This window comes from Crinia signifera, chromosome 1 (assembly GCF_055691185.1).
Source record: "Crinia signifera chromosome 1, ASM5569118v1, whole genome shotgun sequence".
Classification (NCBI taxonomy): Eukaryota; Metazoa; Chordata; class Amphibia; order Anura; family Myobatrachidae; genus Crinia; species Crinia signifera.
Window position 1 is genome coordinate 243,578,182 of NC_139217.1, and position 144,179 is coordinate 243,722,360.

At 43.6% G+C, this 144,179-nt stretch overlaps 1 protein-coding gene and 1 long non-coding RNA gene across 3 annotated transcripts; one reads left to right on the plus strand and one right to left on the minus strand.

The window, feature by feature from the left end:
- Positions 1-10,621: 10,621 nt before the first annotated feature.
- On the minus strand, positions 10,622-67,294 carry UGCG (UDP-glucose ceramide glucosyltransferase). The gene is made up of 9 exons (XM_083179497.1): positions 66,820-67,294; positions 51,571-51,712; positions 31,259-31,361; positions 25,111-25,212; positions 20,152-20,264; positions 16,517-16,695; positions 15,576-15,662; positions 14,450-14,639; positions 10,622-13,570 (listed from the first exon to the last, which is right to left on the minus strand). Exons 1-9 carry the CDS (start codon positions 66,915-66,917, stop codon positions 13,400-13,402), a joined length of 1,185 nt encoding a protein of 394 aa, XP_083035623.1. The 5' UTR covers positions 66,918-67,294; the 3' UTR covers positions 10,622-13,399.
- Positions 67,295-67,510: 216 nt separating this feature from the next.
- LOC146072167 (uncharacterized) lies at positions 67,511-93,564 on the plus strand. 2 transcript variants are annotated; one of them, XR_014472989.1, is made up of 4 exons: positions 67,511-67,999; positions 70,503-72,069; positions 80,405-80,479; positions 93,445-93,557. It is a non-coding gene; the product is annotated as an uncharacterized LOC146072167 (long non-coding RNA). The 2 variants fall into 2 exon arrangements; XR_014472988.1 differs by having other exon boundaries at positions 67,511-72,069; positions 93,445-93,564.
- Positions 93,565-144,179: the final 50,615 nt, after the last annotated feature.

The following is a 144,179-nucleotide window of genomic DNA, read 5'->3' on the forward strand; positions in this document are numbered from 1 at the left end:
AGCTAGAAAGTGTTCACGTGCAGGAGTTTATGAAGTGTATGGCTTTAGGGTCATGTTAATAATGGAAATCTGGATAAAACAGGTTTATGTGCACAGGGTATCATGTGCCTGGAAATGATGTACTGTGTGTTGTAATACATGCAGAATACTCTGCTGTTTGTGATAGTAATGCAGGGTGACATAGCCTGTAATGGTTTCTTGGTACACATATGTAAAATATAGCTGTTTGAGGTGTCATGTGCTTGTTATTGAAATGGTGCAGCAGGCAGTATGCTGTGTCCACTTTGTAGTAATGTGCATGTAAAATGTTTTTTTTTTTTTTTACTTTTTATTGGAGGGGAAGGGGGGGTGGGTTCAAATGCTGGGGTATAGTTTGTATTGTTTGTGTCCCATGACAGCAGCCATGTCACGCCATCCCGAAATGTGGCAAGGGGCGGCGGTACGCGTCCTCCGACTTTTTCATACCCCCACTATCCACGTCGGCGTGGAGTTGAGAATAAATTAGTGTGGCGAGCGCAGCGAGCCACCGAGCCCGAAGCGTGGCGAGGGGACGCTGATACCTGTGAAGTCCACGAGCGGGCGTGGACACCTGTGAGTCCCGCGAGGGTACGCAGGGATCTGTGAAGGTATCAGCGTCCGCTCGCCACGCTTCGGGCTCGCCACACTAATTTATTCTCAACTCCACGCCGACGTGGATAGTGGGGGTATGAAAAGGTCGGAGGACGCGTACCGCCGCCGCTCGCCACGCTTCGGGATGGTGTGGATAGTGGAGGGACACAAATATATCAGTACTTCTGTTGTCAAATGTGGTGTAAATTGCATTTATTATATCATATGCTATGAGTATCTCAGATTAAAGCCTTGTTTTTTTCTCGGATTCTATTTCAGTTTCATTGAGAATTGTTGTACCTGAAAGGCAATTATTTATTTGCGTCCTTTATTTTTTGCACCTGCTACCGACTGAGGTAAATATTAGTCGCTTTTTTGTAGTGTATTAATGAATAACAGTGGAGTGCGTAGTGTTTTCCATGCAAAATTGCATTTTTCTAAATTTTGTTGTTCTAAATGTGTATTATGATGTATCATTTTAGTATTAATGTGCGAGGTGGGTTTTTTTCTCACATTTTTTTTGGGGTGACCTGTTGGAGTAGACTTTGGGTAACTTGTGTCCCATCACAGTGGCCATGTCACACCATCCAGAAGTGTGGCGAGGGGCGGCGGTACGCGTCCTCCGACCTTTTCATACCCCCACTATCCACGTTGGCGTGGAGTTGAGAATAAATTAGTGTGGCGAGCGCAGCGAGCCCCGCGAGGGGACGCTGATACCTGTGAAGCCCACGAGCGGGCGTGGACACCTGTGAGTCCCGCGAGGGTACGCAGGGATCTGTGAAGGTATCAGCATCCCCTCGCGGGGCTCGCTGCGCTCGCCACGCTTCGGGCTCGGTGGCTCGCTGCGCTCGCCACACTAATTTATTCTCAACTCCACGCCGACGTGGATAGTGGGGGTATGAAAAGGTCGGAGGACGCGTACCGCCGCCGCTCGCCACGCTTCGGGATGGTGTGGATAGTGGAGGGACACAAATATATCAGTACTTCTGTTGTCAAATGTGGTGTAAATTGCATTTATTATATCATATGCTATGATTATCTCAGATTAAAGCCTTGTTTTTTTTTCTCGGATTCTATTTCAGTTTGATTGTGATTTGTTGTGCCTGAAAGGCCATTATTTATTTGCTTGCTTTCTTTTGTCACCTGCTGCCGACTGAGGTAAATATTAGTCGCTTTTTTGTAGCGTATTAATGAATAACAGTGGAGTGCGTAGTGTTTTCCATGCAAAATTGCATTTTTCTAAATTTTGTTGTTCGTAATGTGTATTATGATGTATCATTTTAGTATTAATGTGCGAGGTGGGTTTTTTTTGCACATTTTTTTTGGGATGACCTGTTGGAGTAGACTTTGGGTAACTTGTGTCCCATCACAGCGGCCATGTCACGCCATCCCGAAGTGTGGCGAGGGGCGGCGGTACGCGTCCTCCGACCTTTTCATCCCCCCACTATCCACGTCGGCGTGGAGTTGAGAATAAATTAGTGTGGCGAGCGCAGCGAGCCACCGAGCCCGAAGCGTGGCGAGCGGACGCTGATACCTGTGAAGTCCACGAGCGGGCGTGGACACCTGTGAGTCCCGTGAGGGTACGCAGGGATCTGTGAAGGTATCAGCGGGGCTCGCTGCGCTCGCCACGCTTCGGGCTCGGTGGCTCGCTGCGCTCGCCACACTAATTTATTCTCAACTCCACGCCGGCGTGGATAGTGGGGGTATGAAAAGGTCGGAGGATGCGTACCGCCGCCGCTCGCCACGCTTCGGGATGGTGTGGATAGTGGAGTGACACAAATATATCAGTACTTCTGTTGTCAAATGTGGTGTAAATTGCATTTATTATATCATATGCTATGAGTATCTCAGATTAAAGCCTTGTTTTTTTTTCTCGGATTCTATTTCAGTTTGATTGTGAATTGTTGTGCCTGAAAGGCCATTATTTATTTGCGTCCCTTCTTTTTTCACCTGCTACCGACTGAGGTAAATATTAGTCGCTTTTTTTGTAGAGTATTAATGAATAACAGTGGAGTGCGTTGATTTTTATGGGGTAAACTTCATTTTGGAATATTTATTTACAGAATGGATCGTAACGTCGACCGCCAGCTGATGAAGAAGTTGATCGATCTCTACAAAGAGAATCGATGTCTATGGCGACAAGATCATATTGATTTTCACAACCAGGCAAAGCGGAATGAGGCGTTTGGGAAGATCTCGGCCTACGCTATGAGACGTGTCCCTAATGCAGACGTCACGTGGGTCCGGAGGAAATTTACTAATATGCGGACAGTGCTGGTGAAGGAGCATAATCGGGTCCAGCAGTCGCGAGCTTCGGGAACTGACCCTGCAGATGTGTACCAGCCAAAGTTGTGGTACTATGACCGTATGCTGTTTATTGTGGAGGATCAAGGAAGGAGAGAAACAGAGGGAGCTACTACGGATGAAAGCTCTTCATCCAGTGCACAGGAGAGTGCGGACGTAGTAAGTATCTAGTTCAAACATGTTCAGCATGTAAATGGAAGTGAAATGCAATGTTTTAAATTTTTTTTTTCTTTTCATTTTAGGTAGTTCCCTCTGAGTCAACGCAGCAGGCTGAGTCGGTGTCGGAGGTGGCGGCTCCTGTGGTGGCGAGCACGTCATCAGCTCCCCCCAGGAGGCGTAGGAGGAGACAGCCGACAAGACCTGCTGCTACCGGCCAAGAACATTGCTGCCCCTACAAGGAGGAAGCACTAAGTAATCCCCCCGATGATTGCAAAATGTTTACAAATCATTTGTGCGCAGAAATGCGAAAGTGGCAGCGTCCAACACAGCACCACTTTAAGCGTGTGCTGTATGACCTTATGTCGCGGGCAGCCGAGGATGAACTGTGTGCTGACTGCAAGGTAACGTCATGCCGCACTGCGCACACAGAGCCACCATGCCCACACCCACATCACCCCCCCATGTTCAGTGCGCCGGTTGCTCCTCCGCCTGCCCCTTACTACGCGCCGAGACCCCCTATGCCACCTCCCAGTGATCCCTCGTCTTTGTCTGGGACTGTTTTCTCTGCTTTGAGAAGTGTGCAGACCCCCACCCCAGACGAAGAGCGTTATTTCAATTATTAATTCGGCTAATTTGACTTTTAATTTATAATTTGGCAGCAATGTTCTTGTTTCTCTTCCTTTCTGAGTTCTCTATAATGAACAGTTTTTAGTCATGTACTGCAATTTTGGTTGGTGAACGTTGCAGTGCGGTCTTCCTGAAGTTTGCGATGGCTGTACTTGTTTTGCTCCTTCACTAACCACTGTTCTGCATATTTGTATTTTCTTCCGGATTCATGTGATTGTTTGCATTAGTGGGCACAGTTTTCTAGTGTGCCGTTATCTTCCCATGCCTCATTTCAATTTGCCTGGTTGTGATAGCCAGGCATCTATTCTCTTTGTACTGATCGATCAACTTCTTCTGCATTTTATGTTGTTGCTGTAATTTTTGTTGAAAAAAATAAAAATAAAAAAAAAAGTTAAAAAAGAAAAAAGAAAAAAAAAGATGCAAAAAAAATTTAAAAAAAATTTAAAAAAAGTTCTTACCCCCAAAAAAAAACAAAAAAAAACATGTATGTTGTATTTAAAAAATATAAAAAACTGCAAATTATTGCTGTAAAAAAAAAGTGTTTAAAAAAGTAAAAAAAAAAAAAAAACATGTTCTTTGTATTTATTGACAAAAAAAAAAAGGCAAATTATTGCTAAAAAAAAAAAAAAAAGTAAACGTTTAAAAAAAAAAATTTGGAAATAAAACCCGTTAAATCTATTGTCATGAGTCGTGTGATTTATTATTTCATGTGTGGTTAAAAATAGGGTACAAACTGTAAATCTGTAAATGTGGGGTACAATTGGAAGCAGCCATGTCAAAACATGAAATGGGTGCTTGCAATAAAGAAATCGCGTCGCTCGCGTCGGGGGCATTGAATACTGACATTCAGTGCTCCCGATGGGACCGATAGTTTGTAATGCCGCCGATATCGGTAAATTCTTCAATTATCGCGTCGATCGCGTCGGGGGCATTGAATACTGCCATTCGGTGCTCCCGATGGGACCGATAGCTGGTAATCCAGCCGATTTCGGTCAATTATTCAATTATCGCGTCGGTCGTGTCGCGGTAATTGAAGCATGGTACACAATACCCGCGATTTCGGAAATCAAGAGCATCTCGTCCATCGGGGTTGATCGCGGCCCTTATAGTGCACTAAATAAGAGCCGCGACCGACACCGATTGTGGCCGTGCTAGGAAACAAGTACCCTATTATATTCTCTCTCCACACCCTAGTGGGTGGTAGGGGATGAAATACCACCTGTCAGCACATATCGGTTCTAAAAATAAATAATAAAAAAAAACAGTGAATAACCTATGTTGACCTTCCCAATGTCTAAATACTATAGTGGGCACACACTGCAATTGTCAATGCTACACCATAACTATGTGCCATGTATACGAAAGGATAGTTCAAGGGGAGAGGTTTCAACATTGTTGCTGTCTGTAGCATGAGAAAGGATTACAGGAGTGGACCGTTGTAACTTTTATGGGAACTCTGAGGATTTATGTAAAGCCAGACCAAATATAGCTAAAACTAGATGGAATTGTTCATTAACACATTTATACAGATTAGATAACATACACTGTACATTATATCCTCCATTATGAAAGATCCTTGAATAAGAAGTAGAAACTGATTAGAACACCCGGCAGGAGGATTGAGGTCTCATGGACAGCAGTACTATCTTTGAAGGACTACATTTGACATTAAGATTATCTGTAGTTGATAGATATAAAAAAAAGAAATAAAAAAAGAAAGAATGCTTGCATGTCTCTTGCAGTGTCTACAGTTAAAAATGGGTTAATTTCATCCTGAACAAGACTTCATTATCATTAAGAATATTTACATGCAGAAGTATGCAAAGACTGTGATAATGACTTAACTCAGGTGACAAATTACTGGCATGTCAGGGACTTTGTGGGCTAAACCAGCTTTACTAAGCAAACAAGTCCTGCCTTACACAAAGAATAATATAAAACATTAAGGCTTCTATTGAATCTACAAAGATTTATCACGTACTTCATTTAGTAGGTACAATTAAACCAACTGGTGTGATGGGTTACACACACACACACACACACACACACACACACACACACACACACATATATAATTGTATAAACTTAAAAGGAAATTATACACAATTTGTAAACCTGGACTGTAAATGGGAAAACATGCCTATAACTATAAATGGGAGAACATGGGTAAGTTCACTTCATGTTCCAAGATGTTAATATAGTATAAGTAGAAAAAAATAGTTGAAAAAGATTAGAATAGTGCAGGAGCAGTGAGAGCTGTGACTAGCTCCCTCAGGCACAATTTTCTCACTGGGGGATGATGGGTCTTGGAGGGGAGGAGCTAGTCTCCCCTGTATTAAAATTAAGTAGTGCCTAGCTCCCAGCTAACCAAGCTCCAAAACCCGAAGTGATTCCCAGTGGCCCCTGCTGCATGTCAGAGAAATATATATATATATATATATATATATATATATATATATATATATATATATATATATATATATATATATATATATATATACACACACACACACACACACACACACACACACATACATACATATATATATATATATATACATACATACATACATACATAAAGTTCGGAGAGAGCCCGGCACAGCCACCGTACACGCTGCTGTGTTGGGTGCCCGCACTTGTTCGCATAGACAGATTCAAAAGATGTGCAGCACTCCAATCTCAGTAATCCAATTCTTTATTCAGGCAACATTTCAATATCGGGGAGATATTTTCATCAGGTACAACAAGCATAAAAGACAGAACGATTCAAATACCTTTTGAAATTGCTGGTGGGGAAACGTGCATGCAGCGTCAATCCCAGAGACACCCTCTGTTTCAGACAACACCAATATAATGACATACAAGCACAAAAGACATTTAAAATCAATGTAAAAATACAACAATCAATACTGGATACATCAAATGGACAAGCGTAATACATCAGTATACATCATGGTATACATCAGTAACCGCTGCCCAGGGCAGCCCCAACGTGAGCATTTGATTTTTCTACCAGGAGAAATTGGTCGTGGAACAAGGATTGGCTTCCATCCTCCACAAATTTGAGTGGCTTTCCATCGGGATGCAGTTTAAATCTCGGCGGTCGGATCCCGGCGTTCAGAATCCAGACGCCGGAAACCCGAGCGCCGAAATCCCAACAGTTTCTCCCTCCATGGGTGTCCACGACACACCTGGAGGGAGAATAAATTAGCGTGGCGAGTGCAGCGAGCCCACAAGGGGGGGCGATCCACGTCCCCCCCCCTTGTCGGGATTTCGGCGGTCGGGATTCCGGCGTCGGGATTTTGAACGCCGGGATCCCGACCGCCGGGTTTCATACTGAATCCTTTCCATCAGCCCATTTATTCATTGCACTAATGGATGAAGTAAGAGCAGATGAGACTGGCGCTATTGGATACCAGCGGACCACATACACCGTTGGTGATACTTTTACCTTCACGGATAATGAAGTAGAATCAATCTTATATGACAGTGAGTTGGAAGGGTTAGCAGAAGCTACCCCATTTGATGAATTATATCGTGACCTATTGAAAATGAGAAAGCGTGAGACAGACTATTTCTGCCATGGACTATCGTTGTGTGATTACTAATCAGGCTAAGAAAATCCCTCGGGGATTGAGGGTGAAAAACTCCCCAACTATCGGCAAACATGATCCGATGTTTTGCCGTAAATGGGTAGCAATTGCTAATAAATGTGCCTTCGATTGGATGCTACTGATTATTGAACATTCTTCTAAAGAAGTAAATATATGTAAAGAAAAAAAGTGGCGGCTTTTGAATCTCTACATAAAGCAAGTCTCCAGAGTGATAAAACTACTGATTGGTACGAAAAACTAAATTCCCGAATACAGATCTATAAACGGGAACTAATCAAGTTTAAAAAGGACAAACGGGTAAAAGTGGAACTCGACTGAGTTAAATTCAGTGTATCAGTGGACAGTGCCCCATTGGGAAGGTGAACCCCGTAAACCATTCTTTAGACGCAATAGGGGCAGATTGCAGCGTGATGATCAATCTTCCACTGATTTCAACTCCTCTGGAAGCGAGACCACTGACCCAAGTACCAACAAGAAGAAGATTCCTTTAGGGGTAAAAACAAGGAGACAAATTGCCGCACCCGCAAATTCACCAGGCGCGGAGGGCAGCACCGTCGTAAAGGCACGTGGAAGAAAACCCCCGAAAGCTCAGAAAAGCTAGTATTGAACTTATCCTCATACGATTTGTCACCTGCAGAAACTAAAGTGCTGACCAAGGGCCTTTCGTTCATACCTTCGGCTGGGTTCAATAAATTGGAATGGAATGTCGACAGTCACAGACTGGGTCGACAACTACGGCTCAAAGAACATTTAAATAAAACAAATGCCCGTGATTCCAACATCAAAGGAAGACCCCCTACCACCACAATTAAAAAAGATCTTACCCCTGTCTACATTTGACCCTCAGTCATTTAACCCATCAATACGGACATTTGCTAGGATGGTTAATACTGAGGTACAGACTGTCACCAAACAACAGACTACCTTCCGCAACAACTTGAATAAAAGTGAGAGAGACATTTAAAAAAAATGTATCATCAAATTCCTCTCTGGTTTTCCGCTCCGTGGATAAAGGCTGGTAATTCAAGATATTGAACAATACCATAATCAGGTAACAATACACCTGAATGACGAAGTAACGTATTCTAAGATGTTGGGGGATCCCACTGTAGAGAGTTGCACACTATTCTGCAACAGGCTGTTGATACGGATTTAATTTCTAAAAATCTAATGCAGGCATTGATTCCAGCATACCTGATTGTAACAACCTTAATGAACACAATATCAGTAGTAGTCCCATCAAGTTCACCTTCACATTCAATGAACATAAGATCAGTTTTTTGGATGTGTTGATTGAACTTATTGGGGGGAGAATTTCAACCAATTATTATAACAAGAGCACGGATAGAAATAACATCCTTGAATACTCCAGTTGCCACCCGAGAGCCATGGTCAGGAGTCTGCCATATTTGCAGATGCTGCGTGTCAGGCGCATTGTGTTTGACCCAGCGGCTGTGACTGTGCAGATGGAGGACATGGTCAATAGGTTTTGGGCACGTGGGTACCCAATGATTGAACTAGAGGCCACTAGTGATAGAGTAATGGCTTTAGATCGCCAGACCTTATTAGATCCTCAGAACAAGTCCAGTGATGATGGTCTGAGATTGCCGTGGGTGACTACATACACACAATCCAGTCCAGAAATTACTAAAGTCGCACAGAAGTACTGGCCACTAGTTCAGTCAGATAAAGATTTAGGTCTACACACCACCAAATTATTGCCCAGCTATAGGCAGTCTAAAAACCTTAGGAATATGTTAGTTAAGTCGGATGCTGCAGCAAGCAATTTAACAGTCAGTAGCAGAAATTGGGGGGCAGTAAGATGTACTTGTACTTCTTGCAAGTTCATGTTGCCGGGTCCCTCGTTTAACCATCCACGCACTGGTCAAAAAAAATTGACATTAAACACACGCTTACCTGTAATTCTTGCTACACGGTCTACCAGATCATTTGTCCCTGTGGTTTTTCCTACATAGGGAAAACGGAGCGGCCATTCAAGGATAGAATGGCTGCACACCACTCCGCTATCAAGAGTTCCATCGGCTCAGGGACAAGTGAACAACGTGTAGCAAGACATTTTGCTTCTGCTAGACATAATGTATCTACAATTAGGTATTGGATGATTGATTTCATCCCTTTATCCATAAGAGGAGGCAAGAGAACTTGCCTTGTTGAAGTGTGAAGCCCGCTGGATTGCCCGGTTGGGCACACTGGCACTCAATGGGTTAAATGAACAGTCGGGAATAACTGCATTACTTGCGTAATTATTATTAACCAGTGATTAATAATGTAATAAATGATGTCATAATGAATTGTACCAGAATAATATTACGCTTGTCCATTTGATGCATTTAGTATTGATTGTTGTATTTTTACATTGATTTTAAGGGGGATATTCAATCTTCAGGTCACGGCAGGCGAGCTTGCTCGCCCGTCGTGACCCAGTCCCGTTCTCGGTCAGCTCGACCGAGAACACGCAGGCGGGATTCAATGTCCCGCCTGCAGCGGGACGAGAAGGGGGCGTGGCCGCGAGTTGCGGCCGGGAAGTGACGAGATGCAGCCGGCAGCTAGTCACTTCCCGGCTGTTCTCGGCAGAACGAGCCCGACAGCTAGAGATGTCGGGCTCGTTCTGCCAGGAAACCCTGTTCAATGCTGTCGGGGAAGACAGCATTGAATAGGGCCCGTCGAGCATCTCCCCCACGGGAGATGCTCGACGGAGATTGAATATCCCCCTAAATGTCTTTTGTGCTTGTATGTCATTATATTTGTGTTGCCTTGGTGATTGAACAGCTGTGATGAGGAGGCGCTGTCCTGGGTGGGAATGTGATGTAGCGTTGACGCAGAGGGTGTCTCTGGGATTGACGCTGCGTGCACGCTTCCCTGACAGCAATTTCAAAAGGTATTTAAATCGTTCTGTCTTTTAGGCTTGTTGTACCTGATGAAAATATCTCCCCGATATAGATATATATCTATAGATATATATCTATATATCTATAGATATATATCTATATATATCTATAGATATCTATAGATATATATATCTATCTATATCTATAGTTAAACATTGTGTAAACAACATTTATTCTAAATGCATGTGATCAGCAATGCCTGGTAAGATCTTACTTACAGGAAACTGTCCATTTCCCTTAATTAAACAATCTGAAATAAAGATGTTCCTGTTGTATTACCACCAGTATTACAGTTCATGATATTTCAAAAGAGCATATTACATTACTGGATGTGTCTCTAGTCATTTATTTGTAATCCATGAAATAAGGAATGACAAAATACCAGATGTTCAAACTTGATTATAATCAAAATTTATTTATTTTTTTGAACAAAGAACAAGAAACAATTATATTAAATAAACACTGAAAATAGGCTATACATTTCCTTATTTGCATCTACTTTAAGACCACTTTAAATTAACACAGTATTTGGAATTCAAATATTCTGCTTATGATGCCTTTAGGAGTGCTAAAATCAAAGTTTTCAAAAACAGAAAAGTAGTCTTCAACAGTTTTCTTCTGGGAAGCTCCACTTTTCCTTCATAAGCAGATGTACAAAGAAGTGCAAAACGTCATTGTCATACGTATAGATCAGAAAAAGGTCTGTTCAGCCTGTATTTCATATATACACTGCTTACACGGATAAGCTTCCAGATAGCACTGTGTATGTTGGGGATAGCAGCGTACTGAACGGCATTAACCAAACTCCACAAAACAAAATAAAAAATACAAAATGTGTAACAAAATAAAACATTTAAAAAAAAGCAATTAATGGACAGCTCATGTGGGTCACAACTAGACTGGCTTGCAATGTGCCATTTCCTCAGGAATTCCCTGATTCATGTAAAGAATGCGAACATGCAACAAAAGCCTCACCCCACCTGTTCAGAACAGATGCCCTTCCAACCAAAATTCATGATGTCATAAGGCAAAATATTAAGCTGGCTAGAATGGTTTTGGCCAGAGAATAGTTTTTGGAAGTATGAACATTTGGGCAATGTGTGTATATATATATATATATATATATATATATATATATATATATATATATATATATATATATATATATATATATATACATACAGTAAGATAAAGCTAAGTACCCAAATAATGGTAATTATTGCTTTCAGTTCTCCAGCATATGCTGTGCTTAGCGTGAGATAGCATGAAAAAGTCCATTACACTAGCCAGTGCGGCAATACCACAAAGGTAGATGGGGTGACAAAACCAGAATTATATACATATATGCTAATTAAAGGCTTATGCATATCCTGTTCACTTCTTCAGCGAGCATGTACATAACCAAAGTACGCCCAGTTCACCAGAGCTTCACAGTTAACTAGACTTGAGGATTGGTAACATTACAAACAGTTAGAATTGCAGGAATAATATACAGCATGCATTTACAACTTGCACAATATTTTCTTTTAAAGTTGTTATATAATAGAAAAGAAAAAAAAAAGAAAAAAACTGTTTTAATTACAACTAGCTTCAACTGTATAAAGCACACAACCAAACAGTAGACATGTTTGATAGCTAATAAATTAAGACTGTACAGCTCTTCAGTTGCGACAAAGGTCTCTTTTTAACTCTGTATACATTTAAATATATATTTACAATATTTACTGTGATTCTCTTTTGAATATTATACATGCATTAGAAAGGTACTAAATACAGGTCACAAAAATGACAACTTTTAGCAATTTTATGTGTAATAAGAAAATAGGCAAATGTGTGAACTGTTTCTAAACTGCATTTTCTTATACGTATAAAGAGAAAAAGCCAAAACAAAATGATTATATATAAAAAAAAAAAAAAAAAAAAAAACAGCTTCTAGTGTAGAGGCAGAAAAAATAACAAAAAAAAAAAAGCAACCCCCCCCCCCCCCAAAAAAAAAAGAAACCCACCTCAACCAGGAGGAAGTTTGAAGGCTAATTACAGCATTGTGATTACAGAGGGTGCCAAACAGAACAGTTTAGCAACAATCTTTAAGAGCATGGCTAGCCATAAGGCATGGTTGCCTACTTGACCCTTTCCTTCAGGGATAAAATGCTCTGTTCTTGGACTTCCCTGGTAATGTATGATTGCCATCACCTGTGGTGACACACCTTTCTTATGAATTACATTACCAGGGATGTCCAGGAACAGAGCATTTTCTCCCTCATGGAGAGGGTCAGGTAGGCAACCCTGCCATAAGGAGCAGTCAAACAGTCTACTTTTGGTGCATTGCAGCAACAGGTAGGAAAACAATCCATCCTTTCAACAATACAAATTCCAGATAAATCCAGATTTAAGTTTAACTGTCTACTACAGCTTTTTAGTGAGCAGATTCAATATTACTGAAAATGAATTTAGAAGGAACTTGTGACATTATAGATCATGAAGTGCCTTGTTGCCTCAGTGCCATCACCGGTTCCTAGTTGGTCTGCATTCTCATGAATTCTGATTCAGCTCACAAAATGGCTGCATTGCATTACCAACCGGAACTTTTTTTAAAAAAATTCTCTTTGTGGATGTTACATTACACCTATTAAAACTCATATACAATCGTGATATACTGATGAGTAGATTTACTCTGTGGCAATGGCATGATGTAGCCAAACAGTATGGAAAAACACCCAGTAAAAGGAGTCATTCATAAGAAATGAGGAATCAGAGAATGAAGTTTTCCACTTCTGCCATCAACAACCTGTCAGTGCAAAGAAGTATTGTATAAGGAATGAATGATTTGTTTCTCTTCTGAAACTGAGACAAACAAATCTCCACTTTTATTTTGGAACTAGGATAGCACCAAAAGGTGTCTGCCTTCTATGCAGCATACTGCTCATCACTTCCTCTGATCTCCTTTTCACCCAAACAACAGACAATATATTGCCCCTATATACCCCAGATTACAAAGTTTTGTCTTCACGATGCAAATGCCATGCAAAATAAATTAAAGACCAATAGCAAAACATACATGTAAAAACTATTCAAAAGGTAGTTTTTTCTTCTTTAAAAGCATTCGTATAAACATAATTTATAATACTTTTTTTTTCTTTTTTTGCTTTCTTTTATATACAGTCATTAAGTCCAAAGCTATACATCTAAGATTTCTTCTGCTGTGCCACCACATCGCAATCTATATCGACCTGTCCTCCAGCTGATTGTGGGATCCCAAAGGGCAGAAAGAAAAATATATATTGTCATAGATTCTCGGATGAACCAGGCAACTGCATAGTCCAGTTTTGAAAAAGGAAGTGGTCCACCCTGAAAGTCAGAGAAAACAAAAAGTTAGGGAATACCAATGAACGATGTGTGGGAATCAATTTGCTTAAATAGGTCCAGAAAATGAAACTCGCTACAGGTTGAGTATCCCTTATCCAAATTAATCCGAAAACCATAGTTTCCAAAATGTACTTTTTTTTGCTAAAGAACTACTGGGGACATGAAATGTAACTGGCACTACTGGGGACATGAAATGTAACTGGCACTACTGGGGACATGAAATGTAACTGGCACTACTGGGGACATGAAATGTAACTGGCTCTAATTATGTGCAAGAAAATGATTGCTTGGCATTCACATTCAGTGTCTGAGATAGCACACAAACTGTTTTCAAGTTTTAAAACCTTGTTTCATGCACAAATAAATTCTATTTGTATGTATTTTATCTGTTTAATGTGTTTATAAAACATAAAAGTTATACAGCACTTTTCTCCCAATATGACTCATAAAAATATGTTCCTTTAAAGTCTTTCTGAAACCCTGTACAACAGGAGGGAACAGATCACACATTTATTAAATGCTATTTTAGAATATTTACTGGATCCTTGATTATAGTGTATAATCATCATTTGTACACGCTTAAGAGCAAAAATTAAGTGTGCATTGTAAAAAGTGGTTGCTTAATATTGCTGTACGGCACAAACTTCTCATTCTTCAGGGAGAATCTGGAAACACTGCTTTAAAATAACCTGTTCATCTTCAATAACACAATAAAATGGGTTTCCTCCCACAATCCAAAAATATACTGGTAGGCTAATTGGCTCCCAACAAAATACACCCTAGAATGAAATGAATGTGTGTGCATGTATATGTGGTAGGGAATATAGATTGTAAGATTTGCCACCAGGAGAATAAACCTACCTGTACACCTCGAAGTTGAATGTAATCAAATATAAACCACGCCAAGCAGTGACACATAAAGAAAACCATGATGTCCCATTGAAAGATGTGATGCGCGGCCCAGCCAATTATCAGACTGGCAACAAAACATTCAGAGATGGGCTCACACACGATTGTGGCAGGCAACATATTGATTCGAAGCTTAGCCCATCTGCAAGATAGGAAAACAATTAAAAAATCTTTAATGCATTCATGCTTGTATACACAGTAAATGTTGCAGAATGTTACAGCCATAAAACTGTGCATTGCACATTCAAATCATTTAATGGTTGTGGAGCTTACAGAAACATATGTTCTAGGGCAGTGGTACTCAACATCGGTCCTCAAGGACCCCCCCCCCAACAGTGCACGTTTTCCAGGTCACCCGGCAGGAGCACAGGTGCACTCATTATTCACTGACACATTTTAACAGATCACAGGTGAAGCCAATTACTTCACTTGTGATTCTGTGTGGCGACCTGGAAAACGTGCACTGTTGGGGGTCCTTGAGGACCAAGGTTGAGAACCACTGGTCTAGGGAACAGTTTAATATAATAACACACACACGTTTTGTGTGTGAATACACTTTCATCAATTAATGGGGAAACAACCCAAACAAACCAAAATGCATTTAGAACGAAATATATGGAATGGCACATCTTCATTTGGTTTCAGAGTAACTCTAAGTAAAGCTTGTCATACACTAGTGCAATTTGGCCTGTTTTAATCCGATTCCAATGGATTGGGTGGAGAAATCAGACGAAAAGTGTCTGTTCAAATCCAATGCATGTTCCCATGCGCATTGGATTGGATCCAGAAATTTAATCTGCTGCCCCAAGGAGAAATCAGAATCGGATCAATCAGCGGCATATTTTGGGTGCTTTTTAGAACCTTCAATGTATCGCATCAGATTTCCCTCTAACTCCCCAGGATTACTTTTACATAGAACGGAAATAGTGTCTGTCCAAATATCCCTTCAAAACAAAACTTGTGTATGGGGGCCTTGACTTTAAATGAAATAGGAATGTAAACAGCAGTAACATATATATTCAAAAATCTGACTTCTAGTTTTCAGCATTTACAGTACTGTGAAAGCCGGCAGATTTACCTAATCATCCGAGACTGAAACTGAGATATGGAGTAACATCCAGAGTTTTGCATCGCGACTTGAGTAGCCATAGAAAATTTCCAACCGCTAGAAACAGGGGAAAAATGAAAAAAGGCACAGATAAACATCTGCAAACACGTATGTTCTACAAGCTAAATTTTGATTTAGTGTCTAGTATAAGATACAACGTAAATAAACCAAAATGAAGACCGCGGGTTTACTCACGCAATCCCCACATTGGCATTAATGCCGTGACAAACGAATGGTGTTTTATGTTTATGGAATGGCATTGACAGGACTTCACTATTGTGGTGTATCTCTTCTTTTTTGAGAAACATCCAATGAGGGGCATTCATGTGAATGTGACCCCCTACAAATTTATAAGCACCGGGAACACACTGATTATTTTGGTGGCCAATGTCAATCATCAGTCAGTGACATCACCCACCCTCCGGTTCGTACATACAGTTGCCAACAGATTGAGCTGCATTTAGTTTTATCACTGTCTACTATTGTAAAGCGCAACGGAATCTGCTGCGCTATATAAGACACTGTAAATAAATAAATACATTTACAGACAATATGGGGGGGGTTACTTGACACATTGTACAAAAGAGGGATCTGCCCTTTCAAACAAGCGTACCCCTGAGTTGGTGGGTGCCAGAATGGTTCATATAGGGGGGGGGGGGGGGGGTGTGTGTGCAGTTACAGTGCTCTGTTTCCTAGCTTTTAAAAACTTCTGCACAAGATAATTACCTGTACATTGACCCAAACCCCATGCAAGATACTAGCAAAATGTAATTATTTTAGTAGAGAAGTGGATTTTATGCAGTCTGCTAAAAGAAGAAGAAAAAAAAAATATATATAAAAGTAGTGATCTATTCTGATAGCAACATCATAATAATGGGGGGGGGGGGTCACAGCAAGTGTTCACAACTTACCGATCTGCTATTGCCTTTGCCATAAAATAATCTTCAGCAATGTACTGTGCAAATGCAATAAGCCCGCCAGCCTGATCCAGGATCTCTTTCCTCATCAGACAGGACATCCCAGTGACACATTTAAACCCAGTAACGTTGGCAGAAATGTAAGACCTTGGATGGGAAGTCCCAAAATATACCTTCACCAAAAAAAGAAACAATAAAACATTTTAGTTCCCAATGCAATATCAAATTTAACTAAACAAATTATTAGACCAATTATATACACATTTATATATATTTGTACATAAGTGGGGTAATTCAATCTGTGACAAATTTTGGCATTGGCGAAATCAGCCGTGATTGACTACTGATCAGCGAATCAGTAGTTTTTCGCCTGGTGAAAAACTGCAATGATTGAATACCACCCAAAGTATGGTATTCAATGTGTAACAATATTTTCCGAAAGTTGAAAATAATCGGCACACACTTATACAATGCTGCCATTTGACAAATCGACTTTGTCAATAACGGCCACTAGATTGTCGAATTCACAGTTCTTTTTGGCAATCTGTGTCTGTTTTTGCCAATCCACAGCTTTCTGTCAGAATGTTTCCAACAGACGGAAACAACATTGATTACACCCCAAGTGTACATACACTGGCAGTTCGAGGTCCAATCCTATATATTTGCTATAACACACACACACACACACACACACAGAGTACTGATGAGCAAGTTTTACTGTAAAATTATGTTTGATTGTGAATAAATGTTTATTTGTGCTGTTCCATTGTCTCCCTACAATTATTGTATACAATATCGCATCTCGGTTTTGCGATGAGATCTAGTACAAAAAGTATGTGCTGCGCATACTTTTTGCACTAGATCTCATCTCATTGCAAAATCGAGATGCGATATTGTATACAATAAATGCAACGTGTATGGACACCTTTAGACACAGCAGTTACACCGCACTTGGCAAATGTGCTACACAACATTTCAACCAAAATAGGGAAAAACCAGCGAGGCTGTGCACATACGTAAAAGTTAAGTCCCAAACACACTAGGCGATATTGTTCACAATATCAGCAAGGACAGTGTAATTGTTAGCATTACTGCCTCACAGCATACTCCCTGTTTGAGTGGGTTTCCACAATTTTTTTTTTTACCATAGAGCGAATGTGTGTGCATGTACATGTGGTAGGGAATACAGATTGTAAGCTCCACTGGGGCAGGGACCAATGTGACTGTTCAAATATTCTCTGTAAAGTACTGCAGAATATGTGTCCGCTATATAAATAACTGCTAATAATAAATATCGCTTTTTGAGCAATATTGTGAATAAAATCGCCTAGTGCAGGGGTAGCCAACTCCAGTCCTCGAGAGCTACCAACCGTTCACATTTTCCTGCTCACCTCGCAGGTACACAGGTGCACTCATTACTAACAGACACATTTTAAAAGATCCACAGGTGGAGCTAAATACTTCACTTGTGATTCTGTGAGGAGACCTGAAAAACGTTAACTGTTGGTAGCTCTCGAGGACTGGAGTTGGCTAACCCTGGCCTAGTGTGTACACTTCGTTTTGTAAACAATGAGCATTCCCATGCATTGCTAACCCCCTCCCTCATCCAGTCGTCATTGACAGTCATGGTGCAGCATGAGCTGCTCACCTCGCCACTGGCCTTCTTGTGCCCGGCATCGGCAAGTGTGTATGCATTGCTGATGCCACCCCTAATATCAGCATCGGCAGGGATTGGGATGTGTATGAGGCTTAACTCATTTAATGTGAATGCTTGCAGCAGCACAATTTACATGAACTGCAAGGGACACAGAAAGAAATACAGAAATATGGTTGAATGTAATAGTCTCAGTTCTGGAGGTGCAGGGACTGTGTGTGTGAGTCTGCCCATTTTTCTAAAGTAGAAAACCTTTACAAGGCAAAACCAGGTTGCTTTTTTGCCTTGTAAATGATTACTGCTGTAAAAAAAAAAAAAAAAAAAACAACAAAGAAGGTCGTGCACCTACAGAACCTGTAGGATATTATATTTGTTGTAACAACAACTAAATCAGTGAGTACATAGCCAATGAAGAGGAGAATATGGAGAAAAGCTTCATAGATGCAAAAGGTGATCTATGAATAAAAAAAGCAACCAGAACACTAGTTTGTGCATAGCCACCTCTCAAAGACTGCACACCATTTATAGGCAGGGCAGTTTAAAGCTTCTTAAAAAATTGCATGGTCATAATTATAAACTTTGCCAACAATTTCTAGCTTGCAAAAAGCCAGACATGAATAGTTTTATATTATAATAAAACATAAATGTGCTGGAGGAATGTGTAAAGTGTCGCTGTATAATGTACATTGTGAAGTTGCAAGTGATTATATGCATACTGTACATAATCATGATTTCTAATTAGATGCTTGTATAGGAAGAGACAGTTGTTGGTTTGTCACAGTGTGGTGCACCATGTAGAAGAAGTTTACTCAATATAATAAAATATCTTTTAATCAAAATAAATTAAAATTGTGAAATATAACAGACTAGGTACATAAAACATATACACACACAAGATGTGAACAAAGTGCAAATTAAAATTACACGTACGGAGTCCCTGTGCGTCTGAATCCTCCTAGATAAATTATATCAATCACAGTATGTTATCTTGTTTATTCCTCGACAGGTGGCTATGTGGCCACTTCATTATATGGGAAGAGAGATATGTTGTGATAACTGATGTGTACCCACAAACAGTGTAGAATGTCTAAATCAGCCGCTGTATGCAGATAATGTTGCTGAATATAGAAGCAACAATCTACGTAACCCCTTGATACCAATGTTGATTTTTCCTTAGAATAGAATGTTTGTGCAGTTTAGCACATCAAGTTCTGTAAACAGTGTTAATAGAGGGCGGCATACACACTATACTATCTGGGGGGGTCAGTGTCCCATTAATCACTATTAAAGGTGCTTGCCCACGTTGGATCACAGATTGCATGTAGCTCAACAATAGGTAGGTATAACCGGGAGTCAGTACTCTATTAAGAGGTTGCTAGTACAATTGTACATATACATATATAACATTAAAATCCAAACCAGAACTAATAAATGACATGAGCATATATACATACAAGTAGTATATGTGTAACGTGTCTGCAAATTTCAGGCTCAGCAATGAGCAAGGTGTTTATAATGGGGATACAGAGGTGATCTAAGCTGGGGGATCAATGTCCCATAGTTTACTGTTACGAGTGTCCACGCTGGATCACTGAGTGCACGCAGCTCAGCAACAGGTAAGTATTAGCGGGAGTCGGTACCCCTTGAGGCGGCTGCTCACACAACTACACATATCACATTAGAGTCCTGAAAAGGACTAGTATATCACATAATTCATGAATGGATGTGACACACAGAGAACGTCCGTACGGCTGGTAGTGCAGACGTATGTTTTGCAAGTCTCTCAGGGCTGTGCAGATACTGACAATGATCTAACTGCCCTTCTGAACTCCACATAGTTCACAGGTCAACAAATATATATAACATTTAATACAGTCACTGAGAATCACACACACGCACGCCAACTACCTCACATTACTTGTTTTTTCTTCAGCAGGTAAAATTTAGACAATAGTTTGTTCCACCCTTAGCTTACCTGCTCTAGAGTAGCAGCAAACCCCTGCCTGTCTGCCACATATGGAAGCCCATGCACCAAGCCAACTTTCTCGGTCATTTGATTGGCCATATCGGTGAGCGTGTCAGGCTTTACTGTAAAAAAAAGAAGAGTAAATAGTTTCAATTAAGCTTCAGGCATGTGGAAAGTGAACCATGAAAAAAAAAAAAGGTTAAGTCAGCACTGTCAGATTTAAGTCAAGCTCTACTTGCCAAAGTATTTACTAGACCATTTGTTTTACATTTAAACAGGGTTAGAAGACTACTATTTTGACCAATATCCATTTCTCTAAAGCAGCTATACGTATCATTGGGGATACACCCTCTGGATCTATTTCTATAATGGTATTTTTTTTTAACACATCATCACATAAAAACACCATTGAAAGGTGTTTGCTAGGTCATGGTGTATCACAATAAATGTAGATGAATAGAAAGGTTTCTAATCTAATAATAAAAGCTACAGCAATAAAAACTAAATTAAAAAAATCAAATCAAAAAATATTTGTCTAATGAAACGAAGCGGACAATATAAATTATAAAACCAAAAAAAATCTACATACAAAAGGATTTAAAAATATTCCACATTCATAAATAAATGGTTTGGTAAGGTTAAAGAAAAAAAAAAACTCCCCCAAAAAGTTTTAAAGACAGGACATTTCGCAAACATCCCCCAAAGCGATCACACAACACAGATTTCAGAAAACATCCAAATGCTAGACACTGGAGAGAAGCAGCCCCCAGCATTACTAGATGTTCTTAGGGGAACATTTTACCGGTATATACTGTGGAATCACAAGAAAGGAAGCATTCAAATAACCTCCCACACAAAACCATTATCTTCTTTGCTGATCTGGCGGCCACCAATATCGTTTTGACCAGCATGGCCCTCATTCCTTCCGAGATAGTAGAAATACTGTGATGCACAGTATTTCTACATTTGATTCCGATGCTGTGCATCGGGATAGGGTGCTGTATAGCCAGATGTGATTTGCAATATGTGCTTTTCGAGTTTGAATATATAGACAAAATCTAGACATATAATAAAATATAGACATAAGAGGAATAGGAGGCTGGTCCTACATCGCTTGCACCAATAGTTGCTGGGGTGATTGAAGGGAATAGCCACACCAATCGTTTCTTGGCGGGCTGCCCAAATCGCACGTTAGGTGCACTGATATTACATTTAAAAAAACTGTTATTCCCCCCCAGTTAACTAGCGTTAATTACAGCATATGCACTTAATGCTAGTTCATACATCTGCCCCATTGTCCATTAAGGTAACTTTGTTAAATCCATTTGATTTAACAAATGGATCCAACAATTTGTTCATTTTCCAGAATTTAGGAGCGAATGGTTCATGGTCTTATGCTCCCCAGATATTTGTTCCTACCAGACAGATTGGAAAGATACATTTTTTAGGTGTGTACCCAGCCTAGGTGCCAGTGGCGTATTTATAATGGGTGCAATGTGTGCGGTGCACAAGGGCCCCTGAGGCCCACACTGCACCCATTGTTTAATACTTACACCACCAGAGTCCCGTGATGAATGCAGCTGCCAGAATCGCCTAAAAAATGGCCATGTGCTCAGACTCTAGTGCGATGCAGTGGCTAGGAGCCCGAGTGAAGGAGGCTGCACACAGGCCTCCTCCTCTTAAAGTGCCTCTGCAAGGTGCACACACAACATGATTTTATGAACAATCCCATCTGTCCCTTGAAATTAAGAACACTCCTAGCCAAACAGTATCACGCCCACAGAATGATTGTGTCAACAATCAGATGATTTGATGGTTCTTCTAACAACTGCACATCATTGGCACATTTTATCATGACTACACACAGAACGATGTGTGCCAAATCCAGCCAGACACGTTACCTTTCTTCATACTGAAAGGCTCAGCAAGCGTATGCACATTGCATCGTTACCATGCCCACACAAGGACAGTCTTTAAATCATTCCAATTTTTCGAAAATGGTCATATCGTTTAAAAAAAAAAAAAATCTATCCATGTGGGCAGCTTAAGTGTGTCATATCGCCAAAAGTCTAGTCTGTGCGTTATGCACAGAGTGTCCTGCAATAGATGAGATGATTGCATGCAATACATATACTACTGCACTTAACCCCACTTTCATACAGAAGATAGGGCTTGGACACTGTTTTTTCTCAAATTATTGAACACTTTGGTCCTGGATTATTCCCGGATTTACTCTTCAAGCAGAGCCTGCGACTACCCTGCCAACACCCAGACTCTCAATCGCTGTACTCCCTTGTTGTTTGGCGACAGCTGGAAGCTCTGTTCTGAATGTCAGAATGTGGGCTTCTCTACTGCTGCCAGAGAAGCTCTCCAGCTGGAACAAGCTGGAAAAGCAGAGTGTGAATGCTTTCAGGAACAGCTTCTGCTGGATTCTTGGTGACTGCCACTGTAGAGAAGGGTGCTGCAGCATACCATAACCCCTGTGGCATTGTGCAATAGGAGTAGAGAGCAGAGCCAATCAGCAGCTTTGACAGGTAGCCCGGGTCTGTAAACCTGGGTCTCATGTTTCACAATGCAGATAACCAGGTTGGGCTAAGGACACAGAGAAAGGACCTACCTATATAGAGCTGGCTGCCCTGGCAAATTTCCAGGTCTCTGAAATATTTTTTTTACCATGTGGTAACCAAAAAAATACAGGAATATACCATGTATTTTAAAATGTAGAATTGGTATATTCTCTCCATTCTTGGGTGGGTTTTCTGGCCGACACCAAATGTTTGACATGCATAAGGTCAATCTATGCAAAAGGTAAATGACTTCTTAATTTTTGGGGGTGTCAATTTGTAGATTTCAACCCATGGACTCCAAATTAGTGTACCATGTCCCTTCGCATAGCAAATGAAGCTTTGCGCAAATGTGCGCTTGGCACATTTTACAGTTACCAGTTATAGTAAATGTACACGATAAAGTATGAAAATGTCCAAAAAAAAAGAAAAAACTAAACAAAATCCTTTAAAACTCATGTGTGGCCCAGTGCCATGTCCACCTTGTGCAAGTTGCCCATATGGTGCCAACTTACTGACTATTGACCACACACCGGTTTACTCTGGATACTCCTTACTGCTCACATTTAAAATAAATCTATTCTGATCTGATAAATGGCTTCCATAGTGTGTAAAGGCCCCCATACACTAGCCGATTTTGGTCCGATTTAGGCCAGATCAGTCGGATCTGGGCGAAATCGGACCAAAATCGGCTACTTTTGATGTCCCCTCAGATCCGATGCGCGGTCCCGTGCGCATCGGATCTGCGTCGGGTGGTCGGACCTGCTGCACGTCCGACCACCCGACTTGGGACCTTTAGCTGGCGGTGAGTGCTGACCTGGGGGCGGTGTGGTCAGCAGCAGGGCTCATCAGGGGGACGCCGGAGCGGGGAGCGTGTCCTGACGCTGTAACTAGCCGGCGGCGCCTGTGTGTGATGATCTGGCCGGGCGGCGGGCGCTGTGATCATTCACATATATCATTCATTCAGCAGCGCTGCGGGACGGACGGGGCCGGGCAGTGGCGGGTATTATATTTTTAAAACACCTGTCAAATGACTAGCCGTTCTCTGATTGGCTGAGAGCTCTCAGCCAACGGTCAGTCATTGGCTGAGAGCTCTCAGCCAATCAGAGAACGGCTAGTCATTTGACAGGTGTTTTAAAAATATAATACCCGCCACTGCCCGGCCCCGTCCGTCCCGCAGCGCTGCTGAATGAATGATATATGTGAATGATCACAGCGCCCGCCGCCCGGCCAGATCATCACACACAGGCGCTGCCGGCTAGTTACAGCGTCAGGACACGCTCCCCGCTCCGGCGTCCCCCTGATGAGCCCTGCTGCTGACCACACCGCCCCCAGGTCAGCACTCAGTACCCCCGCTGCCCGCCCCACTGCTGCCCCTGATCACCACCGGCCCCCATGCCCCTCACCGCCCGCTGCAGCTCCCCGTACATGTGATAAATCGCAAGCGATTTATCACATGTAAAATTTGGCTCATCAAGTGCCAAATTGTATTTGAGCCTCCCGGGGAGCTGCCGGGCGGCTCACAGGAGTATTGGGTCCGACTTGTCCTAAGGACAAGTCGGCCTAATGTATGGGGGCCTTAAGGGTGTGCATGTACATTTGTTTAGTTCAGACTAGATGGGCCAAGTAGATCTTATCAGTAGTCAAATTCAAGGTTACTCTGTCTCTCTGAAAATTTAAACGGCAATAATGGTTTTTCATTTAATGTTGTGCCATCTTCGATTCACGGCTAAAGCCTGCTGCTTAATACAAGTAGCACATCAAATGAAACGGTTTAATACAGTGCAAATGCACAACTTGTTATGGTATGTAGTCCTAATATAATAAAATCTGTCATTAAATCTGGAAAACTAAACCCTCTATTGAATACATCAACTGATGCATTAAGAAGCATGCCCACTTTACGAAGCAAAACCGAAACAAAAAAGCCACATTTGTAAAAGTAAAAAAGTAGTCGCTCGCTGCTCCTTTTTCAGTTTATGTATTGTCTACACAGTGTAGATAACAGAGACACACCACATTATGCACTAGAACTATGAGGATATGGAAGGATAAACAGATCTTATCAAGTCCCACCGGCCTCATAAAGCTCAAAGAAAAGCTCAGCAGAGCCAGAATCCCTTCAGCAGGGACTCTATGGGCAATAAATAGGAAGATCTAAATAAATAATGACAGTTACTAAAACCATTCTTATTATTTCCCACTAAGAAAACGTATCATGGGACAAAAAGGTTGGTGTTTCTTTCTACAACTTTAAAGTTAAAAAGTAAAGAGATACCAGAATTATTTTTTTAAATTAATATTATTGGAAAAACTAAAAACAGAACACAATGAGATGTGCACACTGATAGGATAAAAAAACAAAAAAACAATCAGTACACGATTGATTCTTTTACCAACATACCTTTGATTCCACTATCGCAAATCCAAATAAGATCATACTTGGCAAGCTCGTATCCAGGCATTAGGTTATTAATTTTTGGGTTTATGCCAACCTTTTTACCACCTAAAAGTAGCAACAACAAAAAAAAAAAGTTAATAATAAATACCTGTACTACAAGAGTTTTTTTTTTTTTTGTTTTTTAGAGGCGAAACCAAACATTTTATTACTATAAATACACAAAAAAAAAACAAGATTAAGGCCCATACACAGACCGAGATTTTTGCTTAGCAACGTTTGCTAAGTGATATAGGCTAAACAATTTCCCTTGAACTTCCCAGTGTCTAGATCGCCCATACACACATAACGATGTGAGATAAGCGATTTGTGCTAACTAATGTTTTCTATGAACCTGCTAGGTGCTCTAACTAGATTTTGCCTGCATGTACTAAACATCCGAGCCAGCGCTGGCAATGCATTTATCGCTATGGAATTAACACACAGAGCAATTTGTACGTAATTTCTAAGCAATCTAGACAGATCTATTAGAAAACAGGCAAAAATTGCCCCGTGTGTATGCCCCTTTAGAGAGATAAGCATTGCTAACAGCTGTCATAATGGGATGGTCAGTTGGTCCCAAGGGATCCAGAGGCAGATGTATTAAGCCTCGTAAATGAGGAAGTTGAGATAAAGGGGGACATTTACTAAAGGAAATTTGTAAAAAATAGGTGTATTTGTATCCAGAAATACACTTATTTTTGACATTTACTATCCCGAAAATACAGCAATTCGTATTCGTATTGATAGCACATCAATACGAATTGCCGTATTTTCGGGATAGTAAATGTCAAAAATAAGTGTATTTCTGGATACAAATACACCTATTTTTTTTTTACAAATTTCCTTTAGTAAAATTCCCCCAAAGTGTAAGGTGATAACTCACCAGCCAATCAACTCCTAGTGGCATTTTTCAACTACTGTATAGCTGATTAGAATGACTATATTCAGAATGTCAACAAGGTCTTAAGTCAGAATATCAACAAGTGACCGAATGACACATAACAATGTTGACACACACAAGTGTCAACATTTTAGATGCTGTCAGAATTACTGTAAATTTATAATGTTATATTTAGGTTTAAATGAAAAAAAATTCAAGAAGTCAAGATTGCTTCAGGGTACAGTAAATATGAGGATTGTTCCAGGTGATAAATCTACAAAGACAATAGGTCTACCCTATTGTCAGTGGGTAGACACACGACAAGGTCGACATGAGTTTTTCATGATTTTTTTTTTTTTAAACGGTCTTGTTCTTGCTTCACCACCCATGAAGGCATAGAGGGAGAATATAACAGTGTGCTTATCCCGAAGTTTGTGAGCCATACTAATCGGGAGTCACAGTCTACAGTAGTATTCAGCATGCCCCTTTGCCAACGATCTACTCTGTCATATATTAATGCACAGATTGCGGGGGTCATTAATGACCAACAGCAGTCGTGTACAATGTACACACTTAGCGATAAAATAGGCGATATAGCTCATTTTAAATCGCCACGTGGTACGGGTTTAGGAAAGTGCTGGGACATCCAAGAACAGACAGTGGAGAGACAGTGGAGATAAGAGGGAGGAGAGATAGATTAGAGTATCCTCGGCATAGAGGTTATATTAGAAGTTGAATGAGCTCACCTAAAAAGGACATATAGATATATACAACACAGCCAGTGGCCATGTAGCAACTTAAAGTTAAGCACAGAAGAATAAACTGATTGATGTCTATTTCTCAATTTATTTATTTTTGCAGGAAAAAGGCTAGTGCATTAGGACAGTGTGTAGAATGCACCATTAAATATTCATTGCTGGCAGGAAAGAGGCCTTCTCACTGAGGTTAGGTCTTCTGTCAATGCTCAGCTGCTAACGTGAGTCTTGCAGGCAGGCCTGTTATGTTTTGCTTGCGTGCCAGATTCCCTACAAATGCAAATACTGCTGTGTGATGCATCTTTTAAGTCAAAGCAGTTTTCCTTTCATCATGATAACCTGCTGGGAACAGTGTGGTCAATACCAGTATAAAAAAAACCCTTGCGAGAAGCAGATATTTCTTAACATTAGTACAGTAGGCAACATAGGTTTGCAAATGTGTTAAAGATTTTAAATGAACCTTAAAACCATTGTCAGTGGTCAAATGGTTTTGCAAACAGGATACAAGATGAGCAAAAATAACAGCAAAGTGCCTGGTTGTGTAAAATAGGACAAAGTATTTCAAGAACTTGTGTAAGGGTATCGCACTAACAGAAATTACACAGACCATGATGGAGTAGGAAAAAAAAAAAAAAAAGGATATATAGTTAGACACAGCCAGAACTCTAGCCACTCAAAATCATTTTTGGAACATGTGACTGACAATACAGAAAGTAATACAAGCCACTCACAAGTGAAAGTATGTAAATACTTAACCATTTGCAAGGTAAAACCGTAACCGAGAAAACAATGCACACCTCACAGAGCAATGCGTGTAAAAGATTCAAATCTACACAGTGCTTTTATAGTACGGGGACAAGTGCTAGCATACACAAACTTTTATAACATACAATTCAATTGTTTTATCTTCTCTGATCTCCAATGTAAAAAGACAGGAGATTGAGGGGGTAACAGTCAATGCAGAAAAGCAGCTAAACCAGCTTAAACTAATTGGCACAACGAGAAGAGGTCACTTCACACATTTCTGCTTGCTACCCTGTGAACTACGAGCTGAAGCATGGGGCAAACATATTAATATGAGAGTTCTATTGAAGATGGGATGTTGATTACAGCAATCAATCAGATTTGATCTATTCTCTTCTAGCAGGTGAAAAATAAATAAGCCGAATCTGATCGGTTGCTATGTGAAACACCCCTTCTCCAATAGAACTCCCATCTCCATAAACTTACCCCTACAATAGGTCTCCAAAACAGCTAACCCCTGCCCCTATATTCATGTCACCTGGCACTTCTGGCTCATTCCAACTTAGGTCAGAATGGTTGGCGAAAGGGTTAGTATTACTGCATCACAGCACAGAAAACGGTACTCTTTACCTAGAAGGGCGCCAGCGATTGAAATCGCGGGCGTCGGGGGTAAAAATCGCGGTGATCGCGGTCATCGCGGGTAAATCGGGATGGCCGCGATGCCCGCGATCACCGCGATTTTCCCATAGGGAACAATGTTAAAACGGCTGATTGACCGCGATTTTACTGTTAAATGCCTCAATGGACCCGATTTGGGGCCAAATAGGCCAAATTAACCCTTAAATGTCCCCCCAAATTTTTAACGCCACCCCACGATCCACGCCAACCCGAAGCGTGGCGAGCCCGCGAGGGGCGGCGGTACGCGTCCTCCGACCTTTTCATGCCCTACTATCCACTAGGGCGTGGTGTGAGAATATAATAGTGTGGCGAGCGCAGCGAGCCACCGAGCCCGAAGCGTGGCGAGCGCAGCGAGCCCCGCGGATACCTTCACAGGTAGACGCGTCCCCTCGCGGGCTTCACAGGTGTCCGCCTCGCCACGGACACCTGTGAAGCCCGCGAGGGGACGCGCATAACTGTGAAGGTATCCGCGTGCGCTCGCCACGCTTCGGGCTCGGTGACTCGCTGCGCTCGCCACACTATTATATTCTCACACCACGCCCTAGTGGATAGTAGGGCATGAAAAGGTCGGAGGACGCGTACCGCCGCCCCTCGCGGGCTCGCTGCGCTCGTCACGCTTCGGGTTGGCGTTGATCGTGGGGTGGCGTTAAAAATTTGGGGGGACATTTAAGGGTTAATGGGCTCTGTGGCCCATTTAACATTGATTCCTATGGCCAAATCGGGTGGATTGAGCCATTTAACAGTAAAATCGGGTCCATCGTGCGTTTTAACATTGATTCCTATGGTAAATCGTGAGCATCGCGTCGCGGGCATCGCGGGTACATTTATAGCCGGCCGCGACGCGACCGACACGATTTCCATGTTTAACATTGGTTTCAATGGGAAATCGCGGGCATCGCGTCGCGGCCAGACATAAATGTACCCGCGATGGGCGCCCATCTAGGTAAAGAGTACCCAGAAAACTTCTAGAGTTTGTATTTTGGATTGCGTGCGGTCTTCCATGAGATAGATAGATAGATAGATATTATGCACACACACACACACACTAATATATTCAGATATTATTAAATTCAACAGCCTAAAATGTCCAATTATGCAGGAACATACACTATTAAGTCAAAATTGGTTTATAAAAAAACAGCAGTGGAATAGGACAAGAGACATCTTTTCACATCATTGCACCTCATTGGGAGCTCTATTACTGTATATTGTATTCTCTATAGTCATAAGAATTACAGAATTACATTAAATAAATCCCAACAGGCGAGACCTAACTGTGCAAGGCTCTTGTAGCACATTTTGACATTTATATTCTGTATTAGTCTGAACGGAAACAGGGGGCCATGAGAGGTTATGTAAAGGACATATACTGTATAATAGCAAATTGAGTATATTTAAATAAAAAAATAAAAATTAATTATTGAGGTTATGGAAAGGTTATACTCCAGGGCTCATACTATGCATGTGCTATGTTACATAGTTACATAGTAGGTGAGGCTGATTAAAGACTTGCGTCCATCTAGTTCAACCTATGTTTATAGTAGCTAATCCCTTGTTGTATAGTATGTTATGATATTTTAAAGACAGATTGTTACTTATTCGTACCCATGGATGTTTTTAACCAATAAATGTTTATCCAACCTTATTTTAAACGTATTTATAGTGTCTGCCGACACCACTTCTTCAGGAAGAGAGTTCCAAAGTTTGACTATTCTGACGGTAAAGAAATTTTTTCTTCTAGATGAACAAAATCTTTTTTCTTCTAATCTAAACTTGTGCCCTCACGTCCTAGATTCCTGTCTAGCAGAAAAAAGGGCGCTTGACCGTTCCTTATATTGGCCCCTGATATATTTGTACATGTTGAGCATATCCCCCCCTTAAACGTCTCTTCTCTAGTGTAAATAGTCCCAGCCTGCTTAATCTCTCCTCATAGCTTAAAGTCTCCATTCCCCTAATAAGCTTAGATGCTCTTCTTTGGATTTTTTTCGAATTCTATGATGTCCTTTTTATAGTGTGGGGCCCAGAATTGTACTCCGTATTCGTGGTGTGGTCTCACCAACGATTTGTACAGAGGCATAATTACTTTTGAATCCCTAGTTTCCATGCCCCTTTTAATACATGCTAGAGTTTTATTGGCCTTTTTAGTTGCTATATTACATTGAGCACTACACCCTAGTTTGTTGTCTATTTGGACTCCTAGATCCCCGCTTCGGTTATAACTAGCACACTGGTTATGTCTCCCGAGGTGCATGACCTTGCATTTGTTCACATTGAACCTCATCTTCCACTTTTTTGCCCACTCGTCTAGATTGTCAAGATCATTTTGAAGCGTGGGGACATCTTCTGATGATTTAATAACTCTGCTCAGTTTTGTATCGTCCGCAAAGATGGATACATTGCCGAGTAACCCTATCCCAATATCTATTGCTGAGTAAATATGTATTACAGTGACTGGCAGACGGATACTACAACTACTTTGCTTTAATGAAGTGAGCAGGAACACCACAGCTCTTTCTTGCAATGCAGTGAAAAAGCAGTGATGTCACTGCACAGTGTAGAGGTTATGCATGCGGAAATTGGTTGCTTAGGGGAAACAATAAGAACAAGGGGAATATTTACTAAGCATCAGCACTTTAAACAATATTAAATGAAGAACACTTCTGGTTTTTGTATTTAAAATTATTGCTGTTATTCTACATCCAGAAAGCAGAGGATTTTGATTAATATTTAAATATAATTAACAAGTCTTATTCCCTATTTTATGATATGCAGAGCTTCATATCCGGCCCCAGTTCTTATTAGGAGCAGAGGTCAACCATAAAGCTCAGCAGTCCACAAGGCATTGTATATATTGACCAAAATATGCTGCATGTTTATTAGCTAGAAGCATAGGAATTTTAAGAAAGTGCCTATAACCATCTTCACTGTATGCAACACCCTGATACATGTCACTAGGTGACAACCTTAGCTATGTCTCGCGGCTGAAAATACAGTAGATTAAGGCACAACAGGGATGTGGGAATCAGATCAGAAATGTACAAAATAGGCAACTTACCTATAAACAAATTGGCATCCACATTGGGGTATTTCCCAAGCAATTTTTTACATACATCCACAGCAGGGTCATCCACATCCTGTACACATAATAGGATTTCAAACTGTAAGATAGAATAAAAAAATAAAATACACATTATATTTGATCCAGGTAGAAATTATTTGTCCTAGACCAATTTCTGTCACTCATGTGGAACAACACTGTATAGTAATTACATACCTAATACACAGAGAACAGTCAGACAGACAAATGTGTCTTATTTTAAGGTCCATACACACTGGGCGACTATGCCCAGCGATGATGAAAAAGAATCGCTGCTGGGAAAGCCGTTCAGTGCATACACACTGAGCGGCTTTCCCCCTGACAGGGGGGAGGGGAGCGCTATGCAAAGCCGCTCATCTGCTGATATAACCAGCAGATGAATGGCTTTCCCGGCGATGTTGCGGGAGAGCTCAGCAGCACTCACCGCTCATCGCCCGGGCATACACACTGGGCAGCTTTGAGCTGAAAGACGATCAAACCTACTGTTTTGAGAGACTTTCAGTTCAAAGACGCCCAGTGTGTATGGGCCTTTAGGCACAGGGCTGTGTCCTAACAAAGACCAGGTTACTAGTACTCTATATATTTATAGTAAGGGTTTACTCATCTTTATAAAAAAAAATAATAATAATCTACTTCAAGACCCCTTCTTACACCCTGGTAAGGATTTTTGGTCAAGCTTTAAGGGGGATCTAATTATCAGCAGTAAGGCCTTGTACACACAGTGTAATTTGGCATTCGATATCAAAACTTCAAATTTTACCTCACTAGCTCAGATTTTGTTCAAATTTGGTACATATGTAGATTTAGAAAAATACAAAATGTAAAATATTTCATTTCCAAATGAGGACTATATCTCTCAACAAGCATAATTAAACTAGCTGTTATTTTATGCTCTTTCCTAGGATAAAAACACCACTGTTGGCGGTGTGAAGAGAAAAAAAAAAATTCTAAAAACATTCAGACAATTTTTTTTAAATCAAGATTATCTCTAAAAGTACATTGACAAAGTTTAAAAAAAAAATATTCAGGAAATAGTCTATATCAGGTTCTTAAAGTTGGTCCTCAGGATCCCAACACAGTGCATGTTTTGCAGATGATGTTCTAGCCTTAGAAAAGGGGATGTATTTTATCAAAAGTAATAAATGCACGATACTGTTGTGTTCCCTGAATTTAAGTAAATCAAAAATATCTAAGAAACGATGCTGAGGTTACAACATAGACCAGTATTCAATGCTCCCAATTCACAATTTTTTCAGCGAATTGGGCTGTTTTCACTCCTTGCGGTGAATTTTTTTCACTGAAAATATGATTCACCCTATTCAATGTTCACCGTTCGCCGAAAATGAACAGTGAATGCCGGCAAGCTCTCAGTTTCATGCTCGCTGCAATTCGCTGGTGTATTTCAATGGGGTTTTCACTGGGATTTGCCGAGAGTGTATTCAATGCTAGGATGGCGAACTGCTTGCAGCATGATTTTCGCCATGATTCACCGTTTTGCATTCGACAACTTTTTAAGGTGAACTGGAAAATGATGTTTTAAAATAAAGGGTTTTTTTTTTTTTTTTTTTTTTTTTTTTACACCAAAAAAAAATAAGACAAATCAGATTTTTGTTTCTGTGAAGGGGCATATGCTATTTTTATTCATGTGCTTGAAGCACATTTATTTATATTTAATGTAAAAAAAAAAAAATGTAATTATTTTATTTTTTTACACTTTCACCAGGAATGGGCTGGGAGCCGCTCATTAATATTCATATATTCACTGCACTCTGGTCCCAATCATTACATATGCAGGATCAGGACCAGTGAGTGCAGCGGCTCCTTATCCCAGCCCCCTGCCAGCTCTTGGGTGGCTCTCCCTGTGTCCCTGCAACCCCTCCTTAACCCCTGTGTCCGCAGCAGACAGGGAGGCATCCATTCCCTGCCTGCCGCCGTCCCCCAGCTCCCTGCGGTGGGTTAAAATTAGCCACCAGGGGCTCGCTGCCCCTGACGCATTGAATAAGGTGACACGGAGGGCTGGCAGCGAATGCTGCAGCCCTCCGGAACCCTGCAAAGGTTTCGCTGCACATTTCGAAAACCAGCATTGAATACTGCACAATCTACAGTATTTGTGGATGAGGGAGTGGGATGGTGTACTAAATCATGCTAAGTCTGGGGCAAGGTCGTCCCACAAGGGGGTGAGTTGCGGTGCATTTGCTGGAATTTCTGCAGCAGTGCAACTCTCCACACCTGCATCTAATAGGAACGACCCCTATGTTTTATACTCTAACTGATCGTCACTACACACGTCAGTTTAGCGTAGCACTTCCACTCATTTGAATAGGTCCCAGGTAAAGAATTGCAGGAAGAAATAAATTGCAATACTCCCAACCAGTTGCCAGAGAGAGTCATGCAATTAAGTAGTCCATGATCTATAATAACCTAATGAGATATATTTCAACACATGAGTCAATGCTTTACAATTAGCTACCATAATAATTAGTTAAGATTCTAAGATTGATCATTTGTACCAGATTTAAAAAAAACACATTATTACATAACTCCGCGTGTGAAGTGGAACTTGTACCAGGACATCAATACATTCCCACAGAAGCTTGAAAGTTCGGTACTTGTGTACAATCACGGCTCCCACGATGTCCATCGCATAGCAAAAAATTGCATCGCATGCGATTTTTAACAGAAATGCATCCAAATGCATTGAAATTAGTATCAAACATGTTCAATGGCACCCAAATGTCATTTTTGAGGCTGTACCACCCCCACTATCAACGCGAACCCGAAGCGTGGCGAGCGCAGCGAGCCCGCGAGGGGCGGCGGTACGCGTCCTACGACCTTTTCATACCCCCACTATCCACGTCGGCATGGAGTTGAGAATAGAAAGTGTGGCGAGCGCAGCGAGCCACCGAGCCCGAAGCGCGGCGACCCCCGCGAGGGGACACTGATACCTTCACAGGTATACGCGTCCCCTCACGGGCTTCACAGGTGTCCGCATCCCCTCGCCACACTTTCTATTCTCAACTCCACGCCGACATAGATAGTGGGGGTATGAAAAGTTCCTAGGACTCGTACCGCCGCCCCTCGCGGGCTCACTGCGCTCGCCACGCTTCGGGTTCGCGTTGATAGTGGGGGTGGTACAGCCTCAAAAATGACATTTGGGGGCCATTGAACATGTTTGATACTAATTTCAATGCATTTGGATGCATTTCTGTTAAAAAAAAAACGCATGCAATTTTGTAAAAAATGCTTAAAACCTGCAAAAATCGCATCCCATCGCATGTCACTACATATGGCATGCGATGGGAGCCGTGAAAGTACACAAGTACCGAAAGTTCTATGCCAATAATGTTTCATTGAAACCATGAGACTTGTACTGCACACACTAACAACGTTTAAAAACGGAGTGCTATGGCTAATATATGTATATAATGCATGCAAGCATTTAGAGAGCCAGCAACATCTTTACCAAAAAGTATAAATCTTTAATATTGAAAAAATGGCATAAGTGCAATCAGTGCAAAAAAAGGTCAATACATACAATTTAAAAGGAAGGAACGAGTGCTTAGCATAATCCACAAATGCAGCACAGGCATGATGCTACAGAAAGCAAAGTCCCCTCCAGGCAGTGCATCTGAACGCCGACAGCTGTTTCGGTGCGCTTATCGCACCTTCGTCAAGGGCATAATGTTTCATTAATACAACTCCAACAAATCACAGAGTCAGACACCAATTAATAAATAGTAGAAAGAAGTGGGCGCAGTATGATTTCCCAACAGGACACTAGCTGTCAGGGATCCCAGCTGCGGGGGCACGTGCCTTGCTGCGCTCACTCGCCACTCTGTGGGCATGGTGGCTTGCTTAGCTCACCAATAGGTTCTATTCCACTTCAATGGGGGTTGTGCACCCCCACAAGGGAGAATAGACCCTGTGCACCATAATTCCATCTGAAGGTAATGTCAGATTATTAACTACATCCCATAGAAGTGACTGGTTTCATGTGTAAGCTGGCCACTTCCTTAGACCTGTTTATGCAAATATTGTATAGAAAGCGGTCAATGCTTTCTGCAGCTGGTTTTGTACACCATTGCATCTGCTGAATAATACCCCTTTCACACCGGCCAAAATTCCTGGGTTGGCCCCGGGAACAACCCGGGACTACTGCTGGTGTGAAAGGGACCCGGGCCAAAATGACAGAGCCAACGCCCCGGGATATCAACACTGCTAGCTACCAGGGTTGCTCCCAGGACCTTCCCAGGGTATTGGCCGGTATGAAAGGTGCAGGATCATGTGCCTGCTTCCAGTGTTGCCTCTGCTGATTGGCTATGCAAGGCAACTTCCTGTTGTTGTGGATTTCCAGAGACCCGCAGAGGCATCACACAGCATGCAGGAAGATACTGTGCAAGCTCTGTGGCACAACAGACCCCAGCAGTGCTATTTAACCATTGCAAGCCAAGAATGTTTTGGACAAATGATGAGGTGAGGGAGCTTTTAAACATAAGAGGGGAAAAGGAGATCCAGCGCTAGATTACAGGCACTGTTAAGGTGCCCAGATTTACCACAACATTGAGAAGATCCTGGCCTCTACCCCTCTCTCCTCCCTTTCTCTAATGACCTCCTATTTGTGGGCCTAAAAAAATTCCCATTTCTAATGACATTCTCATAGAAGTGCAGAGTCCTCCTGGGTGCCGAATGGGGCCCAACCCAGGAATGTCCCTTAAATGTCCCCGGAATCTAATTAAATGGAAGTTTGAGGGACAGAGGGGTAGATTTATTAAACTCGTGAAGTGATAAAAGTTCACTTGATGTTTTCTGAAGTATAACAAGAAACTTTAGTTTAAATCAATAGTTCTAGTGCTTATACAGATCATGTAATAATTTTGGGCCAGTTGCAAAACACCGTTGCTATAAATGTGTATGTACCATCGTATTAGCATGTTATCCAACCTTCCTTCTGCAGTCTATTAATATTGTATATGACAATGATGTGTGAAACTTACAGCTGATGTCAAGGGAACTCCTTAATCCAACTCTAGTATGTTTTAAGGTTTAAACTAGAAGACAGGTGAGCTCATTCTTATTTTGATTTGTTCCTGAACCCTTAACAGTAACAATGTCCTGAACCTGTATTTAAGCGCTTGTTAAACTGGTTAACTGAAAAGGCCGGATAAACAGGAATCACAGTCTTGTGTCACCGGAGAACACTGATGCATAGCAAGATTTCCCCATTCTTGTTAAAATACTACAAGTTAAAGATTGCTATGACTTTAAATAGTTATTTCTAAGTCACTTATACAGTACTTTTCTGAAAGAGGACACAGTGTACCAGCCTTTGGTGTAGGGGCATTACTGATCACCTAATATGTATACCCAATTAGAACAGGTAAAACACATGCTCATTGTAAATCCGTATTTATTTATTTTTTAAGAAAACTATAAAAAAACAAAAATAAAAAAAAACATGCACAACTTTTTTGTTCATTAGTCATTGTGATCTCAAAAAGGATCATTCCACCTTAAGATAAACCACACAAGCAAATGCCAGCGTAATGTCACTGAGCCATGGTTGGCAAAATTCCCCACACAATATCAATGTATTAGAAACCCAAAGTACTTATTAAGCTGGGTTAATATAGCACTTGCATAATGGCAGTAAAGCAGGCGTATCTTCTATTCAACAGAACAAGCTCATAAATCACATTGTGCAACAAAAAAAAGTCTCTCCCTTCTTAAAATATGTACAGTATAGTAATAAAACTTAAAAAGGGAAATGAAAGCAAGTCTTACAGAACACAAAATGTAGGGGTGGAGGAAATAAACTAATGGCCCCTATACATTACTGCCACTTCTCCCCCTCCCACTTCAGCCACCAAGGATGCATGCGATCCCATCCACTGCTGACAGGAGGCTGTCTGAGATGTAAGCAGGTCTGATCTAATGGTGTGTACACACGGCGAGAGTCATTTGCTATGCAATCTTATACATACATGCATGCATGCATGCATACATACAATTCATACAATCTTCATTCGATTTGCACTATAGTCATTGCTGCCCTTTCTATCTGGGTCTCTATTTGTGCAGTCCCAGGAGTGCGCATCGGGATCGCAAGGTAAAACACCTGTGCGATCTGTATGCGATATTGACTATATAGTCAACATCTAATGTCAAATCTCACCGTGTGTACACACCATAAGACTCTGATCCACAATGAACCCGTGCATCAGATCGAATCCACTGTCAAACACATGTGGTTTGGCTTCTTTTCACCTGATTTCTCATCCCGATCCGTCAGAATCAGGTGAAAAGTGTCCAAATCACATTAGGGTATGGCCAGCGTTAATCTTATTCACACTATGTCCAATCTTAAGCTTTAAACATCAGTAAATCAAATATATAGTGGAGCCTTTGTAGTCTGTAAATTGAATAGAAATTACACTTCCACAAGGTAAACCGTAAAATATACTTGAAGGTATTGCTTCTATCTATCTATCTATACACACCGACTTAGGAGGGGCTGAGCCCGCCCCATTTGGTGACAGCGGAGGCCGGGACGGCGCCCTGCCCACTCTAAATGCTAGAGTGAACACTACATACATGACTTGGCAACCAGGACGCTGCTCTTACACATCATGTACGTGGCGTGGTTTGATGACGTCACCTTTATTCACCGGCCGCGGCGGGAAGCCGTTTCGCGGGTTGGTAAGTGTGCGGGGGGATATAAGGATTGCTTTTGTCACTTATTTGTTAGCCTGAAGACGACACGTCCTGTGTTGAAACGTTGCTGTGTATTATTGTTCTTGCTCACTAAAAAGAGTTTTGCATGAAAGGTCGCTGGAGTGCTGCATTCTTTTGGAATATATATATATATATATATATATATTATATATATATATATATATATATATATAAACTTCCCCAATGAAGAACGTCACTCCAGGTCTTTTTTAGAATAAAGTGCGGTTTTTACTGATGCCATCAGTAAAAACCGCACTTTATTCTAAAAAAGACCTGGAGTGACGTTCTTCATTGGGGAAGTTTGTATGTGGTCAGCTTGTCTAAGCTGACAACCGAGCGAGCACCCGGGCAGGTTTATTTCTATATACTACGTGGCAGTGCCGGACCGCTTGCAAGGAATATATATATATATATATATATATATATATATATATATATATATATATATATATATATATATATATATATATATATATATCTTTCTCTTGTTTTGTCAGAAGTTTTTGTTGAATTCTAAAATCACAAATCTATTTTTCAAAATCTAGATTGTGATTTAGAAGATAATGGAAATAGGCATTATTCTTATCTCGGGCATCCGCCACATCCTTTGCAAATGATTATGGGTTTGAAAGTGATGATTAGCTGCTAAGCAGCAGAGCATGGCAACAGAAAAGGATGCTAGCTATTTAAATCGGTCTGGCAGGAGATGTGTAATCAGAAATACATCTACACTTAAAATACATGGATGGTTATATAAAATTTGATGCTTTGCTACCAAAAGTGATCAGTTACATACAGTGGCGGTTTTTACCTATGGGCTGCAGCCCCCCCCCCCAGGTAAAATCCGCCACTGTAGTGAAGCCAGATGCAGTCTGTGAGACTGCACTGGCTTCACTGTGACTGGCAGTGACTTCCAATTGGAAGTCCGACCTTCCAGTCACAAAGGTAGTCCCATTGGGAGGTGTTCCCTCCCTCTGGGATGCCTTTGTGCAGGCTGCTGCGCAAAAACGGCAGATGTGCAGTACCTATATAGTACCTATATAGTTGAGAACCTCGGACCTAGACACTTCAGATCTAATATACCATAACCTTTTGAGATGTACTGGCCACCTATAAAAAGAAGCAGCAATTGAGTTATAAAACTTTCATGAAAACCACTAAAAACACTGCCATCTAAGCACTTAATAATCGTACACTGAACTTACTAACTTGTATTGGTTATGCAGGTTTCATGTACATTTTTAAGTGCTGAGAAGACCTTACATGGCATTTGTGTGAACAGTAAAGGCCCACATACTGGGCAACTTTTTGTGTTTTGAGCGGCTTTCAGCTAAAAAACGCCCAGTGTGTATAGCCAGGCGATGAACAGCGAGCACTGATGCGCACTCTTGCTTGTCTGCTGCTATTACCAGCAGATGAGCCACTGGATGGTAGGCTTTCTATAGCACCCGGCTATGGAAACCTGTCCACCCCCGTGAAAGTCGCTTGCACGGGCACTTAGTGTGTATGCATGGGTGTTATGTGGCTAGAACAGGGCTGTACCAGCTGAAGTGGTAAAACTGACAAGGCATGCTGGGATGTGTAGTTTCACAACAGCTGGAGAACCCCAGGTTGATTAGGCGTGTATGTATCATAGCATCGTAAAAATTACTATGACTTCATAATATAGGTGAGTTGTTAGAAATGTAAGCTCTCATATACTGCTTTTAAAAACAATACACAAAAAGGGAATAAACTTTGTACTTTGACCTTTCTTTTTAACAGTATTAAGAGGCTTCCGTGCTGCAGAATGTACTATGTCCTCAATAAGAAGTCCCATAAAACTACATTGTATATTATTAATCCCAATAATTCTGAATGCTGAAGACATGTGAGGAATCGGCTTCTGAAATGGTTTGCACATCTCTATTTGCTGGCACTAATATTTAATATATATTAGCCGTTTTAAAGCACATTGTAGTCACCGACAAGGAAGCCTTCTACTTCATATACTTTCTCCACCGATAGAACACCTGATAAACATAATACAGGATCTATGATGTGATACAGTGCCAAGTTCCTTGATATCTGCATTCCTGCCTGCAGATTTTTATACTGTTAAAGACAAAAGAAAAAAAACTTTAGATACTGATTGAAGTTTTAAACTTATCGGTATATTGAGGAGTATGGGGTGTATGTATTCATAGTATTTACAGTAGACTAGACTGTTTTAGCAGGGTTATGCACCCTGCCCAATTTTTAAAGGACAAAATGAGCCCTGCCCCTCTAGTAGTGCTAGAACAGCCTGAAGTCTGACCCAGCCAGTGCGCTCAGGGGAAGCCCAGCACCAGGCCTGGTGCCATTAGAGACATCGGCAGGTCTGGACAGCCCCCTTATGCTGCCCCAGTAGCCTGCCCTGCCCCAATCCTAGAAGGATCACTATACTATAGACAAGGAGAGAGAGTGTGAAAATGGACAGACCTAAAATACCAACCAATAAGTTCCTGTTATTTTCTCAAACTAAGGGGTCTATTTAGGGAGCATTGAAGAGAGATAATGTGGATGGAGATAAAAATACCAGCCATTCAGCTCCTAACTGCCATATTACAGGCAATTTATTTACAGTTTCTTATATAGCGCAGCAGATTCTGTTGCGCTTTACAATGGTAGACAGTGATAAAACAAACTGGGTAACGACAGACAGACTTGGAGGTTAGAGGGCCCTGCTGCAAGCTTACAATCAGATGTATTAAGCCTGGTGAAGAGATAAAGTGGAAGGTGATTTACGCAGCAGCAAATCAACTGTGTTTGAATATTGACAGTTGATTGGCTGGTGCGTTATCTCCTTACACATTCTCTCTTCACCAGGCTTAACACATGAGGGGCATACTCCCGATAAGTGTGCAACAACTGAATAGGTAGAATACCTTTTTCTCTTTCTGGCTAGAATAATTAATAATTGCTCTTCAAGGCATGAGGGGGGTGGGGGTGGTGGTAACGTTCCTAACTTCTCCTTCAAACACACACCAAGATGTATTAAGCCCTGTTGAAGAGAGAAAGTGTAAGGAGATAACGCACCAGCCAATCAACTTCCAACTGTCAATATTCAAACACAGTTGATTTGCTGCTGCAAGGGAAACTGCATCGGTGTAAAAACTGCCCGATAACAGTGTCACAATTCGGGAGAGAGTCCATTTTTTCCCCAGTAGAAAATAGTGGAGTAATTCACCGATCCACAGGTTTTCTGACCATGCCAATAGTCAAATAATCTGCACTTTAATGTAAACTCGCGAAATGTGCAGTAATTGAAATGGCAGTAATTGAATATCCCACTTAGTATATAGACACTATAGCCAGTAACATGGAAGTTAGATGAAGTATCCGCCAATTAGCTCCTATGCCCACTCTTTCTTCCTCCAAGGATTATGGCCCGATTCAGAGATAGTAATTAAAAGACGCTTTTAAGCAGCTTTATATTATTACCATACGATTTGAAGAAGCAGGAAACCTATTAGAAAAAGAGACGACTCGTGCATGTAGATGTGAAACCAGAACTAACGTCGCAATCTGGGATCCAACATCGCGATATTCATGCAGACAGCCAGCTGAATAAGATTCAGTTTCTGCAGATGGCCAAAGGAAGAGGGGTCTGCAAGACTAATAAGTCTGCATGGTTACACACAACTCTTGATTACCCTCTCCCAGAAAAAAAGAAAAGTTGCAATACTTTTCCATTTCTTTGAGCGCAATCCTCCTCCTGCATGGGCAGAATGGACCTTGCACAGCTGCAGATTACCGATTCTGCATGTTCGCCAGTAGCAATCCCCGTGGTCCTCTACATGTTTCTCCACCTTCTTAACAATCAGCGGCTTCCTCAGGAGGTGTAACAGGAAGCAGCTGATCGTTAAGAAGGCGGAAAAACATGTAAAGGGCCACTGGGATTGCTACTGGTGAACACACAGAACCGGAACCTGTGAGTGTACTCGGAGAAGACCGCAGATACTAGGACTGCACCAGCGGTCGGAGTCACTCATCAGGTACTGAAATCCAGACGCCTGTCTTGATGCTGACCCACAATTGAGTTTTTATACCACCGATATGTGCATATGATTGGGGAACATAACATATGTTTTGGATACAAATAACAAAACTAACCAGTGTTCCATACCAGAGGATGTTTAATTGAATGAATGCATACTAACTACCCTAATACAAGGAACATTCAGCAATTGAGCATTTACTCATTTTAATGTTGGTTTGTCTTGTCTGTGTTGTTGGCCAATTGTGTGATTATTTCAAATAAATATATTGTTATTTTGCACAGCGCTGCTCCAATTTTTTCTTTTCTTGCTGTTGGACTATTGATATAAAGGGGTTTTGGTAATCCCCCTTTCTAGGAAGCAGCTGCAGTGCAGAATAAAAACAATCAGCGCTCATATCTCCTTTTTTTAATTATTTGACTTTAAAACTAGTCTGATCGGTTTTGTTGGAAATTGCTGTGGATTGTCGAATTCACAGCCGTTTTGCTGACATGGCCACTTTTTCGACACTTGACAAGCAGAACATTGAATTCCACCTGTCAAACGAAGTGAAAACAGCCCTGGATTCCGACTGTCGGAACGTTCAGACAGTCGGAATCCCATATTGAATATCCCTATAAATCTTCCAAAGACCAGCATATAAAGACTTACAACTACGTAGAGTTTATAATCAACTCTGATATAAAATATAAATACATGCAATAGACTAGCAGCAGACATTACAGGAATGAGTGGAAAGTAAACTCATAACAGTCTACAGCAAACTGGGGATAGTCACAAAATATGCGAATTATACTCACCGATAATTCCTTTTCTTCCTAGAGATCCCATGGCAGCCATGACAGTGGGATATTCCCCTCCTCCTACCAGATTAGACAGGACTTTTTTCAGGGACCGCCCCCCTTGGGTATAACAGCTCACACCTCCCTCTCCTCTGTGTCTTTCGAGTGTCTCCGCACCAACGTCCCTGAAAAACTTCTAGCACAAAGGGTGGGAAATAAGTGGCTGCCATGGGATCTCTAGGAAGAAAAGGAATTATCGGTGAGTATAATTCGCATATTTCTTCTACGATCCCCATGGCAGCCATGACAGTGGGACATACCCAAGCTGCACAATAAACGGGAGGGAGCCAATATGAATGTAACAGAGATTTATTCAAGAGACTTATCTTATGGACAAGGCCTCTTCAATTACAAGATTCCCAAAATGGGCTGTAGACACGTTCAAGGCATAGTGGTTAGTAAAGGTATGGACGGATGACCATGTAGCGGCTTGACAGATCTCCGATACTGACGCCTTGGCCCTTCTAGCCCATGATGTGGCCACTGCCCTGGTTGAATGTGCCTTGATGATTGGAGGCGGTCTCTTATCTTCATTTTTGTAAGCGAATACGATAACTTCTCGTACCCATCCTGAAATGGTTTGCTTCGTAGCCCTAGAGCCCTTCTTCGGACCCTCAGGGATAATGAATAAGTGATCAGACTTTCTGATTTCCTTTGTACGGTCCAGATACACTGAAACTGCTCTCACCAGATCCAGCGTATGATAGGCCTTCTGTTCGTCATTAATCGGCTCAGGGAAAAACCTAGGCAAGGATATTTCCTGATTCAAGTGGAACGCTGATATGACTTTTGGCATGAAGTCTGGGTGAGTTCTCAGCACAACTCTGTCAGGGAAAATCACTAGGTACGGTTCCTTGATCCAGAGGGCCTGAATTTCGCTGACCCTCCTCGCCGATGTTATAGCTATCAAGAACAGTACCTTCCATGTTAGGTACTTTACCGATGAGTCTTCCAGGGGTTCAAAAGGCTGTAGCATTAGTGCTTTTAGCACCAAATTCAGATCCCACGGGGCCACTAAAGATTTTCTTGGTGGCCGTATTCCCTTGATTGCTCTGCAGAACTTCTTTACTAGCTTTTCCTCAGCTAATCTTCTGTCCAACAGTACACTGAGAGCAGAAATCTGTGACTTAATGGTGGCTACCGCCAGCCCCAACTCGAACCCTTCATACAGGAATTGCAAGACCTTGGCCGTAGAGATATCGGCAAACTGACCCTCAAAGTTCCCCCATGAGATGAACTTCTTCCAGGTTTTGTAATATATTAGCGAGGAACCTTCTTTCCTTGCTTTCAGCAACAATTCGGTCACTTGTTCGGATAAGTTATGGCGCTTTAGGGACGCCCGCTCAATCGCCATGCCCTCAGCGAGAAGCTTTCTGGCTCTGGATGACATATTGGTCCCTGTTTCAACAGATCTGGTATCACCGGCAACACCCACGGTGGTTGCACCGCCATCCTTAGTACTGTAGTAAACCAGGCTCTTCTCGGCCAAAATGGAAGCACTACCAGTACTTCCACTCGGTCCTCTCTGATTTTCTTGAGCACTCTGCTGATCATGGGGAATGGCGGGAAGATATATCCCAGAGTGAACTCCCATTTCACTGAAAACGTGTCCAGTGCCGCGGCTTGTGGGTGAAAGGATTTCGAGCAGAATCTGCTCACCTTCTTGTTGGAGAACGACGCCATCAGGTCTATCTCGGGTTCGCCAAACCTGGCGACTATTTGACTGAACACCTTCGAGTTCAACTCCCATTCTCCCGGCAGAATCCTCTTGCGACTTAGAAAGTCCGCTACAGTGTTCTCTGGACCCGGAATGTACACGGCCGAGATTGATTGCAGGTTGTTCACTGCCCACGACATGATCTTCCCCAACACTCTCAGTACAGGTAAGCTCCTTGTACCGCCTTGGTGGTTTATATGTGCCACTACTGTCATATTGTCTGACATGATCCTTAGGTTGGTATTCCGAAGTTTGTTTTGTAGGCAACAGATTGCTTCCCAAACGGCGAGCAGTTCTCTGACATTGGATGACCTTGCACTCTCTTCTGCGGTCCAAGCCCCTTGTACCGAGCTCCTCCCAAGGTGAGCGCCCCAACCTTGAAGACTCGCATCGGTCGTCATAACCACAAATTCTGGGTTTGAGAGACTGGAGCTTCTTCTCCTTAAGCCAGAGCTCCACCACCTTAACGAATTCTTCGTCTCGGCATTCAGGATTATCTGGAACCCCTCGTGGGTCTGATTCTTCATGAATGGGAGCAACTGCCACTGTAGCTTCCTCATGTACCACTGGGCCCATGGAATGATATGTATACATGATGTCATCATCCCTAGAAGTTGTAGCGCCACCTTCAGGGGGCATCTTCCTTTTGTTAATAACAGTTGCGTCAGATTTTGTATCTTCAGACAGCGGTCTACCGACAGGCTCACTGAAAACTTTACTGTGTCTATAAGGACACCCAGGAACTTGATTGTCTGGCATGGCTGCAGCTGACTTTTTTCTTGGTTGATCACCCAACCATGTTTCTGCAGAAATTCTATCGTAATTTTGACACTCATCTGGACCTCTCTCGCTGATCTTCCTGCCAGCAATAGGTCGTCCAGGTACGGCCAGATTTGGATTCCCTGCTTCCTTAGTTCCGCCACAAGTGTCACCAAGACTTTTGTGAACACTCTCGGCGATGTCCTGAGCCCGAAGGGAAGGCAGGTAAATTGATAATGTTGGTCGAGAAGCGAGAACCTGAGAAACTTTCTGTCCTCTAGTGACACGGGGACGTGATAATAAGCGTCTTTCAGGTCTATGGACGCTAACCAATCTTCTTGTCTGAGACCCATAAGGATAGAGCTTATAGTTTCCATCTTGAACTTTAGCTTCTTGACAAAGATTCAATCCCCTCAGGTCCAAGATGGTCCTGAAACCACCTGTACTCTTCTCCACTAAGAAGAGGTTCGAATAATACCCCAGACGTACTTGGTCTTTCGGGACATGTTCTATTGCCCCTATTTGTAGAAGCTGTAGAATCTTCAAGGTGAGAGTCTCTTTCCAGTTTCTTCACTGGAACTCTTGACCTGACAAATTTGTTCTTCCAAGGCCTCCTTAGAAATTCTATTTGGTAGCCCCTTTCCACAATATTGATGACCCATCTGTCTGATATCGATGTCTTCCAGACTTCCGAAAACTGAGACAACCGGGCTCCAACTCTCACCATTGAACCACCGTCATAACTTGGCACCTCTCCGATACTGTTGACGAAAGGACTGGCGAGTCATATTCGGATTCCCCCTGCGGGAGTACTGGCGACCGGGCCGATAACTTCTTGCCTCTCTATAAGTCTGCCTGCTAGAGGTAGGGATGGGAAACCTATTCCTCCTGTCTTGGGGTAGTCTCACGGACTTCCCCCCCGAAATTCTCTGGATCATCGAATCCAATTTTGAGCCAAACAAGAACCCGCCTTCAAAGGGTAGTGCCGTCAGACGATTCTTGGAGTTGGCATCCGCACTCCAGGGTTTGAGCCAGAGCGCCCTCCTGGCCGTCACTCCTTGTGCCATCGCCTTAGCCGAGAACGACACCGCGTCCAAAGAGGCCTCACACAGGTATTCGATAGACTTCTGTATGGTCTGTAAACTTCTCAGCAGATATTGCTTGGAAATCTTCTCGGTTATGTCTGTATGGAGCTCCGACGACCATAGCCTCATTGCCCTTGCCACCGACGCAATAGCCACACTGGATTTAAGCGACAGCGCAGAAGTCTGGTGCAATTTCCTAAGCAAATTTTCGATCTTCCTTTCCATAGCGTCTTTAAACGCCGCCCCATCTTCCAGTGGTATGGTTGTTCTAGACGTCAGCTCTGCCACCGCTGCGTCGACCTTGGGCACTAGACACCACTTCAGGAAATCCTCATCTTTGAAAGGATACATTTTATCCACTCTCGCCCATCCAGCCATCCTCTTATCCGTGTTGACCCATTCCTTATTGATCATCTCACGGACTACTTTGTGAACCGGGAAGGTTCTTCCTTTCTTCGATCTATCTTCGAAAAGTGGATCTGCTGCAGTGTCTGAGGCTTCCGGATAATTCATGGATTTGTAAATGCTTTTCAGCACACTTTCCACCAATTCGAGGTTGAAAGATCTTACATCTTCCTCTACTTCACCTTCCTCAATGTCTTCTGCCTCCACTGGTTCTAACTCCTCCGAGGAACCACCCCCTTCTGTCAGCATACCAGCCTGCTCCCGAGACCTCTTGGGCTTCTGAGACTGCAAGAATTCTTCTTTGGAGACAAACGACTTTTGCATCCAATCCATCAGTTTTTTAAGGACATCCGATTGGTCCGACTTATCCACCTTAGGCTGTGGGATTTTGTCACATTCTTCACACAGAGTCCTCTTATCGGCACTAGCAAATGCCTTGTCACAACTCATGCAAGTACAGGTAAGGAATTTCTTCTTAGCTGTCCTTTTCTTATGAACAGGTGATTTAGGCACACTGGAAACAAAGCAGAAACCTAACTAGTATCATGCAAAAATAAAACCAACTAATGCCCAAAAACCAAAGGGCTTACCTCAAAGGGGCAATGTCAGGCTGCTGGGAAGAAGGTGCTTGCTGCTGCTGGCTTTCCTCCATGGTTCTGCTGCTTGTACAACACCACAGGTCCTGCAAAGCATGTCCGTTTATATTTAGGACAGCTTAACTCCTTGCATGCCAGCAGCGCTTCTGCCTGGCGATTTTTGCGCCCATTTCCGCAAAGCGGAACCAAAAATCCGGTCCCCGTTTCCGGGGACATTATTTAGGTGCACACTTGGTGCACCACGCCGGCGGAAGTGACGTTTTATGCGCACTTCCGCCGCACGCGTCTCAGCACCCGGCAGCTCTCAGCGTCGGCTTCCAGCCAGACGCTTCCACGCGCTGACCATCCAGCGATCAGCCACGCGCCAGCCTCCCTGCCAGCTCTGTCTCCCAGCGTGACAACCCAGCTCCACAGCCTTCAGGTAACGCTGTTACACACCCACACAAAAAACGGGGATCATGCAAAATGACATGCTGCCGGGATTTTAGGCAGATAACTGGCGCTAAGCACAGCTCTTACCCATAGTAGCTGCTGGAGGCAGGTATCTCAAAGGCCACACTCCTCCGCAGCTCTCCTTCTTCCCGGGAAGCCATCCCATATATGTAAGAGGTAGCCCTGTTTAAAAATAAAATAACGCCCTGCCTGTCCTATCTAGACGGAGACAGGAGAAAAAGACACAGAGGAGAGGGAGGTGTGAGCTGTTATACCCAAGGGGGGCGGTCCCTGAAAAAAGTCCTGTCTAATCTGGTAGGAGGAGGGGAATATCCCACTGTCATGGCTGCCATGGGGATCGTAGAAGAAATAAACAGTGTTTCTAAAAGTGCCCAGGTCTGCATCTAATTTGGAAGTGGACGCTTGGTACACAGATCATATCAGTACTGTAAAGCAGTGAGTGTAGACACTAAGATATTTCAGTCGTTGTCTGACATCATTTTCTGGCAGCCCTGCTTGACCTTCAGTCAATGGGTATTCTACATTGCCATCAGTCCCATACAGTACATGCAGTAATTTTAATGGCCACAGTCGGTACAGTACTCCATAGGGTTTTTTTTTTTTTTTATGTCCCTTTAGCCTCTTAATTAATCTTTTTCAGAACAGACACTGACAAATTACAAAATGAGTACTTTAATTTATCAAATTCAAGATACTACAAGAATCAAAACACTCCTTTTATTACCAATCATATTAGAGTGATGCCAGTCGAACAGCTTTGCTGGATTGGTTCTAATTTTTGATATACATAGAAGAAAAACAATACACAAGGCAAACCACTCAACTGAAAACAGACATTGGGGGTCATTCTTATGCGTTCGCATGGAGGAGCAAAGTTTTTTTTTTATGCGCATGTGCAGGGTCCCTGTGCGAACATTCTTGGCAACATGCATAGTCACTGATCCATTCACACGGACTGATGCGGGCCAGGGGTGTGGGGCGGCGGAGTCAGGAGTCACCCACAGGAATGCACAGAGTTTCAGGGGTGTCTCCATGAAAACGCTGGGCGTTCCCATGGGATTGCAGGTGGGAGGTGGTGTGCCGGGTGCGGGCGACTCCATAGACTTATTTTTGTGTGCCCTGACGAAGTGGTCAGCAAATGATTTCTCCTGCTGCGGGCACATGCGAGGGAATGTGTCTGTGACACATCGCCTCGCATGGTTGCAAGGGGATACGGCGGCAAATCAGCAGGGCAGGCTCTCTGGGACATGGTAAACCGCAAGTTTTGCAGCTTACAAAGTCAACCAGAATCAAAACCAATGTCCGATCAAATATATGGAGGTGGTTCATCATTGGAACTGCTACTAGCGCTAGGACTGTTGAGCCTGAGTAGATGTTAAGGTGACCATAGACCGTCCATTCTGTACTATGAGATGCGCGCTCCCGCGCATCGCATCTCATCGTACGGTACAAAAAGTATGTGCTGCACATACTTTTTGTACTAGCATCGCATGCACAATGCATGCAATGTGATAGACCTTAAAGGGATAGACTGTGGGTACCAACAATCTCCGCATGGTACCACAACTCCCTATTGCTGTCAGGCTAATAACTCCTCTACAGACTCCTAGGATCACTGGCTGAGATATATGAGTAGTCATCAGGCAGCTATGCCCCCCACTCCAGTGCTCTGCCTCTTGTCTCAGCCAGCAGCAGCAGAAGCAGGGGAGTGGGTTCTCCACAGCCACCAGTAGGGATGGTTCTGGTAGGCAGCAGCAAGGGGAGTATGAAGGGAAAGGAGGGGAGCACTGAGTACAGACTGGTATGCCTCCCTCTTCCATCCCCCATTACCCACTGCCTCCCAGTCGCATAAGTTGTCACTTCACTTGACGAAGTATTGGACAGCCCGATCAAAAATTCATGCTTCACACAAACACATGGGGTCATTGAAACCTGTGGTTTTACTCAACCGCTACCCCATTTTCAGGGGGCTCCTTTCAAGTATTATGCGGATTGTGCCGGCTTAAGGGCAAATTACATTGCCCCAAGCGAGCCTATTACCCGATACTGTGGGTAATGGGATATCGTCCTTAATCTGAGACAAATTTGGTGCACACACAAAGAAAACCCTAACACACATAGTAGAGGGAGCTTGGTGTTGAATGACACAATCGCTCAGCACTGCACCAGCGATCTGTCACTGCCTGTGTGCCTCAATAGTGAACATGGGCAATGACTAGATATGCAGGGCCACACATTGCAATGGGCCCTACACCCATAGCTATTTGTGCTAATTTTCTTAGACAATGTAATGGCAGAATAACCGGGCTATATTCAGAATGACCGAGCACAAGCTATATTGTACATGCACACTAAACAATCATTGTTGCTATGCATACAGCCGTACCAGTTGTGCCCCTCTATGTACATTGGGTTGGATGTATACATCACTGATCACCTCTAAAAACAATATATCGTCCAGTGTATACACAGCATAATGCTCTATTTTAGACTACTGGCCTCTTTGAAAAGAAGCAGTGTAAACCTAAGGTGTGGTTAGCATATTTAACTTAGCCAAGAATACATAAATGGTTTGCACAGCGAGCAGGTTTTCATTTAAAAGGAGATCTCCATTCATGCATCTCCTTTTTACATTGAAAACTCACACTCTGGGACATAATGCTTCCTCGCCCCTTATGCTACAACCCTCTGCTGACCACATGTGACCTACAATCGGCCAGTGAGTTTATTTTAGCCGATTTGTCCTATAAGCTGCAATTATACCTAGATGTGGGACATTTCTAAGGTGTGGAGTATTTAGATAGAGGAAAAAAGAAATCTAGAAATAAATGGAGATCTTGAGCAACTTTACAAGAGAGAGGGAGAGAATGAATGAGATCATATGAATTCATTGTAGACATACCACCACTCACAAGTTTTTCAAATTCCTCACCAGTATGTGTTACTACTATCTTATTCCAAGTTATTCCAATGCACAAACAAAGCACATCTTCAACCACTGACACATCACTGTGAAATTTACAATTGCCAGTCATCAAGAGACTAACCGCCTCTCTAGCAATTTATGTCTGACATCACATACATCTGTCGCAGAAGAGCTCATTAGTCACAATATTTGTATGAAAGCTAAAACATGTATAATGACAAAAAGCTTTGCTACAAATCAAAACGCACCATAAAATAACTGTTTCAGTTACCTAGTCTCATGTTCACCCTCATTGGTAAAGATGGCTAAAACTGTGGCAGGGCATGCTGGGATGTGTAGTTCCACAACATCACTGATGTAGACTTACAGGCATTTTATCTGGCATCCTGACACCCCTCCACAGTTATCGTAGTCATACACAGATATCTTCCAGTGTATGGCACCAGATATTGGCCATCCGCCTGTGTCCAGGAAATGTGTTTCCATTCCTTCCAATGTGAAGGAACAAGGAAATGTCCACCATATGGTCGAGGCAGTGCATCCCTGATGGCGCCAGCTTTAAGTTTACAAAATATTGCATCCGACATGACAGCATGTTCAATATTCTCAGACTGGTTGTACAAGTAGCTGGAGTAACTTGAGCGCAAAAATAAATAAGGCCACTACCATATGCTAGTTCTCCTATCCTCCTCTGTTTACCACTCTAAGAAGGTGAGCAAATGAAGTGTGTACATACTTTTGGGTAATCCAATTCAAAGAAAGTTTCTAAATTGTTGATCAGATTCGGGTCAACCCCCTTCAGCGGTTTAAGTAGAGAAACTCCAGGGAGCTTGCTGTACGGCTGCTTGTCCGATGCCTTCTTGTTCAGGTGTAGCCGTCTGCAATTAAAATGAAATACAAACAGGATTATGACAAATAAAGTGTAAAGTCTTCTTTATCACTGCAGCTGAGAGCACAGAAAGCACTGCAAAGAAGGAGCACAGCTGTCTAACAATTGATTATTAAAGAGACTAAAAAGGAACAGTTTGGAAATCCTCAAACCTTTTGCTTATTGGCACACTTCTGCAAACCGGTCTAGACTTGGGTACTGCTTACTATATTTAATAGATGCAGCTATGTGAGTAGTAAAAAATAAATAATAGACAAAACAAAGTCTAATAACAGAAAAGTTTCACCTGGATAGATCAGCTTTGAACAGTGGAAGTGGAAGAGAGCATATAGTTCTTTAATGTACTAGGATGATCATGTACATGTATTTATGTGAGCTTGGAATGTTACTTCCAACTAAAGAAAACATTGTTGAAGGCTGGCACAAACAAATGTCTTCAAAACTCTGGTCTAAACTCCAGCAACATTCTTGGGAAGTGAAGAAAATTTGCGTGTATGCATTCACAAGACAGCTGCTGCTCATCTGCTGGTATTACCAGCAAATGAGGGATGGGGTGGAAGGCTTTCCATAGCGTCCTGCCAGGGGGAAAAAATTAATATATCGTCCCTGGCCAGGGAACAACATATGCACTGAGTGACTTTCAGGCCAGCAATTTTCACCCATCATCGCTGTCCATACACGCTGGGCAAAAATATGTATAAATATAGTAAGCCTACATCATTGAGGTTTTCCAACACACAATTCAAAATTGGGATTCAAGAATAACCAATGTAAAAAAAAAAAAAAAAAAAAAGAATAGCAAGAATAAAAGGGGTGTTCACACTGTGCAATTTTGCTTGCAATTCGATTGGGATCAAAAAGCAAACAAAATGCATTGGATTTGGACCATACTGTACTGTATAGTCTTGCCTGTACAGTCTTTTTCTATTTGATTTAAATGCCACGGAGCCGTGCTTCGAGATCAAATCGGCATTATATGCAGCTGAAACCCGTTCGATGTCCATTCGATTTTGCTTAGGTATATAAGCAAAATTGAATAGGAAAAAAAAAAAAAAAAAAAATCAACCAAATCGAACAGAATATGAAAGAAGTACATGCAGAGCTACCTACACATTATCCTTTACAGAGCCATGGAGAGGTTTTCTTTACAAACGTTAAACTATAAAACTGAAAACAAAGATTTGCAGAGTGCTTCCCTTATGCCGTTAATGATTTTTAACAATTAAAAAATCCTAATAATCCAAAGTTGTTTACATAGCCCAGGTAGTAATAGTCCTAAGTAGAAAGCATGCAGTAAGCCAATTGGAGTCCCGCTGGCAGGCATTAAACAAATGCGGATTAGGTGTGTTGCTTCCCAGTTATTACACAATCTAACAGCTTGGTGCATTTCCAAGCATAAGCTCCACAAGGTTTGTTGAATGTGAATACAATAAATTGTACAATTAACATGTGCAGAATATAGATCACCATTTAGTATTGTCCTGTCCCTGCTCCACAATACTCTTTAAGATGCATTAGTTCAGCGATCTGTTAGCATTTAGGAGAGGGGGGGGGGGGGGGGGGGGGGGGGTCGGTCTCATTTGTCAGCGCTAATTTACAGATTTTTTTGAGCCCACTAATATTATTGGGCTCTCAAATTATATCCCATATCAAATTAGCAGTTTTGGGAGATAACAAATGAGATCAGGGATAAGTTAACAGACCCATATGCTACCACTGAAAAACAGGTCTCTGAGGGCTCCTTTGGTGGAATAAGTGTGGGCTAACAGGTATGTTGAAATGAATATGAATTTAATACATAAGCGAGCCCAAACATCAAATTTTAAGATGTTAATAAAACATGTGGTCATCTGTACCTGTATTCAGCGGGCCTTTCTATGGACTGAAATCTATTAACTTGTGTGAATTGAATGTAGTAACAGTAAATCATAAAAATACATACAGGTAAATGACACGGTCAGACATTTACATGCACTGTAATAGCATTAAATACTACTAGTAAATGCAAGAAACTAAGCATTTAAGGCTTTAAGTATTATGCCCCTATATCAACTGTACATCTGGTAGAGTGCTCTCTGGAATACTACTCTCAGCAGAACCGTGTAACAAGAACCAGCACTGCATTGCTGAAGTTTATGTGTGTCAGCCATACACATCTAGATTGTAGATCAGTCAGTGTGGAGACGAAAAGCTCAAGTAGATCTACAAGCAAAGACCCTGCAATATTTATGTAACTGGCACAATGTAAGAATAAATTTGATATAGTAGGATCTCAGCAACGCAAAACATTAGAACCACCTCATTGGAAGTGCCGTGTGTTATGCTAGCCAGCCATTGCCAAGATTCTCGGTCTATTCATAAATGTATGCCTTAACTGAGAAAGACTCTGTGTATTTTAATAACATTTCATAAGGAAGGATAGATAAGATAGATATGTATTTCATTTACATTCAATTACTATAGTAGACACAAGTAACCAGGAGGAGGAGGGGAAAAAAGCAAGGAATGTATTATAGCAGTATCAGAAACTCTATTAAAGGAATCTCACAGTGCCAATAGATGCTAGTCCCATGACAAGAGCTGTAATTGCTTTCAGTCTTCATGGGGGAAAAAAACGATCATCAGCAGAAAGCAACAATTAAACAAGCATTACCCAGAAGGAAATGCATTCAGCTGTAGTTGCACAAACAATGGCACTGACTCTGCCCAAAACATTTTCCGTTGCATAACATTAAATATAGATAGGACCAAAAAACTGCACTGAACATAATAAGGATGATATTTATCATCTCATAGCTTCCTGTACTGAAGGAAAGAAATGCGTTGGGTTTAGTATATTACATAACTAAACCCAGCACTCTGGGCATGACAAACACACCTGATCTCCCACGACTTTAGATGGTACACAATTGAAATCGCTCTCATTAGGTCTCATATATTACATCAAAACCATAAAATACACACACACACACACCTCTATGATTTGAGAACTTGAATTCCCCTAATTTTCTAAAGCTGCATGCAAACAATAAACAGATATTTAAAAGTTTGGAGAAGTAGAAACTACTATGTGACAGTTGTGTCCGCCCAGCATTTCATTCAGGTCGCTTACAGGGAACAAAAGTGAATACATGAAGACTGGGAAACACTGACAAACATGTTATTCCACATAGTAGAGATATAACAAACAAACTTGTGGCAGTGTTGATGCACTGGTCATTTACACATTCCACTGACTAGCTGGATTAAACAATCACACAGGTAATAATCTTTTTCTTTCTTACATTTATTTTCACTCAATTACAACTAGTCATATGAGTTCAGAATACTGAAGCAGGGATTGATTCCCCCCACACAATGAAAACAAAATACAACATTATATATATATATATATATATATATATATATATATATATATATATATATATATATATATATATATATATATATATATATATATATATATATATATATATATATATATATATATATATATATATATATATATATATATATATATATATATATATAGATAGATGCAAGTCGGCGGCACCCGGAGGCAATAAGGACAAGACACTGCAGTTCAGTGATCAAACATTTTCGATGTATTAATTTCACATCGTCATCAGGATGATCCTGATGACGATGTGAAATTAATACATCGAAAACGTTTGATCACTGAACTGCAGTGTCTTGTCCTTATTGCCTCCGGGTGCCGCCGACTTGCATCTATACATTGGGAGACTTCCTTCAGTCTCTTAGGACGGGCACCGGAGCCCAGTATCCCAATCTACAAGGTGTGCTACTCCTATATATATATATAGCAGGGTGATTAGGCACTCACTAAAAACAGTCCAAAATCCCTGTTGCCATCCGATATTAAGGAGACAAATCTCCAAGATAGGTAAGAAGACACGATAGACAGTTGCTGGATCTAAGCCAACGTTTCAAAGAGTTTATCTCTTTTTCGTCAGGGCAAAAAAACGTTTTTTTTGCCCTGACGAAAAAGAGATTAACTCTTTGAAACGTTGGCTTAGATCCAGCAACTGTCTATCGTGTCTTCTTACCTGAGTGCCGCCGTGAACGATGGTATATATATATATATATATATCACACACACATACATACATACATACACACACACTTGTGTATTATAGCGGCGTCCCCGATGTACATCGCGCAATGTTTTTATCGCATCGCATGCCATGCACCCGACGGCATGCAATGCGACGCGATTTTGTCCCCCTATGCGATGAAACATTGTATAAGCACCCTAAAGGGTGCTTACAATGTTAAATGCACCCCCACGCCACCCCCCCCCCCCACTATAAACGTGAACCCCCACGAGGGGCGGCGGTACGCGTCCTCCAACCTTTTCATACCCCCACTATCCACGTCGGCGTGGAGTTGAGAATAGAAAGTGTGGCGAGCGCACGCGGATACCTGTGAAGCCCACGAGGGGACGCCGATACCTGTGATACACTTTCTATTCTCAACTCCACGCCGACGTGGATAGTGGGGGTATGAAAAGGTCAGAGGACACGTACCGCCACCGCTCGCCACGCTTCGGGTTCACGTTTATAGTGGGGGGGTGGCGTGGGGGTGCATTTAACATTGTAAGCAGCCATTAGGATGCTTATACAATTTTTAATCGCATCGCATTGTATGCCATACAATTTTAAAATTGTATGACATTGTACAATATCACGCGGCATCGCATACCATCGCATGCCTTATGGTATGCGATGCGATGGGCGCCGCTATAATACACAAGTACATATATATATTATTTTTTTTCAGAGCTTCTCAGCAAAGAGACAAAAATGCTGACTACTAAAGTCCCTAATGTTCTTATAGTACAACGTGAATAGGAGACACCACTTATAAATGGTTAAAAGGCACAAATCAAATGAGGCCATTAAAAGCAGCTCTCCAACATAAAGCCAGGAACTTAAGCAAAGCTAAACAAAAGACCTATATTAAATAAATATTGATATAACCATCATTAAACATGTACATTTTACATTGTCACATCTCCCTGTGCATAGATGACAGTCATTGGTTCTGGTTCAGAGACCTAATCAATTGAATTGAGGTTATGAGACTTCACACAATTATCTGCAAAAAAATATAGCAACAAGGTGGTTTTCCAGAAAGAAAAACACACCCAAAAACTGATATTTTCTTAATCCTCACGGAGAAGTGTCTAGCTTATTTTTGGCCTGTTCAGTCCTCATAAAGGCTGCCAACCTCAATATGGCCATACACAAGTATGATATGGGCCCATTTCACCTGAAATCGGCCCAAATCTAATGTGTTTGACATCAGTCGACCCAATGCGCGTTCCCATGCGCATCGGGTCGGACCCTGTAGATTAGTCCAGCAGCACATAAAATCTATCAGCTCGGACCAATAAGCAGCACATCGCAGGTGCTTTTTAGTGCACATAATGTATTGTGCCTGATTCTGTAGGTGTGTGCCAGAGGTGAAGCAGCGCTGGCATACCTATGTGCAGGTCTGGGCAGTCAGCGGCAGCATAATTTACAAAAAACACTTTCAAAAGACTGGTGGGCCACTGATTGAGAGAATTCTCTCAGCCAATTAGCGGCCGGACAGTCTTAACAGTGTTTTTTTTTTTTGCAGCTGCTGCCCGGCTTTCCTGAATACCACCGCTAAGGCAGCTCCCCGGGAGTCTTTACATGCGATAAATCGTATGTAAAAATGGCACATCACATTTCAAACCGCTTCCGCGTCCTCCGACCTTTTCATACCCCCACTATCCACGTCGGCGTGGAGTTGAGAATAGAAAGTGTGGCGAGCGCAGCGAGCCACGCGAGGGGACGCGGATTCCATGAGAAGCCCGCGAGGGGATGCCGATACCTGTGATACACTTTCTATTCTCAACTCCACGCCGACGTGGATAGTGGGGGTATGAAAAGGTCAGAGGACGCGTACCGCCGCCGCTCGCCACGCTTCGGGTTCACGTTTATAGTGGGGGGGTGGCGTGGGGGGTGCATTTAACATTGTAAGCGAAATTTGGTCTACTTGTCCTTAGGATAAGTCGGACTAGTTATGGGGGCCATTAGACACACATAGTACTCCTACTGTTTCCATGCATTTTCTACTAGATTTTTCCCACACTACGATACAAGATTACATTTACGAGTCTAAATACACTATAACAAAATTTCTAATGCTTATTGGTGGAATGTATTTTTTATTTTTTTTACACTTACTAAAAGCTTAATCTTTCATTTAGATTGATGCATTCTGACTATAGCACTAGACAAAACATAACCTAGAAGGCCACATACCTAGTGTGCGCATGGGGGCGGTCAGCAAACACAATTTTTTTGCTACTAAAGTTATCAATGCATACTGTTTCCTTAGAGAACATGCTCCTAGTTTTAATTAAGGGGCTGCTGAATCCTACATTACTTTGCAGCACATATAACAATTTTACAGCACATTAAATAAGCAGAAATTGAATATGCAACCGGACAGAGAATGGCTTCTGACGAGGGAAGGACACTGTAAAGCAGATTTTTTGTTCTATGAAAGGCACATGGACTTATGCTGGCAATCTTCTTAAGAAGCTTTTCTTAGCACGTTATCTAATTTGCTTTGCAAAAGTTCAACAGATAAGTCACAAGGACTTACAAAGCATTTTTATTTTCAGATGCTTCTATTGCTAGAACAAAAATATTCTTTATTCAATAGTTCTAAAATTATTTTTCATCACTGTTAATTTATTGTGCCGTGTGCACTACATGAAAAATGAGGTTCGGTAGTCAACAGCACCAAACCTGAAAGTCAGTTGAAGAGAGTAAGTGGAAAATTGTTTAAATCCCTTCTTGAGACTTTACGTAAATGCGTTATAAGCTTGACCAAACAAAGGAAACATGCAAAAAAAACCTGTAAACAGCAGCATAAAAACTGGATAGTCCTATATAATAAAACTTCTAATGTTACGATCATTAGTTACATCAACAAATATGGACTTTTAACAAAATACATCAGGGGATACTGTCACTAGGTCTACAAGCATTAGGTCAACACCACTAGGGGGTTTTCACTTTTTTGATCCGACGTGCGGTATTTCATGCCCTACCATCCATTAGGGCGTGGTGGGAGAATAAATTAATCAGTGTGGCGAGCGTAGCGAGGCACCGTGCCCGAAGCACAGCTACGTTTCAGTGTCCATGTCGACTGTGTAGAAATTGGGGACAAAAAATAAAATAAAAAAGTGAAAAACCCCATGTTGACCTTTTCACTGTCGACCTTCCCCATGTCCACCTAATGCTTGTGTTGACCTAGTTGCTGTCTGTCAAATGATCCATACTCATATTAGGAATGTCCCCCAGTGTTTTTCATGCTCTACAGAATTCCAATGAAAATAGATCTTAATACTGCCCTCAAAAAAAAGAAAAAAAAAGAAAGACAAACAGAATTTTGCTTTTGACAAGTTCAAAAGCACTTCTCATTTATTAGGAAAGCAGAACAGTCACTTTACGTAATAACAAACTTGAACTGAACATTTGGCTGGTTCAGGTAAAACAACTAAATCAAAAATATAACTCCCATGCTTAGGTCTCTCAGAAGGGAGCACCTCATTTTGCATACTCTATAAACTCATGTTCATTGTCGCATGGAAGATGCTGATTAATCAGACAATTGATACCAAGGGGAAAAAAAATCAAGGACCTGTAACTGCAGATTTTAAATGCATTGTAAGGCAATAAGAAAAGATGGCAGTCAGCAAATAAGGTCTTCAAAATGATGTTTAACTTATGCTCAGGATCATGGATGACTTCAGCGGAGAAACAATGGTTGATGAGCTTCCGAACACTGTACTCCTATAGCAGGAAGGCATTTCAAAATAAAAAAAAATTCAGGGGACAGCTTGTAAATTGAAGCATAATTAAGGCATGTTAGCTGTTAAGGTCATTTATTTATGGTATACAATGCTATGATAAAAAAATAATTAAATGATGGAGCTCACAATTCACAATTTATCAATTTAAAAGAGTTTGCTTTTGAAATATCAAGCACTGATTAGAGCATAGGTCCTGAAACTCAGTCCACAAGACCTCAAGCAGTTCATGTATTCCACAACTCCTCAGAGAATCATAAGTGACATAATTAACACTACTTGTGGATCATTTTTTTTCCCCCCCAAGTGTTTTTTTTTATTAAAATATATGAAAGAAAAACATACATCATACAAGTTAGTTGTGAGTAATGTAACAAGCTATAAAATACAATATGGTGCTCACACTGGGACAATGATATTATAGACTGTATATAAATGCAAAAAACAACAAGAGGCTGTCTGAGGAGTAAATAGTCACGATGTACAGAGATAATGTTAGATATAGTGTACAGGTCTTAAGGTGCCCATCCACTACGCAGACATATCTGAAGGTATCAATCTCTTCAAATTTCCCTTGAACTCTACTGGGAGCTTCCCAGGAATCTGATCTGACCCTGGGTTATAGTATATAGGTGCCCACACACTAGAACGATTTTTTGTCCGATTGTCCGATTTTCCATAAATCGGCCGATATATCGTACGATATTTACCGATAATCGGTCGAAACTCGGCCGATATCAGTCAGATGCGCGCTCCCGTGGATCTTTAGCTGAATCTTCTGATCTTACGTGCTGCACAAAAGATCAGAAGATTTATCAAAAGATCCATAGGAACGCACACAGGATCTTAAGAAAAATCTTTGGTAAAGATGTGCGCTTGCCTGAAATCTTTGGTCCAGGGCGGACCAAAGATTTGAAGGCTAATTTATGCGCACATCTTAAGATCGCAGATCTTTCTAGTGTGTGGGCACCTTATGATGCCTGGTGTCTAGCACATTTTCCAGCTTTTCTCAACCAAACAAAGGGCGAGAAGCTGCTTTTATGCAGCCAACTCCTAAAAGAGAAATGACACGACATGCTATGTTGTATAGAAAAAAAACTTAAGTTTTAACTAAGGGATTAGATAAGGTGATAGGACTACAAGTAAAGGTCCATACACACTGGGCGACTATGCCCAGCGTGTATGGACAGCGATGATGCCAATCATCGCTGCGGGGAAAGCCGCTCAGTGCATACACACTGAGCGGCTTTCCCCCTGCCCGGTGCCGACGTGGGGGGGGGGGGGGGGGGGGACGGCTTTGCATAGCGCAGAGCTATGCAAAGCCGTCCTGAAAGCCGCTAATCTGCTGGTATAACCAGCAGATGAACGGCTTTCCTGTCGATGTTGCAGGAGCGTGCAGCAGCGCTCACCGCCGGGCCATACCCACTGTTTTGAGCGACTTTCAGCTCAAGATCGCCCAGTGTGTGTGGGTCTTAAGTATTATGCAGCAAAATTGTAAAGATGTACATAATTAGATGTTTGTAAGATAACCATATTTTAATGGCCTAAACTTGCATTAAAAAAGTATAGAATAACTATGAGCAAAGTAAAGAGGAGTAAACAATACAAAAAAAATGGTAAAAGCCTAAATGTTTACCAGAGTGGGTTAACATGTTCATGTATGTAAAGGGGATACAGTATATGAACAGGAAAAGAGCTGAGGGCAGCAAAGGTTGATGCTATATGTACGGTGGGTCTAAAAAAAGTGCCCTACCCAAGAGTACTATCATTGTATGGCCTTATCCTTATAATACTAATGAATTCTAAAGTTTACAATAAACACAGAATAAGGTGAAATTCCATATCTACATTGTGATAATAGAACCTCCATGTTACAGAACCAGAAAGGCCCCTTCAACCTAGGCAAAGCAAACCCTGTAGTGCTGTGTAACCCAAATTGTTCAAGTGAAATGAAAGGATTGCACAACCTTAGAAGTTTTGCCTGGGCTGCAGCTGTATGGGCAAAGGTAGTGCAGTCCGTGTGTGACACACTGTAGGTGAATGGCGTCCACAGAGTGTCAGATTGATTCGGGCTGTGTCGGCACTCCAATAGAGCTGGCTGGGTCCACTTTTTCCAGAAATCATGTTCAGTGTGGAACATTTGTTTGAAAGTCTTGTGGCTTTCTCCACTTTACAAAGTATTATATTTCATCAAACCATTTATTTATATATTTTTTATGTTTATCATTTTTCTGATACTTTTCTTTTTATGTATATAATGTACTAGTACATGAAATGTTATAGGTGGCCGCCTTTGTTTTTTAACATTAATGTTGATATAAAATAAATTGCAAATTATTGCTTTTATATTGCAAACAGTCGCCATTGTTCTTGATCATTTGAACTCATCCATGGTAGAAAAAGGGAAACCCAGCATATAAGCGCATTCTCCTGTTCCTATAGGAATTTAACATATTTTTCTGTATATTTCCACGGTTAATCCATGGGCATATGCAGCTCTTTGTACTGACATTAGTACAATTTTTGAGAATTGCAGCTAAACAATAACTACCAGTATAATTATATATATATATATATATATATATATTTTGGGTGCGGCCCGGCACTCACCGCAAACGTCCAGCTGCCCTGGTGCCCGTCTATGAGAACAGGTAGATCAGAAAAGGAAAGACTGGCACTCCGGGGTCTTCAAAAAGTGCTGTATTAAGTGGCAACAAGCGTCCAACGTTTCGGGGGTTGTCCCCCTTTGTCAAGGTGCGTGGTGATAACAGTTATCACCACGCACCTTGACAAAGGGGGACAACCCCCGAAACGTTGGACGCTTGTTGCCACTTAATACAGCACTTTTTGAAGACCCCGGAGTGCCAGTCTTTCCTTTTCTGAATAATATATATATATATATATATATATATATATATATATATATATATATATATATATATATATATATATATATATATATATATATATTTTTTTTTTTTTTTTTTTTTCTTGTGTATGGTCATTTAGCGCCCAATCTTCCCCTGTCTTTCAGGGGTTATCCAGTTGTTCCTACTGCTAGATGACCCTGAAAATGTGGGCTGTTTGTGGTTCTGTGGACAGAGACTGGAAACCACTAGATTAAAATGGAGATGCCTGGTGTTCAAATAGTACTACTTAATGTGTGTACTCCAGTACATGTGTAGCCATCATAGTGGTCCTTATAAAAAGGGTGATTATGTACTGGAGACCACTATTTTCTCTGACAAAGTTGACTGTTCCTTAGCCACTAAGCCCTATCCTGACTAAACTTACCACACAGTGTTCAGACATTTTCTTAAATGCAAAGCAACTGTCTCTTGTTCCATGTAAAAATGTATGGAAACTATTTAGGGGAAATTCACGTAACGGCAGTAGATACAGCAAGCAAATTGATCTCCATGTCTTAATTCTACATTTTATGCCCCTATCTGCGATAAAGCAAGTATGTTATCATGAAAATTCATCAACTGGAGATTTCTGTGTGTGAAAGGAAACATCCTGGGCTTTGCCCACGACCATGGAGTTGAGACCCGGGAATTTGTCAACTTGCTAGACCAGGCAAATTCCTGGGTCAAAAGGTGCCACAATATATATATTATAGAAGGGACTCCACGCTGCGCCAGAGAATGATCTAAGCAGCAACCCTGAAAGAGTCCCCTGTTAGATGGGACCCAACATTTAGAAATGGAAATAGAAAAAAGGTTTCATCAGAGTGCGCTAAACCTTGATATATAGACCAAAGTGGATTTTTTAAATAAAAAATTAATAAAATATGCCCTTAGGACAGGGCTGGACAATTGCGTCCCTCCAGATGTTGAGGAGCTACACATCCCAGGATGCTTTGCATTAGTTTTGCTATGTGGCCATGCTGAAACTGATGCAAGGCATGCTGGGATGTGTAGTTCCTCAACATCTGGAGAGCCGCAATTGCCCAGCCCTGCCTTAGGACATGACAAAGTGCATATAGGTTTTTTGTACAGTTCAGTGAATCAGCAATATATAAGGAGGAGATCCTCTTATACAATTTATGGATTCAATTAATCAACATGGTTAGCCCATATCTATACGGTCACTGCTTAAAATTGTCACCTAACAGACTGTAGCACAGCAATCCAAAAATCCGAATCCAAAATCTAGTATATGCAAGTATACCTGGCCAATAAAGCCGATTCTGATATGTCAAAGGAAAAGAAATAGCACTGTAGAACAGTGCAAACGAAATGTACATAATATATAACATGTCATATGGTACAGTTTAATTGTCACACGCTCTTGAATTACAAATGCACAATTTTAAACGCCAATGTGTACGCAGGCCAACAACGATTTCACCTCAAACTTTGTTCTTTAAGTGGGAAGGCGACATATTTCTAACCATCACTGCCTGAAAAACCATGTGAAGAATTATTGCACAATAGCTGAGTAATAGTTGCCTTTACAAATCGCACTGGGAATTTTTCAGCTGTAAGGTAACCTACATAACTACAGAGCACAAGTTCTACAGCAATTAACAGATGCACTGAATGGTTTTTGTGCAGGTTCCAGTTTTCACAAAAACTTGTCATTATGCACCAGATTTTATTTGTATCAAATGAATGGCAGGACCTCCAGGACTTAACTAAATAGAGAAGGACTGGCAGAAGTGCAACAAGGTCACAGTGAGGATAAGTTTAGCAACCATGTTAAGCCAACTGTACAAATGAACACAATACTTACGTGTAAACTGTGAATGCTTTGTTATTTTGTCAGCATACAGTCATTTTTCCAGGGCAGGACAGGCCACTTATAAATGACAGTATCATTACTACATATTAAAACCTACCACATTCACCAACTGGTAATTGTTGCTAAAAGGCAGAATTTAATTATTATAAAACCAGTCAGTAGAGATAAAAAGAAACGGTACTCGGAGATTAAGGTATCCAGAGAACCACATCTTCCAACACTACTTTCCTTTCACTTCTGCAGGTTTATATTTTGTTCTGAGAAGCCCCACCCTTGATATACATGGCATTAGGAGAAGGACTTTTCCCCAGATATGTTAAGTGAAAGGGCAGACTTTATATGTAGGGGTTTATTAGAAGAAAAATATACTATAAAGATTAGGGATGAATAGACCGATATTACACACTAAATACCGTTGAGCTAGACTACAAGTGATTTAACACAGACTAGCGAAACACATTCAGACATAAGAAAAGACCTGGGATTTGTTGGAGCAAAGCAAGTCTACCCAGGTCTTGCTTAGGTCTGAAAGGCTCAGATCCGGGATGACTTGAGTCCCCCCCCCCCCCCCAACCATACATGGTCCAGGGTTATTCCCATAACTTGCAACCTAGTGCAGTGTCCCGGCATGTGTGAAAAGTGTGACAGGTCTTGATTACCCAGGTCATGTCTAAAGAGAGTTCAATGACAGTCAGCAGTGCTTGGAGATGTACCCTGCTAGATGGAAGACCCAGACCAGGTGTGAATGATGATGACCAGGGAATAACCCAGGTACATCACCTATGTGTGAACAAGGGTGCATACTGAAACCCCAGCTTCAACCCATGTTTGGTGAATTGAAGCTGAGCCAGGTTAAAGTTAGGATGTTTATATCCTATAATTAACAGGTTTGGAATAGATGCAGTGGTTCAGAATATACAACGCATAACAGGCTCACTTTTGAATTAGAAAATAAGAGAAAACAACTTTAATCATATTTAACTTGAACTAAAAGGAATTCAAATATACCTTTATTCATAACATAGCAATGGGGTATTGTCGTAGCAATTACATTTATTCAGGGTGTATAAATAGCAAAGGGTAACTTACGGTTCACCTTCTCATGGAAAGCATGTGACAATTAGCACCAAATATCATATTCAGCTGGTTTGACCAAGTCACACATCAAGAACTGAATTGCTTAATTTCTGCTGGACAAATGAATGGCTCATCCAAACCAGCATGATAAACACCAGTACTTAGATTATTGGCCTAACAGGGCTATTCACACCTGCAACAATCTTCATAAATATGTAGTGCATTCCCATTAATAGAAGGAAGATGAATTTTAAATGGACAAAGCACTTTAATGTGTTGCAGATGGCCATACAATAAGATAACACCCACTACAGGATGATACCATAATGTGAAGAAACGTTACAGGGAGCTGAAGTGGTGACTTTGAGTATGTAAGATCATGCAATGTGACATTGTAATTGGTGCAGTATTGGAGTCCCATACATATCATCTACAAGAAACGAGATATACAGACTGAAAGGGGAGTTATCTTTATAGCAACAACAAAGCATCAGCAAAATGAAAGGAAAAGCATATATCTAGGTTTGCAGACAACATAAACAATTAAATGTTAGCTATGGTCACCTACTCTATACAATTCTCATTTTATAGCATTTTGTTGCATTAAAGAATGCACAGTTCCAATGAATGGCAATACTAAACTGTGTGAAAGAGGCCTAGATTTTCCGGTCTCAAAATTGCTGGAGCAGACCATTTAAATGTCACTAGAAGGATGACAGTGGCTCAGACAGAAGTGTTCCTTCCTCTTACTCAAGCAGCCCATTCCCCTTCAGAAGGAAAACCTTGCACTTACAAGAGAGAATTAAATTATAAATACACACACTGTGTGTGTGTGTGTGTGTGTGTGTGTGTGTGTGTGTGTGTGTGTGTGTGTCTGGTGTGTGTGATATATATATATATATATATTTGCACATACACACACACACACCTCAAACAATTTTACAATACAATCATTTTCCTTTAGGGATACCTAGTCTTTACATTACTGTGGGGTGTGCATAAATGCCAGCCACAGGTCTATGCCTGTGTAGAATAACACAAACAATAAAGGTGTGTAGAGTGTGTGAGTGCATGACGTGTGTCAGGATGGCTTCTTCCCCAGACCCCCACCGCCTCCTCCTCCTCACCACACAGAAGCCCCGGGCCCTGTCTCTGCTGTACATGGCAATCACCCAGTGACGCCAGGCTGAGGTACACTGGCAGCCAGGCGGGAGATCATAACGCTGTACGTGTCTGTAAGTACATAGGTCTATACACACACAAGCCGGGGGATGCGGAGGGGAGAGGGCATGTGTGAGGGGAGAGCCGCAAGCGGATACCCCCTGGAGATGGTGTGACAGAGGGGGAATACCGGGTGTGACCCCAGACCTGGCAGACACACACACGGGGACAGCACTTACGTGTAGATGATGGAGAGGAAATGCATGAACCACAGCACGAAGAACAGAATGACGCCGAAGATGGCGAGACCCTGCAGAGCCAGATCCAGGACAGCCATAGTCAGGGGGGGCAGCACGCCGGATAGATCCTTCTCCTGTGTAGCTGTAAGGCGCAGTCCGGACAGCCGGTGACCAGTGTCAGCAGCCTGTCACCCCACACGGCATGGACACGGTGGAGGGGCGGCGTTTGGGAGCGGGCTCGCTGGGTGACCGGCCTGCGGGAGGGGGTGTTCCGGCCGCCGCTGCTGCTCTGCGCGAGGGGAGAGGTAACTGACACCGGCGCGAGACAGAGAGGCTGAGCAGCGCTCCAGCACACACAACCACCCTTCTCCGCCACACACACACGTGACCCCGCCCACTCCCTGCGCCACGCCCACTCCATGTCGAACTCGCTCTGTAAGCAGCAGCACCGTCCCCGGCACTCCTGCGCTCGACTCTCCCGCGTACACGCCCACCGTGGTATCGCGGAGACCAAGCCCTCACCAAAGCCACGCCCCTAACTGCTAATCATCGGGTGGGCGGGTCAGCCTGCGGAGGCGGCCACGCCCGGTGGATTTGCCTTAGCCGGATCCCATTACATCACCGGCAGGGGGCGGCGCCGGGCGCAGTGACACCGTGTATTGTACGCCGTGCAGTCACAAGTGTGTGATGCTTGTGTTCATGTGTTGCGTGGGGCAGCAGCTGCGGGGCTCCGGGCGACTGTCTGCAATGCATTTGCTCAGCTTCAGCCCTTATTCGGAGTGGTCTCCGGCGGCATTCCACCTATCCCTTTCAAAGTGGCTGCCCACTGAGTGCTGCTGCTACCTGGCGCCGGCCGGAGTCACTGGTACACTCACGTGTACACTAGGGTTAGATCCCCGTGTTACATACATGTAGTATGTAGGCTGAAGCTTCGATCAGTGCTAGGTAAATGTATAACCAGTAAGCCCACTCCAAGCAAAAGCTCCGAATGATAGTCAGCTACCTTCTGTGTTTGTGCATGAGTGCGAGAACTATGTCGTTTCACTCTCTGCCAGCAGATGGCAGTGTTTCGGAGACTTATGGACACACAACATAGATACAGTAGATCATGTTTCATTTTAGAGTATGGTGATCCCTGGCACTCTGGCAGCAGTGTTTTGTTTTTAGAAGAACTGGAAAGGTTAGTAGTACTAGCTCCCCCGCCCACAGACCATGCACAAATACTACATCTCTGTGCCCCAGGGTACATGTTCCTGGCTACTGCCCCACACTCCCTGCCCGGCCTGCACTGTAGCAATACTGTGTGTTCTCTGAGTTTACTCATCATAATTGTCATGTCAGTATTACGTTGCGTCCTCAGTGGTCTGTTATCACAAAAGCGTCTCCCCTACATGAAATGTTCCTGGCACACTTTAATAACGTTGGTATTATTGTGCCAATAAGGGTTAGCATTGCAAGAGCTGTCTTTTCAGATTCAACTATTTTAACAGCATGTACCAACCTTGTGAGGTATATCCCATCACTTACTGCACCAATACTAATTGCATATGTACTAACCAGAGGCATCAGAAAACAGTTTCAGGGAGATTTCAGGTGCTGCGTGCAGTTGAGCGGGGTGTGTAGCTCCGCCCAATTAAAAGCACTTATCACATTCCTATTGTTTTTTAAATAATGCTCCCAGTGTATAATTATTACACCAGTACCAATAGGGTACAAATGTTGTTACTATGCTTTTCTAGCAATGTATGCATTGATCACCAATTAAGCACAGGATATGATGTCAGCAGTACTGAGGCAGGCACATAGGTATAAATGTATTATTATTATTTTTAACAGTTTCTTATATAGCGCATACATATTCCGCAGCGCTTTACAGAGAATATATGAACATTCACATCAGTCCCTGCCCCAGAGGAGCTTACAATGTACACGCACACACAGACATTCTAGGGTTAATTTTGTTGGGATCCAATTAGCCTACCAGTATATTTTTGGATTGTGGGAGGAAACCGGAGTAGCCGGAGGACACCCACACAAGTACGGGGAGAATATACAAACTCCGCACAGTTAGAGCCATGGTGGGGACCCATGACCTCAGTGCTGTGAGGCAGTAATGGTAACCATTACACCATCCGTACTGCCCTAGCCAGGTCTCATTTGGACCATGCCCCTTGATGAAGACAGGACAAAACGCGTTGGGTGATCCTAGCCTCCCACCAAACTTTTAAGATAAGCACTTACCTTATATCTGTATACCTCTCATTGTCAAGCTTGTTGTGTTGTTTTTTTTAATCTTATTTTTATGTATATAATGTTTATATATTTTTTTTATTGTATAAATAAATATGTTTTAGACAAAACAAGCTCTTATGCTGCCCATACATGCCCCGATATGGGCGTGCGTTCCGTGCTTAACAAGCACGGATCACATTGCATTGCATTGCCCTATGCATGTGTTGTGCATGCAATGTGATGAAAACAAAGTACAAAAAGTATTTGCAAGCACATACTTTTTGTACTGTGCGATGAGGTGCCACTGGAGCGCGCACCTCAAAGCACAGAACGCACAGCCCACATCGCAGCGTGTATGGGCTGCTTTAGAATTTTTATGCTGATGGAAGATTTTAATCGCTCCTTCAAAACAGTGTGTTGTTCCAATCTTGCACCAGGATTATAACTAAAACAATTAGTTGCCGCAACTTTATCTATTGTCTACATTTTTAATATCGAGTAACCTACCAATGCTATTTTATTTAAAGATTGGCTGACACCCTATATATATAAGGGAATATTGTTTTTATAATATCATCCAGTAAGGACACACAGGTGGCGCCGCTCATTCAACATTCACATATATATAAAGATATATATATATATATATATAATACAAGAAAGAAGGCAGGGGCGCCTGATAGTGCATTACCAGAGATTTCTTCATATAAAATCACAAACTAAAATGGAAGTTTTACTCCATAAAATGTGCGTACCACAAATTTCATCAGCTGTGGGCTGATTACCACAAGACATAACATTTTTATCCACACAGGCAAATATTGCATGATATAGAGGGAGAACTAGAAAAAGCACATTTAGAGGTAGAAGCCATTAAAGATATGGAACTTATAAAAAATAAAATACAAGATATAGATAAAAGGGTGGCAAAAATTTAAGAAAAAATAATATATACTTAAAAAAGAAAATTTCAGAGAGACAGAGAGGATTATATGAAGGACCAGGTGAGAACGTGGTATAAAGAGAGGGAGACAGAGATTTGATCAGCAGAGACATGCGAACCAAAGCTGGAATAATAATCTCAGTCCAGCTTTAAGATTAACCACTGCAAATCTCTACAAAAGTAATAGATGCTAGAGCCCCATATTTTGTGTTCTTGATCACCGGGCCTGGAATGGGACTCCACTGTATGTAGATGCCCGCGCCCCCCCCTTAGTATGACAGTGATACTAAGGAATATATTACTAATTTTTACCATACAGTAACTTTCCCCGGAGTCATCTGACACAATCTGGTTAACTAGATAATCATTTCTACCTGTTACTTGCCTTCTTAGAATGTCTCAGCATGTTAGGCCTGGATTCCATGAGCGCTACCTGCGTGCCGTTCGCCGAACAGCGTCTCTGTCTGCATCCAGTCTCCACTGTGTAACTTGTTGATTGTTTCCCCAGCTCCGCAAGTGTTTGGGTCTGGTTCTCCGCAACCTACAGAGTTGCCACCATTGCAGGATGTCGCAGCCACACCATTAAGAAAAATACTTTTCCTTCACAGTCGGAGCTGGGCGCGGCCATTTTGGGAGATGTCACCTGAGTCTTTCCAGCCAATCCTAGCCATCATGCTTCCAGCCTAATTGCTCGGCCAATCCTCTTCCATCTGTGGGGATAAGTATGCTGGGAAAGCTGATGCAAATCATCAGTTCTTCAGTTGTCCATGGTGCCGCCTGACCCTCCTTTGCTTCAGCATTTCTTCAAATCAGTGATCTTCAGCTTCACCATCGATTTGTCCGTCTGACATTGAGACTTCAGCTTCACCATCCATTGTCCATCTGACATCGAGTCTTCAGCTTCATCATCGATTGTTCGTGCAACATCGATTCACAGCTCTTCGGCATATATTCTTCAATTCTTCAGCTACATCATCGATTCAGAGTTCTTCATCATATATTCTTCAGTTCTTCAGCTACTGCATTGATTGTGCAGCTAACATATGTTCACAGTTCAACATCGTGTATGTCTAAGCATCCTCTGAGGGCTCCTAGGTTTGTGTATTCAAACACCTCTAAGTCTGTGGCTTCCCAGCCCTCAGACGTATCAATGTATTGCTTTCAGCCTAATTCTAGCTGCTTGCTAATGAGTATGAAAGGCTTTGCTGGATCCCCATTGCATGCAAAGAGTATTGTACTGCTGAAATTATCAGCATCATGCGTAGTAGTACAGTTATAAGGAGCAGTAAGCTGAGCTTACCAATGCTTGGTTAGGGGTCTATTATTACAGCTTGTGATATGGTTAATAGGATTTACCTGTTTAAGCACACTACAGCAGTTAAGCATGGATCCAGTCCAGGTTTTGGTTTGAGCTCCGGAATCAACTGCAGCTAAGTTGATTAGTTACACCTGTGAGCTGCCTTTATAAATGGTTTCTCTGGACAGGTCAGAGACTCCTGATGCCAGACTAGCTGGCCAAGTTATAGGCTGGGGGTCTGTGATTACCATAGGGGTCATTTGACTATTATCCAGGATTGGTAATCTGACTGTGGAATGCAGTGCTGTAACCTACAACTGCTGAAATCCATGTTAACATCCTAACTGCTGTTGTAGAAATAAAGGTGCTATTTTGATTTTTACCCGGTGTATGTGATCCTTGTCACAAGCTATATCTTGATATTACAAGTGATATTAATTGATTTAATAATATCCATCTTCTGATGTCCCATGACTTCCAGCAAAGCAGCCAAGCAGCGCAGTTTGCAGAATAGCACCTTGATGTCCTGGGATTCAAATACTGCATATGTGCTGTTTAAATCTGGACATGTGAATTGAAGGCCCTCTTGCTTTGGGTTTCCCAACAAAAAAAGTGCACCTATTGCGACTGTTTAGAAATGCAGGAGCCAGCCAGTTGTTTAACCAGCTACTCCACATGACACCCTTTCTCTACTCCCTTCACTGGTTTCCTCTAAGAAGCAAATCTAGTTCAAGATTGGATTCCTGACTTTCAAAGCTCTACAAAACCAGGGACCAAGGTATCTTAAGCAGCTTCTGATTCTTTATAAGTCCCTGCTTACTCTGATCTATAGATGTAAGACTTCCATTACTGTTCTGTTTTGAAATTCAAGATTAGTTCCTGTAAAACTATCAATGAAGAATAAGATGACTATTGCTGCAGGGTTGGGATCACTATAGGGCTGTTGGAATTGGGACAACAGCCATGAAGGTAAAAATTGAGCTCAGGAGCATCTTCTTTCCACTGATCATCCTTGAGATGTTCCTACAGCTTAATTGGAATCCTCATGTGGTGAATTCAGTGAATTGGATGTGATTTGGAAAGGCACAAACCTGTATATATAAGGTCCCACCCGTGACATAACAAAATGTGGAAAAAAAATTAAGTGCTTTGAATACTTTCTGAATGCACTGTATGTACAGAAACGTGTTAAGGAGAACCCTGCACAAAAACAATATAACCATCTCAAATTTAAATGTGCCCATACATTGGTGAGATGTACTGTATCTTAGCAATTGGTTGCATGCAATTTGCTTGCAATGTGGGCAGGACGTCCTAGGGGACCGGATCGTATATGAAACATTGCATGCAATCCTTTGGCATGCAATGTATCTCATGCATTCCAATTAGGGCAGAACGAGCTGCAACAAATCTTTTTGGCAATCAGTGAGATCTGCAATTGAGATGCGAGGTGCACGGTAGCACGCCATAACTTGTTTCCATTTTGTCTTGTTTTTGTTTGTACCAGCATGCCTTGTTGTGGAAAACATGGATATTGTGGTCCTTTGACTCCCCGTCAAAAGAAGATACTGTCAAAAGCCACCTCTGCAGGGTTTGTGTAACTGCAGCCTGTCTCTTGTATGTGTTCTGTGTGCAGTGTCACCTGTTGCATAATTAGGCCATTAGCAGAGCGCCTTGTGTGTCAGGCGGTTCAACTGCAGTGGCTCTCCTTATAAAGGGGGCTTGTCCATTCTAACTGTTCTAATTGGATATTGTGTCCTATATTGCACAGCCTGCCCTAACACTCATTGATAGTTATAGTCAGTCCTAACCCTGTATCCCAATCCTGAACAAACCTGACTACTTATCCTGTCTAGCCTGTTCTACTCTGAGCTTGCTAGTTCCATGCAAGTGCCTGGTCCTGGGTGTTCCAGCCTACTGTATATTGGCTATGTTAAGAGCTTTTGTTTGAATAACTGCCCCTCATTCTGGTCCTGTTGTATATCTGTCCGTGTTGCTAGTAGCATCTATTCTGCTATGTTGTTTTTAGACACTACCAGGGACAACTAACACCTTGGCCTTTGTCGTTCAGTACCCAGTGCTTGGTAACTCCATCTCCATTGCTGTGGTGATAGTGTGTGCCATCTACTGCAGTGGTCCCATGCTAGTCGCATACGGTAGTGTGATAAAGTTATTATACTGTGACTCCAGTTCCGTACTTGGCCTGTCCAGCCTCCTGTAGAAGCCTTGTCCACCGGTACCTGGGGGACCTTATCCATCAGGGTGAACTGGCTATTATAGGCGAAGCCTTAAACTGGCCATACATCAGGATTGTGTACAATTTCTCTTGAAATCCCCGGCAGTCCTTGGTGGTTTTGGAGACACAATCTACTCACAATCCATCATACAATCCATCTGCTGCATACTTGCCTACTTTTGGAAACTAGTTTCAGGGAGATTATAGTTGGTAGTAGAATTTTGTCAAGCTCCCCATTGAGGGGGCGTGCCATGCTTCTCCCAAAGGGCGTGTCTAGTTCCATATATGGAGAGATTGTGAATGTGGCACCTAGAAGTTACTGCTACATCTGAGAGGAATCTTTTAAAATTACGGTACTTGTTTCCTAGCATAGCACCCACGATTTTAATCTTGTTACATAGTTTTGATCGCATCACATGCGACCAGATCGCATGTGATGCGATCAAAATGATGATTTCATTGTACAATCACCCTGATGGGTGATTAGTATGTTATATGCACCCCCATTGTTAACGCCACCGCCACTATTAACGCCAACCCGAAGCGTGTCGATCGGTGGTGGTACGCGTCCTCCAACCTTTTCATACCCCCACTATCCACGTCGGCGTGGAGTTGATTTTATATAGTGTGGCGAGCCCGAAGCATGGCGAGCGCACGTGGATAACTTCACATGTATTACGCGTGCGCTCGCCACGCTTCGGGCTCGGTGGTTCGCTGCGCTCGCCACACTATATAAAGTCAACTCCACGCCGACGTGGATAGTGGGGGTATGAAAAGGTTGGAGGACGCGTACCGCCGCCCCTCGCCGGCTCGCTACGCTCGCCACGCTTCGGGTTGGCGTTAATAGTGGTGGTGGCATTAACGATGGGGATGCATATAACATACTAATCACCCATCAGGGTGCATGTACAATGAAATCATCATTTTGATCGCATTTTGATCCCATTTTAATGGCATGCGATAGGATGCGATTTTAAAATTGTACAGTGCGGCTCTTAGGACCCGAAAATCAGGTCCATCGCATACCACTAATTAAGGCATGCATTGGTATGCGATGGGCGCCGTGCTAGGAAACAAGTACCAAAATATCTTATATCCAAATGTAGATGAGCCCCAAAGCAGTTACTAAGAGCTACTATACTTGCTAAAATGCTGGGAAATGGTGCTTATGATTCAATGTAAATGTATCTATATCTCATTCCTTTTTCCCCCCAAAAATGTAAGAGTGTAATATGGGCTAGGTGAAATAGAGGGAGATTGCTAGATGAGGGAGAGAGGGAGATTTCTGTTATTTCAGGGAGTCTCCTGCAGAATGCAGGAGGGTAGGCAAGTACGATCTGCTGCATGATTTTATGATTGAAGCTTAATTTAAATAGGGGGCTGGCCTACAAGGATCAAAAGGATAGGAGTATCAAAACTCCATTTTTTTAATTTATTTATTTAATTTACAGGTTGCCAGCAACTACCAATCTGCTCGCATCTGCTGTGTTATGCCATTATTAAATAGCCCAAATTCAGCAATCCTCTGAACACTGTTTTCAGAGTAGTGACAGAATTGTGCAAAAGGACGTCCACCGCTCTCTTCAGCCTCCTGCCCAGGGCTGGACTGGGGCCAGAAATCGGCCCTGGCATTTTGAGCACACAGGCCCACCTACAGGAGGAGGGACCCTTGCACGGCGAAGCCGCGCAGCGAAAAGGGGGCGTGGTCTCATGGAAAGGAGGCGTGGCATCAGAAAAAGGAGGCATTACGCATTATGGAACACATCGTACTGTCCATTACACATTATGAAACACACTGTATTGCCCATTACATATTATGGAACACACTGTAATGCCCATTACAAAATATAAAACAATCTGTACCCAACCGGCTGCTCCCCTACACAGTAACAGAACACCACCGGCTGCCCCTCCTGAACAATAACTGGACACCACAGGCTGCTCCCCCCTGCACAATAACAGAACACCACAGGCTGTCCCCCTTGCACAATAACAGAACACCACAGGCTGTCCCCCTTGCACAATAACAGAACACCACAGGCTGCTCCCCCTGCACAATAACAGAACACCACAGGCTGTCCCCCTTGCACAATAACTGGACACCACAGGCTGCTCCCCCTGCACAATAACTGGACACGACAGGCTGCTCCCCCTGCACAATAACAGAACACCACAGGCTGCTCCCCCTGCACAATAACTGGACACCAGAGGATGCTCCCCTGCACAATAACTGGACACCACAGGCTGCTCCCCCTGCACAATAACAGTTCTCTGGGAGAAGCCTGTGGTGTCCTGACTCCTCAGTCCTGCTCTCTCCCTGTACAAATGCCATTTACCTGAGGCTGTGAAGCTGATTTAGGATGAACACTGAGGCTGTTTGCAGGCCTGCAGCCGGAAGTATGGTTCCTTCACTCAGTGCCTTGCTTGGATCCTCCTGCCCTCATCCCTCCCGATACCCTGTCCTCTATAGCGGCCTCCTGCACTGTCAAGACAGGTCCTCAGTGCAGGAGGCCGGCGGCCATTTTCCCGAAGCCGCGGCTATATCCTCCTGCACTGAGACAGGTCCTCAGTGCAGAAGGCCGGCGACCATTTGCCCAAAGTGTCGGCTATATCCTTAAAGCCGTGGCCAGCGCCGCTGAACAGAGGAGAGTCCTAGCCGCCGCCAGCGGCAAACGGGATTAAAATTCGGCCCACCTGGCCATTGGCCCTTCTGACATTTGCCAGAAGACCCAGATGGCCAGTCCGGCCCTGCTTCTGCCCATCTGCCGCTTGGAAACTTCTGCGGCTCCCACCATATTCACTGCCACAGGCCACCCGGAAGCTGCACCTCTCTTCTCTGCTAGTCAGGGAGGGAGTATCACATGACTCTGGTTGTATGAGCCATCTAAAGACAGATTGCATGTGCTTAAAAGCACATGCAATCTGCTCCCAATCCCAATTGATCTGACGTGCAGCACGCCACATCAGAGGACCAATCCTCCAATCTCCCGGGGCTGGGAGATTGTGTGATTGTATGATTGTGTACACACGATATGCACACAATCTGCATACAATCCATCTTACAATCAATTGAGATTATATGATTGGGTACAATATCTTTCTGATGTATGGACACCTTTAGCTTGCAGGAGGCTTTAAGGTCTGCTGGGCAAGAGCAACACCTCCACCTAATACCACCTGGTGGTGCCCCTAACACAGTGTGCAAGGAGCATCTTAATAAAGAGGTGGGTCTCGAGAGCACATTTGAAATTTCAAAGAGAGGTGGAGAGTTTGTTCCAGGTGTAGGGAATAACAATGGGCAATATCTTGGAGATGGGAATTTGAAGATTTAAATAATCAGTAGAAGAGGTGGCACTATTTGTGGGGAAAAATAAAAATAAAAAAATGGCTGCTGTGTAAGCATCGGCCTAGGCACCCCTGACATGACCGAGCATGGGTAAACAGCCTGCCCCTCATCCTCTCATTGCCACTGAGCGTATCCTCTGTGATGTCATCCTATTTCCGTCAATGTCTGCCTCCAAGATTTATCTACTGTATGTCCCTTTCTCTGGAACAATCTTCCTCTCTAAATCCTACTGTCTTCCACTCTCCCTAGCTTTAAACGTTCCGTGAAGACACATATTTTCACTATAGCCTCCTTTTCGTTCCTCTCTTCCTCCTCCTTAGCACCTTGCCTCCTTCCAAGTAACCAAATCGACAATTATACAAATGTATAAATGTAATATCATAATATAATATAATCATAAAGAATAATTTTAAAATAAATATAAAACCATTTATGCCAGAGACAATGGGGCAGATGTATTAAGCTTTAACAAGAGATAAATCCAAGGGTGATAAGGAGTGATAAACGTCCAGCCAATCACCTGCTAACTGCCATACCTCCCAACTTTTTACCTTAACAAATAGGGACACTCGCACGGCGAAGCCGCGTTAGCGCCCGAAAAGGGGGCGGGGCGTATGCAAATGAGGGCGCGGCTTATGCTAATTAGCCGCAACCTCATTTTCATACGAGAATAGACGCTGTGCGCATGCGCACAGCGTCTATTCTACTAGATTGGGGGGTCTCCCAACTGCCACCCCCCGCAGCGGGACAATGCCTGCCGCGGGTGGGACAGCGGGACAGGACCCGAAAATCGGGACTGTCCCTCTAAAATCGTGACAGTTGGGAGGTATGTAACTGCCATGTTACAGGCTGTGTTTGAAAAATGTCAGTAAGGAGCTGATTGGCTGGATGTTTATCTCTCCTTATCTTCTTGCATTTATCTCTTGTTAAGGCTTAATACATCTGTCCCACTATGTGTTATATGTTGTTTGTCTTGTTTGTCTATGTATTATTATAAAGTGCACTTTAAATTATGTTTTACTAATTACTTTTTTAATAAATTGTTAAACTCCTTCATGCTTATTTGCTTCACTGAGTGCAGCTGCTACGCTAATTAGTATTTGGCTGAAGCCTGCACAGATCAGTCAGATCCCTGCAGGCTTCTCTGTGTAATAAAATGTGTTAAGCCAGTCCTGGTTTATTAAAACTCATTAAGCCGGTCCTGGTTACAGAAATACAGGGGGGGGATCTGTGGTTCCCCTGTATTTCTATAAACATCACCAGGCTCTTGGCCCATTGCTGGTTCCCAAAATACGGGGGACAAAAGTAGTAGGGGTCAAACAGCCAGCGGTGACATGCCACAGCCGGGGGACACCCCGGCCAAAGCAGGATCACCCTGACTGGTCAGCCCAGGCTGAGTCCCTAGGGGAGCGGGGACTTCCCCAAAAAAGGGGTCCCCCACTCCAGGGGAACACCAACCCGGGGCTGTTTGCTCCACTCTTGGTATTTGGGTGGCGGGCCGATGTCATTATAATAAAAATAAAAACACATTGGTGACCAGTGGAAGTAGCAGCCTCGGATTTTTTCCTGTCCGAGGCTGCTGCTGCTGTGGCACTGTGTAGGAGGAGGGAGCATGGAGGAAAGGGAGGAGGTGTCCTCCCAGCTACTACTGCCGCAGCCACCGGAATAGAGAGAAGAGGTGAGTCCTGCTGCAATGTCTCGCAGGCAGGGGCTTGCGCTTTTGATAACCCGGCTACCCAGCGATGGATTTCACCAGCGGGAGGTACAACCAAGGACACATGAATTTGCTTTGCATTGCACCTCCTGTCATGTACATTGCGATTTATTGCTGAAATCGCATGTAAATTGCCCAAATTGCATGTATATCGCCCTAGTGTATGGGGCCTTAACACCCTCACTCTCGCTCACTATCCTCACACATAGTTAAAGTATGTCCATACGGTGGGATGTGGCAGCTGCCGATATCGATTCAATATCGGAGGCTGCCGGGACCCGGCATGGGGGGAGGGGGAAGCACTTTATACGGGGGCGTTTGCTGCATTGAGCAGCATGGCCCTCCTTTTGATCCAGCAGATCGAAGCAGAAATAGACTTGCCTGTATTGGCAGAGTGTCTATAAATACGTGCAGTGTGGTTGTTAGACGACACACTTAGAAGATATAACCAACTTGAGGTTTATTCAAGTGACAGGCTTGCAAAGTATAACAGTACTTTAGTAGTTAACTTCAGGCAGTATACAACTGATTGCATAGGAATCACAGTCTCGGGTGTTACTTAGCTGTAGCGTTTAGCTTGTGCAGGGTTAATGGCAATTAACTGGTTTACGCTGCGGTATCTCTCCCAGTCGTCGCTGCTGCCAATGATGATGGATCTCCCTGTGCAAAGGTCACGCTTGTAACGGGATTACAGCGGGGCTTTGTCTTGTGCGCTCCGGTGCACGTGGAGCTGCAAACAGCATGGAGGATGTCACACACGCTCTGAGGCACACGATCACTCGGGGACTTCCTTACAGGAAAGGAAACGCTGCCAGCAGGGTCAGGGGTCTCTGCCCTGCTATACGCTTAAGCGAGCTGTCACTCAGGGTGACGTCTAGCTACAGTGGCCAGAAGGGGACAAGGCAGTCTGTAGGCTGCACACTAAACAGTGTATGGAGACAGACGCTGAGCGCTGCATTCTAACAGCCTGCACAGTCAATTTCTGCTTTTCAATGCTGCAGGGCCTCGATCGAGATCGAATGTCACTAACACTGTGCAATTCTGAGTAACTTTCTATTCGATTTTGACTCTAGGTCACCCAGCAAGATATAGGCTTTGATGTATCAATAGATCATTGAGCTTAATCACAGATCATGCAATTTTCTGAGGTTTCCCCACATGTATACATGTTCCCCTACCAGTGGTGTCACAGGAGTCCATGTCACCCAGTGTGCCGTGATGTAATGACCCTTATCTGAGAGGCCACACCTTGTTTTCATCACATCTGGCTGCTTTTTACTAGAGGAGCAGGCATTTTCTGTCATCCTATTAGTGCCCCAACCCAACCAATATAGTGCTGCCAGTGCCCCATATGTATGAAAAGGGTCTGTATCAGAAGGACTGTGATATGGCTGGATATGGTATAACACACTGACAGTCGGGATTCCGACAGTCATTAGCCCGACGTCAGAATCCCGACTGCACAGCGGGGGGAGCACAACTAAGCCCCTTGCAGGCTCGCTGCGGGCACAGTGGCTCGCTACCACGCCACCTATTTTACATGGGTGCCTATGGTGGGAACCACCCATAGACACCCATGCTAATCTTTAATATGGATGTCTATGGAGCCAATCAGTTGCAGAGCTCCCCCGGAGCCCGCTCATGATTGGCTGTGGGGCGACCCGGTGAATGACATCACCGGGAAATCCTTCAGTCTCTCGGGGAGGAGAATGCAAGTGTCGGGCTACTCAGTTTGTTACACACGTGGGTTGCCTACATGGAACGAGCATGACGCGATCTACGCCGGAGGAACTGGTTAATATATTTTCTTTTCACAGGTACCCTAAGGATTTGTACCAGAGAAGAGGACAGACTTACGGTGGACCCTGGATTGAAATGGATTCGTGATTGTAGTATGTATTAAAGTTTTATTTTTCTATCTGTGTGTGTGTGATTTATTGGCACATTGATTTTGTTTTAGAACTACAAGACCAAGCAAGCCCATTAATGCCCCGCATGCTGGGACTTGTCGTTTGTCAATTCCCTGCATGCGGGGTAGGCTTCCTGGGACTTGTAGTTCTACAACAAATTCCAATGTTTATTATTCTATTTTTTTTTTTTTTTACCATTAACCCCTTCATGACAGAGCCAGTTTGTGCCTTCATGACAGAGCCCTTTTTTTCAAATCTGACATGTCTCACTTAAGTGGGGATAACTTTTTTTTGCTTTTACTTATCCCAGTGATTTTGAGATTGTTTTCTCGTGACACATTGTACTTCAAGTTAGTGGTAAATTTTGGGCGATACAGTCTGTGTTTTTTTGTGAAAAATACCAAAATATCGTGAAAAAATGGAAAATTTAGCAATATGCAAAATGTCACATTTTCTGCTTGTGAGACAAATAATCATACCACTCAAAATAGTTAATAACTAACAAAGACCATATGTCTACTTTATGTTGCAATCATTATTTCAACCTCCTTTTCATTTTTTTGGACACTAGGAGGCTTCAAATATGACTAGCAAATTCTCAAATTTTCAAGAAAATTTCAAACACTGATTTTTTTAGGGACCAGTTCAGTTCTGATGTGACTTTGAGGGACTTGTATGTGAGACACCCCCATAAATGATGCCATTTCAAAAACTGCACCCCTCACAGTATTCAAAACAGCATTTTGGAAGTTTGTTAACCCTTTAGGTGTTTCACAGGAATTAAAACAAAGTGTAGGTGAAATTTCAAAATTTCTTTTTTTTTGCAGAGTTTCAATTTTAATACATTTTTCTAACGAATACAGTAGATTTTACTAGAGAAATGTGACTAAAAATTGATTCCCCCAATTCTTTTGTTTTCAAAAATATCCTATATGTGGCCCTAGTGTGCACGTTGACCAAACCACAGGCTTCATAATAGAAGGAGCACCTACTTGATTTTGGAGCCTCCTTTTTATGAGATTTTTTTTTAGGCACCATGTAGGTTTCTAGGCACCATAAGTGCTAAAAGTTAGGAACCTCCCCCACAAGTCACCCCATTTTGCAATCTACACCCCTCAGGGAATTCATCTAGGGGTATAGTGTACATTTCAAACCCCCAGGGGTTTCACCAATTTTGGTACAACTGGGATGTGAAAATGGAAAATTACATTTTTTTACACAAACATGCAGTTCTGGCTCAAAATTTTTCATTTTCACAAGGAATGAAGGAGACAAAGCACCCCAAAGTCTGTGCCCCAATTTCTCCCGAGTACGGCAATGCCTCACATGTGACCAAAAAATACCAGTTGGGCGCATGGCAGGACTCAGAAGGGAAGGAGTGATTTTTGGATTTGGCAGCACAGATTTTGGTGGAATGAATGGTGGGTGCCATGTTGCATTAGCAAGACTCCCAAAGCACCAATACAGTGGAACCCCCCCACAAGTCACCCCATTTTGCAAAGTACACCCCTCAGGGAATTCATCTAGGGGTATAGTGTACATTTCAAACCCCCAGGGGTTTCACCAATTTTGATACAACTGGGCAGTGAAAATGAAAAATTACATTTTTTTACACAAAAATGCAGTTCTGGCTCAAAATGTGTCATTTTAACAAGGAATGAAGGAGAAAAAGCACCCCAAAATCTGTGGCCCAATTTCTCCCGAGTACGGCAATGCCTCACATGTGACCAAAAAATACCAGTTGGGTGCATGGCAGGACTCAGAAAGGAAGGAGTGATTTTTGGATTTTGCAGCACAGATTTTGGTGGAATGAATGGTGGGTGCTATGTTGCACCAATACAGTGGAACCCCCCCACAAGTCACCCCATTTTGCAAAGTACACCCCTCAGGGAATTCATCTAGGGGTATAGTGTACATTTCAAACCCCCAGGGGTTTTACCAATTTTGATACAACTGGGCAGTGAAAATGAAAAATTACATTTTTTTACACAAAAATGCAGTTCTGGCTCAAAATGTGTCATTTTAACAAGGAATGAAGGAGAAAAAGCACCCCAAAATCTGTGGCCCAATTTCTCCCGAGTACGGCAATGCCTCACATGTGACCAAAAAATACCAGTTGGGTGCATGGCAGGACTCAGAAGGGAAGGAGTGATTTTTGGATTTGGCAGCACAGATTTTGGTGGAATGAATGGTGGGTGCCATGTTGCATTAGCAAGACTCCCAAAGCACCAATACAGTGGAACCCCCCCACAAGTCACCCCATTTTGCAAACTACACCCCTCAGGGAATTCATCTAGGGGTATAGTGTACATTTCAAACCCCCAGGGGTTTCACCAATTTTGATACAACTGGGCAGTGAAAATGAAAAATTACATTTTTTTACACAAAAATGCAGTTCTGGCTCAAAATGTGTCATTTTAACAAGGAATGAAGGAGAAAAAGCACCCCAAAATCTGTGGCCCAATTTCTCCCGAGTACGGCAATGCCTCACATGTGACCAAAAAATACCAGTTGGGTGCATGGCAGGACTCAGACGGGAAGGAGTGATTTTTGGATTTTGCAGCTCAGATTCTGGTGGAATGTTGGTGGGTGCTATGTCGCATTAGCAAGACCCCCGAAGCACCAATACAGTGGAACCCCCCCACAAGTGACCCCATTTTGCAAACTACACCCCTCAGGGAATTCATCTATGGGTATAGTGAGTACTTTGACCCCACTGGTGTTTTGTCAAATTGTTAGGCATCGATACGTGAAAATGAAAAATGTCATTTTTTCCATTAATTTGTAGATTCACCCCATAATTTGTTACACAATTTCTCCTGAGTATGGCAATACCCCATATATGGTTGTAAAACGCTATTTGGGCAGACAGCAGGCTTCAGAAGGGAAGGTGCACCATTTGGCGTTTTTGGCGCAGATTTTGCTGGAATGGTTTTCATGCGCCATGTTGCATTTGCAGAACCCCTGTTGTATCAGAGCAGTCAAAAACCCCAACAAGTGATACCATTTTGTAAACTACACCCCTCAAGGAACTCATCTATGGGTATAGTGAGTACTTTGACCCCACTGGTGTTTTGTCAAATTGTTAGGCATCGATACGTGAAAATGAAAAATGTAATTTTTTCCATTAATTTGTAGATTCACCCCATAATTTTATACTTCCACAAAGGGCAATAGTAGAAAAAGCACCCCAAAATTTGTTACACAATTTCTCCTGAGTATGGCAATACCCCATATATGGTTGTAAAACGCTATTTGGGCAGACAGCAGGCTTCAGAAGGGAAGGAGTGCCATTTTATCATAGAGTTTGCTGGAATGGTTTTCGGGCGCCATCTTGCATTTGCAGAGCCCATATTGTACCTGTGCAGTGGAAATCCCAAGCAAGTGATACCTTTTTGTTACTAGCCCCCCTCATGGAACTCACTTACGGCCGTAGTGAGCATTTTGACCCCACTGGTGTTTTGTCAAATTGTTATGGGCTGTGAAAATAAAAAAAAAAACTAATTTTTTACATTAATATGTAACTTTAGATCAAAATGTGCCATTTTCACAAGGGTTAATAGGAGAAATTGTGTAACATATTATGGGGTGCTTTTTCTCCTGAGTATGGCAATAGCATATATGTGTTTGTAAATTTCTGTTTGGACACATGGCAAGACTCAGAAGGGAAGGTAATGGCATGCGGCTCTTTGTACAAGCTGTGTGGAGTACATTAAAATTCAAGGGAAGTGTGATATATCTTAAAACAATCTTTGATACACAAGCCTGGTTGTGTGGGGCAGGTTTCACAATGGTAAGTTGTGTCCTTTCTTATCCCCTTTTTGTAGCATACTCTACATCGTTTCTGGGACCTTCCTTTCTTTCCAGTGTGGGGGACTTCACTCGGAAAATGTTGCCCTGGTACAATTCGCGAGGCCTCGCTTCCAGAAGTACTAGGGCCCCCCTGTTCCTGGTTGCCAAAAATAAGGGCCTTTATTACTGCCTCTTGGTAATCCAGGAATGTCCCCCTTTGGCCTGCACATCGATGTAGTACAAATGCGTTGTACAGTGCCATTTGTACTATGTGTACAGCTAATTTTTTATACCAGAACCTTGTTTTTCTCATAGCACTGTAAGGCTTCAGCACTTGATCTGACAGGTCGACCCCCCCCATGTACCTATTATAATCCAAAATGCAGTTGGGTTTTGTAGTTTCGGTACTTGTGCCCCGCACTGGGACAGGGGTGCTGCTATGGCCATGCACTGTTGTCAAGATAAGGACATCTCTCTTGTCCCTATACTTGACACACAGTACATTGTCGCTGCATAATGCCCTGCTCTCGCCCCTTCTAAGTGTTTGCCCAAGCAGCGACCTAGGGAGGCTTCTATTATTTTTCCGTGCAGTGCCGCATGCCACAGTACTTCTGGAAGCGAGGCTTTTGAATAGTGGGACGCTGGTATAGAAATTATCCAGGTACAGGTGGTATCCCTGGTCCAGCAGTGGGTGCACCAAATCCCACACTATCTTCCCACTAATTCCGAGTAAGGGGGGGCATTGTGGGGGGTCTATTTTTGTGTCTCTACCTTCATATATCCTAAATTTGTGTGTGTACCCTGATGTACTCTCACACAGCTTGTACATCTTCACGCCATACCTTGCCCTCTTACTTGGCAGGTACTGGCGGAATTGGAGCCTCCCTTTGAAATGTACCAGGGACTCATCTATTGAAATGTGCTTCTCGGGGATGTATGCCTGGGCAAACTTGGTACTAAAATGGTCTATTAGGGGTCTAAGTTTATATAACCGGTCATAATTGGGGTCATCCCGGGGTGGGCACTGTGCATTATCCCTATAATGGAGAAACCTAAGGATCGCTTCGAAGCGGGTCCTTGACATAGCCACACGGAACATTGGTGTATTGTATAAGATGTCTGTGCTCCAGTAGGACCTAATCGTGGGCTTCTTCACTAGCCCCATGCACAGTACAAGGCCCCAAAATATAACCATTTCATTTTTATGTACAGGGGTCCACTTGCGGGGCTGGGCATAATTAGAGGTGGGGTTTTGCTCAATAAATTGTTGGGCATAAACATTAGTCTGGGTGACCATTAGATCAACTAAATCATCACTAAAAAAAAATTTAAAAAAGTCCAGCTCTCTGAACCCTGCTGAATTAAATTGTATTCCTGGATTCCCTGTGAACTCAGGGACCTGGGGTACGTAGTTTTCAGGGGTTGTCCATGTGGGGTCAGAGGACTCGACTACTGCAGTGGGAGTCCTGCGTTGCCTCCTCGGGGGTTCATCAGAGTCACTAGATGATGAAGAGGATGACAAACGGAAATTTGTCTCATCCTCGCTAGCAGACTCAGTATCAGAGGCCAGAAACTCGTATGCCTCCTCGGCAGTATATGTTCGTTGGGCCATAGTTTTATTGGTGTATGTATTTATGAGGTGCTTCAACACGTGTGGGGTTTTGTAGCACTGACAATGTGCAAATGCACTGCAAAAATTATGGTGTGCGAATGCACTGAAAAATTATGGGGTACAAATGCACTGAAAAATTATGGTGTACAAGTAACGCACAGAAAAAATTATGGGGTACAAATGCACCGAAAAATTATGGGGTACGAATAACGCACAGAAAAAATTATGGGGTACAAATGCACCGAAAAATTATGGGGTACGAGTAACGCACAGAAAAAATTATGGGGTACAAATGCACCGAAAAATTATGGGGTACGAATAACGCACAGAAAAATTATGGTGTACGGATAAGGTACAGAAAAATTATACGGATCACAACACACAAAATTAAGTGGTGACTACAGGGAGGGTGATCACAGCACAGATGACCACAGGGAGGGTGATCCCAGCACAGATGACCACAGGGAGGGTGATCACAGCACAGATGACCACAGGGAGGGTGATCCCTGCACAGATGACCACAGGGAGGGTGATATAGGCAGGGGTGACCACAGGGAGGGTGATCCCTGCACAGATGACCACAGGGAGGGTGATATAGGCAGGGGTTACCACAGGGAGGGTGATCCCTGCACAGATGACCACAGGGAGGGTGATATAGGCAGGGGTGACCACAGGGAGGGTGATCCCTGCACAGATGACCACAGGGAGGGTGATATAGGCAGGGGTGACCACAGGGAGGGTGATCCCAGCACAGATGACCACAGGGAGGGTGATATAGGCAGGGGTGACCACAGGGAGGGTGATCCCTGCACAGATGACCACAGGGAGGGTGATATAGGCAGGGGTATTGTGGTGATCAGCGCAATTTCACACAGCCTAAACACAGCCTAAACTCTGACACAGCTCTGACACAGCTTCTCCTTCCAAAGCTCTAACACAGTGAGAGGGTTAGAGCCCGGGAAGAGAAGCAAAACACCCCTTTTACAATAGAAAGGCTGTGATTGGTGTAGTCAGGACTGACTGACCAATCACAGCGATCGGCGGGGCGGGACCACTCTGATTGGTCCGCGGGCGCACTGACACGATCGGCTGCTGTTGATGACAGCAGCCATCTATACTATGTCGCCTTGTCACTTGACAAGGCGACATGACACAGCGGGGACGTACCTGTACGGCAAGGTGCGCGAACTACCCCGCTGCCGTGACGTACAGGTACGTCCGCGGGCGGGAAGGGGTTAAACCCCTTTATTTGGGGCATCCCCACTTCCCCAGGGTCTCGGCCTGGGCTGACCAGCCATAGATTTATGCTTTGGCCGGGGGACCTTGTATAACAAGTTTCCCCTGGCTGTGGTATTAGCCTGCTGAGCCCAGTGAAGGTTGCCAAAATACGGGGGACCCCTACTCATTTTGTCCCCATATTTTGGGATCCAGGCACGGGCCATGAGCCTGGTGCTGGTTATAGAAATACAAGGGAACCCCAGCATTAGCAACTTTACCTTGAGAGCTGTGGAAGATATTTGCATTCATTCATACCGACTTATTCTTTAATATATAGACTTACTATTCATACATCACAAATATAAATGTCCAGTTTTTATTTTAAAAGTGTGATTGTGAAACCTTCCAAACAAAATTGTGCACTTCTGAATCACATGAGTAACTTCACATGAATTCCAATCATAACCAAAACAGGAAAACCCATCTAGAGCAATGCTTTGCAGTAGTTGGCAGTACAGCTCTTGAGGTCATGAAACAATTACTCACATATATATAGTTTTCTCTGAGTCTAATCGGATGTCAGAAATCCTCATCTTTTAGATATGTGTACCCAGCAAAGGAAAGTATTGTGAAAGAGAGAGAACATTGAGATGTGTGACGTTACTGCTGACTAAATCACCTGAGGCTTACACAAGGCAAGGCATACTCGTGATTGTGTCATCATCAGGAGAGTGATATAGTTCACTAATTGTCCAGAGTCCACCGTGTGACTTACTGTCACACAGTGCCATAGGCAAGTATTAGTATTACAAACCATGATACTGTTTATCTGGCATTTGTTACAAAGTACTTTTGCAATATTTTCTTAAGACAATTATTTCATAAATTGCAGTCATTAACATTTTCAGTATTTTAGATATAGCAGATTTATTAGTCTGGAGTTTGCTCAAAACTAAGTAGCAATAAACCTTTGCAGCAAGAAAATAAAGAGCAATGCCCCTTTGTATCCTAATAAATAGCACTGGCACGTTTGTAGCATGATAATAAATAGCTCTGCCCCCTTTGTGGCATGATAATTAATAAAACTCCCCCTTTGGGGCATGACTATTAATAGAACTGCCCCTTTGTGGCATGATAATAAATAGCAGTGCCCCCTTTTGTGGCAGGATAATAAATAGCACTACCCCCTTTGAGGAATAATGTGGCATGATAATAAATATTAGTGCCCCCTTGCAGCATTATAATTAGGGATGTGCACTGGCCACTTTTAGGGGGTTATTCTGGTTCATTCACTTTGATGTAAATTTGAATCCTTGCGAGAGAACCAGAGCCCGCCTTGCGAATGGTGCTGCACCGGCCCACCATTCGCAAGGTGCATACATTTGCACTCGCTGCAAATGGGTGTTTCACATAAACATCAATTCGCATGCCTCTGGGACCCTCCCACATCTTTCGATGGTCGCCGACCATTGAAAGATTTGGAAGGTGCATGCATATGTAACAGTGGCGTCACTAGCCAGGTGCGGGGGGTGCGGGCCGCACCGGGTGTCACCAGTCTCTGGGGTGACACCCAGAGCTCTGAGTTGGCCGGTGTTCTCTGTCCCGGCTCTGGCTGTCAGTCACTCTCAGTGACAGCCAGACCAGGGCAGCAGGCTGTGTGCGACTGCGGCGGCGCAAAGACCGGGAGGGGGGGGGGGCGGGACTACAAGTCCCAGCATGCAACACACACTCACTCACAGCATGATGTCAGTTGAGCACCCGGGCCGCACCACACCGCACACACAGCAGGGGGGAGAGGGGGGCGGGTTGGCATAGCATGATGCGCACTGCGCATCATGCTATGCCGACCCGCCCCCCTCTCCCCCTGCTGTGTGTGCGGTGCGGCCCGGGCGCATTGCTAAGGGAGGCTGGGCGGTTGGCGGCGGTGTAGAGCAGGTTCCTCCCCCTCCTGTGTGGGGATTGGCCACCCCAGGGGACGGAGGGAGGGACCACCTTGTTTGGGCATGCAGGCAGCCTGTGACGTCACTCGAGGGGGGGGGCGCGGCCGTATTGAATCCGCGGCAAGGCGGGCAAGCGCCATTTTAGGTTGCGCACTGCAGTCAGTGAGAGAGAGTCTGTCTGCTGGAAATTGGAATCGAATCCCAACGGTTGCACTACAGCAGGTGAGGCTTCTGGCACTGTGGGGGCTATAATAGGGCACCAATTACCAATCTGAAATGTCACAATCACTATGAGAGTTTCACCCTGTACAGAACCCAATGCCATCATGTGAAGTGTGGATTGGTTTATTATTGTTATATATATGTTTAAATGTCAATCACCATAACTTATTATATGAATATAAGCTCTCTTATGGTCCATAAGAGAGCTTATAATCATATAATAACAATTCTAAAACATATCTGTAAAGGAGTACTTGGGGAAGCAGCAATCTGTAAAGGAGTTTTGAGGAAGCAGGGCCTGTAGAGGAGTACTGGGGAAAGCAGTGGTCAGTAGATGATGCTGGATAGATGGGGTCAGTAGAGCAGTACTAAGGTAAGCAGTGGTCAGTAGAGGTAGATTAGGGAAAGCAGGGGTCAGTAGAAGAGTACTGGTGGAAGTATTGGCCAGTATATGATGCTGGATAGAAGGGATCAGTAAAGGAGGACTAAGGGAAGCAGTGGTCACTGCAACAGGTGAGGCTTCTGGCACTGTGGGGGCATACAGTATGATATCAGTGTCATATGGGGGCATATGTGAGTGTAATGGGCATCATGGTGTGCAGTGTAATGGGCAGCATTATGGTATGGGGAATATTGTGTATTAAATATTTACCATCACAGTGTGGGGTGTAATGGGCATCACGGTGTGCGGCGTATTGTGTAATGGGCATCATGGTGTGTGGTGTAATGGGCAGCATTATGGTATGGGGAATATTGTATATTAAATAATTACCATCACAGTGTGGGGTGTAATGGGCATCATGGTGTGCAGTGTAATGGGCATCACGGTGTGCGGCGTAATGGGCATCATGGTGTGCGGTGTAATGGGCATCACGGTGTGCAGCATATTGTGTCATTGGCATCACGGTTTGTGTGGCCTAATTATGGGCATCATGGTGTGCAGTGTAATGGGCATCACGGTGTGCGGCGTATTGTGTAATTGACATTACGGTGTGCAGCATAATGGGCATCATGGTGTGCGGTGTAATGGGCATCACGGTGTGTGGCTTATTGTGTAATTGGCATCACTTTGTGCGGCATAATGTGTAATTGGCATTACAAATAAACAGTGTTTAATGATTTAAGTAGCCTGTAAAAATGCAGGGACTGATCTATCAATCAATTTATACAGCACTGCTATAATACTGGAAGATTGGAATAGGTGTGCTGACTCAATCTGCATGCACACAGTACAATCACGGTACAGACCACACCCCCTGCTGATAGGTCACGCCCCCAATTTTGTTTATTTTATTTTTTTTTTAAATGGGGGGGGGGGGGAGTGACACCATGAGTTACTACACCGGGTGACACCAACCCTAGTGACGCCACTGATATGTAAGGGTGCTTTGAGCATAGCACTGCAGGATCCTCCGGAGGAATACCGGATAGAAGAGGAGTCAGTCATGCTGGTGACATGGCTTGCAGGACTACCGCTGATCCGGATGTAGGAGGTAAATGATGAGCAGTGACTTGCTGGCTTGATTTTCAGATACATGGATACAACAGGATCAAGGGATTTAGGTGTCTTTGGACTGCTTACGGTTTCTGAACTAAACAGTGACTTATTAATGAACTTCAGGTGACGCATTAGCGAGGATGACCCTAGGTGGCCAATGGCCTTACCCCTGCTTTTTGCAGCGTTACATGAGCTACATATGGCGAGACAATTGTCCGGATCTTGATAAAAATAATTTCAGACCAAATAGGTGGATTTTTTGGTCTTTTGCCCCGGCATGGTGATGGCTTTTTGCATCAACTGTCTCGCCCGATTCCTCATTTAAGGAAACCACATCACCATCAGCAGCATTCTCCTCGTCAACTTCCTCCTCAGCACCAGCTATATCAATATCCTCCTCCTGGTGTACAACATTGACACCTTCAATATCAAAATCAGGAACTTGACTGTCAGTTATTCTTCCAGCATTTGCAGAGGGCGTGCTGCAAATGGTGAAAGGAGCCACCTCTTCCCATACAGTGATGGGAAGGTCAGGCATCGCAACCACCAACACCCTTGGACTCTCCTTGGGGATTTGTGATACCATGGGGGTTATTCTGGTTTACTCATTCTGGCAAATTCCTTCTAAGATGGACAAAACCATGTGCACTGCAGGGGGGCAAATTTAAAATGTGCAGAGGAAATTAGATTTGTGTGACTTATTTTCTTTCTGTGCAGGGAAAATCCTGACTGCTTTATTTCTACACTGCAATATAGATCTCACTTTGAAGTAAAATCCCACCCAAATCTAACTCTCTGCACAAGTAACATCTACGTCACCTGTAGTGCACATGGTTTTTAGAAGGCACAGTTGTTTGCTGTGTTTTTGATGACATGGTAACTCTCTTAAAATTTCTAGCGGAAAGATTGTCGTGTGAAGCTTAACCACTAGTCATGAACATAGGCCGAAGCCTTAGCCATTCCTTACCACTCCGTGTCGAATCTCACACACACACACACACACACACATGGTAAATGCCTGATTAAATTATACAGATTAAAATAACCCTTTTATTTTGGGGTTATTTATTATATGTGGAGCGGCACAGGAGAGTGTACCCCTAAACCACACAAACATTTGGCAAAACCTGAAAAGATTATATGGATTTAAAACAACCATTTTATTTTGGGGTCATTTAAAAATGATTATATGCAGGCGGCACAGGGGAGTGTACTCGGCCTAAACCACACACACACACGGCAAAGCCTGAAAAAATTATACTGATTTAAAATAGCCCTTTTATTTTGGGGTAATTTTAAAAATAATATATGCGAGCTGCACAGGAGAGTTTACTCGGCCTAAACCACACACGCACGGCAAAATCCTGAACAAATTATTTGGATTTAAAATAACCCTTTTAATTTGGGGTTATTTCAAAATTATTATATGTGGGCGGCACAGGAGAATGTACTCAGCCTAAACCACACACACACGACAAAGCCTAAAAAAATTATATGGATTTAAAATAACCCTTTTATTTTGTTTTTTTGTTTTTATAAAAGGTTTATTTCAATCCTTATAATTTTTTCAGGCTTTGCCATTTGTGTGTGTGTGCTTTAGGCTGAGTACACTCTCCTGTGCTGCCTGCATACTGTATAATAATTTTTAAATAACCCCAAAATAAAAGGGTTATTTTAAATCTTTATAATTTTTTCAGGCTTTGCAGTATGTGTGTGTGGTTTAGGGGTACACTCTCCTGTGCTGCCCGCGGGTGGCACAGGAGAGTGTACTCGGCCTAAACCACACACACGGCAAAGCCTGAAAATATTATACGGATTTAAAATAACCCCTTTTTTAAATAATTTTTTAGAGTGTACATTGGACTGTCACTGGACTTATACAGCAGTACCACAAGACTTAACGGCAGTACTGGACTTAATGGCAGTACCATTGAACTTAACGGCGGTACCACTAGACTAGCATTACCACTGGACTTTAATGTCAGTGCCACTGGACTTTAATGTCAGTGCCACTGGACTATCACTGGACTGGCCTATACAGCACACTGTCTGTCACTGGACTGGACTATCACTGGACTGGCCTATACAGCACACTGTCTGTCACTGGACTGGACAATCACTGGACTAGACAACAGCAGTATCATCATTATACTAGTAGTAATAACTATTAAGTATCAGCGGGCGCGTGGCAAGGATACACGCTGCATCTTCACTCTCCTAGACTGAAGTGAAGCTGTTTCTGCGCATCAGCTATCATCATCCTGACTCAGCGAATGCAATGTAGAAAGGCCATTGCGAATAGTCCTGTCTTTTTTAATTAGATGGATATTTAAAAGTGTTGAAAGTAACATATACTGTACATGTAGGAAGAGGTGGATCTACCCCTAGGCAACCTAGGCAGGCGCTTAGGCCAGGCGGGTATCGGGATCTGGCCGTGACCTCTGTTGAGTAAAAAGTAGAGCTGCAAAGCACATTTTTTTTTGCAAATAGATTTTATTGAGATTTTCAACAGGAACATAGCAAGTCAGAGACAGAACATGTAAATAAAAAGCAGTTCAAAGCTTTTCACATATTCTGATATAAGACAAATAAGAAGATGAAGACATCGCAAATATTTTTGATAATATTAAATATTGAACATGAATCTTCTTGTTTCTTTTTTCAGGGAGAGGAGAGAGGAATACGATGGGGTGATATAGGGGAAGAAAGGAGGAGTGAAGGGAAGAAAGTAGAAGTATTGATGCGACTCTCATGTTTTGTACTGTATATTTTGGAAAATATTTTCCATAAGAATAAATTGAAAAGAAATAAAGCATGTCTTTATAATGATTTGTAGTGATCTGATTCTTTGTAAGTTAACCAGGGGAGCCAAACAATATGAAACGTTTGGTCTTTGGAGTTTAAAGAAGAAACAAGGTCGTCCATTGCCATATATTGATCGATTCGGCTGCACCAATCTGACATTGAGGGGATGGTGGAGGACTTCCAATATACTGGAATCACCGCTTTTGCGCTAAGTAAATGGCGCAGTAGAGTTTTTTTTATATGTAGTTTGGGGTCTGCGTATGAGATTTAGTAACCAGAAGCTGGGGCGGAGGGGAAAAGCAAGGCACATTTTTCTCTGCAGAATCCTCTATGTCGGTCATGCCCCTGCAGGCTGTCAGCACACTTTGGGCCCGATTCAGACTTTTTGTTATGGGCCGAATTCATCCCCGCCCCCGATGTTTGGGATTTACGCATGCATGAACCCCAGGAGAAAACGGCTTTGTGGGCGTTTCACACAGGCCGAGCCGATCGCTCCATGGTGGGAGGAAAGGGGGTGGGCAGGGGGCTGGAGTATTGGAATGCCCAGCGTTTTATGGGTGTCCCCATTTCATCACTGGGCATTCCCCTGCGAATGCAGACGTGTTGGTGCCTGCTTGGGATGGGCGGCTGACGTCACATGACATCAGCACCCGCCCGAATTTGGAGGATAGCGGCTGCTAGAAAACTCGGTCCGGGCTGAATTTTCTTACCCAAAGGCAGCGGACATAATTTAATTGTGAGCGACCATCGAATGGGGGGATGCGGTCATTCAGCTGGGCGCCAGGCGATGTTTACCTGATTGCTAGGCTGCGAACATATGCAGTGTATCCTCCACTCCTGCACCATGTACACGTGATGTGCACATTAAGCACACAAAGCAGGGATACAGGAGCAGAGACAGTGAGGTGCGTTATACAGAAATAAAATGACAGTGAATGTTAGCCCATTAACGTTAATACTGGTACCTGGGGTTTCTGAAGTGACTGCTAGCGGGGAGCTGCTGGACCTAGCTAGTTTGTGCCCATCTAATTTATATGGGGGGGGGGGGGGGGTGCTGGAGCCTGCTAATGTACTGAGTGCAGGAGAGAAGAAGCCTCCTAAGTGCTCATCTACTTTGTGTGGGGCATGGCGGAAATGGGATCTGCGGGATCCTTCTAATGAGTGTATGCATTTACAGTGTACAGCAGCGGGGGGAGTTGGGGGGATGCACAGGTGAGTGTGAGGTAAGCCTCCATGCTTGTTAAGTTGTAGGGCTCTGGGGGGTAGTTCAGTGATTGATTGTTACACCCATGAACAATCAATGTGTGTGTCTGTGAGTTGTTTAAGGGTTAGATGCCTTACATTCTTGGGGAGGGAAGGGGGCGGTGGTTTATGGGAGCTGAGATTTTTGCCAATAATGCCTTTATGGGGGGGGGGGGGGGGGCAATGTGGAGGGTTGTCTGCGGTTTGGGTATGGGAGGTGAAGACTAAAAAAGTTGAATATAAGAAAAAACTACAAGTAATGTAGAGGGAATAAACCAGGACTGAATATTTAGTGTTATGGATTGTTTGAGGAAGGGGGCCCCACCAAAATAGGTGTCTTTCTTAGGGCCCCATGAGGTCTAAAATAATCCTTCTCTGCATGTAAGTATGCTTTTTCTGCCTATGTATATACACAAATATATTCAACACCTGCAATGTCCGGACTGCTCCCACAAAACACTGAGTGCCACCCTAGCAACAGTCCCTCGCCACCCCAATCTCATTATCCGCTACTTGAACTGACCACAGTTTAAGTGCTCATGCACCGGCGCATGTGTAGGTCTCGGGAAATTGATATTTTCGAAGATCTGTGCATGGGCCTGAATCAGGCCCCAAGGTCTTCAGTCCATATACATAAGGGCAGGGGAATGTGGTGTACTCCAGCAGTTGGCAAAAGCATCCACTGCTGGCTGAGAGTTGACTGTGTCCTGTCGTGTATGTAGCATAACAACCATTGTATAACTTTATACCACCGCCATTAACTCGAGTGCTGTTCAATGAACACTATCTATTAAAATGGTTCATTAAATTAGGTCAGGACTGGATGTTTCACCCATATGTGCATGCAGGAGGGGGAGATGGAGTAGAGGCAAATTATTGCCTTGCCCCTGGTGAAAGAAATCCTAGTTTCAGCCCTGGTTATCCACACCACCGATCAGTATCAGAACCGGTAACCAGCCCAAGGGCTATATTATTGCCGGTCCAACCCGTCACCTGCAGCTGAACTGGTAACCAGCCCAGTGTCTATATTATTACTGGTCCAGCCCGGCTCCTGTATCAGAATCAGTAACCAGCTCAGTATTTGTATTATTGCCAGTCCATTCCAGCTCCCATAGCAGAACAGGCAATAACAGTTCTGTAGAGAATACACAATGATCCTGTGCAGCATAATGTAACATATTCATAATGTACAATTTACAATAATCAATCTGGAACCTACAGGGCCGGCGACAGGGGGATCAAAGGGAACAGCCATCCTGGGCCATGACGATTTGAGGGGGGCCCCAAAGCCAGCCCCCCTTCCACTCACCTGCTTAGTCCTGCAGTGCACACTCACCCCCCCCCCCCCCAGCCTCTTAGTCCTGCGCTATGCAGGTCAGGAATTTGAGTGAAGCAATCAGACAGCATGCTTGGAGACTCCGCCTCCTTCAGCCCAACGAGGTTTAGCTTCCTATGGGAGGCTGGCAGCTGTTCAGTGGGAGGCTGGCTTATTGACAGCCAGTAGGCATTTGTTGGTGGCACCTCAGCCAATCAGTTGGGTTGCAGTGTTCCACAGGTATATTTAGGCCAGACTCTTCCTGTGAGTAAGTTGTGTGTGCTTCTGAGGAGTGTGTCTCCTCTAGCCGAACTCAGCATCTCACTACGTTTGTTTTGAAAAAGGCCGTTGTTAATAGATATTAAAGTTGGTTCAGAGACTTTGTATAAGACACCAGACTGTACGTTTATTACACATATCTGAATATATTGTAACCCAACATACTATTATGCGGTCCACATGGGCCCCTGAGCCAAGAGGTGCCCAATCTCCATACGCTGCAACCATTTTTAATACTGACTCCTCTGAAGCCCTGCACAGATGGCAGCAGTGCTGTGGAAATCTCCAGATATATGGCCGTTACTCCATTTTCCCAGAGATCTGGGCATTAGAATATGAGCCCTCAAGTGGTCAGACTGCACACAGCTCTGTGCTGAGAGGCTGCTGGCTGAGAGGAGGGGGCCTAGACAGAAGAGGCTCCTGATATTTCTTTATTTTGTAGCAGTCAAACAGCTTACCAGGTAATCAGCACAAGCAAAGATGGTTATAGCATACAGTAATCACAGCTTAGTACAAACTCTTCAGAAAGCTCTAGTGATCCCTACCGTAGCCCAAACTTGGGCAGCTATCCACCATCAAGAGAAATGACCCTTTGCTATGGAAACACTTTTATTAGGAAGCCACATGTGCTGCTTGTTCATATAATTTTTCTCGCTGCTGCTGCTCTAAAACCTGGTCTGGATCTTTCACATTCTTTTCAAGGTGCTATGCTGTGCAAAAACAGTGTATATACTGTATCAGGGAAAGAGCGGCAACCCTCCTGCAAAAGTGCCTGGCTCCCGCGACCCCCCTGCCGGCACCCGCGGGTCCGTGGGTCAAATGACGCAAATAGCGCCGTTTTAGCTCTGCCCACCGCAGTGCAATGCCATAAAAAACGGCATTGCACATCAGGGCGTGGCTAAAAGGGTGCTATCGCTCTGGCCACGCCCTCAACAAGAAGCCATCTGTGTGGCTCCACCCCCTTCCCACCCCTTTTCCCTCCTTCCTGTGTCCCCACCACTAAACCGTCCCCTGTGCTCCTCATAAACACTTTTCCTTTTCCTCTTGCTCTACCCTTCATCACAGCCAGGGGTGCCCTGTTGATGTAGTCAGTCCCGGGCCACACAATTTCTGTTGGCAGCCCTGAATAATATTATATATTATTCTATATTCTGACCAAGAATAGGCTAGTTGCATACCCTCCAACATGACCCATTCCATTAGGTACAAAATGCTCTGTTCCTGGACTTTCCTGCCAGTGGCAGTTACAGAGGTGGGGCACCAGCACGGTCAAATATTCAAAGAGGGGGGGGGGGAGTCACATCAACTGCCAGTGAGTCCAGGACAGTGATGTTTGGTGTGGCTCCCATTTTTGAATATTGGATTGTGCTGCAGGCTCATGTCTGTAACTGCCACTGACAGGGAAGTCCATGAACAGAGCATTTTGTACCTAATGGAATGGGTCAAGTTGGAGGGTATGTAGTTGCACATGAGCAATGCTACATATGAATATGTGCTAAATATAGTGTACAGTACTATTAAGGTGTTGGTTGTGGATTATGAATTCTAATCCAGGAACATGAAGTATTTACAGTCTCAGGTTACAAAATGACATTCTGTTGAAGAGGAAATAGTTATTTGTGAAAGGCAGAAGTCATGATTGCACACGTCTGTGCTTTCTTTTTTTTATCACAGTAACAGATAAACCACCTCTGTCACACCTTTTACTAGTGACTCATACAGTGATGTCTTTTTCTTGCTTGTGAGGTGAATGGTGATATCATACACATGATTACACATTTTACTAACTGGAATATTAAAAATGTTAAGAAACATGTACATGAACATACTGTAAATAGTGTTATTGTATCACCTATAGCAGGGGTCCAGTGGCGTAACAATAGCACCGCAGCCCCCGCGGTCGCGGGGAGGCACAGTGTAAGTGCGGGCGCCGGGTGGCTGCGGTGCTATTGTAATGCCCCCCCATATGCACCTCAGCTTTACCTGTCAGCGCTGCAGTGGTTCCGGCTCCCGTCCTGGCTTCATTCTGAGCCTATGGAGACGGACCATTATAAAATGTCTGCCCCCATATAGCAGACAGTTCTCGGAAACTGTCTGCTGTATGGGGGCAGACATTTTGTGATGGTCCGTTCTTCATATCAGAATGAAGCCAGGACAGGAGCCGGGACCACCGCAGCGCTGACAGGCATCCCAGCTCCCACCCGCACCGATGACAGCCCGGCCCCCACCTGCTGCCCGCATCGCCGGACTCCTGAGTATGTAAGTATGGCTGATGGGCGGGGGGGGGCACCAGAAACTTTTGGCGGGGAGGCTCAATATTTGAAGTTACGCCACTGCAGGGGTCCTCAAAGTATTTTGCACTGGGACCCCATCAGACAGTAAAAATGAATTACAGGACCCCAGCGAGGTCCTGTAGAAGGTCATCACATGACATAGTCAGCAGACAGCACTTGCATTACAAAATTATGGGAGGAGTCTAAAATAACAGGCAATTCAACAGATTTTTCAGACTCCTTGAATCACTGACTGAGATTAGAAAAGTCATCAGGGTGTTGACAGCAACATGGAGTTGTGACCCCATGCTGAGAAGGTCGGGACCCACTTTGAGGTCAGGACCCACAGTTTGAGAACCGCTGACCTATAGTATCGGCTTTATGTACTGCGAGGGAAATATTATTTTTCCTTTTTAAGTTCAGCAATAACAGTTATTATACTTATAGTGCCTTAGAAAAATCAGGTACAGTACTAAGTAATTATTCCAATGGGGAGTAACATTAAGAAGCAGATTCAGTTAGACTGATGTTTTGAGGTGGTAGTTCCTGGTTAGGGTAGTTTGCAGCTCCCTTATGGATGGACAACAGAAACAAATATAATATCAGAATCAACTTTATTGGCCAGGTATACCTACGTATACTACGATTTTTTTGCGGTAACATTGCATAACCAAGCAAGAATATGTCTGGTAACACATTACAAGCATTACACATGCAGGATCAAAGTGGACTCTTCATCTATCTATGAGCACATTGGGCTCAACATGATAGACATATCAAATGTTATTTTACACATTAGATATTGTTTAGTTGAGGGTCAGCTATTGGGAAGAAACTTTTAGCGGTTCTGGTTGACTTCACATGGATGGACCTGTAGCATTTTCCTGATGGATATATCGATATACCACAACACTATCTAAAAACTATTATTTATTTATTAACAGTTTCTTATGTAGCTCCAGGAGTGGGTGCTGCCCATGGATTCTTCTGAGGTGTTGGGTACAGATGTCATCTTCTGAGGTGTTAGGTACAGCTCATCACATGTCGTCTTTGTCTAGCCTGTTGTTTATAAAATCATTTTTTTTTTTAAATAAACAGTACCTGGCAATGCAATAATTGTATGTAAGTGTACCTGGCAATGCTTTAAAGGTATCCACACACGCGTATCGACATGGGTTTTTTCACAGTTTTTTTACCCGGATGTCGACACAGTCGACATGGACACAGTTGGAGGTGAACCGCAGCCCCTCACATCGCTCGTTTTGCTCGCAATGCTTCGGGCACGGTGCCTCGCTGCGCTCGGTACACTATTTTATTCTCCCACCACGCCCTAGTGGATGGTAGGGCATGAAATACCGCCTGTCGGCACATGTCGGGTCAAAAAAACTGTGAAAAAACCCATGTCAACCTCGCGACCTGTCAACCCAAAGTCATGTTGACAGTTTCACCTGTACATTCTATATGTCGGTATTTTGACGTTGTCTGGATTTTAAATGTCGGTATTTTGTCCTTGTCTGTATTTTAAATGTTGGGATTTTGTCCTTGTCGGGATTATGACCCATTCGGGATTTTGACCCTGTCCGTGGCCGGCAATATCCCACTGCGGGGGGCAGGGGGGCAGTTGGGAGTCCCCACCAATCTGACAGAATAGACGCTGTGGAAAAGTTGGGAGGTATGCCTCATTATTACTATAGAGAGCAACAGTGAAGGACTCAGGAGGCTGTGCTGTTGCGTGTAGCGCTGTCCGCCTCTGAGGTAAGAATCCTCCCATCCTCCCCACTGTCAGCAAATACGCCTTTACTGTGGATGGCCTCAGCCGCATTCACATATAAGTGGCAAATAGAGCATCCGGCGCTGTATCATTCATCACTGCCTGTGCTGCAATAGAATCGGAGGCTGCGCCCTGCGCTTCTCCCTCACAGCAGCCTTCAATCGTGCAGTGGTGTGGCCAATCAGCCACATGTGTTGATAGATTTATATGTGAGGGAGAAGCTCAGGGAGGCGGAGCTACAAGCTACAGCCACCGATTGTATTGCTGCACAGACTAAATAGCCAGCCCTGTATCTATCATCACTGTCTGCGCTCCCCAGACCGTGATGCCGGTGCCTCCCTTCTCCAGCAGCAGCCGTACGTCCAAGGTCCCCCGGCGCCTGTCACAGACCGGCGAGCCCGCAGCAGAGTCTCTTCAAACCTTCACTTCCCTGCGGAGTATGCTGCGCTCCGCCAGCCCTGCCGCAACTGACAGTCAGTGGGAAAAAAAAGTAAGCGCACAGCGCAGCAGTGGTATGCTCACTTGCTTGGGTGTTGATGCCTATCTCATACTTGGCAGCAAGATTATTACCAGCGCAATCCCTGCTGTCCCTGGCTGTGGTGAGTCCCTGGCAATAAATATATATATATATATAGATATAGATATAGATATAGATATATCTATATAGATATAGATCTATCTATATATCTATATATATATATATATAGAGAACAAAAAATGTGTATATAGAGAGCGCTGAATGAGAACCTCCACCTTAGTGTGTTATACAATAGTGGGTACAAATTTCGTTTAGACTTATAAAACGATTTTATTAAAACATATTGTAGTCAGATTTTATTAAAACATATTGTAGTCAATGTCAGACAATATCAATGGTACATTTGTGGTACATAGATAACAAATGAGTCGGGACCCAACGCGTTGGGTCCCGACTCATTTGTTATCTATGTACCACAAATGTACCATTGATATTGTCTGACATTGACTACAATATGTTTTAATAAAATCTGACTACAATATGTTTTAATAAAATCGTTTTATAAGTCTAAACGAAATTTGTACCCACTATTGTATAACACACTAAGGTGGAGGTTCTCATTCAGCGCTCTCTATATACACATTTTTTGTTCTCTATCTATCGATACTGGCCTCCACTAACAGGGAGGTCTTATAGAGTAGCTGCTTACAATAGCGCAAACGAAGGTCTTCTTTCTATATATATATATATATATATATATATATATATATATATATATATATATATATATATATATGAGAGATACAGGAGAAAGTGGCACTCAGGAGTCTGTTATTGCTAGTGAAAAAAGCTGTCTTTAATCCGACAATTGTTTGAACTTTACGGTTCGAAACAATTGTCGGATTAAAGACCGCATTTTTCACTAGCAATAACAGACTCCTGAGTGCCACTTTCTCCTGGATCTCTATATCGGCACACTGCCTAAGGGGACACCGGAGTAAGCTAATTTAAATTGGCAAGAGGCGGTGAGTTGAGTGCTGGGACACTAAAAATTTTTTTATATATATATATATATATATATATATATATATATATATATATATATATATATATATGAAATGTGTGTTGAGGGTTGTCAATAGGGTTTATTTTTTGTGAGGGGGCCTGGAGTTGTCTATGTACCAGGCCCCAAGATTTCTGTTGCCGGCCCTGCAAAGGATTAACAAAATAAAAAAATATGTTACTAATTTTTAGATTTTATTTAAACACATTCATAAAATACAGTACAAAAACCACACCACATGGCAAGCAACAACAGCCCTTCTCCAATGCAGTACCCTATAAAACACTGCTATTAACGGATTCAGTATTGAATCCCGGCGGTCGGGATCCCGGCGTTCAGAATACCGACGCCGGAATCCCGACAGCCGAAATGCCGACAAGCGGGGGACGTGGATCGCCCCCCCTTGCGGGCTCGCTGCGCTCGCCACGCAGCGGGCCCGGTGCCTCGCTACGCTCGGCACACTAATTTATTCTCCCCCCAGGGGTGTCGTGGACACCCCAGGAGGGAGAATGTGTCGGCATTTCGGCGGTCGGGATTTCGGCGTCGGGATTCTGAACGCCGGGATCCCGACCGCCGGGATCGTAACTGCATCCCCTATTAACCCTGCGTGTGAATGTTCAAATATTCTCTGTAAAGCGCTGCAGAATATGTATGCGTTATATAAGAAACAGTTAATAAATAAACCCAGGAAGCCCTCCCCCACCCCTCCAAAAACATGGTGCCATAAAACTGCACCCAGGAGGGGTAAGGTAAAAGGAGGTGGCATGGTACCTTACTGCAGCACATTGGAGAATCCTTTCCATTTTATGCAAGCTGCTCAAAACAAATTGACATGTTACAGTACTTAATCCCAGGGGTGTCACACAGTGGTTTCAGACTGCAGTTGATGGTATCATCCAAGGGTTGTCACCAAAACCAGAGCAGTTGGTGAATTAATGTTGTGGGCGCTACTGGCAAAGGAACACGTAAAGGTGAAGGAAGATATGAAAGTTAGGGATTCTGTCTAGTACTGTAGATTAGGTTCTTTATTTCCTTTGCCAGAACCCAATTGTTTATAACTTCTTGGAATTGGATCCATTCTGACAACCATGCTTGATCCTAGGTTTACTTTATCAGCATTCATTTACATAGCACCCGCAGGTTCTGATACATTTTTAAAAAATAGTATTAAAGTGAGACATACTGTATCCCGACCACACATGTTGAACAACATTAACATTATTTTTATCACACCATTTTACTTTTGGGTGAGGTTCGCCTTGGATATAATCTATTACGTCCATCTAGCAGCCTCTAGTACTAGTATCTAGTACTCTATCTTTATGTATGAAAGGTGTTGGAGCAGTGGCGTAGCTAGGTTTTGGGCGCCCCTCCCCCCCGCCGCCACCCCGCCAAGCACCTGCCGCCCATGCAAACCCCCCCCCCAATCCCCCGCAGCCTTACCTATCGCGCTGGTCCCGGCGGCTCCATTCTTCTGCTGAGGACCACCACAAAATGGCCGCCCCCATACAGCAGACCGTTTCAGAGAACTGTCTGCTATATGGGGGCGCCCATTTTGTGGTGGTCCTCAGCAGAAGAACGGAGCCGCCGGGACCAGCGAGATAGGTAAGTCTGCGGGGGATTAGGGGGGGGGGTGTAACTATAGCACCGCAGCCCCCGGCGCCCCCACATGCACAGCGCCCCCCGCGGTGGCGGAGGCTGCGGTGCTATAGTTACGCCGCTGTGTTGGAGAGAATATTGTCAATTGTGAAGTGTTCATTAGATACTGTAATTGACTGTCAATGATTGTTAAGGATATAAATATTAATAAACTCCAAATTACTTGATTTTAATTATTTTGAATATTCTTTTTTATCCAACCGAGATCTGAGTGATTTTGTCAAAATAAAATGTAAAGATAATTTTAGAACCATCTGCATTGCATTATAGCTCATGTTAACATCTCATTTCCAAACATTACCACAAATGTATAAAATATGTTAGCATGACCTATAATGTAATGCAGATTTTACATGTGCAAAATGAATTTTTGTATAAATCAATAATTATGTACCCTACTAAATTTATAAAAAATTGTATCCCAAAATCCCACCCTTTCCTTTAACAATTATACATAGTAAAAGGAGTTCATTCCCAAATAGGCAAAATGTCCTTAGGAATTCCGTTCTGCATTGTTGGAAAATAAATTGCTTCAATAATCATGAGTTCTCCCTTACACACAGTAGTCGTTGTTTTGCAAAACATGATTTTACTCCCTATCCCAATGTAACTGTTGCAGTTTACTAAGTGTGTTCAAATTCTCCATGTCATCTTACAATTCTTGGCAGATGGGTTCTGGCAAAAAAAGATAATAAAATATACATGACACAACAGGAATGCCTATCTTTGTCTCAAAAATGCTGGTTGCTAGGATTAAGAGTAGTCATGCGTGGAGACAGAGCAGGAGTCATGTGCAGATCAGAAGGACTAGTGTAAGCTAAGCAGTCAGGAGGGTCCTGGCTGACTGGAAACTATATACGTTCACTCTAAGCGTCAAGGGTCTGTTCTGTTGGTCAAAACAAACGTGTATAAATTATAAGCCAGTTAATGACATGCCTCAATATGCTAGAATATTAGCAGGAATTATATATCAGTACACAATGGGCTTAATTTAGATATTCGTGCATGCACTGTGCAAGTGCAGATCTGGGGATGCAATGTCTCTCAATGGGCCCCAAAAGTTGTAGCATGACTGATATTTTGCTGGTGTTTGGGTGTGGCAATAGCGAGCATTTCAGAAATCAGAGGTGGGTCTGTAGAATTCAGCAGTGCTAGGTTTAAGCTCTGCCGTTGGACTTATATACCACCTTCTGGGATGCCGTGATTAAGCTACTCCTGTCATCGATATCAGCTGTCGATTACTATGAGGACAAGGGGGAAGCATGCTTCACTGAAAGGTTTTTGGTTACAGCTGTAGCTGATGATGCCAGGACATACTGTACATTAAGTCTGTTAAGACACAGGTTCTTGGCATCTACAAGTAGGCAGATATTTTAGCTGGACTTGCGGGACAGGAGGGAAGTCCATCTGTACCCTGGCATTTGGTGAAATACATGGCTGTAACCATGTGTGCTCAGTATTTAAAGGTGGAAAACCCTTGTTTTAAGATGGTCTCGATGACAGACAGTAATCACTTGTGCACATGTCGAGAGAGGGCAGCTTCTGTGAGAAAGAGGCCCCTGGATGGCCTAAAATACTTCTCATGCAGAACACTAGTAGTATTAGGAGAAGACTATTGCTACAGAATGGACAGAACAGATACTGGGAACAGGTGATGACTACCAGGATAGTCTGTGGATGTAGCAGCATGTATGAAATATTGGAGTAGATTGCAGTTACACTGGACAAGAGTGCCAAAAGCACAACTGAAACTGACTGCAATAAACACTGGAACAGGGTGCTGGAGAACTAATGGAGAAGGCTACAGTGATATATGGAGTGCTATTTTTGTAGGAAAATAGGTTCAGGAACTGTGGGCGGTTATGTGGATCAAGCTACCAAAGAGGTGGGGCATCAATTGTTGCATAAACGTTTTTTTTAACACATATTGCCCTCAGCAGTGCCATATAAACACAATGCCACCTGCAGTGCCAGTTGCATAATGCCCCCAATACCTGCAGTAATGCCAGATACACTATGCCCCCCAGCAGTGCCAGAAAAAAATGCCCCCCAGCCAGTGGTGTAAGTGTAAATACTTAGTGGTACTGTGTGCGCGTGCAAAAAGCATGCACCAAAAAATGCGTGTGACCATATGCCAAATGGGATGCGGTCAATGAAAAAGGGGGCAAGATACCCATATGCCCCCAATAGTGCAGTGCCATATACACATGCCCTTAATAGTGCCAGATACACATATGCCCCCAATAGTGCCAGATAGACATATGCTCCCGCGGTGCCAAATATTTCCCCACAGTGCAAGGTATGCCTCCACAGTGCCAAGTATGCCCCCACAGTGCCAGCTCTGATTAGCTCACGGGCCGGCAGCCAATCAGGAGCAATCCCACGAGTTCTCATTGGCTGATGGCCCAAACACAGGGACACAGTGAGGGGAAGGAGAGACACGCAATGCGCACTCCTCCCCTCAGAAGGGAAACGACATGCCACATGCTGCCGCAGCAGGCATGGTGCTTACCCATCTGTGTCCGTCGTCGCCTACCATGTGTCCACCGGGTGTCCAGGGTCTGTGGGAGGCAGCGGGGGTCTGCAGACATGTGAGCGGCGTCAGGGGGATGCTCGCACTGCATTGGAGTCTGACTTTGGTTGGTGGTGCAGTGATGTGGGCACCACCATCTTGGTTTAGGGAAAGTGAGCTATTGGGCCAGGTCAGGGTCTTTTCTGTATGCCTGCCCTGTCAGCCAATGGCAGTCATCCACTTGGTATATAGGGGTTCAGCCTAGGCTGATCTGGGTCAGTGCAAAAAGTCTTCTGAGCCTGTTGCATCGTTTTGGAAAGACTCCTGACTCTCCTAGTGCCTGTTGCTGCTCCCATGCTAACCTGTCAGTAATCCTCTGCTGGCCTGATCTCATCGCATTATTCACAGCCTTGCCCGGTCCATTCCCTCCGGTCCAGTCCAACTGGTCTCCTGTGGTTTTTGGCAATGTCCTTCTGCTCCCGTCCCGGATCCAGTTCCAGTCAAGTTCCAGTCAAGCCCCAAAGTCTTTCAATGTCTTTCATTGGATCCAATTATTGGCATTCAATTCACTCTTCTTTCGGGATATCATTACCCAAAGCATCCTCATTTCATCAAACAGTCCTCTGCATTCTTCAGTGTCATTCAACACCCCTAAAAGACTCTAGCCCTCACCGTACAGTACTTGATTGACTTTTCTTTCTCAAATAAGTATTTGAGTGTTGCCCATTTTTGTTTATTATATGAATAAGTCTTTGATTAAACCAGCTCATTTTTAACCCATCATCTCCTGGTCCATCTACAGTTCCTGAGCACAACACAACTCCATCAAATCCTACATAGCAGCGGCGGAGGCCCCAAAACACCGTTCCTGATGATGTCATTTCGCAAAAGAGATTCAGGAACGGCGTTCCGGACCAAAAATAGCCCTGGAAATATGCTTTTTCTTTCAATAGTTTTTTATTAAGAATTTTGTCCTGTTAACCACGGAAAGGGATGGGGTACAGAAAACAGAGATAAATGGGGAGGGGTGTGGGAACAAGGGAGGGGGAGAGTAATTTTACACAATATCATAATATTAATTATACCTTTAAAATAACATTCTTAAATAACAGAAAAATAAGAGCAATAAATCACAAACGCATATAGTCAATCAGCCTCCAGTAAAAGGTTGGCTCCCTCGCTTGAAGTGGAGTAATTATGCCAGCTAGACCATTTGGTTAGGGGAGAGTTGGCCCGATTAGTGTATGGCAGTCCTATAGTTTCCATCTAAAAAGCGTGCTGAATCTTCCAATGATTTTGGCGAGAGATGGGGGGGGGGGATTTTTCCAGTTCTGTGCTATTGCAGCTCTAGTAGCGATTAGTATATGGCCTAATACATAACAGCTAGTGTTGGGTAGGTTATTCGGGTATATATGGAGCAGTGCCAGTTCAGGGGATAGCGGGATCGAGTAATGTAAAACTTTAGCTGCTAAGGCAAAGACATTTTTCCAGAGCTGGAGGATCTAGGGCAGGACCAAAACACATGAAAACTATCTCCCAGCTGGCCACAATTCCTCCAACATAGATTGGATATTGTAGGCCAAATCTTGTGCAATTTAACCGGTGTGAAATAAAGACCATGTAACAATTTGAAATGCATTTCTGTGTGATTAGTACATTTGGACATGGTATGTGGTGAGGTGGAAATCGATTCCCATTGTTTCTGGGTGAATGAGCTTTTCAGATCAGATTCTCATTTCAATTGTGAGGATGATTTGCTATCTATTGGGTCTGCTTGAGCTATAGTGTACCAGAATTCTGAATTTAATAGAGCCCTTGCAATTATCAGAGGATATTTTGTTCAAAATATTAGGGGGGGGGGGGGGGAGTTATCAGTCCAGAGGACCGTATGGCGCTATTTATCCAATGCACTACTCGAGTATATGAAAAGAGTTCTGAGGAGTGTAGATTCAATTGAGATTGTAGTGAAGTAAATGAGGTGATCGATGTGCCAAATTCAGGTCTTGGATCATATGTGAAAGAGCCTGTAGGGAGAGTTTGCGAGTAGGCAGAGTAAATAACAGATGAGAGTACCAGCTCGTCCCATGCTTTCAGTAAATCCGAGATGGCTCGAGGGGTATTGCGTGAGAGGAGTCTCTGTTGAGTTGGGATCCACAGTAGATCCATTAAGGGGACATAGGGGTATAGTTGCCTCTCCAAGTCCACCTATTGTTTCTTACCCTGAGGCAGGGACCATGGAAATATGCTTTGAAGCAAAACTGGAACAAGTTTTCTGGTTTAGACTAGAGCAGGGGTGGCCAACCTGAGGCTCTTGAGCCACATGCGGCTCTCCCCCTGTTAAAGTGTGGCTCCTGCTCCCACTCAGCTGCCCGCCGCCCACCGTCCATCCCAGTCCCCCATACCTCCATTACCCGCTGCTGGTTCCCTTCTCCCTCTGAAGGGAGGAGAGTGAGCATCGCTCATCTCTCCTACCCCTCACTGTGCATCCTTGTGACTGGGCCATCCGCCAATCAGAACTCGCGGGCCGGCAGCCAATCAGGAGCCCGCCTGCGAGCTTTGATTGGTGGATGGCCCAGTCACAGTGAGGGGGGAAGGAGACCCGCGGTGTTCTGTGCTCTCCTCCCCTCAGCGACATTATAGGACTGCAGGGAGATGCCAGACTGTCCTCTCCCCGCCCGGCAGCAGCAGCAACAACGGTGAGTGCTGCTGCTGGGAAATTAGCACCGTGGGGGCATAGCAGTTTGTGAAACTGTGGGGGCATAGCAGTTTTTGGCACTGTGGGGGCATAGCAGTTTGTGGCACTGTGGGGGCATACCAGCTTTCTGGCATCGTGGGAGCATATGTTTATCTTTCACTATTGGGGGCATATGTATATTTGGCACTGCACTATTGGAGGCATATGTGTATCACACCCACCCAAGTGGTCCAAATAGACCATGCCCCTTTTTTTGGCACGCGTGCCTTCGCCGCGCGCATGTTGTTGGCTCTTTAGCTTGACTACAGATATTTTTTGGCTCTTTACCTCTGACCGGTTGGCCACCCCTGGACTAGAGTGAAATGCTGTGAAGTAAATACTACAGCATGAGGTATGATAAATCACACTGATTGTTTTGGATATGGATCTCCATTTGAGCTTTAGATCTGGATTAGTTTTGCCACCACCCTTCTGAGTTTTGGTTCTGTAAAATGAAATTAAAAAAGCTAAAATAAGAATTTTTGAATTTATTACTAAATTCCATAACATAAATTTCCACTCATTTCCAGTCTATTCTGAACACCTCATAGCACACAATTTTGTTTTAAGGTCAAAAGGATGCACCAGAGTAGCTGGATGACTAAGCTAAGTGACACAAGTGGGTGGCAAAACACACATAATCCCTCCCACCCTTATGTTGTATAAACAGGACATGCACACAAACCAATTCAGTGACCAGCACTTTTCAGTGACAAGGTCTGCCATATGACAGTGGCTGAAATTATTGGTTTGTTTGGGCCCCCACAAAACAAGCTACCATTGCTCCAAAGAACAGATAATGCAAAGAAAAGTGATGCAAGATGGAATTGTCCTTCTGAAAAAAAAGATGTCGGTGGTGGAGCTTGCAGGCGCTAGGCAGGATATAATTGCACTGTGTCTTTGCAGGGGCTGGCAAAGATGAGGAGGAGGAGCTAAGGAAGAAAAATGGATGCTTGTAGTAATTTGAGCTCATGAAGACATCCTGGAGTATGATATGGGCAGGTGAGAGCTAATGTCACTGCTTCGTTGTAAGAGCTGGCAAAAGACGAGGAGGAGGAGCTGAGGAAGAAAAATGGATTCTCATAGTTGGCTGAGCTTATGAAGACATTCTGGAGTAAGATATGGGTAAGGTCGCAGAATGATAGTGTTGTTGGTTTGTTTGGGCCCCACAAAACAAGCTGGCAATGCTCCAAAGAGCACATAATGCAAAGAAAAGAGGTGCAAGATGGAGTTGCCATTGGACCCTCCCACCCACCCTTATTTTGTTTAAACAGGACATGTGTAGTTTAATAAACCCATCATTTCAGTGAAAGGTGATCTCCCTGGAAAAAACTCGCCATGTTCTATGAATCATGGCTAGCTACAAACATGCCAAACATGAGAAGAGGAAAGAGGAAGAAACCAGTGAGGACAATACTAGCTGCCAATAACGCAAAGTGGCGAGGAAAAACTAAGGCCTTGGCCTGTGTTTATGCCTTTAGTCCTGCTCCAGGATTATGGACCGCATCTTCAGTTGACGGTCTTCTTTTATCCCACAGGTGTCCGGATTGTACTCCGGTCTCTCTTCACCAGCTAAGTAGTTTTTTACACAGCATAGCAGACAGGCAGCAGCACCCATGGACTGATAGGGCAGAGTAACACCACCAATGGGCTTATACAGCAGACATATCGCAACACAGGGCCGCACCGATGGACCTATATGGCAGATTTATATGGGCAGCACCACTGGACTTATACAGCAGACTTATATGGCAGACTTATATGGCAGCACAGAGCAGCCCTGCTGGGCTTATATGGCAGCACCGAACTTATATGGAAGACTTATACGGCAACACAGGGCAGCACCACTGGACTTATATGGGAGACTAATATGACAGCACAGAGCAGCACTGCTGGACTTATATGGCAATACAGGACACCGCCACTGGACCTATATGACAGACTTATACGGCAGCACAGGGAAGCAGTGCTGAACTTATATGGCAGCACAGAACACCACCACTGGACTTATATGGCAGACTTATAAGCAAGCACAGGGCAGCACTGCTGGACTTATAAGGCAGACTTATACGACAGCACACGGCAGCACCTCTGGAATTTTACGGCACACATGGTGGCACCCAGGCCAGACGTTCCCCATAGTATCTCCCCATAGTAATATCCCTTAGCACCCCCCCCCCGACCAATCAGAAACTACTTATTTATGTAGCACCTTCTAAAAGATAATAGTATCTGATTGGTTGCCCATAGCAACATCCCATGTGACATAGAACTCCCATCTTAGTAAATGTCCCCCACCCTAGGGGAAATGTGTTTTTTAAATGGCAGGATGATGAAATAGTAATACTAGTTGATTCGTTTTAGATTGAATTCTGTTATTCTAACAAACTTTATATGTCGAATAGGCACAGGTTAATAATGGAATGTTATGTACAGTATATATGTATACTGTATATAATATACTCTATGATTAGTGTCCATTTCCTGAGATTAGCATACAAGGTGTTCACAATATATATTTATATCATCTTAGAGGAAGTCAAATACAAACTCAAAACCACAAGATAGATTTACAGACTGCGTCTTATAACAAGGAAATACATTTATGGATCTATATTTTCTTATGAAAAACATCCTATCTGGCGCCACGCTTCTACTTATCAAATAACCATCCATAAGAGAATAACATTATTAATGGGCTGTCAGCCATGAATTTGATTCCACCCTTAACAGTGGCTATAATTATGTATTGATCTTTTTGGCCTATTGTTCCAAAATTCTAATTCTACCCTTGAGTTTGCATTAGCAATCATGCACTTACATTCTTCCACAATATTATTTTTAAACCAATATAAAGTCACTGGAACCACTTAGTAAAGAGTATAAATAAAGACTTCAGTACTACGTGCATTGTTACAGTATATTTTTAATAGAAGGTTCACACAGACCAATTAGTCCTTTTGCTCACTTCAATATACAGTATTTTTTACTCAAAAGTCAAAGCCACCAAAGTGGGAAATAATATCCTTTGAATATCATCATTTCACAATTGATGAACATGGTGAAGATGTTTTTGATCGGATACAATTTTTATTTGAGCCATTAGATATGTATTTTTCACATATGTAAAACCAGGGTGAGAGAATCAGAAAATGAGAGAGTTTGGGAGGGTTTTCCTCACTTTTTGATTTTCTCGCCCTATTACAATTGGCCCCAGGTACGAAACAAGTACAAATGTGTGATGAACCTGAGGAGCAATCATGCGTAGAAATGGACCTGTCACTATCTCTTTTTTTTATTCACGGATCTCCTTTATGACAGACATATTGCATTAACCTCCCAATTGCCAAACCCATTGTCAAAAACTTGCACAGATAACCTTACTGTACTGTACATATACAACATATGGGAGCACCTACAAAGTGGAGCTTAATAGCATAACACTATTGCCAAGGGGGCTAATTCAAGTAGGAATGCTTCTGTGATCAAACCTGCTTATGCCCATTGGTGAGGCTCTGTGTGTATTTGCATGAGCCGCACCATCTGCGCATGAGCAGGATGGGTCCTGCGATCACAGCGCAGAATAGCAAATACCTCTGCCTGATTGACAGGCAGAGGTGTTCGTGGGAAGTAGCAGGGTGGCCAGCATTCCAGGAGTAGCTGGGCTAAGGACTGTGGTGCAAGGTGCAGTTTCATTGGCCCCACAAGCCAGGCTGTGACAGGCAGCCTGAGTAAGATTAGACGCACCAATGTTCGAGATGGTTCTCTTGTACTGCGATAACATCACAGTTCAGTACGATTGCAAATGCAGGCAGGGGGTGGTATGCAATTAGCCACAGTAAATTACTGTGGCTAACTGGCTACCACCCTCTGGGCCTGAATAAGACCTGATCCCTAATCAGCGACTTTGCAATTGGGACGATTATCGAACAACTGCGCATGTGCATCAGCAATATGGCACACGTGCAGCCATAATTAGCGGAAAAATTACTGGCTGCTATGTAGTCAGAGTTTGATTGCAGTAGTCACAGTTTCATATACCAGCATTTGGGGGTGGCAACCTGTTTGAAAAAAGGCAGGCGTGCCCAGTCATTTTTGGGGAGGGTTTATGATATCAGCGATGACCAATCCCAGCCTGTCACAGATTAGTGGAAGCCTCAGATCTACTCACAATTGCACAGATGGCAAAGACACTTAGATAGAATTGTGACATGGATTGCAAGTGCATAATGATTAGCTTGTTATAATAGCGAGATCTCGCATATGCGCACTACATGTTGATGCTCTGTTGTTCTTAAAAAGTCACTGTAGGATACTTACTAACATTGACTAAGTAAAAAAGACATTGGGTGAAATTTAATAGGGTAGAAGATTTTTTTAAAGAAGCAATCATTTACACTGCAAAACCAGTTTGATTTTGCAGTGCAAATGATTGCCACTTTAAAAAAAATGGAGATTTCTTACCAAATCTCTCATCCTATTAAATCTCACCCATTGTTTCCCCCAGCTCAATGAATGTATTAGTAATCAGTCTTTTACACTACATGATAATAGAATCCAGAGATATTGGTTACATATATTTGCGCAAATGTATGATAAGCCCCCAAGCGATAGTCAAGGCTTCCCTGTATATTGGGGGTCCTTACCCCTTTATATAGGTGCAGGGTGCGGCACCCCAAACAACCAGCATAAGCCAGAAGGCTCAGAGCAGCACACTAGTGAATAAAGGGGGGTATGCAATGTGCCGCCGCTATTTCCGACCTGGGAAATAGCAGCAGCTCCCTATTCAATGCTGTCATTAACGACAGCATTGATGCAGGATCACGGCAGAATGGGCCCGACTTCAGAAGCTGTCGGGCCTGTTCTGCCAATAACGGACGTGGATTGTCGTTATCCGGGCCGCAGATCGACAATCCGCAACCGTTTTCATGGCCACACCCCCTTTGCGCCCATTGGCAGACGGGACATTTAATACCGTCTGCCATTATGCGGTCGATCTGACTGCAAACGGGCCAGGATCACGGCTGTCGGCGGGGATTGACAGCCGTTAACCCAGATTGCATACCCCCCCAAAGTGTTAAAAAATATTAGTGATAGGATAGGTTTTTTATTTACTCAGTATTAACCCCTCCCTCTCATGCACCTGAGTGGTATTACTAAACTAACTGAGCATCTACCACTATCCATATGTCTACTTACTAACACTACTCAGGATAATAATAATAATAATAATAATAATAATAATAATAATAATAATAATAATAATAATAATAACAATAATACAGTAAAAAAAATCAACCAATCAGAAATTTAATTTTGTCTTGTAACAATTAGATTTTGTGAAGAAAGGAAGAAAAAAGACTCTCTCTTTTCTTGGGGCACTCTTTAACATTGATTACTCAAGGTAATCTGTAAGTTTCTAATAATGTAAATGGTTATTAATGTTAATAAACATTAGCTATGAGGTACCCACCGTCACACTTGCCCTTTTGTTTAGCGTGATCGCAGTTTAAGACGGGCCACTCTAATACAGGATGGCCCTAATAGCATTCATGCCGGGGTTAATGGTGGTTCACTAGTCTAAACAAAGGTGGGGGGGAGCTGCCCAGAGCTGGGGTTCCCCTGATGAATGTGGTTCTCTAAAATGTAACTTTTAATCGTTTTTTAATTAAGATAATAGACTAGACAAAACATTTAGTTCACACAATGACACACATTACACATAAACAGATATGACAGTAAGGTCGTGTACAAGATAAAGACTGTACCTCCTTGCAATCCTGGATAAGGATACTAAATAGATACTGTGTCAAAAATTGTTACATTCCGTTAAATGCTTACCCTGTATTGTTTCACTTTTTAACAGGGAACCCTGAATGGGCAAACCTCAAGTGTATATAGAAATTCACTGTGCACAAATGCCTTTTTTATACGCCACGGAGGACGTCAACATCATCATAACACTTTCATAGTGTGAGATCATATAGTCACAGGTGAAAAAAGTACAGTATGCACGTACACTTTTACTCTGCGCCACGGAGGGCTTGTACACCATTAAAGCAAATTTATCACTGTCATAGTGTGGAGTTTTAAAACTTACGAGTCTAGGAAGTGCATCTTGACTCGTATTCAAATCATTACACAAGTGCGCAATTTCAGAAATAATTTGTTACACAGCTAGCAAGCAGATCAAATATATATGATATTTTTTTAGCAGTTCTAGACCCCTAGGGTGTCTGTATAGGTGTAGGGGGTGCCTCCCTCGTTCTCGCACACAGCACAGACTCCCTGAAGACTCTGTGACCAGGCAACGTGTATTAGGGAGAGAGATAAAGTAGAATGTCAGAGTCCAACGTTCCTGAACGGGTACTTAGAGGTGTTCCCAAACCGACTTTATATACCCGGTATTAAAGGGGTAGCAGGGTCTGGTTAAACAGGGAAGTCCCCTTTCCTGTTCCGCAGAGACCACTATTCTCCCTATCAGCTGCCACTGATAAATAGTGGGCTTTTGAGGGTATTGTGGGAGAACACTTTTCCCCTTAGGGTGTCAGAGAAAGTATAGCTGGCTCCGAGTGCCCTAGGGTGACAGGCGGCTGCTGCCCAGCTTTATATACCAACTGGTCAGAGTGGAATTAATACATTGGTTTCTGGGGGAGGTCACCCTTCCCTCAGAAGATGTTTTCTACACCCTGACCGGCTACCATCAAGTTAAATCTGATGGGCCTTATGGGTATTGCGGGTGAGCGGGCCTGTGTGCACCTATCAAGGTGGTTCCTATGTTATCGAGCCAGTGGATGGGGGTACTGCTGCCCAGTTGAGTCCCTGTGTCCCCCTGGTTAGATAGGTCTCCAGTGCAGGGTGGTCCACGGGGGCACAGTCTGGGTGAGTGACCCTCGGAGTGGTATGAGAACCAGGAAGGAAAGAGATAGGGCTGGACAGTATGCTGCTGTCCTCCACTTGTAGCCCTGTACAGAGGTGAGGGATGAGCGGTACTTAAATCCAGCAGAGAAGATGATAGCTTTTGAAAAGTAAAAGTAAAGAAAGGATGGGCGGTTTAGCATGGGTTAATCCCAGCAGGCATAACCGCCATTCTGCAGATGGAGTAGTATAGATTAATTGTCTGGCCCAAGAGTTCACTGGACTCGGTATGGCTCAGTGCGTGTCCTGAGTGCAGGATTTTTTAGAGGGGTCAGGGGTAGTTTAGCCCAGAGTAACGTCTGTGCCGTGTGTGGGATACAGAAGAGAAGATACCTGTGAAGAGCGCCTGCTGCGCTCACGCACCCGGCACCGTCAGTCCTTCTGCCCGTCTGATATTGGCTGCTGCTAGTTACGGGGAGACGCGAGAGGGTACCCCCCGTAACTAGCAGCAGCCAATATCAGACGGGCAGAAGGACTGACGGTGCCGGGTGCGTGAGCGCAGCAGGCGCTCTTCACAGGTATCTTCTCTTCTGTATCCCGCACGCGGCACAGACGTTACTCTGGGCTAAACTACCCCTGACCCCTCTAAAAAATCCTGCACTCAGGACACGCACTGAGCCATACCGAGTCCAGTGAACTCTTGGGCCAGACAATTAATCTATACTACTCTGTCTGCAGAATGGCGGTTATGCCTGCTGGGATTAACCCATGCTAAACCGCCCATCCTTTCTTTACTTTTACTTTTCAAAAGCTATCATCTTCTCTGCTGGATTTAAGTACCGCTCATCCCTCACCTCTGTACAGGGCTACAAGTGGAGGACAGCAGCATACTGTCCAGCCCTATCTCTTTCCTTCCTGGTTCTCTTACCACTCCGAGGGTCACTCACCCAGACTGTGCCCCCGTGGACCACCCTGCACTGGAGACCTATCTAACCAGGGGGACACAGGGACTCAACTGGGCAGCAGTACCCCCATCCACTGGCTCGATAATATAGGAACCCCCTTGATAGGTGCACACAGGCCCGCTCACCCGCAATACCCATAAGGCCCATCAGATTTAACTTGATGGTAGCCGGTCAGGGTGTAAAAAACATCTTCTGAGGGAAGGGTGACCTCCCCCAGAAACCAATGTATTAATTCCACTCTGACCAGTTGGTATATGAAGCTGGGCAGCAGCCGCCTGTCACCCTAGGGCACTCGGAGCCAGCTATACTTTCTCTGACACCCTAAGGGGAAAAGTGTTCTCCCACAATACCCTCAAAAGCCCACTATTTATCAGTGGCAGCTGATAGGGAGAATAGTGGTCTCTGCGGAACAGGAAAGGGGACTTCCCTGTTTAACCAGACCCTGCTACCCCTTTAATACCGGGTATATAAAGTCGGTTTGGGAACACCTCTAAGTACCCGTTCAGGAACGTTGGACTCTGACATTCTACTTTATCTCTCTCCCTAATACACGTTGCCTGGTCACAGAGTCTTCAGGGAGTCTGTGCTGTGTGCGAGAACGAGGGAGGCACCCCCTACACCTATACAGACACCCTAGGGGTCTAGAACTGCTAAAAAAATATCATATATATTTGATCTGCTTGCTAGCTGTGTAACAAATTATTTCTGAAATTGCGCACTTGTGTAATGATTTGAATACGAGTCAAGATGCACTTCCTAGACTCGTAAGTTTTAAAACTCCACACTATGACAGTGATAAATTTCCTTTAATGGTGTACAAGCCCTCCGTGGCGCAGAGTAAAAGTGTACGTGCATACTGTACTTTTTTCACCTGTGACTATATGATCTCACACTATGAAAGTGTTATGATGATGTTGACGTCCTCCGTGGCGTATAAAAAAGGCATTTGTGCACAGTGAATTTCTATATACACTTGAGGTTTGCCCATTCAGGGTTCCCTGTTAAAAAGTGAAACAATACAGGGTAAGCATTTAACGGAATGTAACAATTTTTGACACAGTATCTATTTAGTATCCTTATCCAGGATTGCAAGGAGGTACAGTCTTTATCTTGTACACCACCTTACTGTCATATCTGTTTATGTGTAATGTGTGTCATTGTGTGAACTAAATGTTTTGTCTAGTCTATTATCTTAATTAAAAAACGATTAAAAGTTACATTTTAGAGAACCACATTCATCAGGGGAACCCCAGCTCTGGGCAGCTCCCCCCACCTTTGTTTAGACTAGTGAACCACCATTAACCCCGGCATGAATGCTATTAGGGCCATCCTTTATTAGAGTGGCCCGTCTTAAACTCCGATCACGCTAAACAAAAGGGCAAGTGTGACGGTGGGTACCTCATAGCTAATGTTTATTAACATTAATGACCATTTACATTATTAGAAACTTACAGATTACCTTGAGTAATCAATGTTAAAGAGTGCCCCAAGAAAAGAAAGAGTCTTTTTTCTTCCTTTCTTCACAGCAACATTTACTCTCCTGGGTGCACCACCATAGTCTATATATCAAAAACACGGAGGGAATTTACCCCCTACTAATTAACTTTAACTATTGTGGACATACATATTGTATCATATCCTTTATACTTGATTCTGACTTGTGCACTGGTCGTCATCCCTTTTCCCTTTCCCCCATAACAGAACAATTAGATTTTATTGCTGTTATTATAAATTATTTGATAAGACAAGTATACTCTACAGCACTTTACAATCGCTAATGGAAGAAAATATCTGATTGGATACTATGGTTTAAGTGCACACTTTCACATTTTAGCAATGTTATTTAATGACCCAAATTATCTATGTTTATGAAAACTGTAAAATCAAGTTGGTAATTGAAGTGGCTACAGATCAACCATTTCATGAAAAGGTTGTGTCTGACAAATCCTAATGAAAGGAGTACAGTTACGTATGTGTCCTATAGTGAGAATTCTATCTGGTTTTTCTTGTTGTACAGCCTCGCTTTTGCTGATATCTGTATTGTGTAAGGTAGACATGGCTACTAACAGGAGACTACAACATACGGGTTGTTGTTATGGAGAGTTCTTTCACAAAATGATGTTTGGAAGAACACAGAATGTTAAAGCTTATTGTGCCAATGAAATATACAATGCTGAGCACATTTTTCTTGATGTTTTACCCATTGTTGGGGCAGCACGGGCAGTGTAATGGCTAGCATTACTGCTAGGTAATAAATACTATTAATAAGTAAATGTTATGGTACACCTGAGTTACTGGGTAAACTTATATCACCCTACTACAGAGGTCTTTACCGAGTACAGCCTAACTATTAGCTATTCACACAGAAAGATGTTCTCACTGGCACTGAGATGCCGCTGGGCTATAACTAAGGCTAGTAAGAGCTTACACAGTGACCAAGTGGCTGCAGGAATTAGACTGGCATAGCATAGCCACCAACTGTACCGTTTTGGCAGGTACAGTATCATTTTTTGGTTCTCCAACCACCCATTGTAAGTATAGAAAAGGATTGTGGCCATCCTCCCTTTACCAGTGGCCACACCCCTTTCTGAATTTATACCAGTTTTTGCTCTTCAGATGTTGGAGGGTATGGAATAGGTATGGAACTTTGACAGGAATAGGTAATAAAGAGGATTTGCGTTAATCTACAGATTTGTAACACATTTAGCAACCCAATATATTGACAGGACCCAGGTAATAAAATGGAGGGTATTAACTGGTAGTTCAGGGGATGCAGGGGGTATGAGGCTGTGGACAAGGCACATCATATAATGCAAAGATCCAGGCACAGAGCAGGAGACTATACTCTGAATGATCAGATACAGTAATGATGAGGCAGGGTTCTGTAGAAACGCAGTACAGGCAGTGAGAACCTGGACTTCAGCATTACAGTGTTGAACAGCAGGATTGTCAGGCTAAATAGTAGTGGGGCATAAAGCTATTACCCACAAAGAGGGTAATCCATACTTGTTGACTTTTCAAATAGCCGGACAGCCAGATCTCCAAGTCGGGGGACGGGGCTGATGACGAAAAGCCCCGCCCCCAATTCATGCAAATTCATGCAAATGCTGCGATTCGTGGGTCCGCAAGTAGGGGGCGGGGCTAAAATGACGCAAAATGACATGATTTGCGTCATTTTAGTCCCGCCCCTTGCCACGGATCTGCGAAAACCCGGTTATTAGTGTGGCACGGAAGGGGGGTTCGGGAGCTGCCTGGCAATTGCGGGATGATTGCCGACCTTCCGGGGCGCCCGGAGGGGGACCCGATTTTCGGGAGCATCCCGGCAATTCCATGAAGGGTAGGCAAGCCTGGGGTAAGCCGTTTCTGCCATTTAACAGAACAGAGGGCAATCACAAGCTTAAAAATAGGGCAGGTCCTTAATGAAATAATCTGGCCCAGCTGATCTCTTAGCTATGCATTCTTAAGGGCCCCACACACAGGCATTTTCTGAGCAATTTTAACAAATCCTAAAAACGCATATAAATCGCTGTGAGTACAGCACACACAGCGATTTACATGAGCGCCCCCGCCGTTCTGAATCTGACCAGGATTCAGAACGGACCCCTCTGTCAATTTAGAGCAGTCACTCAAAAGGTCCTGCTTATCTGTGGCCACGGGCAGATAAGCAGGGCCTTCTGAGCGACGCTGGACGCCACCCTCATGTCCCACGACGCCGCCCCCATTGACCCGCCGGACGCCGCCCCCCACGACGCTCAGGACGCCTCTGGAGCAGCTGGAGACTGGTGCCCCCAATGAAGCTGGACACCGCTGCCCCGCATGATGACGCCGGATGCCGCTGGAGCAGCCGGAGACCGCCGCCCCGCCTGCCTGATGACGCCCAAAGAAGGCCGCAGTGGAGCCTCAATGTTGCCGGAGACTTGCATTCTGGCCTATCACATTCCACCATCAAGAGCAATGACCCTCTGCCCTGGAAACCCTTCTACCAGGATAACACAGTTGCTGCTTAGGAAACCTGGATCTAGTTTTCCTGCTGCTGCTGTTCTAAAACCTGGTCTGGATTTTCCACATTATCCTCATGTGGAAATATGATGTAGCTAGCACACTATATTCAATATTTATGTGTAAATATGTGCCTTTGTGTTTGCTTTCATATAAATATATTCTATTAAAGGTGTTGGTGTCCTTTTAACCTATCTAAAAGTTCTACTATAAATACAGCGATCGCAAAAGTTTACATCATGGAGTTGTATTCACCAAAACTATAAATATACCTTTTAAATGTCTTCTGAAGAGCACATGTAAATTCCAACCACTTGCAATACTAAGTATGGCCAAAAAAAGAAATAAAAATAGTCATATGGGTCATTCCATGTAAATGTCCTTTTCATGTATTGTTTGTTACCGGTTTTATGACAAGCTTTGCATTTAAATGAAAATGTATCATGTACAACACAAACAAAATTTACTTTGCACAAAATTACTTAAAACACATACTCAAAAAATATATATTTCACATGTTTCTTCTGTTTAGTCAGAATGTAACGTTGGTTACCATAGAATGACCCTCATGTGCATTTTGAATAGTTTAAAATAATCAAAATCTTGTAAGTGACCCTTATAAGTATATTCAATGGCATAACTAGAAATTTTGCACCCCCTGACAAAAACAAAATTCTGCCCCTCCCCCATACATGTTCATTGCCAGGGGCTTACATGCTCAAACTCATAGTGGTGGCACTCAAATAAAGAAGAGTCAACGTTTCGAGACTTTTAATACATCTCGTCGTCAGGACATCAATAAACAAGTGACAATCAAAAGAGGGTTTAAATAGTCTATGACTCTTCTTTATTTGAGTGCCACCACTATGAGTTTGCTGTTTGTGGCCCTTTGCGGGGGACCTATCGGTGGGCACCTACCTGAGATGAATTGAGGAGTGCTGCTTCGCATCGGATGTCAATAGAGCGGTCAGCCGGCACTCAGCTCTGGACTGTTTGTGGGCCCTGTGCCATTGATAGTGTCCAGCGGCACTGGACCAATATACACGAAGCAATAATCCACGGCACTCTGCACTTCAGCAATGAAACAACATACAGCCAAAAGTGGGTTGATGTTTCAGCCTTTAATCAGGCTTTTTTTCAAAACAGCTTACATAAGTGAAATGTTACACTCACCTCTATATGTAGTACAGAATCAGGCTGATGTGCAAGGACAGCAGGGCACTTCAGGGAGTCCACATGCGGAGCTGTCCAGTGACATCACTGTCATATTATTAACATTATTATTCAGTCATTGAACATACCTCACAACTGTCTGGGGTCAGCAGTGTCCCACAGGGGGCAGTTAGGAGTACCCCCAGCCTGAAGGAATATTCAGCGTTGCAGCGGGTGTAAAAGGGGGCGTAAAGGGGTCTTTTCGGCGAGGGCCCCGCTTCCCACGTACAAGAAGTTGGGAGGTATGCATTAATTGTTGCACATTATGTTATGTCTCGCTGGTTTTGTTTGAGTTTTTTTTCACCACATATGGTTTGCAGTGTCACGTTGTTGTTGCAGTGTCCGCGGGCATTTTGTAATTATTTTCAATTTAATTATATTTGCAAGCACCACATTTTAGTTATATCAATGAGGATAAGTTTTTTCAATATAACTTTACTTTTCCATGAACAGAGCACACAGCAACGATGTCACTGGCCCACGCCACATGCAGGCCCTGCGCCACCACTAGGCAGGACTAGGCATTTGCCTAGGGCGCCGGCCACTGGAGGGCGGGACTGAGCCGCCGAGGTACCATAGAGAGGTACCAGAAAGCATCCCATCCCGCCCGGCGTGAATCAACGCTGTCCCCTACGCGCGCCGCCCGCTCCCTGCTGGGGGGATTTCAGCGAGGACGGAGAGGACTCGCAGCACCCGGAAGCTGCATATCGCGGCTTGTAACAGCAGGTACAGCGCTCCGGGGGGTGGGGGTGCGGGCGCCCACCGCAGTATCGGCCGCAACCCCCTCCCCCCACCCCGCCTCAGCAAGTATCGTCCGCACCCCCCCCACCCCCCCCACCCCCCGCCGGGCGGGCGGCATGGGTTTATTTTGCCTGGGGCAGGCGGGGGGCTTGCACCGGCCCTGGCCACATGTGGATGCTCGGAAGTGCCCTGCTGTCCTTGCACATCAGCATGATGCTGTACTACATATAGAGGTGAGTGTACACATTTCACTTATGTAAGCCGTTTTGAAAAAAGCCTGATCAAAGGCTGAAACATCAACCCACTATTGGCTGTATGTTGTTTTATTGCTGAAGTCCCGAGTGCCGTGGTTTATTGCTTCATGTATGTATATATATATATATATTATTCCAATAGCTATTTATTCCAATAGTTTCCCCCCCCCCCCCCCCAACCCTTCCTGTCTCTTTGAAATGGAGACAGGAATGGTTTGCATACCCCACCGCCTGGAAAATGGGACGGGCGTGTGTGTGAGAGATGCTAGCGCATGCTAGATAGATGGAGCGCTGGCTCACCAGTGGGCACATTCTGGTGAGCACCGGCACTGGCTGAGAGGTGCTACATCTGTATATATACTGTATATACAGTATAAATGGTGTGCATTTGGACCTCTCCACAGAAATCCTGTGGAAGTCGTGGCTGGTATCTGCCGTCCGTTGCTCCGTCCGCAACTGATCACTGCTGTCGGGTTTCAATCTACACCTGGTATCGCTATACCGCCCTTCCATATGGGAAGTTTTTATTCCTTTATGTTTTACCTATGTTTGTCAGCTGTATATCAGTAAAATTGTACCTACCTGTTGCTGACTGGTGCGCTTCATTTACTTTTCTATTTGCAAGCATACTTCGTGGGAGCCGTGGTTGGACCCCTTAATGAAGCCGCACACATATGGGAAAAGATTGGACTTAGCCTGATAATGTGGACACTTTGGGACTTTTTTGCGCTGGGTATTTTTTTCATATATATATATATATATATATATATATATACAGGGCTGGGCAACACCGGCCCTCCAGATGTTGATTAAAATACACATCCCAGCATGCCTTGCATCAGTTTCAGCATGGCCACATAGCAAAACGAATGCAAAGCATCCTGGGATGTGTAGTTCATTAACATCTGGAGGGTCGGTGTTGCCCAGCCCTGTATATATATATATATATATATATATATATATATACATACACACAGGTCAAAAAGTATACACAAGTTATTCATATTTTGTTGGTCTGTATGTTGACATAGGTCGACATAAAACCCGTATGAGTGTACCGCTTCGGGTTCGGGCACGGTGCCTCGCTCCGCTTGGCACACTATTTTATTCTCCCTCCATGCCCTAGTGGATGGTAGGGCATGAAATTCCACCTGTCGGCACATGTCGGTGCTACATGGACAGTCAAATGTAGTACCGCGTCCGCTTGCATGGCTCGCTACGCTCGCCATTCTTCGGGTACGGTGCCTTGCTGCGCTGTCTGTATTTTGACCGTGTCGTTATTTTAAATGTCGGTATTTTGACCTTGTCGGTATTTTGACCGTCGGTCAATGGTTGTCAGTATTTTGACCATCGGGATTGTGATTGTAGGTAAATTGACTGCATCCCCTACACAATATGGGCCTTATTCAGATCTGCGTGTATTCGGTATCTGCGCATGTGCAGGCATATGGTGCATGCACCCACGGCGACCTTTCGGGTCGCCGGGTGCACGCACCCATGGCAGCGAGGGGGGAGGCCTTCGATGGGCGGGGAGCGCCGGGCTGCCCCATTACCATATGGGAACGCCCAGCGTTCCATGGGCGTTCCCATGAGAACGCTGGGCGTTCTCATGTAAATGAGGCAGTGACGCGGGTGTGGGGGGCGGGTGGCTGACATTACCGGATGTCAGCTGCCCGACCGTATCCACGCCAGCGTGCACGCATATATACGCAACTGAAAAGTCACTTATATATGCGTGCACGCTAAACATCATTCGATGGTCGGTGACCATCGAATGATGTGGGTGGACACCCCAGCAAAGCGAATGGATGTTTATGCAAAACATCCATTCGCTGCTGTGCGGGCGAAGCCGCACTTTGTTGGGGCGGCGGGGGGGGCGTGCGTTTGCCGGGCGGGGTTTGGTGGACTCGCAAGGCTGCAAATTCGCAGACTTGCGAATCAACCTGAATAACCCCCCAGGTGTGTGACACATACACACAAATAATTCATTGATGTTCAACTCTGCACACAAAACATTTCACATCAAACACGTTCATTTAATTGTTTTGTAAAGTTTTTATTGCTGTTAAGCTTCACAGCCAAAGAAAAGTTTTGTTCCTTACTAATAATATGGAAATAAAATTAAAAAAAACAGAATAAAATGTGCCATTACATGAAACATGTGAGACAGTACAGATGTGTGTTGAAACAAAAGCCCACACTAGTATTGGATCTGCATCATCCAGGAATTATGCTAGCCAGGATACACAACATCAAAACAAGACTCTACATTTCCAGAGTGTGAACTTTGGATTTTGGTACTCTTTGCACGGGAATAGAAAGAGTTCTCCCACAGGAAGTGGCCCTCCAGAGCAAAAGTGAAGAATTGGGGGCAAACCACACACAAAGTCAATAAGGTGGCGCCACATTACTTCTTCCGACCTTTTTCCCCTTGGGTGGGGGGGGGGGACTTGGGGGCAGCCGGTCTTCGTCCTTGTCGGACTGTGGCCTCAGGAGGCTCAGCTGCTGAGGAAGGGGGTGGTGGTGGCTCCCTTCTGGCAGTACGGGGTGGGGCAGCAGGTGGATTGGCTGCCTGGCCCGCAACAAGTGCCCTGGTGCTGTTGGCAAGGTCTGCAGATTGTTAATGGCAGCCGCCAGAATGTCATTCTGGTGGCTGGTCTGCTCCGACATATAATTCATGGCAGCAACCACCTTCTCCAGCAACACCACTTGCCGCTCATTTCGTTGTCCAGTCTCCACCCCTTGCTGCAAAATGGTCTCCACCCCTTGCTGCTTTGGATGGTCTCCTGAGGCTGTGTGGCACCCTGCTGTAGTTCTGGGCCTGAAGGGGAAGCTGCTGGTGAAACTGGTGGCTCCACTATAAATAAAAAAAACATTGTCACCATGACATCAATAAACAATGTATGTTAACAACAACAATTTGCCACATTTACCTGCTAACTCTGCAGCGAAAACCTCCCTCTAGTTTCAGTGCATGTCCTCTTGTTCTGCTGCTCCTCTTCCTGTGAAGAATGTCTCCCACCTGTACCTTGTTAAAGCCCTTGATATATTTGAAAGTTTCTATCATGTCCCACCTTTCCCTTCTCTGCTCCAAAGTATACATATTAGGTTCTTTTAGTCTTTCCTGGTCATGTACCATTTTAGTTGCCCTTCTTTGTACAGTCTCTAATGTATTTATATCCTTCTGGAGATATGGCCTCCAGAACTGTACACAGCACTCTAGGTAAGGTCGTACCAATGACCTATACAGTGGCATTATTACTTCTTTCTTTCTACTGCTGATACCACTCCCTATGCAACCAAGCATCTGACTTGCCTTCTTCATTGCTTTGTTACATTGCCTACCTACCTTTAAGTCCCCTGAAATAGTGACACCTAGATCCCTCTCTTCCTCAGTAGTTTCCATTATAGTGCAATTTATACTAAATTTAGTCTTTGGATTTCTGAGACCCAAGTGCATGATTTTGCATTTTTTGCCATTAAACTGTAGCTGCCATGCTCTTGACCATTGCTCTAATCTACCTAGATTAACAATCATTTGTTTGACCTCTCCTGGTGTGTCTAGCCTGTTGCACACCTTTGTGTCATCTGCAGAAAGGCACATTTTACCCTCAATTCCATTTGCAATATCACCAATAAAGCTATTATAAAGCACTGGTCCAAGTACAGATCCCTATGGTACCTCACTTGTAACCTTTCCCTCCTTTGACTGTACTCCATCTCTCTGTTTTCTGTCCTGCAACCAAACTCTTGTCCATTAAACTATCTTTTGCCCCAGCACAAACCTCCCAATTGTGATTCTGCATACATAAGGGCACTTATTTAAAGTCATTTCAGATGTTTGTGTGTGTCAACATCATAGTAGTTTCTAACATCTTCACAGCAGGTCCATCTTCAATGCTTTTTTAAAATGTGTGTTGCCTTTACAATTCAATGTTATTAATCATCAAAGAGTGACCAATGATTTGTGTTCAAGTTATACCAAATTTAAATATATTTTTTTCTTCCCAACAGAAATTCGACAGCAGCAGGAGTCCTTGGCCTAGACTGTGGCTCAACTTGCCGTGGCCTTGCAAACAGCAGCAATCCTCATGGCTCACCTACAGGGCCTTCTTTAATTTTTTGTTTACATTTTTTTGGAAATTATTTAAAATAAATGTTTTTGAATAGTTAGAAGTTCTCTGTGGTTTTTATAGTAATATGTTAGAGTGTTTGTGAGGGCAGGTGGACATAGGTACATGTACACGTGTGTAATGTAAGTTATATATGTAATTTATAATGAAGGGTAACGAATGAATGTTGTGTGCATGATTGGGTTTTAGGGTAACATAACAAATAATGTAAATGCATGAATGTTAGTTGTTGGTGGAGTAAAACATCACACATATCATACGGGTAGCGAGACATGTAAAAAAATAGGAACATATTAATTATTCACATTATTTACAGCATGTATACATACACCAAAATAATTTAAAACATGAAACATTGGGGGACACATAGATAGTGAGTAAAGTGCCACATTAGAACACAATAAATATACACGTAATGAGGGATCAATTGTAAATTAATTAAGGGAGACAAATGAGGTTATATAAAGCAAATCAAACATCAAACGTAGGATAATTGGGTAATTTTTAGAAGCCAACTTCATAGGGAATAATTGCTTGACCATATAAGTAAAGCATACGGTACCATGCACGGGTGGTGCGCTACCGCATATGATTGGAGCAGCACGTTGTGTTCAATCGATAAGGCTATGTACCGGCCGAGCACGGTAGCGTACGCTCATATGCCACTCTCCATTGTCGGCTTATCCCCACCGTCCGTGTTCGCATGTTCTGAGGGCAGACTCACGCTCACCGAAAGAGTGCGGAATACGTTTGGTTGATCCATACGCACGTGCGTCCGCCCGATCCAACCAGAATAAGGTCCATAGTAACACTAACCCATAGTAGGGATGGCCATCCTCCATTGACAACATTGATGGTTTATGGCCGATGTCAAATGGTTTTGCCATCGATGGGGGAGAACCAGATGGTTTCCCACCATCGATGTCAAGCTCAAACAAATAGTTTTGTTTTGTCCTGGGACACGGAGCATAGCTCCGCCCAGGACAATCATGAAGCCCCACCCCCATATAAGCCCCGCCCCATATACACAGGCCAATCAGGCAAAGAAAATGGATGACCATCGATATGTAAAACCAGCGATAGTCATCCATTGCATTGTTCTGCATCATCGATGGCCAGTTGCACTTTTGCCATTGATGGCAAACATCAATTGCAAAGGCACCGATTGCCATCCCTAACCCATAATACTGTACTACAATGGGAAGTAACCCCAGGCAATCACGAACCCTGGTGCTGCACCAGCATCAGGAACATCATCTTAATGCCATAGTTGGCAGGGGAGGTTATTGCTTCCAGCTATCACAGACTGATTAATAGAGCTGCCGGCCAGGTCACTGCTGCCGCTGGAAGGGAGGCACTGGTTCCTTCCACTGCCTGCCTAGCACTGCTGCCGCTGCCGAGGAGACACTGGTCCCCGCTGCTGTTACTAGCGTGGTGCGTGCAGCAACAGCAGTGGAGACCAGTGCCTCTGCAGCAGCGGTAGCCGTGCTAGACAGTCAGTGTCAAAAGCCACGCAACCAGCACCTCCCCACCAGCGGCAGCCCAAATACCACGGGAACTGTGTGTTGTAGTTTTTTAAAGAATGGTGTTGGAAGAAAAGAGGCAGCTATTCACGGAACCCGCTGCTAACACAAAGTACTTAATTTAAATGTTGGGCTGAAGAAGAGGCGCCCTCCAGTGGCCGGCGCCGTAGGCAGCTGCCTAAAGCTGCCTAATAGAAGCTTCAGCCCTGGATGTGAATATACATGTATGAAGATTATGCACTTGTAGGATCCATCCATAACTAGTAAGGAACTGTCTGATCCACCAATGTTTTCTCATCAACTTGTGGAAACTTTTGCAACCCACAGACTTTCCCACTGGCACATACAACACTAAAGTTGTATTCTTTAGCAAAACAAAGTGTAGGCCATCACAAAAGAGTATTTACAACAGTGTGGTCCATAAATGGACTTTAAATTTAGCAGCTGAGAAAATGTTTGGCACTGCATCTTGTAAGTACATCTGTATTTGTCTTATACCACTTCAAAGCTGGTAGATTTTATGAGTAGATATTTTGCAAGATATAAACAAGTATTCTTGTAAAAACAACTTTTTCTAAACACAGAACTAAAAAATAGTTTTCAGTTCTCCATAGTTCTATATAGGTATAAACCTCACTGATGTCACCACATATTTTAACTTATTGTTTTTACATATTTGCACTCTTTATTTTAGGGGCAGATAATTAGTTATAGATTTTAATATGGTGCTTTTACCATTAAATAATAAAAAACTATTCTCATTATGTAAAACGTAAAAACACCATAATAAAAATAGGGATGTGCAAATTCGGATTGGGGGAATCTGAACATCCCCAATCCGAACTCGCTCTCCGAGCCTGTTCGTTTCCGGCCCAGACTCGGAGCGTGGGTCTCCGGACCGTGCGGGATCTCGCGAAACCCAGACCCTATATATGGGCGGCAGGATGCCTTCATCACTCCAGTCTAGAAGAGTGAAGAGGCAGCGTGTGTCCTGGCCGCCTGCCTGCCCGCCCGGCCGACTGTTCACCCGCTGATACTTAGTAGTTTTTTACGACTAGCATACAGTTATACTGCTGTTGTCCAGCCTAGTGATAGACAGCACTCAGGGCCTTATTCTAGTTCACTCTTTCTGACATAATCTTCTCAGATGGACAAAACCATGTGCACTGCAGTGGGGCAGATGTAAAATGTGCAGAGATAATTAGATTTGGGTGAGTTATTTTGTTTCTGTGCAGGGAAAATACTCTCTGCTTTATTTTTACACTAAAATAAAACGGTTATTTTAATCCGTATAATTTTTTCAGACTGTGCTTTGTGTGTGTGTGTGCATATTATTATAACTCCAGAAAGATAATAGAGAACAAGAATTTGGAGGATAAAATAGTGAAAGGACAAGAACCACTTCTTCATAGTAATGAAGCTGCTGCCACTAGTCATGACATAGAACATGAAATGCCATCAACTTTGCCCGCAAAGGCAATGCCCAATGTCATTGTAGAGGGCTTGTTAAATTCAAAATGCCAAAGTTCAGTATGTTGTACACTAGGAGGAGGATATTAATGTAGTTGGTGCTGAGGAGTACATTGACAAGGAGGATGCTGCTGATGGTGATGTGTTTTGCTTAAATGAGGCACCAGGCGAGACAGTTGCTGTCCATGGGATGCAAAAGGCCGTCAACTTGCCTGGGCAGGAGACCAAAAAAATATACCTCTTTCGGTGGAATTACTTTTATCCAGATTCAGACAACAATTGTTTTGCCATATGTAGCTTGGATAACGCTGCAATAAGCAGGGATAAGACAGTTGGCCACCTAGGGACATCCTCGATTATGCATCAACTGAAGTTCGTTCATAAGTCACTATTTAGTTCAGAAACTGTGGCTTGGACCGTAAGCAGTCCAAAGACACCTACTCCCTTGATCCTGTTGTATCCAAGTGCCTGAAAACCACACCAGAAAGTCACTCCTCATCAATTTCCTCCTCGATCCGGATTGAGGTAGTAATGCAGCCATGTCACCGGCATGACTGACTCCTCTTCTATCCGGAATACCTCCGGAGGATCCTGCAGCTCTACGCCTACTGCTGCCGCTGCTGCTGTTGCTGCCCATACACTAAACAGTCGTTTGCGATAAGGCTGAAGTACGACAGTGGTCATTTTATGGCAAAGCAGATTACTGCGGTCTTGACAGCTATGTTGGTGTTAGACATGCGTCCAGTGTCCGCCATCAGTGGAGTGGGATTTAGACAATTGATGGAGGTATTGTGTCTCCGGTACCAAATCCCACCTAGATTCCACTACACTAGGCAGGAGATACACAGGATGTCAGAATAAGTGTCCTCAGTGCCCTGAAAAATGCAGACATGTGGACAAGTGGTTCAGGGCAAAGGACTATATGATTGTGACAGCCCACTGGGTAGATGCATCTCCTTTTGCAGTAACAGCAGCATCTCCAAAACACCAGCTCCTTCCAAGGCAGGCTATGCTGTGTGTAACTGGTTTACGTAAGAGGCACAATGCCAACAACCTCTTGAACAGTAGAAACTGTGGGAAATCATCTCATAGTGGCTTACCCCACTAAGACTCTCCTGGGGATTTGTGGTATCGGACAACGCCAGTAACATTGTGTCTTGTCCGATATTACATATGGGCAATTTCATTACATATTGGCAATTTCCAACATGTGACATGTTTTGCCCACACAATAAATTTGGTGGTGCTGCATTTCCTCAAATGTGACAGGAGCTTGCAGGAGATGCTGGAGGTGGCCCGCAAAATTGCGGGACACTTTCGCCATTCTGCCACTGGTGCTGAAGGCTGGAGTGACATCAAAAACTCTGGTACCTGCCCTGCCATCACCTCAAGCAAGAGTTTGTGACATGCTGGAACTCCACCCTCTATATGCTGCAGAGGATGGAGGAACAGCAAATGGCCATTCAAGCCTACACAGCCACCTACGACATAGGCAAAGGAGCGAGGATGCACCTGAATCAAGCACAGTGGAGACTTATGTCCGTGTTGTGCAGCTGCTTGTACTTGCCACATGTGAAGTCAGTTCGGACACTGCCAGCTTGAGTCAGGTCATTCCCCTGATTAGGCTGTTGCAAAAGCAGCTGGAGAAAGGGAAGGAGGATCTAAAGTGTTGCGATTCCGCAAAGCATGTAGCTCTTGTGGATAAAGCCCTTCATATGCATTGCCAGGATACGAGGGCGGTCAGTCTATTAAAGGAATACATTCTGGCCACCATGCTCGATGCTTGGTTTAAAGCATATGTGTAACGAAGGCGGATAATGTGTTTGGTTTTGGATGTGAACCCACAGCCGGGACCACTGTTTAGAACTGTCACAGTTCACCCTGCACTACCTTGGTTGACCCCCTCTGACTGATGGCTGATACCTGCAGGAACTAGGCTTCACCTATAATCGCCACATTTGGAGGGGCAAATTAGGTCCGCCCGCCCCAACTCTGGTGCAACCAGGTCTTAGGAGGTGACAAAGTATCAGCGATCATCAGAGGACAGGGATGAAAAGGAGATCTAACTACAGGGCCTGCCTTTGAAAAACAACATACCTAATGGCACCAGGCCAAGGATGGGGGAGGCGACCTAGTCGCAGACACAGTAAATAACAAAATTGGGGTACCTCCAGCAATACCTATGCTGAGAATAACAAACAGGAATAAAGTAAATAGGGTACAAACACATGATACCCAAAAACAATGAAAGCAATGAGGTTCAGAGTGCCTCACCACTCTGCGCATAATAGGCCCTTGATAATTTTCAGCTCCAGGCCCAGACCTTAATCTGGCACTGACCCTGCACAGAAACAAAATAACTCACCCAAATCTAACTCTCTCTGCACAAGTGAGGAAGAATCTGGCTGGACCGTAAGATGCTAGAACAAAGCCATGACATGCTTCAGGTCTGCAAACATGCTGGGAAGCCTCAGTCAAGGCAGGCAAAATATTTCTTGCAGCACACTGTGACCATAAGATCTCAATACCTTATCTGAAATACCCCAGAGCAGTTATGATTCACAAACAGTCTTATTTTGCCAGTCAGTCATCTCAAAATACTCCTTAGCTTGAAAGTTGATGGAGGGAACTCTGAAGGTGTGGAGACCTCTTCACGGGTCTGAAGTATTCAGGATGCAGTAGTTTTCATCTGTCAATATAGTCAGGAGAAGATTTTCAGTATGGCCAAAGTATGTATACGGAGCTATGCCTACTGCCTTCTATACAAGAGCTTTTTTTCTTTATCTGAAGAAGGGCTTTAAGGATGAATGTTACTAATGTCTTCAGGTTTTATGACGGTTTTGAAACACTTACAGTATGTAAATCTGAGGACCCTGTTTGCTGTTGTTAGCCATCTGGAGTGACAAATCATGCCAGAATCGTGCTTGGAGAGGTCATGAGAGCAAGATGCTGAGATTTTCACAGTATTACTCATCCTTGCTGAGTTATATGGAGTCTAAGGGGGGTTTTCATCACTGGGCTGCTAGAGCCATGTAAGGTAATCGCCGCACAGACTGTAAATCCTGCCCTGTGCAAGCCTGCCGGAGCTGTGGTTGCACACCTTCAAATTCCTCTGCACGCCTGCATTTTCCCTGACATTCCCAGAAAACAGCCAAGTGACACCCACAAAAATACCAGTTTACTGTCAATCAACTTGTGCCAGTAATAAAAAAAAAGTAGCACGATTTCTACACGGAATGGCTTCTTCTGTCATTCGTTTATCATTTAGCCTGCAAATTAGCAGCCATGCAATCTATACAATACATTTTTCAATTTGTAGACTTTCACAGTAAGACAATAGTCCTCCTGTAGGACCTGAATGAGATGAAGGACCACTAGTTCAGCCATCTACAATATGTATAAGATGACATATTGGGGATAGGCCAGCGGTTCGCAAAGTTTTCCTTTCCCGTACACCTTGATTAGGCTTTTCATTATGAATACCCCTTAGTCTCAATTTCTAATAGTTGCAGTACTTTCAAGTAGGCATGTGCACCGGCCACTTTTAGTGTGTCATGTTTTGTGTTTCAGGTCTGTATCTCCTGCCCTGTGTTGGATCTCGATCTGTTCCAGAACACCACCCTTCCATGTTTCGCGTTTTGGATCTGTATTTTAAATGAAAAAAAAAAAAACATAAAAATCGCTAAAATCGCAGAATTTGCTCCTACTCTATTATTAACCTCAAAAACATTAATTTCCACTCACTTCCGGTCTATGCTGAATACCTCACAATGGGCCTTATTTTGGTTCATTCTTTCTGACAAAATCCTTCTTAGATGGGCAAAACCATGTGCACTGCAGGTGGGGCAGATGTAACATGTGCAGAGAGAATTAGATTTGGGTGGGGTTTTACTTCAAAGTGAGATCTATATTGCAGTGTAAAAATAAAGCAGTCAGTATTTTCCCTGCACAGAAACAAAATTACTCACCCAAATCTAATTCTCTCTGCACATGTTACATCTGCCCCCCCTGCAGTGCACATGGTTTTGTCCATCTAAGAAGGATTTTGTCAGAAAGAATGAACCAAAATAAGGCCCTATGTTGTTTTCAGGCCAAAAGGTTGCACCGAGGTACAGTAGCCGGGTGACTATGCTAAGTGACACAATCGGTGGCACAAACACTGGACCGATACGTAGTAGCACCCCTGGACTGATATGGCACACTTGGCAGAACCCCGTGAATTATATAGCAGACTTGGCTCAACCCAGGAATTATACGGCAGACTTGGCTCACCCCAGTAATTATATAGCACAGATGGTGGCACACATGGAATTATACGACACAAATGACTGCACCCCTGGACTGATACGGCACACATGGCAGCACACATGGAATTATGTGGCACTCCTGCAGAAACAAAAAATAAGAGAAAAACTTTTTTATTCTTTTAATTGAAAAAAGGACAGCTCTGCTGGACTGATACGGCACACTTAGCAGCATCCCATGAATTATTCAGTGCACTTAGCTCACTCCTGGAATTATACATGGCCCATGGGGCACCCCTGGAATTATACTGCACGCATGGCGGCACCCTTGGAATGATACGGTACACATGGGCACCCCTGGAATTATACTGCACACATGTGACACTCCTGCAAAAAAGAACAGCTCCCCTGGACTGATAGGGAAGACATAGCAGCACCAAATAATTATACGGTACACTTGGCTCACCCCTGGACGATACATCACCCCTGGTATGATATGGTACACTTAACAGTCCTTGCAGCACCTTTTTTATTTTAATTAAGATGTTTGGGGCAGCTCCCCTGGACTGATACGGGACACTGGGCAGCACAGCTGGACTGATATGGCACACTTAACACCCCTTGCAGTAAAAAAAAAATTGTTGCCCCACAGCAGTCCCAAATCACAGGTTCCCTTAGTAGTGCCTCCATAATAGTAGCCTTAGTAATGCCCCCTTAGTAGTTCAGGGGCAAACGCAGGATTTTCAGAAGGGGGTTTCCAGAGGGGCGGAGCAAAGCACGGAGCTGGACACTTAGGTGACCCAGTATATACCGGGTCAGTTAAAGTATTATAGATAGAACAAATGTATATAAATAATAATAATAATAAAAATATATATATATGGTGGGGGAAGCTTTGATGTCCTGCGGGTGGTAGGGGGTATTATATCAACCATTCAGCATGTAGGGCCTGTATCAGTAATTTCCACTAATTACCCCTTTACTGCACAGATGGTGGGAGATGGGATGGGAGAAGGGGGCATTGGGCTGAATGAAGGAGCCCTGATACATAACTTCCAGGGTGGTAGAGGATGTTTAATATGCAGAGGAGGGGTGTATAATGGAGTGGGCTTAATATTCATAATTTTCTGGTGAGAGGACAGCTTGCTTGACTGCAGATAATTAAAAACTAGAGAATCCCACCTACCAAATGGTATTGGGGACTAGGGGATCAGAGTTCAGGAGGCAGAGCAATCTGCCAACGAGAATATAAAACCACATACCAGGTGTGTGGAGCTGGAGCAGTAACCAGCTGCTGGAAGGCTGATATCTCTGGTTGTGGGAACAGTAGAGACAAGCTACTAGTGTCAATCAAAGGGGGGAGAGTCCAAGCTTTTGGAATTTGCCCTCAGAAAAACTCTAAGTCAGACAGAACCTAAAATATCTGACTGGGAACAGCAATTAACAGGCTTGGATGGGGACCACTGCTTTGAAGTCAGCTATCTCCGGTTCCCAAGGGCCGATTTTTTAAATTCTTGTATCCACGGAAAGAGGGGACCCTCAGCTTTCAGCCTAGGGCCCTTAGACTCCTGGGTACTCAGAAACCCCCCCTGCGTGTGCTACTGTAGTTGTACCTTCAGTAGTTCCCCCTTAGTATAGTTTACCCCACAGTAGTTCCCACTTAGTAGTTGTACACATTTCCTCCACCAGTAGTTCCTCCACCAGTAGTTATACAATGGCCTTGACTAGTTTTCCGGTCAGTAGTTCCCCTTAGTAGATGTACACTTTAGTTTCCCTGTCAGTATGTCCCCATTTAAGCAGCCCCCATTAAGTTAGACAGCCTCCTTTATATACCCAATTAGTTTGTCCCACCTTAGTGTTATTTTTTCCCCATAGCAGGCCCCTCTCTGCAGAGCACAGACACATCTGTGTTGTCTGAATTTCACATGCTGAATGAAGATGGCACCAGAAGGCGGGACTTATATAGAGTCCCGGTCTTGTGAGAATCCAACAGCGGGAAGATGATGTTCGGACTTGGATTCAATTTGGATTATCAGCGAGAAGGAAGCAAACCGATTGGAAACGCCTCAGATCAGGTAAGTTCCGCTGTGTTCGGGTCTCTAGGATCCGAACGTGCTTATCCCTACTTTCAAGTGGAGTGGAAGTGAACATTATGAATATACGTATGCGTGTCCTTATATTAAGGAGTAGTGGAGGAGTAGTGTGCTGTCAGGAATATGGTCCCTCTATAACTGGTAGCTGGCTGTGTACTGTCTCTGGGATTTCCGCTAACATCCCTTAGGATTAATGGCGCTGCTTTCTCCACCCGTGTCAACGCAGGGCAGATGAACCATGATGTCTGTGGGCAGTGTGGGTAGCTCCAAGTGGATTTCTGATTAGGCAAAAGCACAGAGAGATGCTGATTATGCTACAGACGGAACCAGAAGTGACGCAATGTGTTTCCTCTCCATGCCAACAGGAGACTTCTCGCCATCAGGAGAATTCTTCCTCTTCTTCTGCCATTACCAGTATTATGTTCAAGTACCCACAAGTGGTCTGCAGAGTACCCCCAGGGGTACATGTACCCCAGGTTGGGAAGCACTGGGATAGCATATTTCTAGCTCTGATTGGCTCTCACTGTCTCAGAGAGCTAATTAGAGTGCAGCCTCCACCCAGCAAGAGTCAATCATACATCACAGATACATATTCTCACGTCAGTATCAGTTTTTTCTCTGCTCCTTATAGCCCAGCTGTAAGACACTGGACTCACTTCTGTAGCATCCCCACCAGTGCCAGGCATAACAGACTCTGGAGCCACAATGTATAAGTAAATATAATATACCGTCCTCTCCCCACAGCACAGCAGTGGTGCTAGCTACACACTAGAGCACACAGTATGTATTTTACTCCTGCCTAAGCCACAGCCCATTACCACCCCATACCAACTGCGCCTCTGGGTCTTTTGTGCATGTGAAAATCTTAAATCTTTAATAGTTTTCCGCATTTGAGCATCTATTTTTGTATCAGTCTCTGTGTGTCAGAATGTCAGTATCTGTGTCTCAGCATATCCCCATGTGTCAAAGTAGTAGTAGTAGTTTGTTTATTTATAAGGCGCCAAAAAGTGTCTGCAGCGCTGTACATAGCAAGCAAAAAAACAAATGACAAGGTAACGTACAGGGTGTGTTGATAAAATACAGCATAAATAGGGGTATAGCTGGTAGAACTAAAATCAGCATCAGTTCTGAAGTAGGTGTCGAAATTGTCGAGGAGACTGAAGATGAAGTAGAGGAAGGGAAGAACAGGGCAGGAGCACTGGTGAGGTAAAGAGGTAGGCCGAGTACGTGAGGAAGGAGGGCCCTACTCATAAGAGATAAAAGACTAAAAGGAGGTGGGTGGACAAACGAAAAACAATAGGATAAGTAGGAACAGAAGGGAACAGATGGAGGTGTAGGATAGGCAGGATAGGAGGAGTGATAGAGGTTAGGAGGAGGAGGGATAGGCTAGTTGGAAGAAGTGGGTTTTGAGGGAGCGCTTGAAGGAGGTAAGGGAATCAGAAAGCCTGATAGGTGGCAGGAGGTTGTTCCAGTGCAGGGGGGGGGCAGCGCGAGAGAAGTCTTGGACACAGGAGAGAGAGAGGAGGTGATTAGGTGAGAGGTCAAGCGGCGGTCAGCGGCGGAGCGAAGAGGACGGGAGGGAGTGTGGATAGAGATCAGTGAAGAGAGGTAAGGAGTGGTGGAGGAGGAGAGAGCCTTGTAGGTGGTGGTGAGGAGTTTAAAGAGAACTCGGAAAGGAATGGAGAGCAAGTGAAGAGATAGACAGAGGGGGGAGGCGGAGGTAGAGCGGCGGGAGAGAAAGATGAGCCTAGCAGCAGTGTTAAGATTGGAGAGGGGCGAGGTTGGCGAGAGGTAGCCCGGAGAGAAGGATATTGCAGTAGTCAAGGCGGGAGATGAAAAGAGATTGAATGAAAATTTTGGTCGCGTCATTGGAGAGGAATGGTCTGATGAGCGAGATGTTGCGGAGGTGAAAGTGGCAAGACTGTGAGAGAGCACGAATGTGGGGGGTGAAAGAGAGGGAGGAGTCAATGATGACATCGAGGCAGCGTGTTTGGTTGGTGGAGGTGATCTCGGTTTCACCAATGCTGATGGAGATAGTGGGAGAAGAGGAAATGTTCGAGGAATGGAAGATTAGAAGTTCAGTTTTAGCCATGTTTAGTTTCAGGAAGCGTTGGGTCATCCAGGCTGAGATGGCCGTGAGGCATTCGGAGACCTTGGACAGGAGTGATAGGGATTGGTCGGGGAGGAGAGATAGATTAGGGTATCATCAGCATAAAGGTGGTAATGGAAGCCATATGAGCTGATGAGGATGCCCAGAGAGGTGGTGTAGAGGGAGAAGAGTAAAGGGACAAGGACTGACCCTTGGGGAACACCGACTGGCTGCGGGGTAGTAGGAGAGGAGGAGGTCCGTCACTGCGTCACTGTGTCTATCTGTCCATATGTCAATATTTGTGTGTAGAATGCTGGGGGGGAATTTAATAGGATGAGAGATTCAGAAAGTGAGAGATTTGGTAAGAAATCTCCAGCTTTTTATTTTGAAGTGTAAATGATTGCTGATTTTAAACAAACTGGAGATTTCTTACTGTGGAAGATTCGGTCAAGAATTTAGAGCAGCAGCGGCAACAAGAAAAACTGATGTGATCAAAGTCGGGCTGATTAAGCAGCACCTGCGGCTTCCTAATAAGATTGTTTCCAGGGCAGAGGGTAATTGCTTTTGTTGGTGGAATAGCTGCCCAAGTGATGGGGCAGCCGCTCCCCCCTACTGCTCCCCCCTCTGCTCTACCCGGCTGAGCTGCCCCTGTCCATAGCTATTTTCAATAGTGCCTGTCTACAGAAAGTAAGATATATGCTTAATGTCAGGGGCCTTTATGAGATCATAGAGATTACAAGGTTCAACAGGAGGGTAGAAGGAGGGAAATACAAATCTACTAGTTAAAACCTTGGAAGAAGAGTGCCAGCCAGCCCTCTTTGGTAGCAAAAAAGGTTGCAGAATGCCAGGTTGAAAACTAGAAGAGTTGGTCACAGCGCTTTTATTACAATTTAATTATCACTAGGATTCACTTTAGCAATAATGATGCAAGACACAATTATAGTTTTATGATATTTATATATAATCATCTTAAATATAATCACAAAAGCATATAATAAAAATATACATTAAAATGAAATATTCAAAATGACTAGTAATCCTGGCGTCCCAGCTTTCATTAAAAGAGAAGCAATATGTTTTGTTTGTAGTAGCAGCAGTTACTGTATCTTTGCGGGCATAGGTAGTTAGTAGCGTGGGGAAAATAGTAAGTTCCAGTGTCAAATATACAGTAGGGCGTGATTCTGGTTCACTTGCAAAAGCAAATTCTCTCTCTAATGGGCAATACCATGTGCACGTGATTTGCGTGGGGTTTGTACTTCAAACTAATATCTATATTGCAGTGTAAAAATGAAGCAGCCACTATTTACCCTGCACAGAAACAAAATAACAACCAAATGTAACTCTCGATGCACATGTTACATCGGCTCCACCTGCAGTGCATATGGTTTTGTTCATTAGAGAGAGAATTTGCTTTTGCAAGTGAACCAAATTTAGGCTCATAATGTATGACGCTCGGGAACTCACAATGGAAAGATCCCATCTGAAAGGAGTGGCATCTGCGGCTATGAATAAAAGTTTGGTACTTGTTTCCTAGCACGGCGCCCATTTCGTTGATTGTATGCCTTAAGTTTAAGGCACTTAAGGCATACAATCAATGCGATGGACCCGATTTTGTGTCAATCACCAGCTAATTTGCCGGTGAAAGATAAAATCGAGTTGATCGCGTCCATCGCGGCCCCTAATAAGAGGCTGCGATGCGACCGACGCGATCAACCCGATTTTCCCATAGGGAACAATGTTAAATTATTTTTAAAGTGAAAATCGGGTTGATCGCGTCGGTCGCGGGCCATTATAATGGCCCGCGATGCGATCAACGCGATCAACCTGATTTTACATAGGTGACAATGTGAAATGGGCCAATATGGCCCATTTCACATTGAATATGGTTAAAAAGTTTAATGCCCCCCCCCCCCATTGTTAACGCCACCCCACTATTGACGCCGACCCGAAGCGTGGCGAGCACAGCGAGCCTGCGAGGGGCGGCGGTACGCGTCCTCCGACCTTTTCATACCCCTACTATCCACGTCGGCGTGGAGTTCATGTTATATAGTGTGGCTCGCAGCGAGCCACTGAGCCTGAAGCGTGGCGAGCACAGCGAGCCTGCGAGGGGTGGCGGTACGCGTCCTCCGACCTTTTCATACCCCTACTATCCACGTCGGCGTGGAGTTCATGTTATATAGTGTGGCTCGCAGCGAGCCACTGAGCCTGAAGAGTGGCGAGCGCAGCGAGCCCCACGAGGGGATGCTGATACCTGTGAAGCCCGCGAGGGGACGTGGATACCTGTGAAGGTATATATACTATATAAAATCAACTCCACGCCGACGTGGATAGTAGGGGTATGAAAAGGTCGAAGGACACTTACCGCCGGCCCTCGCGGGCTCGATGCGCTCGCCACGCTTCAGGTTGGCGTCAATAGTGGGGTGGCGTTAACAATGGGGGGGGGGGGCATTTGAAACATGAGGGGGGGTTGGTATTAAAATGGGGGGTTTTGGGGCTTTTTACATTGAAATCAATGTAAAATCGGGTCTCAGGGACCATTTTACATTGATTCCAATGTAAAAATCGGGTCGATCGCGTCGATCGCATCGCATGCGATTTGGTTGGCATGCGATGCGATCGACCCGATTTTTACGACCCGATGGATACAATCAAAATCGGTGGCGCTGTGCTAGGAAACAAGTACCAAAAGTTCTGCTTTGTTCCCACAGCATTTGTTATTAAGTCTTGTTATGTGAACTTACCTGTCCTCAGGTCTGTGAGTCAAGACAGTGAAAAGCGCTGACCTGCTGTTTCAAAATGCAGGGTAAAGTAGTACCTATTGAAGAATGACAGGCACCTATTGAAGTCACACTTAGTCCTAGTCAGAAAGAGGTAGTGGTATATTTAGCAGCGCAGTACCAAGATGTGTTTTCTGCCATTCCGAGAAAGACACAGATCATACAACAGGATGTTGTGATTCCACCCGGGATGGTAATCAAACAAAGGCTGTAATGCGAACCCGAGGCAAAGGGGGCAGTAAGAGGTGGAGGAGATGCCACGCCTAGGGTTCATAGAGTAATCAACCTAAGCTTTTGGTATCTTTAAGATTCTGCAAGTTAAATCAAGTTTCTTGCTTTGATTAGTACCCTATAAGTTGCTGCGGCCCCACAGGGTATATTTATTTACAGTTTCTTATATAGCGCAGCAGATTCCGTTGCGCTTTACAATAGTACACAGTGATAAGACAAACTGGGCAACAACAGACAGACTTGGAGGTAGGAGGGCCCCAGAGGCGGATTGGCCCACCGGGAAACCGGGCTGTTTCACGGTGGGCCGGACCAGATTTCACGCTGGCTGGGCCGCTTACCTCTGTTAGAAGCGGCCGCAGCCCAGCCTGGTCACAAACGGCAGCATTGCCCAAAACAAATATGGCCGCCGCATATATGCATATATTAAATGCACATATGCGGCGGCCATATTTGTTTTGGGCAATGCTGCACTGTCTGCGGCCGCAGGATGCCGACGGAAGAGCGGCGGCAGCGGTGAGTAATGTCCTACCCCACTCCCCTGCCAGCTAGTTAGTCCGCCCGGCGCCCACCCTCCCTGCCGCTTGCTGCTCCGCCCACTCCCGCCCGTCCAAACCCTGCTCCGGCCAGCTCACCCGCCCACAGCAGCAGGGAACGCAGGCAGAAAAAAAACAACTCACTTTGTTAAGTGAGTAGTCGTCGCCCACTGCCACTAATGTGTTAATTCTTAAACGTATAATGCGCACAAAATATATATATATATACTATATTTTATATATATCTATATATATCTATATATATACTGTATATAGATATATATAGATATATCTAGATATACATACACTATATATAGATATAGATATATATTGTGTGAGTATATATACAGGTTGAGTATCCCGTATCCGAGTATCCGTTATCCAAATTATTCCGAAAACCATACATTCCAGAAAGTGGGAAAAAAAATTTTTTTTGCTAAAAACTCACTGGGGACATATGTAACAGCACTACTGGTGACATGATATGTAACTGGCACTATATATGTTCAAGACAATGATTGCTTGGCATTCAAATTCAATATCTGAGATAGTACACAAATTTTGTTTCATGTTTTGAAACCTTGTTTTTTGAACAAATAAAATATATTTGTGTGTATTTTATGTGGTAATAAAATATATTTGTGTGTATTTAATGTGTTTATACAGCATACATGCAAGATACTTCAAAATACATAATTGAAATATTAAAATATTCCGAAATACGGAATAATCCGTTATCCAAAATTCTCCTGGTCCCGAGCATTTTGGATACGGGATACTCAACCTGTACACATATATATATATATATATATATATATATATAGATATATATCTCTATCTATATATATATATATATATATATATATAGTGTGTGTGTGCGTCTTGGTGCATAAATTGCCATCTGGCAGGGGACTGGTACTGGTACTTAGTGTATATGTATATATATATATATATATATATATATATATATATTTATATATACACACACACACACACACACACACTATATATATATATATATATATATATACATATACATATATACATACACACTAAGTACCAGTACCAGTCCTCTGCCAGACGGCAATTTATGCACCAAGACGCATTTAATCTATGGTTTCCTTCCCAGACCTCTTACTGGAATTACCTTTTAAGTATTTTCTAAGGACGCTTTCGACAGTCCAGTCGTCAGCGCTTAGTCTTAATCACTCATGCTTGTCACCCAGTTAAAGTTTTAACCCTACGGGTCATCCCCCTTTCAGTGATATCCGCCGCCTCTGCCACACTGGCATCGCGGCTCACCAGTTATGTCACACATAATGCAATGTTTTATTTATTTACTTGCTCCGGATGCCCTCCGACGAAAGGGGATGAGGCCTCAGCGATGTATATTCAGGACAATAAGCGTCACTCAGAGACTAGGTAGTGGTGAAGAAGTGAGGATGTTTAATCCATGTGCAAATAGGACAATGTTTCGGGGCTCAAGCTGCTTATTGTCCTGCATATATATATATATATATATATATATATATATATATATGCGCCAGCAATGTATGTGTTGCCGCCATAACATAATTTGGATAACAATTCATGCAATGCGATTTTTCATTGCAAAGACCCGATTTTTAATTGTATAGTCACCCATGGGTGATTTCATACCCCCACTATCCAACTACGCATGGAGTTGATTTTATATAGTGTGGCGAGCGCACGCGGATTACTTTACATGTATTCTTCGGTGGCTCGCTGCGCTCGCCACACTATATAAAATCAACTCCATGCGTAGTTGGATAGTGGGGGTATGAAATCACCCATGGGTGACTATACAATTAAAAATCGGGTCTTTACAATGAAAAAATCGCATTGCATGAATTGTATGCCACTATATTGCATGCAATACAATGAAAAAATCGGGCGCCCAGATATTACACAAGTACAGAGAGAGTTACCAGCCATGCCCCCACAGCGGCAAAAATGGGGAGTGACCAAGTTGAAAAAGGCCACACCCCCACAAAACTAGGCCACACCCCCTAAAAATTTGTGCGCGCAAAAGGTGTCAACCCCCCCCCCCCCGGGCTGCCTCATATGATTTCCCGGGCTGCTTTTAATTCCCAATCCGCCCCTGGAGGGCCCTGCTGCAAGCTTAC

What these genes read in the sequence shown, in the direction of transcription:
- UGCG (XM_083179497.1), bottom strand. Translation starts at nt 66,917, where the DNA reads ATGGCTGTCCTGGATCTGGCTCTGCAGGGTCTCGCCATCTTCGGCGTC. An exon ending in TTGCTGCTACTCTAGAGCAG is followed by an intron (nt 16,696 to 20,151) that starts GTAAGCTAAGGG and finishes TTTTTGGTGAAG; the next exon opens with GTATATTTTGGGACTTCCCA. An exon ending in TTCAACTTCGAGGTGTACAG is followed by an intron (nt 13,571 to 14,449) that starts GTAGGTTTATTC and finishes TCTGACTTTCAG; the next exon opens with GGTGGACCACTTCCTTTTTC.